The sequence below is a fragment of the Micropterus salmoides genome, unplaced genomic scaffold, assembly GCF_014851395.1.
Source record: "Micropterus salmoides isolate LMB-PRFRI ecotype aquatic unplaced genomic scaffold, ASM1485139v1 Ms_hic_scaffold_14, whole genome shotgun sequence".
In the NCBI taxonomy this organism is placed as follows: domain Eukaryota; kingdom Metazoa; phylum Chordata; class Actinopteri; order Centrarchiformes; family Centrarchidae; genus Micropterus; species Micropterus salmoides.
In genome coordinates, this window is record NW_024040485.1 from 30,220,065 (window position 1) to 30,343,170 (window position 123,106).

General features: G+C 40.4%; 8 protein-coding genes and 2 pseudogenes across 11 annotated transcripts; 5 read left to right on the forward strand and 5 right to left on the reverse strand.

The window, feature by feature from the left end:
* Positions 1-10,031: 10,031 nt before the first annotated feature.
* On the reverse strand, positions 10,032-20,523 carry crfb16 (cytokine receptor family member B16). The gene is made up of 7 exons (XM_038718965.1): positions 20,404-20,523; positions 18,814-18,940; positions 14,844-15,034; positions 14,076-14,200; positions 13,693-13,840; positions 11,842-11,993; positions 10,032-11,366 (listed from the first exon to the last, which is right to left on the reverse strand). The coding sequence occupies exons 1-7, from the start codon at positions 20,474-20,476 to the stop codon at positions 11,244-11,246; spliced, it is 939 nt and encodes a 312-aa protein (XP_038574893.1). The 5' UTR covers positions 20,477-20,523; the 3' UTR covers positions 10,032-11,243.
* A 6,519-nt stretch (positions 20,524-27,042) lies between these two features.
* On the forward strand, positions 27,043-33,011 carry cldn15la (claudin 15-like a). Its single transcript, XM_038718966.1, has 5 exons — positions 27,043-27,445; positions 30,285-30,449; positions 31,068-31,149; positions 32,143-32,256; positions 32,407-33,011. The coding sequence occupies exons 1-5, from the start codon at positions 27,229-27,231 to the stop codon at positions 32,483-32,485; spliced, it is 657 nt and encodes a 218-aa protein (XP_038574894.1). The 5' UTR covers positions 27,043-27,228; the 3' UTR covers positions 32,486-33,011.
* A 5,719-nt stretch (positions 33,012-38,730) lies between these two features.
* Positions 38,731-54,581, forward strand: saga (S-antigen; retina and pineal gland (arrestin) a). 4 transcript variants are annotated; one of them, XM_038718970.1, is made up of 15 exons: positions 38,731-38,810; positions 41,023-41,083; positions 41,615-41,659; positions 42,368-42,567; positions 43,326-43,385; positions 43,472-43,539; positions 43,662-43,797; positions 44,029-44,113; positions 44,297-44,369; positions 49,727-49,864; positions 49,981-50,058; positions 51,102-51,116; positions 51,371-51,423; positions 52,437-52,446; positions 53,362-54,581. In XM_038718970.1, the coding sequence occupies exons 1-15, from the start codon at positions 38,763-38,765 to the stop codon at positions 53,483-53,485; spliced, it is 1,194 nt and encodes a 397-aa protein (XP_038574898.1). In that variant the 5' UTR covers positions 38,731-38,762; the 3' UTR covers positions 53,486-54,581. The 4 variants fall into 4 exon arrangements, with proteins under 4 accessions (XP_038574898.1, XP_038574899.1, XP_038574900.1 ...); XM_038718971.1 differs by lacking the exon at positions 52,437-52,446; XM_038718972.1 differs by lacking the exons at positions 51,102-51,116; positions 52,437-52,446.
* LOC119902637 (nuclear factor 7, brain-like) lies at positions 46,515-48,680 on the forward strand. The gene has a single exon (XM_038718967.1). It carries the CDS (start codon positions 46,791-46,793, stop codon positions 48,225-48,227), a length of 1,437 nt encoding a protein of 478 aa, XP_038574895.1. The 5' UTR covers positions 46,515-46,790; the 3' UTR covers positions 48,228-48,680.
* A 1,234-nt stretch (positions 54,582-55,815) lies between the features above and the next one.
* LOC119902641 (inner ear-specific collagen-like) lies at positions 55,816-67,686 on the reverse strand. The gene is made up of 7 exons (XM_038718974.1): positions 66,969-67,686; positions 62,089-62,267; positions 60,358-60,519; positions 59,193-59,463; positions 58,855-58,935; positions 58,223-58,303; positions 55,816-57,769 (listed from the first exon to the last, which is right to left on the reverse strand). The coding sequence occupies exons 2-7, from the start codon at positions 62,110-62,112 to the stop codon at positions 56,844-56,846; spliced, it is 1,545 nt and encodes a 514-aa protein (XP_038574902.1). The 5' UTR covers positions 62,113-62,267; positions 66,969-67,686; the 3' UTR covers positions 55,816-56,843.
* Positions 67,687-67,833: 147 nt separating this feature from the next.
* On the forward strand, positions 67,834-76,682 carry proca (protein C (inactivator of coagulation factors Va and VIIIa), a). Its single transcript, XM_038718969.1, has 9 exons — positions 67,834-67,966; positions 68,384-68,467; positions 70,722-70,879; positions 71,502-71,526; positions 72,365-72,475; positions 73,739-73,879; positions 74,727-74,845; positions 75,073-75,190; positions 75,987-76,682. Exons 2-9 carry the CDS (start codon positions 68,398-68,400, stop codon positions 76,571-76,573), a joined length of 1,329 nt encoding a protein of 442 aa, XP_038574897.1. The 5' UTR covers positions 67,834-67,966; positions 68,384-68,397; the 3' UTR covers positions 76,574-76,682.
* Positions 76,683-79,846: 3,164 nt separating this feature from the next.
* Positions 79,847-86,811, reverse strand: dusp28 (dual specificity phosphatase 28). Its single transcript, XM_038718975.1, has 3 exons — positions 86,145-86,811; positions 84,301-84,707; positions 79,847-82,590 (listed from the first exon to the last, which is right to left on the reverse strand). Exons 2-3 carry the CDS (start codon positions 84,643-84,645, stop codon positions 82,486-82,488), a joined length of 450 nt encoding a protein of 149 aa, XP_038574903.1. The 5' UTR covers positions 84,646-84,707; positions 86,145-86,811; the 3' UTR covers positions 79,847-82,485.
* A 3,815-nt stretch (positions 86,812-90,626) lies between these two features.
* LOC119902643 (deubiquitinating protein VCPIP1-like) lies at positions 90,627-104,325 on the reverse strand. The gene is made up of 3 exons (XM_038718976.1): positions 101,670-104,325; positions 97,320-97,406; positions 90,627-95,666 (listed from the first exon to the last, which is right to left on the reverse strand). The coding sequence occupies exons 1-3, from the start codon at positions 104,323-104,325 to the stop codon at positions 94,867-94,869; spliced, it is 3,543 nt and encodes a 1,180-aa protein (XP_038574904.1). The 3' UTR covers positions 90,627-94,866.
* A 7,906-nt stretch (positions 104,326-112,231) lies between these two features.
* On the forward strand, positions 112,232-115,408 carry LOC119902645 (annotated as a pseudogene).
* A 1,252-nt stretch (positions 115,409-116,660) lies between these two features.
* Positions 116,661-123,106, reverse strand: part of LOC119902646 — a 13,206-nt pseudogene continuing 6,760 nt past the window's right edge.

Below are 123,106 nucleotides of genomic sequence, written 5' to 3' on the forward strand. Positions count from 1 at the left end.
ATTCTTCTGACCTACAAAGCTCTTAATGGTCAGGCACCATATTATCTTAAAGAGCTCGTAGTACCTTACTACCCCACCAGAGCACTGCGCTCCCAGAATGCAGGGTTACTTGTGGTTCCTAGAGTCTCCAAAAGTAGACTAGGAGCCAGAGCGTTCAGCTATCAAGCTCCTCTCCTGTGGAACCAGGTTCCAGTTTGGGTTCAGGAGGCAGACACCATCTCCACATTTAAGAGTAGGCTTAAGACTTTCCTCTTTGATAAAGCTTATAGTTAGGGCTGGCTCAGGTGAGTCCTGAACCATCCCTTAGTTATGCTGCTATAGGCCTAGGCTGCCGGGGGATTTCCCATGATGCACTGAGCTCCTCTCTCCTCTACTTTCTCTCCCTCTGTATGCAACCTCATCCCATTATTGCATGTTACTAACACAACTTCTCCCCTTTCTGGTAGTCTTGTGCTTTCTCGTCCCTCTCCTCTCTCCTATCACTTCCTGCAGGTGTTTTTGGCTCTGAAGCTGTGGAGTCTGGATCTGTGGTTGCGGGTCACCTGCTGCCCCCGTGTTCCTGCTCGACACCCTCTGCTACAATTATTGTTACTAGTCCTATTGTTATATGTTTTTATAATCATTAACATTACGATTATTATCATAAACAGTACTATAAATATCTGTACCATTATTCATTCAGTCTATAGCAACATCACCTTTATTGTCTGTACCATGACACATCATTGAGTAGTTCACACATAACAACTGGCGACCACCAATCAACCGCTGCTTTACTCCCGATCACAGCCTGACGGTCGCCGAGCTCGTCGAGCGGCAAATCAGGCTAAAAATCGTGTAGTGTGAACTAGGCTTAACCTGTATTCTGTCTGTTACTCCTGAAGCCCACTGCCTGCCTGTCTCTCTATTTCCCCCTGTTGTCTCTGTGCCTGCCTGAGTTGTTATTTTCATGTCTCTCACCTGTGTATCCCCTCCCAGCTCGTTAACCATGGGTATTTATGATTGCTTGTTTCCCTCAGTCTTTGTCTGGTCATTGCAGTGTGTTGTGGATGTAGTCATGCTCTGTCTGGTGTGTTGCCCTCTGCCTGCTCATTTCGTGTGGATTTGGATTTTAGATTTCCTTTGGATTACTTGTTTTGTTTGGACAGTTGGTTATTTTGGATTCTTGAATTCTACCACTGGTAAGTGTGGATGCCTTAAGTTTCTGTAATAAACCTCTGAATTGTACCTGCTCTGCTTTGAGTCCTGCATTTGGGTCCTCAACCTTTCCTACACATCAAACCCTGACACCTTTTTAGTCATAAAACTCCTAGCCAAATTGAACTTATTATCATATAACTTGTGTTCTTTAGCTCCCTTAGAATCAAATTCTTTCCCACAATAGACCAACTAAATTCACATTGAATGCTATAACTGTTTGTTTAGTCATTTTTTTATATATTTGATAAACATATGTGTGTGTGTGTGTGTGTGTGTGTACTGTTTAACTCCAGGTCACTGGATGGAAGATTCACCCCTTAGATATGAGACTGATGATTGATTAAACTGATTTAAAATAATTAAGCAATTATTGACTATCTGATCACTATGAAAGAAATGTGTAATTATTAAACCATACCTTAGGCGTCCTGAAGGCCTTGGGCAAACGGAACTGAGCTGTAGCTCTCACACTTTAGCTGTAGCAACCCTCAACAATACTTCAAATTGTTGCTCAAAAAGCCGTGTGATCCAATAGCGTTGTGGTAAAGAGACAGTCCTCAGAGTACCACTTCATGCGCCGGACATTGATTCGATTCACAATATTAATATACTATAGCTTTTACACAACTGTTTGTTCTTTGAACTTGATGCTAACAAAATGTGGAGTCCTTTCTGACTTGCAGTGGTTATTTTCAAAATTGTCAGCCTTGCTAAATGCAATCATTGCTTACAAGAAATTAAGTCTTTTACTGCATAATTCTTTGGCTGTTTGTTTTATTCTTCTACAGTAGACGTCACAGAAAATGTGTTTATAAGCAAAACATGCCTTCTATTGGTGCTTAGGAGGCATTTTCTTGTCAAAATAAGACACACGATTGACATAGAAATTTGTAAACCTTCCCTCCACAGTGTATCTGAGTAGTGTGGTGGTTAAGGTCTTGCTCTTCGGATCCAAAGATTGGATCAAACCCTGCTCACAGCATGATAACAGGCAAGTGTGTGACACATCATTGAGTCTCTTAGATGTACGTGGCGCAACAAGGTTTTGAAAATTGCTTATGGAGCAGCACATTGCAGCAACAGTGGTAGCAACAAAAAATAGCTGGCAGCTCTCACACGCAAGGAAATACCCATTCTAATTTTATATAACCCCGTTTTCGGCACCTATCTTCTCCTGTACCGTTTGTCCTAGAAACTTTGTTCCAACTACAAAATATACATCCTTTTCAGGAGATTTATGCTGTTACCTGTGTTGCTGATATCTGTAATGGTAGATTTTATATAAATTTTTATGTGAAAAAAATGAATGGGTTTCAATTGGAGCATCTTCCAACCTATTCAAATTTAAGAGCTAAATGCTCTGGCATATGTGCAGCTACTAAATGTTGAGTTTAGGAGCTGTGTCCTTCCAAAGTGAAGGGTTTTACAGCTTTTAGCAGACATTACCAGTGTGTCACATGATCAGATACAGTGGACACAGGAGGATTTGGAAGACCAAAATTTTTTGTAAACTGCTGCCAGTCACATATTTGTCTCCTTAAGCACCAAAATGTAGCTACAGGCCTTTTTATGATCAAAATGTCAAAATCCTGCTCAGTGGACGTCTATATTTTTTATTTTTATTTTTTATCTCTGAACCTCGATTGAGCATCAAATTGTAACATCCCAACAAGGCGAATTGGTGGCGCAGTTATTAGTCATTCTCTCGAGCATTACGTCATATTCCAGTTGTGGGTTCTAATCCTGCAGCTGGCAGCAGTGATAATTGTTTTCAACTTTAAACAGCTGTGTGGTATTCAAACTTAATGATTAAAAGTTAAAAAGATCACTCCCAACACCAGAATGGTAGCTGAGAAGCTTTTTTTTAATAAAATGCACTGTTCTATCAACAAATTATCAATTTGTGGCTCTACCAGTTGTTTCACTCTATAGCTCAGTTGATTAGTGTTGGTTTCTTAAGCAGCTATATTCATTCAGATCGAGGTTTGAATCCCACCTCAGGCAGCAGTGATAATTGCTTTCAATTTCAAACACCTTGTGTGGACTTCAGTTCCCACCGACTTGCAGTGGTTGATTTTAAATGTATGTTAGTCTCTGTAAATAAAGTAATTGTGTATCGTAAAATTAGTCGCTTTCGGTTACTGGACTAGACGTCACACAAATGTGTACACATTTGTAGTCATAGATTGCTCTTTACTGGTGCTTTAAAGCATAACATGCATTCAGTTCCCATTGACTTGCTGTGGTGTTTGGTCATTGACCACCCTGTGTTGGTGCTTTGGAGGCATTTCATGTCCATGACAACCAGAGCAATGGAGAAAGTTAAAATCACAATTGAACCAGTATATCTCAGTAGTGCAGTGGTTAAGCGCTTGCCTTATTAATCCTGTTCAAATCCTGAACAAAGCATGTTCCATCAAATACTGGGCTGAAGAAATATTTCTGTAATAATAATAATAATCATTTGATGGCCTAAATGTATTATTGCATTTGCTTCTTTTGAGGATTTTAAATTGCTGATGGAGCAGTACTTTGCTGCAGCATTGGTAGCAGTCACAGCTAACAGCTGACAGCTCTCACACGCATTTACTTTAGGGAATGAACTTTCTAGTTATTCATAACTTTATTAACCAAGAGTAGATACGCTACAACAGTTTCTTTAAAAAGTACATTCTTTGTGCTTATGAAGTCAGACCACAGATCCCATCTAAAAGTATGGTCAAGCACAATGCCAAGGTATTTGTAATTTGTAACAAATTGTATAGGCTCCACTTTAATAAGAGTCAAATGTGGTGATTGCAGCGTTCTAAAATCAATGGACATTTCTTTTGTTTTGGTGGTGTTTAGAAGGAGGCTTGACTTCTCAAGAACTGGCCCCTGCTCCTCATTATCATATAGTAGGCTCATCAGGGCAGTATCTCCTGCATACTTGCATACAATAAGGTACCGTTTGCAAAAGTGCTGGTGCAAGAGTTGGTATATAAAATAAACAATAAAGGAGACAAAACACATCCCTGGGGAGAGCCTGTGCAAGTGGTCATTTTGTCAGAGAGAGAAGTTCCTGCTCTGACTTGCTGGATTCTACAGCTAAGAAAATCAACAATCCATAAAATCAAGCCTGGTTCAAGTAAAAATGATCAAACCTAAAAGCTATTGTCTGTAGAAAACAATTCTGAGAGAAATAATGTGCAGTCTAAGCAAAGAGAATTTTGCTAACAGTGATGACCAATACAGGCCTTCTGGTTCCTCTTACTGCCTCTTGACCCCGAACACAACAGGCCATGAACCCCCAAGGTCAAAGCTAAAATAATAATCACTACTTTCTCGTTGTTGAGCAATTCTCTTCCTCTTTTGCCAGAACACAGCTTCCCTGATACTCAAAGTTAACCACTTTCTTTCGTAACGATACACAGAGTATGTGCACTTTCCCTTTTTTCTCAAACACAATTTCACAAAAATAAAAAGTTGAAAAAAGAATAAACATGGAATTTGTTTCAAGTTAAAACTTCAACATCAATCAGCCAGGTTATATCACTGTGTTAATATCCAGATACCATCCTGAGTTCTAATTAAAGACATTTTAATTTAACTTGCTCACATTTATCCGTATTCAGAAGAATAATGTGCTTAAACAATTGAACTACCTATCCCTTAACTTACACAAATATATGGATGGCAGTCTGTGTGGAGATTTTTCCTGACACCTTGTCTTTCCTTGTGCCTCAGGTTTTGCTCCCAGAGTTTGGAAAGCTCTTTTTCTGTCTCACTTGGTTTTTGTCCTGTCTCTACCTGCCTGCCCTGCTCACGAAGATTCGCCACCTGGAGTTCACCATGCATATTCATTGTTGTGGTATCAAAAAATCCTCTGTGTCTGCCTCTGAGTCCTCTCAGCTTTAAACCTTAAACAGAGTGCCTGGGAGTGTTTGTTACAAGGTCTGCAATTAATGATTGTATCCTTTTAATCAATTAAAAAATCTATAAAATGTCAAATGCCTGTTAAATCTTCAGAGTGATCCATTTAGGTTTTTAATTTTTTCAAGCAAGTCCAAAAATCCAAAGACTTTCAGTTTGCTGCCATTTACGACAAAGAAAGTGTGTTTGTTTGTACTACTGTGTATTTTGTTTATTAAACACATAATTTCTGACTTGCTTTGCCTTGCATTTACAGCATATGATTAGTAATGTTTTTAGATCAACTACATTGAAAAATGTATCATTTATCTTTCATGATCTTCATAGAAAAAACAAATAGCCAGACTGTTTGCTGCTTAGTGCATGTAAACTTCCATAGATCAATATTCATAAGGTGCATGAGGGGTGGACATGGACATGAGTCTTTTTTCCCCTCATGCACATTCACCAGTTTGTTCATGTCACATAATTTTGTGAAATCCCTCTGATTCTCTTCGGTACCGCCTCCAGTTAATGAATAAAGATCAGTGGGCGTGTCTCCCTCAGAGGATATGACAGCAGATCTGCCTTGGTGCCATACAGGATCATAGACCTTCCCACTGTAAGTAACTGTGTTTTTGTTTGTTGTTGAAACATACTATATTAAATATATGTTCACTTGTTTTCTTATTGAAAGTCAGATGATACCACTGGATGTAAAGCATGAGGCTAGAGCCGATTAGCTTAGCATTAAGACTGGAAGAAGAGGGGAAACGTTGAATTTCTACATAAACACCACTAAAACAGTAAGGTCACTGGTATTTGTTGAAGGTTGTGTAAGCATTGTGTCACAGCAACAATTTAGAATGAATGAACATTATGATAAAAAAATAAAAACTTTAAAATCTGATATTGAGATTCAAATACCAGTATTTCAAGTCAGACAATTTTATTTTATTCGACTCTTGACCTCACTGGAGCATGATTATTTAACCTTTTATTTAACCAAGTCTTATGACATGCTTTATCTGTTTTGGATGGGAGACATGGCCAAAATGACATCGAAGAATAGAATTACACAGGTTCACATAAAAACTTTACAATCACAAAAGAGAACGATTATTGAAAACAATTTTTTTCATTAAACACTTTCTGGATGTAGCATTTGAATGCCTGATATGAGGACAGTGTTTCTCAGTGATAGTCAAACCAGATTTTTTCAGGTTGTTTTTCTAAATTCAAAAGAGTTTTGACGATTATCTAGATCATCTGGTCTGGTAACTGTTTGAGGGAGTTTATTATGAATGACTTCATAAAATAAAAAGTACTGTAAACACAAACACACAGTAAGGAGTTTGTGACCAGCATTCAGAATAAAACGGAGATGAGTGATAAACAAGATCAGGCCTAAGAAGTAGTGCGTTAGATGTATGCATGTAGAGGATGTCCCTCTAATCCAAAACAGAAATAAAAACCTAATTTATAGCAGTATAAATAACTGTATTATCTGCATACAAATGAACTTCACTGGCTTGATGTTCCTCCTTATATTGTTTATAAAGTGAACATTCATGAATTTGTGTGTTGTCTCTAGTTCACACTGAAAAATGAACCCTGAAAGCAGCAAGACGATGATTGTAGCAGTGCTTGGCCGGCCTTTCAGCCTTGGGATGCTGTATGACTGCCGCAGAGACTTACTCATTCACATGAAGTAATATAAAGCTATTAACTGCATCTGGACAACAACCCAAACTGTCAGTTTTTATAATCAAGTTTTGTTTTAATCTGGCAGGATGTTAGCTTTGTTCTGCCCTTTTCATGATAGGGATCATAACCAAAAACGTGATTTTAACAAAATCTGAATTATGCATTATTCAAAAAATAAAGGTGTAGACTGTGTTTCTTGACATCAGCCTGATATCTGCAGACACCTGGAATCACGCCTCTGGAACAACTAGGTTAAGTGTCTTGCTCAGCGACACATTGGTGGATTTACTTAATTTTGTGAAAATGTTTTCAATCCATTAAACATACACTGTTTCTCAATCTGGGGGGGCATAGTGCCACTACAGATGAATGAATGTTGAGCTGACCTAGCATAGATGTGAGTTATGTGGTGGCTCTGGTGCAAGCAAAGTTATTTAGCTAGATATCTGACTTCTAAAAGGGGGCGTGACAGAAAAGATTTGACAACCACTGCACTTAATGAACTTAGCAACACAACGCTGCTGGTTCCTCACATAACAATTGGATCCCTCTCAACTTCATGTGGAAATAAATACATTCATATCCATTCACATACAACATTTTGCTGTCTGTTGAAAGCATGTGACATACAGGAAAAGTACCTTAGATAATTGTATAGTTCTACTAGTATACCAATTGAGGGTCTGTCTGTCTGTCTGTCTCTCTGATGCAGGCACGACATTGTGGGACAGTGATGCCCTCGCACATCATATTGGAGAAACTGTCAATGGATCACCTTGGAAAAGGCAATGTGAAGTATCCGTATGTTTTTGATGACAAAATAGCATCACGTAGTCACAGGAATCCTTTATGGGGCATAAACCTTCTTTGTGTTTGACAGTGATGTATCTGATGACAAAACTTATCAAGACACATCGAAGGCTACCTGAAAGTGATCAACAAGATTCCCACTGTTGGGATAGAGGGGGGTGGTTCCCTGAAACTGGAGGACAAAGACATCAAAAAGGTTGAGAAATTCTCCTGCAAATTCCATGGAGACTTCTTACTTGATAAAACTCCAACATCCTTTCAGGATGCAGTAGAAGTCGATCAAAGCCTGCCAAGATTGCTGGGAGCAAACGGAGAAAACGCTGTACCAATGAAGGTCTGGTTGTTGACCCTGATACATCTGGATTCTTCTGCTGCAAAACTCGTCTGTCAGATAAGTGCTGTGTTAATAGATGAAGCTCAGGCTGTTCTGAAGGAGCTGAAAATGAGGTGCAATGATGCACTGAGAACCACCACCGCACAGCAGCAGTTCTCCCAGATTGGCACAAAGAGTTCAAGCTGGAGTTTCAGCAAAACTTGGCAAAGATACTCCCATCAATCCGAGGAGGAGGAGAAGAGGAGGCTGTGTTCGCAGAGATCCTGAAGAAGAGACATTCTTCTCCTTTCAACAGCAAAGACCTGAACGAGTGGTTGGACTGTAAAGAGAGAGAAGTCTACACCTTAATGTCTTTAACCAACATGATGAAAAACACCAAGATCGTCCCCTCTCAGAATGTTCTTAGTGAAGAAACCCTCAGTGCAGATCATGCTGTGTGTTTTGTTTTCACCTCCCTGGGAAGTGCTGAACCGTACCTCTCAGCTTTATCTAACTACTTAAAACAAACACCCGAACCAGACGACCCTCAAGATGTAGAGAAGGAACAATTGTTCACCTCAAAAGAAATAACAGATGCAATGAGGAATAAAGCAAAGCTCTTCAGTGACTTTGCAGAGGCCAACAAGGAGAACAAGAACATAAAGTTCCTGACAGTGGGATTAACAAATGAGACACAGAAAGGCTCAAGCATCTACATTTATGAAAATGAAAATCAAAGCGGTAACAGCAAGTGACATAAAGCACAACAGTGTGACACTGAAGATTTCTGCGCCCAGATTTGGAGCAGAGAACATCACCTCCTACTCTGTAGAGTACTGTGTCAGAGGAGAGGATGGATGGCAACAAGAGACAGCATCAAAAGCTGGAGAAGTCACAGTGAGCCATCTGAGTCCTAACACAGAGTATATGTTCAGATGCAGAGCAGTGACCTCAGCAGGTGTTGGGCCGGCCAATGAAGCCACGATAAACATTCCAGGGCCGCCTCTTCCACACTGGTAAGGACTTATAAAGATACTAAATGCATTTATGTAAAAACATCACCGTGAAAATAAGCACAACTGAATGAAAGCACTAGAAAATGACTGCAGCTCAAAGAAAACAGCTAATGTGTGTGTTTTTTTTTTTTTAATGCATCAGCATTAATCTTCTCCATGTGTCTCTGAGTTGGCACGTCTTCAACTCCCTTTGCAGAAATTTATAAGGGATTTGTTGGCTGTGGCTACCTATCTGGGTATTTTTTTATTTTATTTTAAGTTTTCATCATTTCATCATTTCATCATTTCCTAAATGTGAACTTTGGTCACATGATAATCACAACAAAGGTTAGATTTATGCTTTATTGTTATATTTTCAAACAATAGGATTTTTGGATAAGAACTAACTGATATTTTAGTTAAACTTCCCCAAATCCAGCAGAAATTGTGTTGTGGCCAAATTGTGTTGACTGTGTTTATTTATTTATAATTTCAGGAGGCACTTTCCACCACCACCTTCTGTCCCTGGTGACCCATCAGTCAGTGACGGGGCAGACGAAGGGGATGGTCATGCAACTGGACAGCAGTGAAGGAAACACAGCAAATAGGTGGCCTGATATAATAATCACAGTGATAAAGGTTAGCCTCTTACAAGCATCTGAACCTGCAGGGAAATCAAAAGTTTGATCTCAGTGCCTACAGTACAAAAAAGGTCCTGTTGCAAATAAAGCCGTAGCAAAGAAAATTGATCCAGTCTGCTATTATATATATATATATGAATTAGTAGTAGTGGTAGTCGTGTGGTTTATTAAAGTAAGAAAAAAGTGAAATTTGGACTAATGGACCACACGTATTATTTAGCACAGATGACAGAGCGTGTCGGCCACCGTAGCTTCTCCTATGCGCTTGAAAAGGGTGAGCGGTGACTGATGGTGCATTCATGTGGGGTCGGAATAAAAAAATTTTTTTTTCTCTCCTTAAATCTTAAAAAAAGAGAAAAATAGAAATAAAGTGTACACAGCACAGTATACAAATATATAAGAAGACACAAATAAAAACTATAATAAAATTATTATATATTACAAAAGATATCAAAAGAAAACCAAATGTTGACAGTTTCACAGCCTTTTTATTGTTGGATTTAGAAATTAAAGTACAAAGTACAAAGTTAGTTTTTTTACTGATGAATTTACAATTGCCATTAGAATTCATATATTTATTATAAAATAATTATTTTGTCCAAGAACCAAGTGAATGCAGTGAGCTGTTTGTTGCAATTTGCTACCCTCACCACTAGATGGCACTAAAACTTACACACTGAATCTTTAATTAGTGTAGATAAACTGTTTGTTTTTACTGTTTTACTTCCATATGCCCACGTGTTGTAGTTTTTCTACCTGTAGTAAAATAGTCTCACTACTACAAGATATGAGGCAAAACATTATGAGACGATATTCTCACAACTTCTAAATCCTAATCATGATCAAACAAAATGGAAACTCAAGAACTGTGTTCTGTGTAACTTATAAAACTTATTAATAAACAAAAATCTGTTTATGCATTAAAATAACGTTTTTTGTAAAAGGTTATTTTGATTCAGTGTTGAACTCATTTATCTAGGATTTGGTTTTGTATTGTTTTTGCCATTTTAACATGTTGAATTACACACACACACACTGGTTCACATCACTTCATCAGGATTTATGTAAAAAAAATAAACACACACTATAAATACAATAAAACACCAACATCAAAATGTAAACATGTAACACTACAAGTGCCGCCAGACAGAATCAGAACATGCAAGTCAGTTTTCACAGTGAATAATGGTTCAAAATGGACTTTGTAATTCTGGGCATTCCCTAGATAGGTAACCTGGAATGTGCCACTTGAGTAAAATTGACTTTTAACAATGTTAAATTATACTTAATACATTTATGAATTTAAAGGTTGGGGACGATCATGGTCACTGTTAAAAGAGGAAATAACCAGAAATGGAGCTATCAGAGACCTCCTGTGCTGACATTTTGTTAACCCGTTCTCAACGTGATTTTGGACATTTGCTGAAGCGAGTGATGCTGTGGTTGGTCTTGGGAATAAAGTCTTCAGGTTGCCCTCCAAAGGTTAGTTGACTATTATCATTAAACGAGAATCCTCAGAGGCCCGTGGTCTGACCAAGTTAGGCCACAAACCTGGTCTGCAGTACTGGTGAAACATTTTCTGTCACTCGTTTAATCGTTTCATCCAGTTGGTTTTTTTTCTTCTGCTTGTTCCAGTTTCTCCCATAACATTTGAATGCACCACACACCTCACCCCCTTCAGATGTGTCATGAATCTTCAAGGTTTGAGCTCCTCAGCTCGTGGGGGTCGACTTTCGGCACCACACCGATCTGCTCATAAAGCTCCGCCTCTTTAGGGTACATCGGAATTTGAATATCCCAATCAGGTTGCTGCAACAGTGGACATGTAAGTTTCATCACACATTTCATCTGATATACTAGAATATTTTAAGAATTACATAAGAGAGAATTAAATAATTGATCTTTACATTGAGTGAAATGTAAACGTATGAATAAAACAAAATTAAATAGCCAAAAATAAACTGACAAGGGCATATATTTATGATTTTGAATCCCACATTCTGATAGATTATTGGCAAAACTGTAAGTATCTGTCTGTATACCAATATGAAAAGCCTTACTTCCACGTTAAAATGTTAAATAATATTCTAGAAACAATAACAATACTGACAGATACAAACTCCAATACTATGACAAAAACAATGTAAAAAAATTAGTTTGAAAAGAAGTATAGACCCAAAAAAATGTTTTTGAAATAAACATAAAATAATTGGGCTAATAATCCAAAGTATGTTGTATGATAAGTGTATTTTTATTCAGGTATCATGATTTTCTGATTATTTACCAGTGGGCGGGGCAGTGGCTCTTTCTGGAAGTACTTTTGACAGGCTTCTGGACGGCAGTGAGCGATGAACCAGAATACACCGAACAGGAGACCCGCCATGATGATCACAGTCGCCGTCGCAGTGGTTGGACTCTTCCATGTGGCGTCTGGACCTGCAGGTGAATTATGAAAGTTTCTGTTTGAACCCAGAGTGTTTCTTCAATTAATAATAATACTTTTACAAACTGGATCATTTGGGATTTTATAGCACTTAAAAGATAAACAGTCAACAGTTATTTTCTGATCAAAACAATTCTGAAATTAAACTCCAGTATGAGATCTTAAAGTGGTGACACTGTGGTGGCAGTTACGTTCTTGGAAGTTTAAACTACAAAAAACAATAAATAGTTTTGATACAATAAATAAATGATCTAAGTAATGTGAGAAAATACCACTTGACATCTAGTTATTTACTGCATGAAAATGATATCAGCTAAATCATTAGAGGAAACCATTCCTCTAATGATTTAGAAACCTCTAATGTCTGTAAGTGTTCTGCCAAAACAATACGTTCACAGTAGACCGAGATACTGGCAGAATGCGGCTGCTTGGCAAGGAACCGGCTACATGAATAACAAAACAGGGAAATGCCAGGTCATAAAGGATGAAAGCAGTATGTAGACCTGTGGCTGTGCAGGGAAACTACACATCTGCATGAAGAGGCCTCACTGAAGCCTCAGTAAAGTAGTAGTTAAATGTCTGGTTAGGGATTAAGGAAAAGGTTTATCATTGAAATGTGTGTGTGTGTATTGACTGAATATGTTTCTTTCTTTTTTCATTTCTCTGTGGAGATAACAGGTATTATCTGTGACACCATAGCTGCAACAGAAAATAAGACTTTAGAGACCCAAGAGAACCAATGATGGTGTTTTTAATGTCCTTTATAAGGGATTAGAGGAAACGTTCTTAAATACTAAAATTCTTTCGAACATCAATTTAATCTTAATCGTAATCCTTAACATTCACTGTATCTTCCAAATGTATGTTACTGTTGACTAAGGCTAAATATTCCTGGGGAAACACCACCAGGGAGTTCAGGCCTAAAGAGGATCAATATCACAAATTTTATCTCCATTTCTTATCTTTTCATTCTATTTTATTATTTTCCTAAGCACAATATTGATTTTTCACATTTTTCATGTATAGCACTTTTTGTATGTTTAAATAAAATCATTGAAATTAAGAAAGCAGATTATTGATTGTTTGTCTCTCATTGTTGTAAGGGACTTGGGGAACAAAAGCTCTGAGAACATTTTTGTAAGGTGCAGACATTCTTGGAAAGAGAGGACATTTTATGCATTGAAAAATAATTTGAAAATTGAGGTTATTGTAGAAAGTAACGACATCTTTTTGAATTTTTTAACACGAGGACATTTAAGAAAAGCATTAATTTGGAGTGAAACAGTTTTTGAAAGTTAGGACATTTTAGGAAAGTAAAAACATTGAAAGTGAGGATGTGTTAAGTTAAGGTCGATTTTGTAAAGTGACACATACTATGTCAAAGGTTGACACAAGTAAAGATGTACAAACATGTGTGTGAATGTATGTGTTTAATGTTTTTATATCCTTGTGGGGACTATAACCTAAATGTACACTATGGGGACTTTTTGAATTTGAAATTGAGGTCCCCACAGGTAAAGACGCTTTTGAGGGTCAAGACTTGGTTTCAGGTTACAATTAGGTCAAGGTTAGGGTTGAGGTTCATGTAGTTGTGATGGTTAGGGTAACGGGCTAGGGAATGCATTTCGTCAATGAGATGTCCCAACAGGGATAGAGGAACAAATGTGTGTGTTCATGTGTGTTTTCCTGTACCTGTGATGGACACACAGTGGGTGTCAGAGCTGCTGCTGTGGAGATGTGTGTCCAGGATGGTCTGAGCTCTGACGCAGTACTCTGCTCCCTCCTGCAGGGCTGCGATATGCAGCATGTTCTCCTCTGCTGGCATCATGTACACATCAGCCTGAAGGACAGAGAGAGAGAGAGAAAACATGCACAGGTGTAACAACTTTATTTAAATGACACAAGACAATGAAATGCATACTGCAAAATATGAGATGAAGGGACAAGAAGGAAGAAGGAAGACGGAAGGGCAGGATATTCAGAGGATGGAAGAAATACAAGATCAAATGTAGAAACAAAAAGAACAAAAGGAAGAAGAGAAAAAACAGGAATAAAAATGTGAAGTAAACTCTCACCTCCTGCTCGTCACCTCTCTCCCACACCGTCACCCTGACGATAGCAGTGAGAGGAAGCTTGTCGAACGACACCTGAAGGGCATCGCCCACCGCCGACACCACCATCTCTGGTGCCCTCAGGACCGCTGCCGGGATAAGACACATTTATTCATTTATTCATTTTCTAGAAACCTTTACTGTTGAGACACACGGCAGCCAGATTACTACATACTCCAAACACACAAACATCCACACAACTTGTGTGACAAGCAAACAACATCTTTATTGATGAGCAACTTCTGGTTTTCTTTTAGCCTTTGGGTTTTTGTCACAAATACAAGGACAGCAACTTTCCCGTTTAATGGAGCGTTAACTCTTTGTTATGTCAAAGTCTGTTTCTCTGTTGATGTGTTTCAGCTTACCTTAACCTGAACCCAACCTTATTATCCCTACACCAAAACAGTTATCTCTCATATGCCTAAGCAGGACCTGACCCACTGTCACCCCAACTGCAGGGAGGGCACTTCAGCTAAAGGGATCACAGGGGAAGCAGCTCGAGCCACTTTAGCCATTAGTGTGCACATGCCTTTCATTAGAACATGTAAAGTACCACTGAAAGACCAAATAATCGCATTTCTCAGCAGTCTTACTTAAACTGAATACAGATATCTTGTCAACTCTGGTCTGGCTGTGACAAACATTAAACTTTCTTCTGCAGGCCTCCTCACAATGTGAAATCTGCAGCTGTGTTTCTGCAGGATTGAAAACCTGCCCCTGTTGGCATCTTACTGTCTCTGCGGTTGAAAGGTCGGCTGAGTGTGGTCCAAGGCGACAGCTGAGACCCGCACTGCCCTCTGACGCGGATGTTGTAGTCGGAGTCGGAGCCCAGGTCAAAGGTCAGGTCACAGTAAGTATGAGGAGTCTGCTGGCACTCAGGAGCATCCACCCAGCTGCCGTTCAGGAACTTCAGCTCAAACTCTCTGATAGACAAAGACTTAACTTAAGACTTAATCTTTTATGTATGTACTTCTATTATTTATCTAGATATTGTTTTTTATCCTTAACATTTTCTTATTCTGTCTTTCCACATGTTTTTAGGTCAGAGCTGTGGAATTGTTTTATTATATTCCTTTCTTGCTGTTCCTCTCCTCTCCTTGAGTGTTCAGGGAGAGGATCTCTGTTCCTCAAAACATAATTATAATATAATAATAATCTTTATTTGTAGAGCACTTTTCAAAAAGAAGTTACAAAGTGCTTTAACAAGTCTAAAGACAATAATACCCAAAAGACAATAATACAAAAACAATACAGGATAAAATCATGACAACATTGAAAAGACTAAAATAGACGAAGATAAATATAAAATAAGTAAAATAGAATAAAATAAAACAGATAAAACAAAGTCAAATAAGATCGGGAAAGGCTCTCCTATAAAAGTATGTTTTAAGAAGGGACTTAAAAGAGTTCACTGACTCAGCCGAACATAGAGGCCTGGACTGTCTAAATGATTATGCATCACTTTGCTCTGGGCCAGACATTAGGTACTGACCTAGGTGACAGGGCCTTTGGTCCAGCCAATATTCTGGCTCTTAAGCTGCTAAATGGCTCAGTGGCTTTTTATAGCTTTCTCCCCAGAACAGGAAAGTTGTGGGCTGTAAAAAACCAAGCTGAAGGATATTGATATTTGAATTGGAAGAGCTGATGGGAGCTGCAGAGTTGGTGATAATTCCCTCAGGTATATATCTATATATGTGAGGTGTTTTTGAAGTTTTACGTCAGGAGGAACCAATGGACTTGTAGCTGAGAGTCACAGACAGGAAGTCAGGACACATATATGGACGCCCTGGGTACCCTTTAGCGTCGTTTTTGGACCTGTAGGTCTACATGGTCAAGTTAGCAAGAATAAATATGCAACTCCCGGTTGAACTTTCAAAGTAAAACAGGTGGTTAATGTTGTGAAATATCACAATTTGGTTAGGTTTAGGCACCAAAGCTAATTGGTTAGTTGTTCGTTATTGGGGTTAAAATAACAACGTTACTTTCGTGACTTAACTTAAGCAACTTACGAAACCTACGGCGCTTAATTAAAAACAATCAATGTTGACTTTTGTTTCACACGGGAAACCAGTCTCCTGGATGTAAGTCCAGTCTTTGGGCCACTCATCCATCCCAACTACCTTCTTACTCTGACTTTTTTGTTATTTAAATTGTACAGCAGCTGTTAGCGTTCTGCCATGGTGCTACAGGGCTTTCCCAGGTGCATCAAACTATGACACTAAGGGGCTTCCAGTGCCTAACTGCATATTGTAGAGAAATAAAATAAATAAAATAAAAAATCTGCATTGAATTTGTAGAATTATTATCCATATCCATTTTGACTGGTGATATGGTTGAGACAATGCTACAGGTATACATGACGCTGCTTGAGGAGATCATGCTCCAGTTTGCTTTAATGTTTTAGCATCATTTACACTATGACACTTCAAACTGCATTTCTATAAAACTCCTATTGCCCTCTGAGCGATTGTCTAGATTTTTGTGTCAGAAGTTTCAATGTTTTCATGAGTTGTAGGAAACGTGTTATAAACAGTATAAAGGAGCCCTACAGCAGGTTTAAATCCTTCTGATGAAGCAGATGAGCTGCTGTTGTGTCATAATAATTACCTAAACTTGTGTACCACACCCTGCAAACCTCTGTCACAACACACACTGCTGCTGTACATGACTCACAGGAGTGGACTCCTTATTGTTCTCTCAGTGTTTTTCTTTTTACTGCAGTTCAGTGAAAATGAAATCAAGCGTTTGTACGCTGACAGGTGGGGCTGTTACCTGTAAGGTGACATTTATCACAATTTACTACTAACCGCTACAGATACACCGTCTTAGAATAACAGTTAGGTATTGTTCTGCAGGTATTGTTCAATTACACAGAATTTTATTTTACAGTCTAGTGGGTTTCAAATATGCTGATGTTCAGCATCTTTTGTTAGTGTGTTGGCACACTAACATTTGCTAATTAGCAGTTAGCACAGCTGAGGCCTATGGCAATGTTATGACTTTTTGGTATCAAAGTAGGCCTATTGGACACATCAACATGTGACCTGCTGATGGCACTTCATGAAAAAAGGATCACCATAGTTACAGTTGATCCTGAGGGGAATATGAAGGTCTGCAGCACATTTTATGACAATAAAACAGTGTTAATGGTGACTGTAGAAGAAACATCTGCACAAAGTCAGTAGGAGGAGACCATGAATGTCTGAACCAAACTTAAAGACAATCCAACAGTAGTTGTTGAGTTGGTGAAACGACAGACATACCGACATACCAACATACCGATACGAGAGCACAGAACTAACTTCAAAACAGGACTTCACAACAGCCGCGGAAATGTCCCTGAGAGTTAATTAAAACTTCCTCTCTGTGACTGACAGCTGACATGATGTTGACAGTGTTGATGCATCACCACTGGTTCACAGAGAACAGACACTCCTCTTGATTATCATTATTAAGACAGGTGTGTCATTAATTCCTGTGTTATTAGGTCGAATGATTTGAATTAATGTGTGCGGCAATTATCAAGTAGAAACACCTTTCATACTATTGAAACTCTATTAAAGATGGTGATGTATATTGTTTTACTCACCTTACTGCAACTAAGAAATTTTAGGAAATCTGCCTTTAAGAAATCACTGATTCCAGCTTCTGAAATGTGAATATTTTCTTGTCTTCTCAGTCCTCTTTGATATTAAACTGAACATCTTTATGTTTTGGACCAAAAAAGAATAAAAGTAGACATTTGACTTTAACTCAGGAAACTGTGATGGGCTTATTTCTGTTTTTCTTTCTTTTTTACACGGTAAAATGTGCCAAAGTTTGGGTGAGTGTTCCCATTGGAAGCCCAATGTTAAGTTATGTACGGACCCTTTATTCGGCGCTGCTGTGCCATCATAAATCTCTGTCTCTGCCTTTAACTCCTCTCTCACTCAGACAAACAGCAGACGCTCTGCAGCTTGACCCAACCTCATATCTACATCTTCTCAGGCAGCAAATGGCCAATTTAGGCAGTTTCATCTGAATGCCGTGGTCCAGCTGTCATCCCTGTTTATCTAACTCCTCTAGTCTTATAAATATTTACTAAATAACACCCCCTGCTAATTAATAAAAAACTAAATACTGAAACCAACTATTAATAATTTTAATATTCTTATCAATGCATGTTTTTATTTTTCTGTTATTTTGTACATAAATATATATATTTATTTGGTAAAATTATAAGTTGTCAGCTAACAATTCTTCAGTAGTTGTTGAGTTGGTGAAAAGACCGACATACCAACATTCATTATCGTGATTATTGTGCATTAAAGGAAGTGTTCGGTGTTATTCTATCAGCCATTTTCATTAAAAACAAAAAGTATCTCTAAGTACTGTCTGACTTCCTGACTGTGGCTTGCAGCTTCCTAATGACGATGTAAATCTTTAAAAACAGCTCATAAATATATAGTTTCATGTTTAAAAACAGCTGCTCACTGTAGTTTTTAATCAAAGTGCATTTGTTGGGGACTATTTTCAGCAGCGGATGAATCCATATGTGGTGCTTTAGCGAGTATTTGGGACTGCAGGCGTTTGTGGGACTGAGTCAAAATAAATTACTGTGAACTGATAGCAGCCTTGGAGGAGGGATATACATCTAAAAAACAGATAGACGTGATGTTAAACATTAATTTCCGGTGAAGTATTGTGTGTGTCTGTGACTTACCCCTGGAACTGAACAGAGTAAAGGACTCTAGTGCTGCAGGGCTCCTGCAGTGGGCGCCACTTCAGTACGTGTATCATGTCTACAGACTCCATTGAAACTCCGCTGGGAGTCGGTAGCATCCAAACATCTGTTGACACAATGAGCTCATATTTTAAATCTTGTCTCAGAAATCAGATGATAGAGAAAGGGGAAGCAAGCACAGTTATTACTGTCAGCGGGACTTAACTGCAGTGGTGGACAGTAATTAAATATATTTACTCAAGTACTGCACTTAAGTATAAATTTAAGGTACCTGTACTTTACTTGAGTATTTTCTTTTCATGCCCCTTTTTACTTGTACTCCACATCTCAGAGGGAGATATAGTGCTTTTTACTTCACTACATCTATCAGACAGCTTCACTTACTACAAATTAAACTTTATACATGCAAAACATGAAGCGTTTATAAAATATGATGTTTAGTTGGGTTAGGTGCAGCCGAAACAATTATTACTGACTGACACTGAAAGAAACTGACAACGACTTTGATCGTTTAAGACATTTTTCATGTAAAAACATGGTTTCAGCTTCACAAATGTGAAGATTTGCTGATTTTGACTATTTTAATTTATTTGTAATAATTCTGAGCTTTGTGCTGTTGGGTAGACAAAGCAAGCATTGTGGTGTCACTCTGTGCTCCGGCTAACTGTGACAGCATTTTTCACTATTTGCAGAATTTCAAAAGTCAATTAATTGAGAAAATAATCAGCAGATTAATCTATAATGAAAATAATCATAAGTTGCACAAAATGGTTAAAATGAGCTCCAGCTCAACAATTACAACAGTAAAATCCTACTTTTACATCAATGCATGAGTAATAATATTAATATACAATAGTATAGTAGTAAGTACTATAAGGACATTTTTCTTTCTGCAATGAAGAACATTTTCCTGAATACTTGCATACTCTTACTTTAGTAACATTTTCAATGCAGGACTTTCAGCTTGTGTGGTATTAGTACTTTTTCTTAAGTAAAACATCCGAATACTTTGTCCACCACTGACACACACATATAACTGAGTAACTAGAATTATTATTTAAAAGGTTTATAATGAACACCAGTGTTTAATAAAGAGTAAAGTTTACTTCAACAGTAAAGCTTACTTTACTTTTAAATTCTGTTTGTCATGTCAGCAGCCCCTCACAAATATAACCATGTAAATAGTACTTTTTACTTTTGATAATATTTTTAAAAGCAGGTACTTTTGGACTTTGACTAAAGTAAACTGAAGACTTCAACTTTTAGTGGAGCAATATTTAGCAAGGGTATGTGTACTTTTTCTTGCTTTTATCTTGTATTGTTTTTATATTATTGTCTTTACATTTGTTAAAGCACTTTGTAACTTGTTTTTGAAAAGTGCTCTACAAATAAAGATTATTATTATTATTATTACTTTGTACAGAATTTGTGTACTTCCTCCACCACTGCTTGACTGAGGGGAATATTAATAACAAAAAACTATACAAGTGTAGAACATGTCCTCAACAGTGTAGTAAGGGAGACAGATTCTACTGGATCTGTATCAGCTGGGAGGGAAAGTGAACTCACAGTTTGTGTAGTCCAGCAGAACAATCACCATCATCATCACCATCAGCAGACTCGCAATGCGTGTCAGTGTCATGGTCTGAGAGTTCACCACGTCAGATCCACCATGTCCAAATCCCACCAGTGACCTGCATGCAAACGGGCCCAGAACACAACAGAGTAGGGGAGAGCGGGGTAAGTTGTCTCGTGTGTAAGTTGTCACACTGCTCATAACTCCAACACTAGAAGCTCTATGTCAAAAATCATATGGCCACTTTGTGTGACTTCTTTTTCTATGTTCAACTTCCTGTTCACATGTGGTCAAGGTGCCTCTAATCTGAGGAGGAGCACATTTTTTATATTTTCTTCTTTCAAAAGTAAAACATTTGCACTTACTTTATTTTATGCAATCCAACTTTGTTAGGAATCAATGTTCAAAATGATAATTTTGAACAATTTAGAGAGAATTTTGATACTTCAGCTGAAGTGCTATGTTGATCTAACCTTGAGATTTAGCCAACATTAGCACACATGTCAGTTTGGGGCAAGTTGTCTTAATGACTTTGGGGCAAGTCGTCACATGTGACGTGCCCAAGAAAAAGTGTGAAATTGTGTAATCACCTCTGACACCAGTGTTAAATGATACTGTAAATAGATTATACAGTATAGTTTACAGCAGCAGGCCTATCTCTGGACTACACAAGACCGAATTCATGATACTGTATGATGTAGTGTGTATGTGCCTGTGGGAATATACAGTCTCATATTGTAGGCATGTAGCGTGTTAGTAGACAAACACACACACACACACACTACTTCATACAGTTATTAATGTAGTTAGGCAACAAGGATAGTAGACAAAAAAAATAACTAATTTATTTGTAATTGCAATGAGGAAATGTGTTTTAAAGGAAGGAAGAAAGAAATTGAGATTGTTAGAAATGATCAACTAAATTTCAGAAAGTATGTGGATGAAGTGTGTGAAATGCAACAAACGGGCCCATGATGCTTGCACCTCAGGCCAGGGAATTTATATGTGCAAGAAAAGTGACTCTAAATAAGACTCTGATTAGTCAGATACAGATGTCCTTTGCACAAAAATGCACATTAGTTGCATTAGTGTTACCACATCTGTTTTGTTAAGAAGTTAAAGGATATCTATTACCCTGCATTTCCAGCGCTATAATGTAGTTCTTGTTTTGAATGATTTCCATGAAAACACGTGTCATCCTGTGCTGGGCGGTATTCACCAACAACATCACTTGCCATTTTTGTATCCGAGATTTTAAATTAAGTCTATGGCCCAAGATGGCAACAAACACAGTGCATCTAAATGAGACTGGGGAAAAAAACTATATTTGGAAAAAACATTGGTCATTTAGTGTGATCCACGTAGACAGACTGAGCGTAGCAGTTGCCAGGAGGATGGGGCTGTGCACAAATTCCATTGAATTATTATAATTGTTTTGATTGAAAGGACCGATTTTACAGATTCACTAGTCATGATTGTTTTTTTTTTAGTGCTTGGATGAATTTTAAATTTAATATATAAAATCAATATTCACAATTGAGTAGTTGTATTTTTAATTGTTTGATAGTCCAGTGTGACTTGTGTCTTACCTGCCAATGGGGCAAAAAGTGCACACTCTCAATTCAACAGTCTACAACTCCGTAATGAGATAAGATATGAAGATGTGATGAATACAAAATATGTGCCCAAGACTTCATTCTTTCATTTATTATGAAATTTGTACCATTGTGATGTACGGTGTTCAGCAAATAATAGACAGTGTAAAAAGTGTGACAACATACCCCACTCTCCCCTACTTTCCAGAAATAAGTCAAAGAAAACCCGCTCATCCAAGAAGTGAGTAAAAAGCCTTAAATCCACTGTAAGGAAGGGGATAATATTCCAATAAGTCTCTCAGTTTAGGATCCACATAGTCCAGAGTCTCTGGTTTCTGTCAGAGTTTATTTCAGCCTCCGAACACATGAAGAGCAGTTTGACATGGCGAAAGCAGAAGCCATGTGAGCGTCACTGTGATCTGTCCCAGATCTGCAGATCAGAGCCGGTGTGTCCAGATGCAGAGGATGGATTCTGGGCTGCAGAGCAGGTCCAACTTGTTGTCAGCTCCCTCGGGGCGTAAGCTGTCAGCTGTATTTGACAGGTTAAACTCTTAACACACTTAATGAGCTCTGGAATGGGACCAGGACTACAGAGCTGCTGGTATCTGTGGCTGATTCTTCACAGCTTTCTGTTTTGTATCTTTCTTTTTAACTCTTTAACAACAAGCACATTTTTTTTGTTTTGCACAAGCCAGACAAACAGTTTACCCAAAACAAAATGATGTTCTCTCATCCTGGTCTCTCTTTGGAGTTCTCTCTACTGTTCAGTTTACTTTCTCTGGTATTTTGTTCACCGTCAAACATCATTTCGTCCAACAACAGTAATTAAAAAGGGAAAAGAAAGCTTGTTTGCTTAGCTTGGTTGCTAACAAGCAGGGGTTGAGCTGTACATTTACTGTATATGATCCACATTTTGCTATAAAAATAAATTGTTTAGAAAGAAACTACATTTATACTTGAAAATTTTAATTATATATTTTTTTATATCACATTTACTATTTTAGATAAAACATCGGGGACCCCCACCTGTCGCATCAAATGATGAGCAACAGCCAATATGTATGTTGTGCCATGTCTAATCTAGTCAATACATTTGTTCTTGTGTGTACTCCATGTATTTATTGGCCAAGAAAGGAACTTCAAGCCACAACAACAGGAGAAGCTTGCCTGTAGGCACCAAATGTACCAACGAGACAATAAGGTCACACAGTTTAATCAGAAGACGTATTTGTACCGTGGACTGCTGTCTGGGAACCATGTCTCTTCTGTCCAACAGTTTTTGATATAGTAATTTAATATAATCCGGTCTGAATCTTAATTTACAGTCTGTGGTTGAACTCTTAAAAATTTCAGCAACATATTTTTTTCTGCATTGGACTCCAACAGAGACGTTTTAACTATTTCCCTCTTCATAGGTAGGACGTTTTAGGCCATAGAGGAAAAGTAAAAGTTCAGCAAACTAAAACTCCACCTGCACAGTTATAAAGTAGCATTTACTGAAATATTATTGATTGTACTAAAAATTGTGACTATATAATAAAAAAACTTCAACAAAACACAATGCAATATAAACGAGTAGGAATCTGATGATAAAACACACACACATAAAAAAGTGTTCAATTTCATTGAAAGGAAAAGCAGGATACCAAAGATTGTTGTTGCATTTCTGGACAAATAAGAACAGCATGAAATTACCACCGAGTAGTAATAAATAACTCGTAAAACAACAAGTACATTTAAAGAGTTAAAGAAGAACTGAAAATACAACATTAAAACATTAAATTAGTAATAAAATAAATAAATGTTTTCCAGCAGTGTGAGAGCTGAGAAACTACAACAGCTGATAATCAGACAGACTTCTTGCAGTGGTGGTAAATATTGATTTTATCTAAATGCATGCTAATAATTATATATCTACTATTGTGTACTTATATTCACCTTATTTGCTGTGATACTGTCCACTATAATAAGCCAGTGTTTATATTAAAGCGAGCCACTGTGGAATTGTATTTCCTGTCTCTGCCTATTTCCATTTTTTAGGGAAGTTTGAGTTTCAAGGTCTTAAGATCAAACATATGTTCCACACATCTTAAATGTTATCGTCGACTGCTCGGAGACAGTTACTCCAGACTGTCTAGGGTTTGGGACCTCCTCCTATACTCCTTTGATTCATTTCCTTATAAATAAATAAATAAAAAAGACAGCTGTTTGTTGTAAATTATTATTATGTAGTAATGGTTCTCTGAAAGTAAAAAAAATTATATAATTTTAGGGTGTATTTCTCCTTCAAATGCAAAAATATGTGTTCTGTTTCTTGCGCATCATGTAGAAGAAAAAGTTTCTTCTCATGTTTTAATGATAAAATCTGTAGAGATGTTATAATGAATTATTTCTCATCGTTTTTCTTTTGTGATAACTGTGATCCAGTCTGATCAGTTCTCTATATTTCTGTCTCACTGCTTCTCTCGACAGACGACAGAAAGAGTGCAAAGCGTCAGACTTTGGACTTATTATAATCAAACATTAACTGTCACTAACCATAAAACTATAAAACAGAACAACTCACACAACCTGCAAACCAAGGTGTAACCATCAGATTAATAACAACCTGTAACTGACAAAACAGCAGCTCCAGCAAATGTTATTAATTATTCAATGTTAAAATTGTTGAATTTAATCGTTCTACTCATTTATTTATTTAAATCCAACATATCTAAACATTTTAAAATGTGTTCACACAAGTTGAAGCAGCTGTAAATTTTTTAATCTGCAGCCTCAAGATTTGTGGTTGAAATGTTGGTTCTATTTTCATTTCACCCATTCATTTATAACAACAGTTTCAGAGTAACTGATGAAGGAATTATGTCATTAGAAGACATCATCGCTCTCCTGATTCATCTGACTCATCCTTCTGACAGTAGGGCAGGACCTGGAGTTCCCTACATGGACATGAACATGTTTATTGTTCTTTCACTTCCTGCTGTAGACCTACGTCCTTTACTCAGTGTTCATAAACAGCTGGCTGGTTAATTTGAGGAAATATACACAAAGTGAATATACTGAGGAAAGAATTAGGCAGTAACACCACTGAGGTTTCAGTTCCCTTTAACACAGATTATTTGATATTTGAGCTCTGATGAAATCCATTTTAATCTTTCAAGCTCTAATTTATGTACTTGCACATTGTCTTTATTTATTTATGTGGCATTATGTAACAGTGTAGTTAAAAAAAAAACAATCAGGACAGAACAAAGCAGTATCTGTGTTCTTTAATTCACATGTGAACAAGTTTTACTGGTTTATTAACATATCACAGCTTCTTAAATATCAACTACACCTTAAATACTTAATATTCTTTCTCTACTTCTTCTGAACACGCCTTTGTCCTGTTTCTCCTCCCACAGTTTTAATGAGTAGCAGGGCAACATCTTTTGTCTGGGGGGTGGTGATGGCGCCCTGCACAAGACACTTAACCCCTAGTTGCTCCAGAGGCATACGTCTTCTAACATAAAATAGCAATTGTAAGTCGCTTTGGATAAAAGCTAAATGAATAAATGTAAATGTAAAATGTCTGTGATTTTCAAATCATTTAGTCAGTTAAAAAAGAAACCTCTTTTTTGATGTGACAATGCTATGATTAAAGTTTGGTTAGGTTTAGGTACAAAAAAAGACTTGCACAGTGACCACTATGTTACCAAAGGAGGAAGTCGGGTGACGTCTTATAAATAGGCAGAAAGACTGTATAAAGAGGTAGGATGCTGTGGTTGGATGGGTCAAACCCCAAATTTTCACTTAGGAGGACGCCATTTGTCCCATGTGAAACCAAGTAAATACCGTTCCGTCACACAACTTGCATAATTTACTAACTTTCACTCAAACCACAACGTTTTTCTAAACCTAACCAAGTAGGTTTTGTTGCCCACAACTAACCAAACCGTTTCACAACATTAACCACATGTTTAATGTCATATGATGTAGGTCATGTAACGTAGTTAGCGCTCATATCGGTCGTTTTGGGAGGCATGGACAAACGCCACCAGTAGGGGGCACTACTTCAGGAAATTCTGACATTTGACGTTTTGGGAGGTATGGATAAACAACCTATGTTGTCAATTAGGTTGGAGGACTTGCTGCCATTATCTGTATCTGATCAACCAACTAACAACCAAGTATGCGTCTTAAACCAGACTTGGGCGGGACTAACCAGAACTTGTTCATACACTAAGCCTGAAACATATTTACTGAACAGCACCAGAAATGAGCTTAAAGCAATGTATTTGATCACAATAGAAAAATAACTATTTACAGAATACAGATATTTTTTTTAGAAAACAGATATTGAGCTTTTTTCAGGGTCAGCCATGTTTGTCATTCACTTTTGGCGTCACGCACCTGGAACGCTTTGAGATCGGAAGTCGGACATTTCTATTGGGAAATTACGACCTCCAACTGTGACTGGAACACAACATGAAAATAACTACAACAAAAACCTTAGCAACAGGAACACTATGGTGCCACAGTGGGCATTAAACCTGGTTATCAAATCTAAACATCCTTCAGTAACTCCATTCCACCACCTCAAAAACCACTATCAACCCACTAGAGTGATCCTATGTCTACCACCTAACAACCACCCGCTAACACCGTCGCCCTGTCAGACTTGAGCATTAATCTAGCAAAATCTCACAAACCATGTACACAACAAATAATAGCAAGTCATTAGCAGCACATGAACATCTTCATCTCAGAACTTTTCCCATTGCAGTGCCAGTTTGCTACTTTTCACCTGTTGTCTCTCTGACTGATCAGGTTTAGCTCTCTGTGTGAAGTTTTATGACTTCAGGAAAACGCCGGACTCCTGTCACTGTCAAAACAAAGACTGGTGGATGGTTTTCAAAGTGATTTGAGGTGTGGCTGAAGACTCACCATCATCATCATCAATAGTGGGAGGTGATGGGGAACGACAGGGAGTGGCTCCTGGAAGTTTATGGCCCCTGATAGAGTGTAAAGTCCCCCTGTTAGAGCCACGGACATCAGATTAACAAGAACTAAGTGCAGGAGAGAGCCCAGAGCCTCCGACAAGCAACTGCTTCTGACTTCACCCACTGAGGCTTTACCCAGGAAGACCAGGCCTTGTGACCCTGTCATTCCTGTCATTTTGAAGTCTTTATCTCAAAGGCTTCGTTGTTTTGTTTCAGTTGGATTTCTGGAAACGTTGCAATCATGACGACGGCTGTGGAAGTCACCGGGTTCGTTATGTGCATAATCAGCTGGTTGGTCAACGGAGCGACGCTGTCCAATGACTACTGGAAGATTTCCACCGTGTCCGGCAGCGTCATCATCTCCGTGAGGCAGTTTGAAAACTTGTGGCACTCCTGCGCCGAGAACAGCGGCGGCATTGCCGAGTGTAGAGACTTTGAATCGCTGCTCTCCCTCCCTGGTAAGACGAGAACCCACTGAGTTTTAAAACCTCATGTATTCTAGTTTAAATAGCCTTTTACTGTAAAGAGCAGAAATATTTCCCAATTTCCGGAAAAGCAAAGATGCTTGATGATTTTTAGCCTCAGTTTTCAAGTTTCAGTCTCAAGTCTATAATATACAAGAGGGGGAAATTGTCACTGTTGAAAGATAGGAAATACAACAGGATATAAGGAAAGAATAAAACTAAACAGATAACCTCATCAAATTTATATAAAATAATAACATATTCAAGGTTGCCATTTCTAAAACAACATTTTATGTCCCACATTTCTTAAGTTTTATTTTAAAAATAATAAGATAAATTGTCCCCGCGACCCTGTACGCAGGATAAGCGGTTGACGATTGATGGATGGATGGAAGATAAATTGCTAACTTGAATGACTTCTAAATTTTGAATCATCTTGTTTAGTTGATTGATAGACAGGTACTTTATTCATCCCCAAAGGGAAATCCCAGAAATATTTCATTGAATGAAGGTAAAAATCTAAAACTTTTGGAAGGCTTTCTTGAAACAAATAAAATTTAACACTGATTAAGTGACTTAGTTAGTTAAGAAGAAGCGAGGTCAACTTCAAGTTCCTCATATACATGAGGTCATGAAGCTGCTGAAGGAAATCAGTAATCCACCAGGTTTCAGGTTCTGAAAGTGAAATAATTTTATAATCTAATTAACTCAAATTGTTCGAGCCTCACTAGTTGATCAGTGGAACTTCTAACTTGCATAAAACTCGTTTTTTGGTAAATTTCTTTGAAAGCTTATCATATTCGTCTTACGGAAAATAGGCCAGAGTGCCATGTCAGAATTACTCGTCCAAAGGTTGGCGGCTTTCAGTTTCCCGCCTAAAATCCAAATGAAGATCAGTTACTGATATAGTTCATTACAAAGACAAAACTACGTCACCATTATGCATTGTTTGATATAATAATAGTGAAGTTAATTTATGAATTAAATGTATTCTTCCCACAAGATGTTTCATAATGTATCAGATTATCTTTTGGGCGCCATTTTGAGCCTCGTCCTCCACTGACAATAAAATGGAGGGAATCACCTGTCAAGACCAGACGGATGTTGCGTCCTCTTCAGTTTAGTTTGGTTTAGTGTACTTTAATCTTTATTTACTGGATTTGATGTAAAAGTATGACTTTAGATGGTTAAGTCATGTTTTAGGTTTTGTTTATTCTTAAAAATGTTCTCACAGCCTTGTTTAAGGAGAACAGTTGACTTCTTCGACAGCAATGTTCCCTAACAAAATATTTTCTACAGTCATCATTTTGAAACAAAGGCATGTGATTGGTCAGAAAACGTGAATAGGGAGCATCTTATTTGATTCACCTTAACAGACACTTATGAATGAGTCTTATATAACTTACCTGATCAAGATATTTAAGCTAAACGTGTGACTGATGGTTTTACTGTATGATTCATTGTTCAGCCTTTCTGCCTATCTTCTTTTCCTGAAACTCTATTAGGCTCATAAATAGGTGCCGCAGGTTTTTATGATCATTAGAGGTCAAGTCATGTCTCTCTCTGTCAATAAATTACCTCAACAGTTCAGCTGGGTACCATAAAGCCCACAAACACATGATGTTACTTCCGGTTCCTACATTTATTTTTCTTTTCCGATGTAAGGGAACTTTTTTGTGTGTGTTATTACTTTAATAGTTTTAACACTTTTCTGCAAGGTAAATGTATACAAAAGATCAATCGTGCTTTGAGGCGGCAACATGAGCAATGAGATGAATTTTAAACAAGATTACAGACTTACACAACTTAAATCATTGATATCGAAGCCAAAGAATTATTGAAACCTACATATTAGATATTTCTAGTTCTTAGGCTTGAACATGGATTTGTTAACAACCTGTTAACTGACATCAGATCTCATATTCAAACTCAAACTCAACAACATTCATCCAGGATAACGGTGTTTATTTCCTGTGTGAAACAAAGTCAACACTGAATGTTTTTATTTTAGCTGCGTAAGATACGCAATTAACATTACTTAACTTACATAAGTTAAGTCACATAAGTTAAGTCACATAAGTAACGTTGTTATTGTAACCCAAACTATGATGTTTTCCTAAACCTAACCAAGTATGTTTGGTGATTAAACCTAATCAAACTTTGATGTTTTACAACGTTAACCACTAGTTTTTTTCTTTGAAAGCCTAACTGGAAGTTGCATGTTTACTGTTGCTAACTTGATTGTGGAGCCCTATATGTGCAAAATTGAAGCTAAAAGGTACCCAGGGTGTTAAAAGCGACGCCAAGGGTTCTTGACCAAGCGTCCCTGACCAAGCGTCCCTATGCCACTATGTGTGAGTGAGAATGTGTCAACCGACAGACTTTTTACCTTCCATTGTTTTGCTTTTTTGATTTCCCATCTCTAAAACCAGTCAAACCTCTATTTCGTATACGTGCAATATTTAACAATAATAATCATCAAGTAATTTGTACTTTATCCCCATAACTTTATTTATATCAACAGTTTGTTATCACATTAGGTCAGTTGTTTTTTAGTTCAGGTTGAGAACATGATGGGAACATCTAGCTGTCTCTATCAGTCCTATGGTATTGCATATTTTAGTGTTTACACACAGAAAGACCTCATTTCCTATTAGCCATGTTGCTTAATATCATCTCTTACCTACCTGGATAAACAACAATATAGTTTTTCCATAAGAGAGCAGCAGAGACTCAGTGCGAATAAAATCCAATGCAGACGTGTCTACTGGAGATGATGAAGAGCGTGTGTGGAGGTGATTTATTGGTGAGATACTTTTTTTCCTCTCTGCAGCTCACATTCAGGCATGTCGTGCTCTGATGATTATCTGTCTGCTACTCGGCCTCGGCTCCATGATCGTGTCACTGCTCGGACTGAAGTGCATCAAGATTGGCTCGGCCACCGACCAATCCAAGGCCAAGATCGCATTCACCGGGGGAATCCTGAGTATCCTTGCCGGTGAGTCAACACAAAAACACAAACTCAGTTTTGTTTATGTGATGTGTGTGCTATATACAGTATAACTCCGATTGTTAAGAAATCTTATCATCTTTTGTCTTTGACAACTGATAAAAACACGCAACGTATTGTTACTTATAGAATTGTAAACATTTGTAATATGGTTATAACGGTTAGTTTGCTGTCCATGTAGAGTGAACTAGATGTCTGCTTGTTGTTTATACGCTCTGATAGTGTTAATCCAACACATCTTTGTAGTAGTGTCCATGTTGATTCAGCATTCAGAATTAAGAGCACATGAACACAATGAAGCTGGAAGAACGACTTCACAACTCGGGAAATGGGACCATCTGAGGAGCACGTGCAAGCAACGCGAGATGCTGGTTGCAATTTTCAACCATCACCACTAGATGCCACTAAAACGTACACACTGCACCTTTGAATTAGTTAGCGATGTGAAGAACCCATGTGTTTTCATAAAGGTGGAATGATTTGATTTTATAACAACAGAAGTACTATGGCATCATCCAGAGCACAGAGGCAACACGGCACCTTATGGAAGAAATGAGGAATTAAAACTATGATCTTTAATGTAAATGTTTTGCTTTGTGTTTGCAGGTCTGTGCTGCATGATAGCCATTTCCTGGTACGCCTACAGAGTTGTGCAGGACTTCAACAACCCGTTCTTCGGTGGTGTGAAGTGAGTTGACTCAAATATACATCCATCAAAAGTTTAGATTGATCCTGTCACACCAGGCTGAAAGGATTAAAGTATAAACAATGAATGTTTAAGAAAAGATAAGGTTTAATGTTGGTATAATAAGCATAACAGATATTACAAGCATTGGGATTAATATTAAAAAGCTATTTCTTGATGACCTTAATGCAAATGAAATGCATTCAGAATTTAAATAAAATGTGAGATTTCTTTTTTAAATTAATTTATCCATTCAGTAATTCACATTTTTGATTACTTCTTATTTTACAGTCAGCATTTAATTGATGATATATGTATGTATTTGTCATATACACATTGGGAGGTATAGAGAACTACTAATTCACTTTCTAGAATTCAGAAATAACATTAATCTTCTGTTAGTTGTTTGACTCTTGTTTGTCGTGTGTTTGCAGGTTGTTTGACTCTGTCGTGTGTTTGCAGGTTGATGTCGTGTGTTTGCAGGTTGTTTCTCGTGTGTTTGCAGGTTGTTTGACTCTGTTGTGTGTTTGCAGGTTGATGTCGTGTGTTTGCAGGTTGTTTCTCGTGTGTTTGCAGGTTGTTTGACTCTGTGGCGTGTTTGCATGTTGATGTCATGTGTTTGCAGGTTGTTTGACTCTGTCGTGTGTTTGCAGTTTGATGTTGTGTGTTTGCAGGTTGTTTGACTCTGTCGTGTGTTTGCAGGTTGATGTCGTGTGTTTGCAGGTTGTTTGACTCTGTCGTGTGTTTGCAGTTTGATGTTGTGTGTTTGCAGGTTGTTTGACTCTGTCGTGTGTTTGCAGGTTGATGTCGTGTGTTTGCAGGTTGTTTGACTCTGTCGTGTGTTTGCAGGTTGATGTCGTGTGTTTGCAGGTTGTTTGACTCTGTCGTGTATTTGCAGTTTGATGTCGTGTGTTTGCAGGTTAATGTTGTGTGTTTGCAGGTTGTATAACTCTGTCATGTGTCTGCAGGTTGTTTGACTCTGTCATGTGTTTGCAGGTTTGAGCTGGGTACCGGCCTCTTCCTGGGATGGGCTGGAGCCAGTCTGAGTATTCTGGGTGGAGCTTGTCTCTGCACCGCCTGTAAAAGAGCGTCACCTGGAGGCAAGGCAGCGTAAGTGCTACACCCCTCACCTTGGTTTATATCTTCTTTTTAATGCTTTAAAAAGGTATAAACAAGGACTCCCATTTTAACAGTTCCTATAATGCTTGTGTCTTTATCTTACAGTTTGAGTTTAACTCAACTTGCTGTCTTGTTTTACAGGGGCTACTATGGAAACAAGCCACAGAAGGTCTACACAGCTACATCCAAGTCAGAGTCAGATGTCAAAGCTTACGTCTAAACACACACACACATGCGTCATACGATCTGTAAGGACACTGTTTAGGCTTACTTCAACCTGGTGATCCTGTTTTACGTAAACTAAAACAACAAAGTTTTAAAATAATTTGTTTATTTGAGGGGACCGGCTGTCCCCAGGTGGGAGGACAGTCCCCACAATGACTACAAGAACACACACACACTATTACATGTACTGTAAACACACCATGTCCTCTAATGCCAGGAGATTGACTGGAATATGGACATGTAGGGAAATATTAGCTTTTTTTTTATGTGACTTCTGAGTTTTTGATATGAAATCTTAAATCTAAATCTAGGGAAATACATTTGTAGATGATTGTTCATGATTTTTATCCTGTTTGGAGTTAATAATTTTCTGAATAAATTTTGAAGTTTTTTTCAAGTTGAAGTGCCTGCATCCATGTCTTTTGTAAAAAGTCACTTTGTAGTTGCTTTGTGACTCCAATATGTCTTAATGAAAAGTTGAAAAATACATTAATAAATACTTATACCTGGTTACAACTACATTTTGGGGCGTTATTGATCATTTATTTAATGTCTAAATACTGATCATAAATGCTAAAGAAAGGGGCTTTTAGTAAACAGAAAACTGTGTCCTAATGTAGGAGACCATGTGCATTTGTTCCTGCATGTGCAGACTGTAGGATAAGTAATTTTGTGGGTGTGTATGTGTGTGTGTGTAGGCTATTTGTTTCAATTGGTATGTATTACTAACGTTGCGGGGACATAAAACTGTTTACACATTCACATTGTGGGGCCTTCCACACAGGAAGTTATAATTTTAGATTATAGGGTAAGGGGCTAGGGAATGCATTATGTTAATGAGATGTCCGCACGGGGATAGTGGAACAAACAAATATGTGTGAGTGTGTAATCTCCTGTGTAATAAAGATTATTAATGCGCTGCAGGGCTGTAATCTACCTCTGTCTGTTTACCCGCTGACAGGCAGAACAGTGGATTAAAGCTGCACAGCATCACTCTGTCTATGTATAGACCTCCTCACTCACCGTGGACTGGATCAAACCTGCTGCTCAACCTTCAGGCCAAAAGTCTGAACGCATATTTATATTTCTGTCTGCTCACACTCACTTCTGCAAACCAAAAATGTCAAGTGATAAAACATGGTTTGAAAGGACATCCAGAGTAAACAGTAGTCGCTTCATGTCTGCACTTGAGCAGTTCTTCACTAGAGTATTTCCATTTTGGAAAAGAGGTAAATATGGTACTCTGCAGATTTCCATTCAATATAAACAGTGGTAATATCAATCAATCAATAGTTAGTATCCTTGGCATAGAACTATGTAAAAGACACGATGATGTTCATTCGTTTTCCATTTTAATACAGCGTCCAGAAGAAATAAAACATTCTGTCTTGAATTTTCAGGTTTACTATGTCAGAATTAAGTCTCTGATAGGACATCCCGTTCTCACTCGCAAGTCGTCACATATGGATGCATGGTCAAGAACCCTTGGTGTCAGTTTGTAATCATGGGGGAAGCCCTGTAGCGTCATTAATGAACGCTAAAAGTAGGTGTAGTATATTTAACAGAAAATTCAGAGTAAGGAGTCGGTTGAGGTGGATGGAGGGTCTGACACAAGACTTTCATCCAGGAGATGTCAAGTTATGTAAGTTACATAAGTTACATAGCTTAAGTCACGTAAGTAACATACTTCTTAAAACCCAGTCTTAATCCTCTTTGTGCCTAGTGGGAAATAAGGCTTCGATGATCTGCCACCAGCTGGACCTTTCTTGTGCTACTCGCTGGGCCTTGCCCCAATGTCAGATGCATATCCTTTAGCTCACCTATCACAGCTGCCTAGTTGTTTTGGGCCGACCTTGCATCCTTTTCCCTGGTGGAGTCCATCCTCCTGCAACCTTTGAGATTCGATCCTGCGCCATTCTGAAGACGTGCCCTTGCCATCAGATTCTGTGGCGTTTGATCTCCAGCATCATGCTGTCGCACTTTGTCGTTTTGTATATCTGTTCGTTTGAGATCTTCTCCAGCCAAAATATGAAACAAATTTTCCTAAGGCATCCATTGTTGAAAGCATATTTTAACCCAAACCATGATTTTTTCCTAAACCTAACCACAAAGCGACGTTTGACAACGTTAGCCAGTAGTTTTATTTTGAAAGTCTCACTGAACGTTGTATATTTATTGTTCCCAGTGTTGGGCAAGTTACTTCCAAAATGTAATACATTATAGATAACTAGTTACTGTCATTTGAGAGTAATTAGTTACATTACAATATTACTGTGTCTGATTTGTAATGCTTTACACTACTTTTGCTTTACTTCAGAGTTACTTTCACTTCTAATTAATGGTCCTATTATTCTGATAGTAAGATGTGTGGAGAGTTATCCGCGGATCGGGTGGGTCTATGTCATAAAAATTAACCTTCTGATTAATAGCACGCGGGTGGGAGGGATTAGTAATAGTTATACTGCGTTACAGCAAAAAGGAATACATTACTGTAATTCCATTACTTTTGAAACGCGTTACTCCCAACATTGGTTGTTCCTAACTTGACCCTTGCCCTACATGTGCAAAAAATGACACTAAAGGGTTCCCAGAGCGTTGAAAAGCGACGCCAAAGGGTCAGGAAGCCAAATCTGAGCATCTGCATCGTGGTTTTCAGCCTTAGATTCACAAGTGAACCTATGTTTTTGGACGGTGGGAGGAAGCCGGAGCACCCTGAGAAAACCCACGCAGTCACGGGGGATAACATGCAAACTCCATACAGAAAGGCCTGGGACGACTAAGGTTTGAACCCCAGACCTTCTTGCAAAAAAAGGCTAACCACTGCACCAGCGCGCTGCCCCTGTGTACATTCTTAGGCTTTAGTCAGTGTGGAATGTCCACCCGGCTGCACGATGGGGACGTCGGCCTACAAATTCAAAACAACTTCCTGATACCAAAAAGGACCGACCAGAGGAGCTTTAAAACAGAAATTTGGTTATTTATTTTAAAATATACTCATATAAAATGTGTTTTACCATTTTAAAGAGAGAGTAATCTGTTTCTATAAAGCCAATTGTTGCAGCACATTTTGTGTTTTCCTTACTATACCACTATCCATCTCGCTCCACGTCTCTCTCTCTCTCTCTCTCTCTCTCTAATCTCGCCCTGTTGTGCTGACTGAGAGGAACCAGCTTCAATCCTCTCAGCCGGCTCATTCACAGGAAGTCTGCATCTGTCTGGGTGTCTGTCTGGATGTTGTGGTTTGAGGAGGAGGAGGAGGAGTAGGGGGTTAGCGCTGACGACTGAGGGTTGGTCAAAGTTCACAGCCTTGTCACCTGATTGGCTGCCGGGGCTGAGGGAGGCCGTGACGGACAGCAGGTGTTTACATATAGAGCTTCTCAGACTGACGCCCGTCTCCCCCTCTGATCCAACAACACACCTCTACGTCTGCAGGTGAGTCACTCTGATTCTGAAAAACATCTCTGCCGCCACATCTTTTACATATTTTTAGCCTTTATGTATGTTTGTTTTTTTAATCCTGAAAATATAATCTAGAATTCACTTTTCTGTGTTGAAAGAGTTTGAGTTGTGTGTTTAATTTGATATCATCAACATTGACAGATCTGTTCACTTGTTTTAAGAAATTTTCATTTCTATTTCTAATTTTAATTTTAAGAAAAAAAAGGATGTTTTGGACTCAATAACTAACAGAAATACTCAAATAGAGATGTGTCTTATCCAAATATAAAGTGAAATATATTGTTCATAGTTTAAAGCTGCTAATAAATCTGATTCTGGGCTCTATAAATAAGACTTGACATGACTTGATTTGATAAGAAAAGGCACAAGACAGAGTTTTTTGCTGGAAAGAATGAAGAAGTATATAGTTGTTTAGTTGTTTTACTTTTATATTTGAATGACTTTTACATTTTTATAGCTAGACTCACAGTAAATACTTGCTTGATAATACAGACTATCCCACTTTGTGAGCACCAGTATTGCTTGTTTTGAAATCTTGATATGAAAGTGATTATATTATATACATTTTCTGTTCAAAAGAAAATGTCTCGGATTAGTTAGTTGATTCCTGAACGATCGAGGAAGGTTTTGTTGGTGTGGTTTTCAGTGAGGACAGGTGAAGCTGAAATCTGAGAAGGTTTTAAAAGGATTTAGAAGCTCAGCAGAATTAAGTGTATTCAAATCTCTGCTTAATTACCTGCACATGGGAGTTTTCTCTCAGAGCTTTGCACCAGAAAGCTTTTCTACTTGGTTTAGACACCAAAACTACTTGAATAAAAACAAAAGTAGAAAGGCAAACATTTCCCAAGTGCAATAGTCAGCAAGGAGAAATAAATGATCTGCCCTTAAATTAACACAGCCTTGGTGAAAATGTTCATGAAGTTGTTCATGTGTTAAGTAGTTGCTACGGTACTTCTGGGATCAGTTGGTTCAAAAATATATACAATTCAAGGACAAAATTATAGATGATAATTGATATTATTAATAGTAATTATTATATTGTGTGCTCTGTATTAATTTACAGTAGTGCAGTTTATGTTTGTGCCACTAGAGTAGGCATCAGAGTACAGCACATGTCCGCCAACATGTTCTGCACAGAGACTTCTGCCTCCGCGCCCAAGTACAGGTGAAGAAAAGGCGGTTTTGTGTGTGGTGCTCACAGAAAACATAAATTAATATTTTTAAAAATGAAATGGCAGCAACTCTGGATAATCCACAGAACACATTTTAAACTGTTTTCACGAGAATTATTTCTTTAGTTGAAAGTAGTTCCCATTATAACGGTGGGCGGTTGGAGGTTCTTGGGGGTATCATTCAACAACGCCTTTTTTGGAAAGCGATGTTGTTGTTGTTGTTCATGCGTGTTTCAGAGCTCCAGCTTTACAGGTCTAGAGCTGGAAAAAAAATGAACATATTTATGTGATGAGCTTCACTTAAATTTGAGTTAAGTTAAATACATCTCGGCTGCTTCTAATGTTACTAAACTAACCAGTAAGTTAGCATCACCGGTGACTCAGAACGGCTAACATTAACATTACTTCGGGATTTGAGCGTTGGTTAGAGTTCACAGGTTCGGTATTAACAGAAAACATAAAGGGAAAATATATTATTTTTGTGGTTTTTTTTAACTGTTATCAAATTTAAAAGGTGTTTTCATGCTTTAGTTAGCTAGCTAGGTGTCTGGAGTGATGTTTGTCGAGCAGAGAAGCGAGCGATATGTGGACCGTTTAAACCACGAAACTGAAAAACAGATTAAACATTATGATTGTTTTGTTTTTTTATCTTAATTTACTTTCTAACCCCTGGAAGTTAATGCTAACTAACAAGTTAGTCCCTCTCATTTATTACCATTAACATTTAAATCCGTTTCTCTGAAAAATGAAAAACTCTGCAGATGTTTATTGAACCCAGAACCTCGTTTTACAAGAGATATTTTCAGAAACTTCAAACACTCCTATAACCAAGTGGATGAAATATGTTCTGCTTACTTTGCGTGATAAAAAAAACTCCCAGCGCCTTTTCAAGCTCCTGTTCAGGTAGCAGGAAATGACTAATGTCCATGCTCTTTTTGAAAAACAATAGTGTTGTTTTGACTCTTTTAACTAATATGCAGAGTTTTCTCTTATTCTGTCTGTCTACTATCTGTACTATGTATTACTGTCATGTACTGATTACACAGGTGTAAGTTGTCCCAGCCCAATAGATGAAAGGAAGACAAGTGAAGAGAGAGGGAGATTCAAACAGTCTGGAGAAGCAGCAGCATTAAAGAACTTCATTAAAAGACTAAATCAGGTTTCCCAAAGTGCAGCTGTAACTGCAAATCAATCCACACAGCATCATATGTCAGTGATTACTCTGTGGGATATAGGTTTAGACATTTTAGACTTGCTAATGTGATGGTTTGTGTTGTTTTGTGTGAATCAGTGCAGTCATACGTTTTGTGCCCAGGTAAAAGACACTGATTACAGACTATTTGTGCCATATCTCGTTAAATATATGTAGTTTTAGTTAAGTTGTATGATGGGCTGTTGAATAACTGAAGTTTTAGTTGTGTTATGGACAACGTCAATTATTGCTGGTGTGTTTTTATGGCACTGCTCGAGGCCTTTCACGTGATAAATAATGAAGTTTAAGCACCCCGATGCTCAAACATTTAATCAGATCAGAGCAAAAACAAGACATCAGGTAATACATTTTACAAGTTTGAAAAAACTGTTTCTGTCTGTTTCTTTCTCTCAGGCGCTGCTGGCTCGCTGCCCTCGATCTGCACCAACATGAGTCCCAAAAATGTTGTTTTCAAGAAGACTAGCAAGGACAAGTCGGTGAGATGAAATAACACCGCCCACCTTACATTCAGTCAGTGTTTGAATTATTTCTGGTGCTCACAGTCCAACGCTTGAGTGTTCGTAAAGTGAGCACAAAATCTGAAATTCAGATTATGTTTTGTGAACATAATTAACTTTCAGGAGACAGAAGAAGTTTCTTTAAAGGATCAAATGGACACTTTAGCCAACACTTCAGTATTGTGTCTAAATTCGAATACTTCCGTTAGTACACTAAGATGTAGTACACTGTGTACATGTACTTACATGTGTAGTGTGTACATTTCAACAGGGTACTGTTGTTTCAAATCGAACTCAGATGTCGTGCACTTACTCGACATGACAATCACAACATTTGACAGGCTTCTTCTTCTTTTTAATGTTGAATTGTGCCCGTGTAGGTCGTTATCACCATCATTTCACCGCAAATGGCACCCGCCAAAGTCTCTGCCTGCTCGTTTGCTCACTTGACTTTATTTCAATTTTATTACAAATGAATGAAAATGAACGTACTTTCACTTCTACTATTCACAAGTTGGAAAATATGTCCGTGGTCCCTCCCCTTCCACTGCATAGCCAAGATGGCGGCTGTCGAGGGGTGGGAAGTGTCCATCTGTGCACTGCATTTTGCCGTACTTCTCAGTGTGAACGCACATTGAGACACAGCAAACATGGGAACCCCTCCACAGGACTTGGCTGCGTTCAGTAACTAAATAATGCAACCAGATTAATTCACAGATATGTTTTTAGATAAAAAGTTGCACAAATCAAACTAAAGGACTCAACTTTGGTTTTATTTCTGCAGCAAGATCACCCTGCTGTTACCTACCAGTTCTTCCCTCACACATTGTTTTTACTCACATTTATTAAATATTAAAGGGGATAACAGTTAACGTGGGTCTTTGAGTGACATTTTCCGTCTCGCTGAGTTTAACTCTGTAAAGCAGTTCAGCTGCTCGCCGGCCTGATCCTAATGAGGTCGGCACAAAGTCACAACAACGTGAGCTGAACTGAGCCTCATGTGTGATTGACAGCTTTAATGTGAGATTACAGGCTCAAACGTTTGTGTTCAATAACCAGATATCTGACCTGAAGGTGTTTAATGGACCTGAAGTCTCTCAGTTGTTGTGTTTTATGTCTTTATCAAAGAAATGGCTCGAAATATTCTGGTGTACAGAAGAGCAAAAGACAACATGGCTGTTTAAGTTTCTCTCAAAATCATGGAAAAGAAGACGAGATAGATCATGTAATAATAATTTAATAATATTATAATTTAATAATAATTTATTCACATTATATAGAGAATAGTGAATGTTTTTGTCAGTGATTTATGAATAGTGTTAGTTGTTAGTTCACTCTGGTCCGGGCCCGTATGCATTTATGGAGTCTTTGTCCTACGTGGACCAGAAGTAGTTATATAATCAGTTAGTTATTAGGTCTAGAAAAATGTGAAAAATATTGATCAGTGTTTCTCAAAAACCCAAGGTGACATCCTAAAATGTCTTATTTTGTCCACAACCCAAAGACATTCAGTTTACTGTCATAAAGGAGCAAAGAAACCAGAAACTATTCATATTTAAGAAGCTGAAATCAGAGAATTTGGACATTATTTCTCTAAAAAAAAGGACTCAGAGACATTTATCAATTATCAAAATAGTAGCTGATTAAATTAATAGTTGACAACTAATCAATTAATCAGCTAATCGTTGCAGATTTGGACATAAAATAATAATATAATAAAAACTCATTTATTCAAGATTCATTCATCTCTGTCAGAGACGACCAGCTGCTTTCACGTATTTTCTGATCTGAGTTTATTTTTTTGGTTTCCAGCCTATATAAAGCATTTAATGTGTTATTGGTTACTTTTACTGAAAAATATGAAACAGCCCTGTTTTAAATCCATTTGATGCCTCTGTGAATCAAACAGTTTGTATTGTTTGTCGCTGGCAGAGGACTTCAGCTCAGTTTATAGTAAACAGGCTCATGTGGTCAGAATATGAGAAAACTCAGAGAGCTGCTGATTCTGCTGCAGTTCAGACTCCCTGTAAGGCGGTAAAAAAACGTAATGTTGCAAAATGTTGGGTCGGCAAATTTACCTCATTTAAAATCTTTTAAATACCAGTTCCTTCTATTTCTGTATACGAACTAACAAACTAAATGCAATACGTCGTCAGAGTTTCAGACTCTTTGATCTGTTCTCCTCCTTTAGGTTGGAGTCTACATGGGGAAAAGAGACTTTGTGGACCACGTTGACTTTGTGGACCCAGTTGGTGAGTTTGCACACTAAAAACCATCAACGCACATCCACCACCAGGACAGTCAATCAGCAGTCACAGTACACTGATGTAATGAAAGGGCCTCAAGGATTTATCAGGGGTCAAAGCCGTTTATCTGCTTGCTGATGCATCAAACCAACAGCTTTACAACTTCATGTATATTCGATGTAAATCTGTTTATTATTCAGTGCAGATTGAATAATTGAGGCTTATAGCCACAAACATTCTGTGAAGGAGTCAGATAAAATCACAAAAGCTTAGAAGTGAAGCGCAAAAAAATTATTATTTAAAAATGATGTAAAAATGCTGTTGATTTCAGTCAAGTTTAAAATAGAAATGCTTCTGTTGGACTCCTCCTGGCAATTTGATTGGATGATGATAGAGAAGTGCCTTTGTAGAGTTTCAGAGATCCTTATTTGTGTCGTCGAGCAGTTGTAGGAAATATTTTGTCACTAAAAGGGTTGAACTCAGTTTAAACTTCATATTTTACCACTGAAAGAGCTTTGACCTTTTTTTTACCACCAGATGGCGTCATCATGGTTGACCATGAGGCTCTGCAGGGGAGGAAAGGTCAGTACTCAAACACACTCTTCATTCACGTCACCCAGCAGGATTACAGGAAGTCCATCCAGCACAGACTTCACCTCGCACATGCTTTCACACATTTCATCATCAGACAGAAATGGAGGTGCTTGTGAGGTGAAAGTTAGAAAGCGCATGATGTTTGAAGGCAGCAGCTGCGGCAGGGTCACAAACAAAAGAACATGAAGTGAGTTTAACTGAATTATATTACTCCTAAAAGGAGCTTTAGGCAGAAAGGAGTTATGGTCCACTCGTATTTGTATCGGGAGGATGCGGCTCCATCGGGTTGGTCTGGCTAATGCTGGACCCAGTTCAGCACACAGATCCAAAAGCATGGCTCTTGAGAATCTAAATTGGCTTATAAAAACAGCGAAAATCAAACAGGGTGGATGTGAAGGTGCAGAACTGATGAAATACTGAGCATACTGACAGATTTGGTATCTTTGAACACTTTGTGATCTCCACTAGCGTTTAAAATAAATTAGATTTGGAAAGACAGCATGAGTTTGTACTGATGTGTCCTTTTAGTGTTGGTTTTAAGGAACTCAGACGCAGTTATTCAGATATTCTGGTCTTCCAATTTTCTCTTATTTTGAAATTTTTCTGTTGCTTCCACGTCCTTCACATGATTCCTTTTATATCTGTGTTCAGTTCTGTGATGAGTTGTACGTATTGTGTCTCTCCTCTGCCCTCCAGTGTTCGTCACCCTGTCTTGCACCTTTCGCTACGGCCGAGACGACATGGACGTGATGGGAATGGCGTTCCGCAGGGAGCTGTACCTGTCAACCCGCCAGGTGTACCCGCCTCTGCAGGACCGCGAGAAGGGAGTCCACACCAGGACACAGGCCAAACTGCTGCGCAAGCTGGGAGACGACGCCTACCCGTTCTTCTTTGAGGTGAGATGTCTTTGACAGACTGAACCCACTGATTAGAGACTCGCAGACAGAGCAGTGAAATACTTAAAATGCAGGTTATATTCATGTATCTATCAGTAAACTGTAGTTAAGAAGAGTTTAGTTTGACTGTCAGTTAAAAATCCTTGTGAAGAAAAACGAAAGAAGAAATGAAGAAACAGAAGGAAAGACAGCGAGATGTTCACTTTAAGATGTGACGATTTTATCACCTCAGATTTGGTAAAGCCTATTTTACATTTGAAGCCAGGTCAGTGCTCCCTATTTTTTATGTGTGAATTACTCAACAACGCATTAAGACGGCTCGCCCACACCAGCCAGATATCATATATGTACATATGTATATATACATGCTAAATCTCTGGAGGACTCTCCACATCCTGTGGGAAACACTGAGGAAAAAGCGCATTTTGACAATTTAATTTATGCAAATGAAAAGAAAAAATTGTGAAAACCTTGTTCGGTGTTCGGGAAAGTTTTTCATTATATTTGGTTTCGGCTTCGGCTGAAGAATTTTCATTTTGGTACATCCCCACCAAATAAGTATAAAATCGCTGGAAAAAGTAATTTGGTGAAATTGAATTTCTGTTCTGAAGTATTGTTCTGTCATCAGTGCACAAAGTGAATCACATTAGTTATTCTCTTTTTGGTTTGGTGCATTTCATTGCATGTGTTTGCACAAAAAGCACCGTGTTAAGTTGAGGCTGATTTATTGATTGACCTTGTGTTTTTTATCTTCCCAGTTTCCTGACAACCTGCCGTGCTCGGTGGCCCTTCAGCCAGCGCCCAATGATGTCGGCAAGGTAAGATCATGACTGAAGAGTTGAACCGGTACTGATTGCATGAACACACAATAGGATGGTGACGCCTCTTCTCTGTCCTTCTGCAGCAATGTGCTGTGGAGTTTGAAATCAAAGCATTCAGCGCTGAGAGCCAGGACGCTAAAATACGCAAACGGTGAGTCTCGGCTAATCTTTAAGTTGCACGGTGGGCATCAACTACAGAACAAAACATCCCGGTAAAAGAAGTCTCACCCAGACTGTAGGTTTACTTGTTTTTTCTTCCGTTTTGTCCAAAAGGAGCACCGTGAAGCTGATGCTCAGGAAGGTCCAGTACGCTCCAGAGGGAGAGGGAGTGGCACCCTCAGTTGAAACCACCAGGGACTTTGTCATGTCGGAAAAACCACTTCATGTCAAGGCCAGTCTGGACAAAGAGGTGGGTTGCTTCACAATTATATTCAGTTTCACAAACAGGATGTAGTGCATTTTTGTTTCAGTCATGCTAAAGACACTCAGCAGCCATCAGTCAGTCAGTACTTTTTTTTCAAAATCAGCTGCAGCAAAGTCTAAAATCTCAGTGGATCAAAGTCGTCATGGCTCGTGCACTTTATTCACACGTAACGTGTCACAACTCTGTCTCAGAAACTCTCAAACTCTCTGTTTCCAGATATACTACCATGGTGAGACCATCAAAGTGCACGTCAGCATCACAAACAACTCCAACAAAACCATCAAGAACATCATCGTCTCTGGTAAACATGATGCTCACTGCTCACATTATTTTCATTGTAAGAGGAAGGACATTTATTTCTTCATGCTCACACTGCAGCGTGGAGATGTTTTAGAAGGGATCTAAATGTTTGACCTTTTGTTGAATGTCAAGTAAAATCAGACCTTGGTGTAAATGTAGCCTCGTTTCTTCATGTCCTCCTCAGTGGATCAGGTCTCCAACGTGGTGTTGTACTCCAACGACAGCTACGTCAAATGCGTGGCCATCGAGGAACCGGGGTACGTGACTGTTCAGATACAGCGTCTTTTTTTTATCCTGGACAATTCACACAACACAATGTCAGACTTTCCATTGCAACAGGATACAGTTTAATTTCTCCTTTAGTAGATGTTGGTGTTTTCGATGTTTCAGATGTGTGTGTGTGTTATTTTACAAGAACAAAACCTTTTAATTAATTCAGTTCACTTGTATTTATATTGCCCTAGGGCTGCTCGATTACGATTTTAGCTTCCCACAATTAAATGAACATGATCGACTGCGATATCGGCATTTAAATTGCGTGCTCTGCTCATGGAAAAATCTGCTCCACATCAAATCAAGTGCTTCCTAAACTTACTGCCAAGGGAGCGATTTGGCTATGCGCACTCCCTCCTGTTGCTGCAGTCCAGAGTAGCCCGCAAAGTCCACGAGTCCACATGCATCCACTGCGCCAGAAGTGTGCCAGATCAAACTGGGCAGGAAGTCAGACAACAATAAACACTGTTAAAACAGACAGCCTATCTACATACCCTACTTAATCATAGAAAAAGCACAAAAGACTAGCACTGATTGCAAAATCAACAAAATCTAAACATGTCATGCCGGACTCAGTGGACTTTCCAAGTAAAAATGTATTTATGTTTTGCTTCTAGGAGATGATGCATTTTAAAGAGGTGGTGTTCTGCTCATTTTCAGGTTCAAAATCTTATTTAGGGGTTGTACCTGAACAGGTTTACATTTTTTTTGTCATACTGCACATTGCTGCAGCTCCTCTTTTCACCCTGTGTTGAAGGCTTCGTTTTAGCTGTGGAGTGATACATCTTGTCTCTAAATGATCTTTGTTGGGAGTTGCACATGTCCTAGCTAAGGACTACTAGCCAATCTGAACCAGAGAAGGGCAGGTCAGCGGAAAGACTGCAGCTTGGGTTCAGCTGTACATGTTGCCGACCAGCTTAGCAACATGGACTGGAGCGAGAGTTTCAGAGTAGTGTGTGAGTGCAGAGTTTTCTGTGGGAGATGGGAACTCCCTTTTTCACTTTGCAAACCTGTTACATGCACAAAAAAGATATATAGGTCAATAAAGGAGAGGGGAAAAAGCCAAAAAGCAGAATACCACCTCTTTAAGGACGAGTCTTATTTTGATGCAAAGATTTGTACATTAGCAGAAATGCAGCACAACATGGATGTGAAAGCAGTTGCCTGTTTTTTTAAATTTGAAATTGCAAAACAAAATCAATGAATAATTAATAATTAATAATTAATATACTGTAGGCCATTAACGTGGAGCCCCAGTTCATAACAGAAGCTATCTTATTGCACTTTTCATATGGACCAGGTCTAGACCGTTGTCTTTGTAATAAACATAATAATTAAGACCATATCTTGTCTATGTACAGTATGATACTGACTGTTAAATGCTGTGACACTGATGTGGATTTGTTTAACTGTGGTGTAGTGCGTGATCAAGAATTTTATTCAAATTTTAAAGCAACTGATCAAAAAGCTACAAAACAAGTCCTGTGAACATCAAAAATCAACAATGGATATTCACACAGTCTTTAATACTCACATTACATAGAAACATACTTTTCTCACTTCCCTCAAGTCGAATCCAGCCATGCAGATAGTTTTGGTTTCATTTGTCCAGGTTGTGAGGTTTCTATGTCAGTGTTGTCTGCTGCTGCCCCAATACAACAGAGCTGAATGCAATTTAGTTTTTAAAAACAAGCTAAATTGCATTTGCTTGTATTGGGGTGGCAGTGGATAACACAGAGGGGCGGCAATACCCACTCTACACCTGGCATCAAAATGTGTCCCGTATCTAGACATGATTTTTAATGTCATTACATTTACATCTGCTTTTAATGTGTGTCTCCAGAGTCCACATTGGGGGGGAAATTGGTTTTGAAATCCACGTTGATGACGCCAACACATTTAACACTTACTGAGTAACAAATCCATCAAACACATTTATTATGTAGATGTATGTTTTATTTTTTGTTTATTTGTGTGAACAGACTGCGTTATTAAAACGAGGTTAGAAGCACGGGCTGGAGACGAAGTTGTGATTTCTGTTTAACAAAGCTTCATCAGTTTGGAATGAAACTCAGCTTCCAAACCCGGCTGACAAAGCTCCGCCCCTTTGCCTGACTCTCGAGACACAACAGGAAGCTGTTGTTTTCTGCTTTCTGTCTGTGAGACACACACTTGAGAGACGGATTATGAGATTCACGATCCGACCAAAACACTGAGGTACTGAACAGGCGGAGCTCTGGGAATACTGAGGTCCAGGGATACTGCAACTTCAACCTGCTGTTTACTTCAACAAACAGACTGAAGGTGAAAGCAATTTTGTTTTTCTGGTGAAGGGAGTGGCACAAGGACTGACTGTCTTTGAGTTTGAGCTGCCTGCTGTGATTTCTGCTTCACTCTCAGACAAAATGGCTTCCAGACTGGAGAAGGATCTCTGCTGTCCTGTCTGCCATGACTTCTTTAAATATCCTGTCATCCTGTCATGTAGCCACAGCTTCTGTAAAGGCTGTCTGCAGAGCTGGTGGAGAGCAAGTGGAAGTAAAGAGTGTCCAGTTTGTAAGAGAAGACATTTAAAGGACTTCATACCTCCGAACTTGGCTTTAAAGAACCTGTGTGAGAGTTTCCTGCAGGAGAGAGATCAGAGAGCTTCAGAGGCTCTCTGCAGTCTGCACTCTGAGAAACTCAAACTCTTCTGTCTGGACCATCAGCAGCCAGTTTGTGACACCTGCAGAGGTTCAGAAGAACACAGCAACCACAGATTCAGACCCGTCGATGAAGCTGCACGACAACACAAGAAGGAACTTCAGGAAACTCTGGAGACCTTAAAGGAGAAGTTAAAGGTTTGTGAACGAGTTAAAGTGGAGTTTGATCAAACAGCAGAACACATGAAGGTCCAGGCCCGACACACAGAGAGGCAGATTAAGGAGCAGTTTAAGAAGCTTCAGCAGTTTCTAGAGGAGGAAGAGGAGGCCAGGATGGCTGCACTGAGGGAGGAAGAGGAGCAGAAGAGTCAGATGATGAAGGAGAAGATGGAGGCTCTGAGCAGAGAGATAGCAGCTCTTTCAGACACAGTCAGAGCCACAGAGGAGGAGCTGAGAGCTGAAGACGTCTCATTCCTGCTCAACTACAAGGCTGCAGTGGAAAGAGTCCAGCAGCGCCCCCTGCTGGATGATCCACAGCTGCCCTCAGGAGCTCTGATAGACCAGGCCAAACACCTGGGCAACCTGGCCTTCAACGTCTGGAACAAGATGAAGGACATGGTCTCCTACGCTCCTCTGATCCTGGACTCAAACACCGCTGGTCCAAGACTCGTCCTGTCTGAAGATCTGACCAGTGTGAGACGAGGAGAGAGACGGCAGCTTCCTGACAATCCAGAGAGGTTTGACTTGTACACGTCTGTCCTGGGCTCTGAGGGCTTTAACTCAGGGACTCACGGCTGGGATGTCGAGGTCGGAGACAGTACGGACTGGTCTCTGGGTGTGTTGGCAGGGTCTGTCCAGAGGAAAGGCACCATACTGTCTGGATTATGGACCATATGGTTCTGTGATGGTAAATTCAGAACCTTCTCCACAACACATCGATCCACAGTTCTTGGACTGAGGAGGAAGCTCCAGAGGATCAGAGTGAATCTGGACTGGGAGGAAGGAAAGCTGTCGTTCTCTGATCCTGATACAAACACACACATACACACCTTCACACACACTTTCACTGACAGACTGTTTCCATATTTTAGCACTTGGAATGAGCTCCCACTGACTGTGTTACCAGTGAAGGCCTCCAGCGTCTCCAGCGATCATGTAAACGAGTCCTTAAACCCTGCTCCGGCCTCCAGAGGTGGGCTCTGATTTATTCTCCTGAACCCGCGTCGCCCCTGGAGTCAGAATCCTGGTTGGAGCGTCTGTAAATCATCTTAGGACTGTAATCTGTCGTCAAACTGACCTCTGTTCTCTGTCTCAGCTGTATTTTTAAAATAAAAATAGGTGCGGATAACAACAGCAAACATGCATGCTGTATAACTGGGTGTTGTGGCTTAGGGGGTAGAGCGGGTTGTCTGTTAATTGGAAGATCGGCGGGTCAATCCCCTGCTCTTCATGTCGTAGTGTCCTTAGGCAAGATACTGAACCCTGCATCGCCCCTGGCTGTGAATATTAGTTTCTGTTTGAGCACTTAGGCTCAGTGTGTAAAAGCGCTTTGAGTTCGCAAAAGACAAGAAATTTACATGTTTTTATGAATCTATAATGATGCCTTGTAAAGCAAAATATTATTCACTTTTTAAATGTTTTAATAAAGGGATATATTTGGACAGAAAACTACAAACCCTCGCTTTTTGTGTGTTAAAAAAACAAATCAAATTTTATATTCCTGTGAAAGAAATGTTCATTATACCCTTATTTAACCAAAAAAAAGTCCCAGACATTAAAGATCTATTTTTGAAGAGTGTCCTGGCCAAGACAGGCAGCAGCAGCAGAATTAACAAGGTTGCAGAAATCAAACTGATAATATTGTACAATAGGGATAAAATAAGTTACCGTTTTCATTTCATCAACCACAATTCATCAACAAGGATCAAACAATCAATCAAACACAACGTCTACAGACAGAATTTCTAGCCTGCAAGTCATTTAAAAGTTCTTTAAAAGCAACCAGTGAAACTGGCTCCCAAAGACTCAACATTTTGCAGCTGATTCCAAGCAAAGGGAGCCGCATACTTAAACGCCCTTTTACCCAATTCAGTTGTGACTTGAGGGACAGACAGTAGTAATCAGTCCCAGGAAGAAAAACAGTATCTTCCCGTACTTTTGATCCGTACCTCCCATACTCTACTTGAAGCACAGAAAGAACAGCCTTATAAACAAGAGTTGCCAATGATTGAGTCTACAGGTGGACAATGCAGACCAACTAATCCGAGCAAACAAGGAGCAGTGATGAGTAAGGGGTCTAAAGTTTGTGAACCTCAGCTCCGTGGTAAACAGTATCCAACACTTTAAGGCTTTGAATGGATGGATCGACATAGTCCAGCACTGACATAAAAGTGGCAGCAACAAGTCTCCTTTTGGCCTCAAAGGAAAACCACAACTTGTTGAAATTAAATGAATCGGAGTAAAATGTGTGCTTTCTTTGTGCTTTTTATAAAATGTTTCTAAGACACTTCCTGATTTCACTTCCCTGAATCTTAAACCTTCCTCTGAGAACTGAGTTTCGGAGCCTCACAGTGAGCCGGGGGGACATTTAAGATAATCAAATCATGGAGCGTATCCTTTCCTGGAGTTGTTGGTATTCCTCTTGATTGTCATATTCTGTGTATCGCTGATGTGTCATGTGCATCTGTGTCTTCATGTCTCAGGGATTCGGTTTCTCCTGGGGCGACCCTGCAGAAAGTCTACAAGCTGCTGCCTGTGCTGGCCAACAACCGGGAGAGGCGGGGCATCGCTCTGGACGGCAAGCTGAAGCACGAAGACACCAACCTGGCATCATCAAGCATGTGAGCAAACAATCAGAGATACAGCCAGCCGTGGAACCAGTAGTTCCTGCGTGGCACTAAATGAATGTGTTCTGATTAGACTGGCTAATTTAGATAATCTTTTTCTTCTCTTTCAGTATCAAAGAAGGTGTGCTGAAGGAAGTTTTGGGAATCATGGTTTCATACAGAATCATGGTGAAGCTCATCGTAGGAGGGTCAGTCGCATCTGTGTGTGTCTGTCTCTCACTGTGTGATAACGGTCATGCACATTCATTGTATGCCGCTCTGTGCATCTTTTTTTAAGATGACACGTACATGTTGAGTGTTTCTGGATGCTTCAGAGAGTTAGCAGCTGAATCTGCAGCTTTATGGAGCTTTATAGAGACTTTCACTTCGTTGCTTATCTGTCCAGATGCAGCTCAGTCACTCGTTTGTGAGAAGGCGATTAAGATAGCCACACCTAAATTTGGAGTGCACTCGTATTCAAGCCTTTACAGTAAGTGAAACGGCCCAGAGCGAGCTGACAGGCAGGTTAGAGACTTGCCTTGACTATCCTGTCAGTTTCTCTCTTTACAAAGACAAGTGCTGCAGTATGAGAGTCCTGCCTGAAGAGAGGCTGTGAAGTCTTCATGTTACGCCGTACGAGAACCACATACAACATTATTTATCAAACTGGGTCGGACTTGATGAATTTAGCAGGAGGAGGAAACACGTGTGACAACGTCTGGTTTTCAAAATAAGGCATCTATACTGGATGAAATAAGATTAATTGGATTATATTCACAGAAAGTATAAAACATATTACATGTGTCCATTTAAATAAAGATATTAATCCCCACCGTCCACTACAGGCTCAGCAGCAAACAGCCGATGGGCAGAGTTAGAGAGCAGCTGGTGAACATTGTGCTGGTGGAGACCAAACACAGAGCTAACAGAGAGACAAAACTGGACTCACCTTATCAGGTGGTACAAACAGGACTCCACAAGAAAGATCATGTTGCTCTGTAGCTGCTGCAGGTGGAAATAAGCAGCTGTTCAACACACCAACTTAAAACGTGATGATCTGTTAACGTTGTGTTCACAGCAAAGTGGACAAAAAAAAAAATCAGTTATTGCATCTTTAACTTAGTTGAGATATCTTTGACTTTAAACTCGCTGCCTCCTGACTGTTTCTATCTTTCAAATGTTCAGTGTTTCAAATGTTTATCTAAACGTTCAACATCATTTGTTCCATTTTTCATCTCTGCCACGCTCACAGGATGATGGGATCAAGGTGGGTTGATGTCTACTTGTTTTCATCAGTAGTAGTTCAGTTTATGTATATTTAAGTTTACAGCCATGGCTGCCACAAGTCTACTTCTGTATTTTACTGGTTAAAAACTGCCTCTAGTGAAAAGTACATTATTGTCTCCACATCAACAACTCAATCAATTATTGCTCAGTCCTAGATTTACAGTAGTAATCTTGAGTTGTAAGTTCTAATCATGGACGTCGTTCAAATGATGATTGTTTTGGTTTGTGTTGCAGTGAGGTCGGCCTGGAAGTTCCCTTCAAACTGATGCATCCTAAACCTGATGCAGGTACGGAAATATAACTCACTGTGTGTGTGTGTGTGTGTTATATGGTAGCTGTAAAACATCTGTAGCAAAACATTGATTCTTTGTTATTTAGATTCCCCCAAAGCATCTACATGTAACGAACGACACTATTTCTTTAAAAAATACTCTATGTAACAGATGCATTCATTTATCTCTAGAAATGTGTTCATACATGACTTGTGTCCACATATTCAGTGTTTCCCATTAATGAACGAGACCGTGGCACAGTCTAATTTGTTCCGCCATAGTTTCAAAATGGACCGAAAATATTTTTACACATCTCATAACAACATTACAGACCTCTAACGTTGTGTTTTGTGGGCGCTGCTGTGAGCTCGCACACTCACACCTTTTGGCATCTGACTTGAGACAACCACTTTTCTTTTGAGGTAACTACGGTAATGTTAACGGTCTGTTTCTGACTCATCTGTGAGAAGGCGATTAAGCTAGCCGCACCTAAATTTGGAGTGCACATGTATTCAAGCCTTTACGGTAACTGAAATATATATATATATATATTTCAGTTACCGTAATATATATATAATATAGTATAAATATATTACATGTGTCCATTAAGCATAAAAATAAAAAACAACAACAACAAAACTTACTTTTTTATTTTTTGAATTAGAGTTGATGGAAAAACATTAAATAGATTTGTTGACTTTTGCTGCTGTTTCATCACCATTTATAGCTCTACAGTGGGTTTATGATCAAATAGTTTACTAGAGCACAACATTGTTTACAAGAGTGCAAAGTTCTTTATAGATAGCTTCTTAATTTTGCACCAAATTAATGCATTTAACTTCAAAATGTACAACATTTTCTTACGGGGGACCATGCCACCCAGACCCCCCGAGAGGGTCCGATGCCCCCCCACCATAGTCTCTGAAAATCCTGTGGGAAACACTGATATTAATAGTTGGGTGAAAGAAAGTCGACCAGGTGTGAAACTGAATCTAAACCTTTTTATTTTTCTTTATTGCTGCCAACAGTGAAGGAGAGGTAAGATGGTTTTCAAAGTAAAAAACGTCCCTTAGGGTTGTGAATGGATGAATGAATGGATGAGCTGGAGCGACTCAGAAATCAGACAGCAGGTGTACTCTTTTATGCCTGAGGACGAACATTCTTGTGTTATTGTGAAACATCCTCTGTCTGTTGTTCACCCAGGGACAAGATCATGTTCCAGGATCTGTTATCACTTCATCAGCTCTTTTGTTCGGCCGTCTTCCCTCTATTAGCTCTATTAGCGTTTACATCTCTGTGTCTTCATCAGCAGGATCAGCTTTTATTTCTTGTTTCTTCATGCCCTTTTCTGTTTTACAATTTGTTAGTTTAACTGTTTAAAAACAGTTTAGATGAGTAAAAAGGAAAAAATCTGCTCAGGTTAAAGTGCAGAAGTATTTTTTGTTAAATTTGTCAAAAATCTCTGTACATCCTGAAAAAAAGAGAAAATAATCTGTGTGTGTCAGAGAACTGCAATGTTTTGGATTGATGTCTGAAAGGAGGACGCGCTTGAAAATTTACACAATCTATCTGTGTCTTGGTAATTCCTCCCACATTACATAGCTTTAAACTTGGGTGTTGATATAGAGGGAATTACACGACCCAGCTCAACGTCCCAAGTTGACAGAAAAGTCGTGTTTTGTCCATGAGTTTGGCGGACAGACGGGTCTACCCATGAGCCTCGGCTGCTGTTGCCAATCAGAGCTGTAGCATCCAAAATTGAAGAGAATGAAAGTGAATTTGTTAAAGCAGCATATGTTGTCTAGAGTTTTAAAGTTGTAGTCTGTTCCCAGCTGCACCCCTACTCTGTCTGTATTCACCTTCATGTTATAGATCCTGTGTTGTGGCACTGCCAGCAGCTGACAGTGAGTGCTAGCAGTTTCTCTCTAACGCTGCTGTTTGTTCGGTCTGTAGTGAGGTGGAGGAGGAGATGCAGTTCCAGGAGTTTAAGCGCTCCTACCTGAAGGGGATGATCGATGACGATGATGAAGAGGGAAACGTCTCTGGCGGTGACGACAATGCGCCAAAAGAGAAATAGAGGACAGAGTCAACAGGACAGCGGCTGTAGCAAAGAGAATTTGTGCTAGAAAAAAGTAGAGACTTGAAAGAAGGACCATACCTGTGATTTTTAATGTTTTGGGTGTGCTTCACAAAGCAGAGGCAGAAAGGCTCCAAAACAAAATGCTGAAACAGCCCTCATAAACCATCATCTTATCTTTCTGCTAGTCTTTTAAGACGGTTGCTTAGTTACACATCCAGCAGACACAGCAGTTGTGTGTGTGAATCTCATATTAACTCTGCTTTTACTTCTGGTGTGGTCTTCGCCAATTCTCGAGGAAAAAATGTCTCTTTAGCTGCTAGCTGTTCCACTTTCATCACTGGATACAGTCCTTAACTTTGCTGGAAACGTCTTTCTACAGTTTTATACATGGATACAGCTGCAGGACCACGTAGAGCTGCAGAGTTGGTGTTTATTCTCTGTGGGTTCTGAACTACGAGACACTTGAACATTCATTTCTATCCTCGTGAGCATCTGTTTGCAGCCCAAAATTTAGGATGACGAGTTATATTTTACTTTATGAATGTGTATACAAGGACTGTGCAGCCCTGTTAACACGCAGACTGCAGTTTGTGAAAATGAGTGTTAAATAAAATGATTTGGAGATTATTAATGTTTGCTAGCTAACATGCAAAACCACTGATATGGTCCTTCAGTAGAGTAAGTGATGAATCCTTGTAACGTAATTTGTGCTTTTCAATTAAAGCAGGTAACTTCTGACTGAACTTATCTGAAGTAATAATGTTCATTTTTTACAATCAGAGAAGAAGTGCAAAGTTTAATTATATTTGAATATTGTCAACTACTATACAACTAATATATGAATTTGTTTTGTTTGCTGTAAATGTTATATCACAACTCAGACGGCTGAGTTTCCTGCTGGCCCTGCGCCGGAGGAAATGATCAGACTGATGCGATCCATCGGTTGTGTTGCTGTAAGACTGCTGCTGATGAGTTCAGATTTACTGTAGCAACGTTCATGTAAAAGGCTAAATCTTGTTTGGCATTTAAAGGTGATGTGATGCTCAGTGCAGTTTGCTCTCTGTGACAATAAAAGCTGATTGATCTATTCGTGCACGAGGTTGCAGCTCCATGTGGGGGGTCACTTGATGTACAGGGGGTTTGTGGGACATTTTTACAAACCATTAATTTATATTTTGTGGTTCTTTGTTCTATATAATTATTTTTGTCAACACACCCCATGTGCTAACTCAAACCAACAACACATTAGTCCGTCTCTCTGAGTCTCTGCTGAAGAAACTGCCAAACACAAGCCTCGGGAGAAAGTTAACTTTTAATTTCAGACAAAAACCACAATGCACAGCAAACCGAGGCACAAAGACATGTGACAAACAACTACATCTCAGCGAGGGCTGATCACTGTCTGTATCATCCAATCACACGTCCAAAAATCATCTTAAAGTGTCCTTTTATTGGGTGTCACAAGTTACTCTTAATCACATTTAAAGGGGAATTTTGCAGTTACCTAAACCTTCATTTGCAGTTTTCTTTGTTTGCACTTGTTTCCTTCACAGTGCCTTTCCTTAACGTGCTCGCCTGCTTCTTCTCCGTTTAAACCTCTGTAACTAATCAAAGCTCTGTCTCAACAAACGTATTCTAACGCACAGTGATGATTGACATATTTACATTTTCTATCAAAAAATAAAATTTGAATAATATCTCTGCAGCTAAATCGGCGCTCTAATTAAAAGCAGGTACAGGAGAGAGATTACTTATCTAGATCAAAGTGCTTGATGGATTGCATTATGTACCTGGCTTGCCTTTGAAAACTGGTTATCCCACACTTGATTCTTAAACAGAAAAGTCAGTTTCACAAGATAAGCGTTACTAATAGTTTTGACTAGTACATATATAACCCAGGTAGCCAGCTGAACTGGTTCAATTGTGGCGTAGATAGCTGTGTTCTGGCACGGAAAAATATTTAATGTGACCCAGAAAGGTCTGTCAGACCTGGCTGGGTATTGGGTGTAAGGCTTGGGACCAATTTGGCGCCAGTGTTGGCACCAGGCATCAAAGCCGCTAATTCTGACACGTCATTTGTTAAGATCGACATGCAGTTTGAACTATAACACTACTAAGTCTTCCAAATAATAATTTTTTAATAGGATTCAGCTTTGATTGTTTTAAGTATTTCCTTGGCCTCTTTGTTAAAATTGCCGGATTTTCATTCCATCCACACTGTAAAGTATGTCCAGTCAAAAGGCTGTACGAAGGTCTGAATCTGCGGTAAAGTTTGTTAAGCTCTACTTCAGAAACTGCCGCTTTTGTCTGAAATAAAATTATTAAAAAAAAATGTTAAAGGAGTCTTGAACGAAGCAGACGCTTTGGTTGCAATTTAATATATTTCTTTTCTCAAGCATCAAACTTTATCCATCATCAACATTTGAAAAGGCAAAATGATAAGCGCTCTACAACTAAACTGCAGCAAGTGGATCTCGGGGATTAAAAATAAATTTACTCCGAGGATGCAAAGGGCTTTTAAAACAATTTACCATTAAAGCAGATCTGAACTTCTACAGTCAACTGAAAAAGCTTGGCTATCTAGCCATTCATTACATGTTTCAAGTGCATGATCAAATGCATTTGTCAAGCTGGCGCATGTAAGCCTACATGCATTTTCATATTTCAGTGAGTGTTGAATCATAAGAGTGAATTTATATCCACATTTAAAGGGGGGTATTTTACTGCTTATTTTCTGTATCGTATTTGTTCTTAATTTTTCTAATTAGTCCTAATTTCATCAAATATCTTATAGTTTTTCCCAAGTGCTTTTTTTAAGAACTCCAATACAACAGGCTGCTTTTAGTTTATTAACACACACTGCAAATAATAAATAAATAAAAGAAATATAATTCTGACCTGATGATGGTATGAATAGTCAAGGATCACCAAATTTCTTGGCCATTCATCCAATATTCGTTTTCACGCCCAAAAATCACAAATGTCAATCTCAAGTCGAGTAGCATGTCTTTTAAAACATGGATTTTTGTTGTTTTTTATTTCATTTTTTGCAGTGTGATAACATCAATCTTATTGGCTCTTAATTTGGCTGGCCCCTCCCCTCATCTCCTACCAGATTTAACGACCAGCGACCATGTCTAGAATGATCCAGATTCAGTCCTCCAGTGGTAGAGGTTGAATATTGAAAATCATCACCTCCTTCCTTCTTCATCAGATACCAACAGAAAGGAGAACCACAGTAACTTCTGCTTTTCTACAATACCCCTCCTTTAAAACTTGCAGTTATAAATACAGTGTTTGATTGGCTGTATGTGGATGCTCGTCTATAACTGTGCTGTGACTGACTGACTGGAGCCTACAATGGATGAGGAGGGGTGGTGGTGGGGGTGGGAGGACCGTCCCAGCTGTAATCATAATGAGGTGGCACCACTGGGAAGAAATTTCGTCCCACAGGCAATTCGCAGGAGTCGGGGTGCAGCAGATACCCGGAGAATGTGCTGGTTCTCTCGACGTCGGTGACTATGCCGTTGTTTAAAGAGTCCTTCACCTGCAGCCACACTCTATCTGCCATGTTGAGGTGGAGGACAATGGTGTGACTTATGGTGGCCTGGCTGGTACTTTCTGTTGTTCTGACTATAGGGTAGAAGTTGCGGAACAGGCCGACCTTAAGAGGTGTACCGACGACAGCCAGGTTGTAGGAGAAAATGTAGGTGCCATTGATGGGGGCCGTGTACATGCCACTGAGTGGGTTGAAGTGCCCCTGCTGGTTGGTAATGATTTGTGGGAAAAGAACAGGTGTGTTAGGAGCAGGGAACGACTGGTTGATGCTTGCGGTGAATGCTGATTGGATTGCTGGAGAGCAGGGCCCGGGTGGCCCTATGAGACCCATGCTGCCCTCATGGCCTTTTAGCCCAATGGGGCCCGGTACACCCTGGGCACCAGTGTCACCTTTGTCTCCCTTAGTCCCCTTTTCTCCTGGTCTCCCATCACTGCCTTTAGCCCCATCTGTGCAGTTACATACCCCCTGCACACCTTTATCTCCCTTCTGACCATTCAGTCCGGGGTCGCCGGGTTTGCCCAGGTCACCCTTATCACCCTTAAAACCTTGGGGTCCCGTAAGTCCCGCAACCCCAGGCAGGCCCCGGGCTCCGGCTGGTCCAGGGGTACCTTGTAGACCCGGTGGACCCGGCATAGTCTCGCAGGAGGCAGGGCATGTGCCGGTTTCTCCCTGGGGGCCTTGTGCACCTGCTGGGCCTTCCAGTCCACGGTCCCCTTTTTCCCCTGGAAAACACATCAAGAAAATTTGCATTGCATTTTCACAAAGTCAAGTGGAAAAGTATGAAACCCCTTTACATCTTAAGCTCCCCCCCCCCCCCCCCCCCCGTCATTTCAGTGAAATATCCTAAAACAACATACCATGTTTAAATTTAAGTGACAAAGTGTGGATGGGTCAACCTGTCAGACTTTGGGAGATCACCATTCACTTCCTGCTTCCTAAAAACAATCAGTGTTGGTTTCTTTTAACCATGACCAAGGTTGTTCCCCAGACTTACCTTGTAGATATTATTGTAGTTTCATTGAAGGTCTCCTAAGGTTAATGGGGTAATTCTCTCAACTCATACAATAATCTTTCTCTGATGTATTTCTTGTGCTTAACCCTTCCAAACCTTAACCATAGCCAAGTTCAAGTAAATCATAAAACTTTATTTTTGAAACAGAGTGATCTCACCAGACCTTTGAAGCCTCGCTCGCCCTTCACCCCGGTGAAACCGACAGCACCCGACTGCCCCTTCTCCCCCAAGTCTCCCTTCTGACCTGTAACGACAGACATAGACAAAAATTATTAGAATAGAATGAAAAGAAAGATTTGATGACCTCGACTAATACACGCTAAATTAATGTTTCACTAAATGAAAAGCAATGATTCCTAAGTCATATCTGTTGGCCTGTTTGAAGATCCATTTGAAGATGGATCCATTAGCAGCAAAATGAGAGACACATTTAGATTGAATTAATAAAATATTTATTAGAATTTATTTTTACTTTGTTGGTTTCAGAATATAAATTTTCAGCTGTTTTGAAAAATGTATAGATGCACAATGTGCTAAGCTAGGCTAAATAAGCCCTGGACCGTTCTCTGTGATGGACACCCAGAGATGAAACTGATATATATCTTTGCATCTATCATTATAATGTTGGTGTGTATGGTATTATTATTATATTATTATTTTGTCCACCCCCATCACTGGACTCTGTACAGTGACAGTGGTGAGTCCAAGCTAGCATGTTCAGGTCCAAACTGCAACAAGACTGAGGTTCTGTTATATGTGTTATCATTTCAAGTGCAGTGAAAGCAAGTTCTTCACCCTTCATCCCCTGAGGGCCTGTGAATCCTGGACGGCCTTTGAACCCCATCATTCCTCTTGTTCCAGGACTCCCAGGTGCACCTGTTCAAAGATTACAGTCAGGTCAGTTTTCACAAAAAGCATGCAGACGTTTTTTTATAGTTTAAACCACAGTCCACACTTTTCCTGGAGAAATTTTTATCAAACACTATTGGACTAACTTGAAAAAAGTCATCTTTGACAAGAAAACACAAGATTTAATGTTTCTACAAAAAGATATTGCTTCCTTAAAGTATGTCTCAGGCAAGTGAGAAACAAACCCACAGGTTTCAAAAGCAGCCTTAAAGTGATCCACATACCTGGAGGGCCCCGGTCTCCCCGGTCTCCTTTGGGCCCTGCAGTGCCCTTACACTGCGAACAGAGGCAGAAAAAAGGAATCTGGTCGATAGGTGGTGGTACCGGTGAGTTCATCAGAATGTCACAGATCGCCATATCAGGAATGGGGGGCATCCCCGGGTTAGTGCCCCCGATTATTCTGTAATTGTCAGAGTTGTGAGTCATGTTGCCACTGGGTGGCCCCTGTTCTCCTGTGGGGGGCATCCCCGGGAAGTTGGGCCCGAACACCCGGAGCTTCTCGAAGTCATCTGTCATGTTGACGCCGGGTGGCCACTCTTGGCCCACGGGTGGCATCTGAATGGGGGCCGTGCGGTGAACAGGTGACCAGGGAGACGTTTTGTCTGATGACTCAGACATCTCAAGTGTCTCAGACGACTCAGATGAATTTGCCGACTCAAATGAATGTGACAAATCAGACGACTTTGACTTCTCAGATGACTCAGATGACTCAGATGACTCAGGTGAATGTGACCTCTGAGACGGCTTTGACTTCTCAGACGACTCAGATGACTCAGATGACTCAGGTGACTCAGATGACTCAGATGACTCAGGTGAATGTGACCTCTGAGACGACTTTGACTTCTCAGACGACTCAGATGACTCAGATGACTCAGATGACTCAGGTGAATGTGACCTCTGAGACGACTTTGACTTCTCAGACGACTCAGATGACTCAGATGACTCAGGTGAATGTGACCTCTGAGACGACTTTGACTTCTCAGGTGACTCAGATGACTCAGATGACTCAGGTGAATGTGACCTCTGAGACGACTTTGACTTCTCAGATGACTCAGATGACTCAGATGACTCAGGTGAATGTGACCTCTGAGACGACTTTGACTTCTCAGACGACTCAGATGACTCAGATGACTCAGATGACTCAGGTGAATGTGACCTCTGAGACGACTTTGACTTCTGAGACGACTTTGAATTCTGAGACGACTTTGACTTCTGAGACGACTTTGACTTTTCAGATGACTCAGATGACTCAGGTGAATGTGACCTCTGAGACGACTTTGACTTCTCAGACGACTTTGACTTCTCAGATGACTCAGATGACTCAGATGACTCAGGTGAATGTGACCTCTGAGACGACTTTGACTTCTCAGATGACTCGGAGGAATTTGCCGACTCAGATGACTCAGATGCAGTTGAGTCAGGCCATTGGTAGGTGTTGGGGTCCATGGTGGAGCCCTCCTCTTCGCTGAACTCCACGGAGGTGCTGTTTGGTAGCAGCATGGCTGAGCAGAGGGAGGTTAGGACGAGGAGTCCCAGCAGCCTTGACAACATCTGGAGGAAGAGGAGAATGGTGGGAGCCCAGAGGAAGAAGGTAAGATAAGTAAGTGGGAAAAATCTGCATTTTGCAGAGTGTTCAGTCTGTTTGTCAATATTACTTTAAAAAGGTTTTTAAAAACTTTCAGTTGAGTGAAATCACTTCAGTCTGTTACAGCATACACTTATCTCTGGATATACATTTGACACAAACTGGACTGATTTGAGTAAGGGGCATGCAAAATAATATATTTTTTCTCCCTGCTAAATACATGGGATGTGTAAATAGAATTGGGTTTTGATTGTGAATAGCATTTTAAAATTTCTTTAAGAATTGTGTATTTCAAAAAAATAAAATGAAATTTGGATTATAGATAAAGGTAAATTGACTAGCTCATGTGTGGCAAAGGCCCTGCATTTAATTAAATTAATAGCCCGGGCTTTTATTTGCTTCAATCCCTGAACTCACCAGTGTTGGGCAAGTTAGGAGTAAGGAGTATGGTTTTTACAAAACATAACATCTGTTAACGCCACCGGCTGAAATAAAAAAAAATAAAGCAGGTAAATCCTGACTTTTGACTACTGTTTTTCTGCACATGTAGTCTACTTAATATCAGGATTTAGTATTTTTACAAATCGTTATGTTGCTTAACGCCACTCTCTCCCGACGAGTTTCTTTCCGTAAGTTTCACGTCGCTGTGCTGCTTCAGCAGATGCTTCAGTAAATCATATGTAGAAATGTTCATGGTTGAAAGCTTTTTGCTGGTCGCTCAAAATAGCGGTAGCTCAGCTTAGAAAAGACGAACGCCAAAGGTTACATTGTTATGTTACCAAACGATTGAATTGTGGAGAATTTAACTGATCTAACGATGCGTAGCATGTCCGATATTGATCATAAGTTTCAACATTAATATTTGTATCAACGAAATAAGCAGCTTAGAACTAGTTCTTAACTTCTGTATAAACCAGACGAGCCCACAGATTGAGACCTGCATTTATTTATCTAAACACGGACAGGTTTAGCCGTACACAGATAAAATGTAGATGACTTTCCTGTGTACGTTTGCACATACCGCTTACTGACGTGGTACAGTTGGGAGGAATAAAGATTAGGGAGATGGATGCATTTACGACTTTCCAACAGCTGGTTAGAATGCAGTTGAGAAATCAGGTTTCGATCCATCTTGAATGCTTCTTGGATGCAGTTTTTTACACATTACACATTAAATGACTCAGGCATTAAAGTTCATCTGGAATTTAACACTTGTGCAAAGTGTAAACTTCAACTGTGACTTTCATCTTTATGCAAATGTTATCATGAACTTCTCTCAATGCTGCACTTTTATACCATTTCAGCCAGGAAGAACAACCCAACTCCAGCCCCTCTCTTGGTTCACTTCATAATTTGTCAGAAAAGAAGAATGTTATCTTTCAGATTCTCTTTAGGGATTTTGTTGAATTTGTTTTCTGTTTTCTTTCACCGATTTTACTTTTGCAGAAAGTGCTCAAACAACCAGCTGAAACTAGACTTAAAAAAACTAGATCATATTCTAGCTGACCTGAACTGGTGTTTTGTGAAAGACTCACCGCTCGGTCCAAGTCCCGCAACATCGTCTGGAGAAGGATTTGTGGGAAGATGAGCAGGATGGAGGAGGCTTTGATCCATTTATAAACCTCGCCCGGAACAAAACATTCAGGTTCCCTCTCACCTGCTGAGCCCACAGACAAAAGCTAAGGATGGGAGGAGCGCTGTCCTCATTGTCCTGCTGAAGAACCATGAAGCAGACAAAATATATTCAGGTCAGAAAGAAAAGACGTTTCTCTGTTTATCTCTCCATCGTTCTCAACTCCTTTTCCCCACATTTCTCTCTCATTAATCTCACCTTTCACATCTTTTCTTTATTCATACAATAACAATATATAACAAGCACTTTGACTTTATTTTTACCCTGGTGCTTAACACAGGTCACGGACATACACTGATTAGCAACTGGCTTAGAATTTCCTCCAGGATGGGGATAAAGTTGAAAACGCTTCTGTAAATCCACTAATCATGACCTTGCGTCATGTTAAACGCTATTTCAGTCATTCGGTGCCAAAACTGAAAAGTGAGAAAGGAACCAAATAAGTAACACAGAATTTAAAGTCTTTATTTAAATAATAAATAAGTACAGAATGAATTCAGACAGCTTTAGTCTGTTTGACCAGTCTCACGAACACAAATAGTTGGCGGTCGAGCAGAAATGGTCGTAGCATCGTTTGTGTAACCTGTCAATTATTATCAAACTTATCAAAGTGCAACACAGAAGACAAAATTGTTTCTGCAAAATAACTTTTACAGTAACATACCTGCAACTACTCTGTTAGCACTCACATCGGCCCTCAGATACAATCCTAAAACAGTTTTATACTCAATTTTATTTTTAAATGAATTAAAATAATAAGCAGGAATATTGAAGGCATACAGGTGTCTCCACCACACCTGTAAAACGGTCCATTTTCAAGACAAGTCAACACGTTTCAAGACTTTGAATATTTAAATATTAAATATGTTAAATATGTAGCCTATAATTTTGACTTAACACAGCTGTGTCGTGCACAGAAGCCGTCGCCATGGTTAATAGAGCCAGTCCCAATTCTGATATTTCTGTACTTTCTATAAAGCCCTGGATGAATGCAGTTTTATTGCTGAAGTGAAGGATTTGGCTACTCGCTTCCCAACTCATCACATCCATCTCTCCGCCTTCCTTTCCCTCTTACTCTTTTCTTCTGCTGCTTCTGTCTTTTCTTTGTCACTTTTGGTGTTGATGTGCGATTAGACGCTCAGACTGTAAACAGATCTCCCTCAGAAGACTCACTGCTGGTGAAACCACACAGTCGATATATAACTCTTTATCAGTTTAATTCTAATTTATGGAAGAGGAAGAAATAGTTCCAGGAAGTAACCAGCTTCTCCAGTGTAAGGATTTTCTGCTTTTATCTGTTTGTGTCAACTAATATCTTTGGGTTGAGAACTGTTGATCAGACAATCGTCACCTGGGGAAACTGGACAGAAGTCGTTCACAGTTTTTGTGATATTTTATAAACTAAATGATTAATATTTTAATTTAGAAAATAATTGTCAGACTAATGGATAATCATAAAAAACATCAAAACACCAAACATCATAAAAATCTCGTCTTCGAAGCTTTTTTTTTGGGAAGTGAAGGGAACAAACGGGACATCGGTCCGCCGTACACAAAGCAGCATACTTGGGAAGACCGCGCCCTCCCTCTGTCCCTTCCCAAAACACTGTTATCATCCCAGAATCACCTCATCATCTGTGGAACCGGAGACGGCCCCTTTATGTCCCCGGGCCATCTTTTATTCTGAACAATCTAAACAAAACCGGGCCAGGGGGCCGAGGCACAAAAGGAGACAGGGAGATGAATAGTTAACCTTAAAAAATGTCCTGGTTTCCACAGCCAGCGGGGATCAGCGACACCCCGCAGGGTCAGCCTGGATTTCACACCTGTGCCAGCTCACAGAAAACAACAAGCATTCCCGTTTGAAGGGTTTCACTGTTCACCTGTGGCATCTGTGTTACCGGAGGGAGAGCGGTCATGCTTGCAGAGGGTCATGTGACCGCTGTGGTGGATATGGTAAAACCTCAGGTATGTTGATGCGTTCACGGCTGAACATTAAGAGGTAAACAACAAAACATTACATGTATTTGATATAGATGATTTCACAGCTCATTGTTCACGTCAAGAGCCAATGTTCAGTGCCAATGCAGGACAAAGTGCGTCCTTGTGATGAGGCGGAATTTTTGCATTTTTTATTAACCGTAACCAAATTCTTTCCCCAACAGTAACCAATAGTTTTAGTTGCCTAACCCAACCCACACTGTACCTTCACCTTAATCTTTGTCGGCATGCACAGATATTGTGGAAAGCTAGAATTTTTAAACCAGATTTGTTAAAGAATCTTCCGTTTGACCTCAGATTCTCTCCATAGGTATGGAGGTGGATGGATAGATAGAAAAACTGCTTGATGCCCAAGAAATCATAAAGTATCATAAATAAAAGTTCAGTTAGCTTGTCCCTGGTGGTTCACTTAAACCAATCTGATTTCGCCACAACCTTTTGTTAGGCAGTGATCTTGTTGCTGCCAGAATTTAAAACCGTTCCTCTGGGTTTTAGTTTCCACCTGACACAGTCCCACCAGCTCCAGTGTTTATCAGAGCCTGCCCTACAGTGGGTCACAAGTTTGAATCCATCCAATGACCTCCTATTATTCATATCATAGCATTATCAGACATAGATGTCTTTTTAGCTTCTTCTATATTTACACCGTGTTAAAATGTGGCATTTGTTATATGTCTTTATCTGACTCTTCTATCAGTTAGTTTCTCTTGATTTGAATAAATTCAGGTGATTTTCCTAAAATCCTCCACTTCCATTTCTGACTTCCAACAGAGAATTTTAGTTTTTCCCTTCTGATTTGTGCTTAAATCTCTCATGACATGAATTGGATCCAACAGGTAAAATCAAAATTCTGACCTGTTTCTTTCTCTTCAAATGAAGCGTCAGTGATTGTTGGTCCGTCATTGTGGACACATAAATATTTTGACACAGCACGTAACGGGGGCTTGTTTGCCCGTTTGGGACCGTTAAACTGGTCCCCACAAGGCAAACCCTTTCATTTAGACTTGGATTTAATTAGGGTTATAGTCAGGTGAAGTCTGCAGGGAATGCAACATCCTACATTTACATTTTATTCATTTAGCTGACGCTTTTATCCAAAGCGACTTTCAGTTGCTGTATATGTCAGAGGTCGCACGCCTCTGGAGCAACGAGGGGTTAACTGTCTTGCTCAGGGACACATTGGTGGATGTGTCACAGTGGAGTCTCTCACACCAAAAACATGTGTCTTATCCACTGTTCCATCACCACCCCGATCTTAAGTAATTTGATGCCTCAGTCTTTGTACTGTGTGTGTTATGTAATTTATATTGAAAAACAAGATTTATCAAGGTCTTTATCGGCCTTTTCTCCTAACAATGTTAACTTTTCTGTTTCTGTTACAGGTTTTTTTTTTCACACTTCTGACAGGGCGTCGGCTGTTGCCTCAGATTGTATCTGCAGCTCGGACACTTTCAGCACGTAGATCCTGTGTTCCTTTAAGAACTTTTACCAGTTCATATGAATGTGTTTCAAATGTAACTAATGTGCATAAGTTACATTCAGTGCGTCTCATTCTGGTGGTCAGTATTTTCATCATTTAAAAACCTCTTTTTTAAACCATGTCATCTTTTCAGATTTTTTGGCCCGATTTTTTTGCCGTGGGAATTTGATCAAAAGAAACGAAACACAATAATAATCAGATTTTCTTAATTTTAACCCGTTAGTCATCCAGGTCATAGTTATCCAAAGGAACAATAAAATCAAGAGCATCTGTACTTTGTTGAAGATACTCAAAGACGTTTTGCCTCTCATCACTTCCGTCCGACTGACAGGGAGTCCCACCTATCTAACGTCTGTGGGGTCGTTACCAAGGCGATGGATCCACCCTGGTTCGTTAAAGCTCCTGGCTGTTGGAAGTCTAAATGACCATCGTTGGCATCTTAACATGATTTCAAATGATCATCAATCATGGTAAGGTAAATCAAATAGGCCCAACCTTAATGGAAAAATCATACGTTATCTCAAGCAAACAAGTGCATATATTATTTTTGGGAATGATCCAGATATGGCTACATTTGGCGAGAATGTGACACAACTTTTAGGATGAGTAATAAAACATGAACTACAGTGGGCAGGATGCTGAAGCTAATAAAAACAAAGCCCTTTTCTTAATGTGTTCCCCTCATAGAGGAATGTCAACCTATTTTTGTCCAGTTACAGTCATGGCCAAAAATATTAGCACCCCCGCATGTCTGTCACATGATGCATTACTTCACCCAGACAGTTGTCACAACTACAAAAGGTTTGGTATTTTCATGTTTATTCATTTTGTTTGCGTTAGAACAACTAAAAATGATGTGAGACATTCTACACAAAATGGACTGGACAAAATAATGGGAACCTTTTGAAAATCTTCAGAAATAATAGTATTCAAAGCATGTAATGCTCCTTTAATTTGTAATTAAACTCACCTGTAGAAATTCACAGGTGCTGGCCATTTAGAAATCCCACTAAAATGTGAAGCATGGAGCATGGACAAAAGCAAGCATGGACAGTATCAAGGCTACAAATCTTGGACCTAACGCTAATCTCCCTGAACGTGGACGAAAGATAAAAAGTCCAACAAATTATTATTCGAATAGTGGGTAAAGAACTTACGATCAAACTTCCAAACAAATTCAGGCTGATAAAATATAAATACAGGGTCATCTTGCACTACCCTTCCATCTGTAGGAGACCCAGGAGGAGCCGCTGCTGACCCAGAAACATAAAAAAGCCAGATTGGAGTTTGCCAAAACTTACCTGAGGAAGCCAAAATCTATCGGGGGAAATGTCCTGTGGACAGATGAGAATAAAATAGAGCTTTCTGGTAAATCATTCTTCTGTTTTCAGAAAATGAAAGAGGGCTTTAAAGAAAAGAAAGTGGTCCATAAAGTCAAACATGGTGGAGATTCACTAATGTTTTGGGTGCTTTGCTGCTTCAGGCACTGGACGTCTTGATTATGTGCATGGCTTTAAGAAATCTGGGGTGCAATGTAGGGCCCAGTGTCAGAAAGCTGGGTCTCCATCAGACATCATGGGTCTTACAGCAGGACAGTGACCCAAAGCAGACTTCAAACAGCACCCAAAAATGGTTTAAGACAAAGCACTGGAGAGTTCTGAAGTGACCAGCATTCAGTCCAGATCTAAATCCCATTTAGCTCCTGTGAAAGACCTCAAAACAGGAGATGGGCGAAGGAACGCATCAAATCTCAAACACCTGGAACAGCTGGCAAAAGAAGAGTGGTCCAAAATTAGAGAGTTGTAAAGGAAGAGATTGATTTCAGTTATTTTTTCCACAGGTTGTGCTCCCAAATATTAAGTTTGGGGGGGGGGAGCAATAATTTTGTTCAGTCCATTTTTGGAGTTCTGTGTGGATTGTCTCCGACTTGACTCTTTCGTGTTGTTCTGTTGCAAATAAAAGAAATAAACATGAAAATACCAAACCATTTGTAATGGTTGTCTCCTGTGTGCGCTGCTTCTGAAGATGCAGCGATGGAGGTCGTAGTCGCTGTGGACTGAAGGGACGGACAGACGGAGTCAGGAATAACTTGTTGGGCTGTCGCTAAACAGGGCTCTGATCGGCTGCAGAGGTGAGTGGGTGGAGGTTAAAGGGGAGGTCTGTGTGTGTGTGTTGACAGTGTTGGCAGACAGTGTCCAGCTGCAGACTGTGGACTCTCAGTAAACACTGACAGTTAGTCATTAACACAGCAGAAACAGAGCAAACCATCGTCTGTGTCCACAGCTTCGACTCTTCACACGTAAGTACAAAAACAAACCGCAGTCCCTGAAATCCACTCTTGTATCTTGGTTTCATGATGTCGTGACAGGTTTTAGGACGTGGTCTCGGCTGCACTCTGCGCTCCCTGTTGATCAGGTCCTGGGGTCAAAGGTTCAAACGGGGATCAATCGGGTTGAAATGTTTCACTGAAGCTGCTGACTGATTATTTTAAACAATAAGAAAAGTAGACGCATGATGTTGCGACACCGAGACGTTAACATTTTTTACATTTTACTAATTTGTACTCATTTGGCAGACGCTTTTATCCAAAGCCTCCATACCATCATTTAGATTTTGACCATGTCTGTATCACTGCTTTACTGTGGACGGTGGGTAAATATAAACACTGAGGAGATGAGATGATTGGCTCATGTCTGTCTCGTCTCATTGGCCGCAGGTTTAACTGGCATCATGTCCCGCCTCGTCCTCTGCGCGTCCGTCATCGTCACTCTGTGGTCGGCGTCAGTGCTCAGTCTGTCAGGTGAGTGAGCGTGGATGTGCTCCAGACACAACATCACTTTAATAAACAGGGTTCCACCATTAAAACATTAAGACTTTAGATGTGTGTAAATCTGTTGGTAGGAAACATCTGCAGCGCTGTGCCAAAAATTTCAGAGGCACAAAATAGAAATGTTTTGTAACCCTAACCCGCCTGCTTACATGGTCTGCAGTATTCATACAGTTTGTAATGATTGTGCTAAGCTAACTCATGTTATTTACTCATTTAGTCAGATGTTATTGGCACAACGTTTGCTAATTTTGAGGTGTGTTTAAAATCTTCCAGATTAATGACGTCATTAAACAGCTTTTTATCAAGTTACAGTTTACTCAAAGCAAAAATGATTATTTGGAACAGTTGGAGGAAGATACAAAAAAAAAAACTAGATTATCTGTCCCTACACAGAGATTATGAAGAGATATCAAGCAGCAGAGGCAGCTACTCACCGAGTACAGACTCAGTGACCTTTGCGATTGAAAAAGAGAGACATAAAGAATCTGTGTTTGCTGTGCGACAGGTGAGGTCGAGACTAATCTTCTAAATATAAATATAAATATTATACTGAAGCATAAGAGAGCAATATTTTGAGATAAATAAAATACAAAATAAAGTAAATAAAAATAAATTTCATTTATTAATAGAGGATTTCAAAGATGCATTCAGTGTTTGCTGCACGGCAGGTTACATCTTGTTCATTCCTGGTGGTAGTTTATGTTCTATCTGTATTTACTATTTTATTTTTGAACTTATCTGGCAACCAAATCCATTCCAATAATCGTTTTGTTGAATTTCTCTTTTTCATATTACAGCTGCACAGCAAACTGAGGCTACAGTAACATTTCATTAAAGACAAACTGTTTCCAGCTGTTGGGGACTTCTACTGCACATATAAAGTGTTTAGTGTTTCATAGGGAGCTGCGTGAAGTCTGATAAATGTCCTCGAGTGATGTCACTTGAGTCAGCGTGGGCGTGAGGCTACGAGTTTGAAACTGAAACCAGTGTGGGGTTAGAAAGAAGTGAGCTCACCAGACCTCTGTAGCCGCTACCAGCATAACACACCTCCCTCTCTCTCACCCAGCTGCTGGAGGTGTGTGTGGAGGAATGTTGCATTATGGGTAATGTAGGTACCAGGTTTTGAAAAGGAACAAGATGTGGAATAAAAGAGACACAATATCTGTGGTTCTGCTGCATCGATTTTTATCCTTTTTCTTTTACATTATCAATCGGGAGCAACGTCATAGAAAATATCACCACATTCTCCATTTAGCAGATGTTCTGCAGATTTAGGGGAAGAATAGTAAAATTGTAAAAATGTCCTTTTTTTCTGAACACATTAAGGACTTCTCATCTATGTTTTCTTCAGTTCATTCTCGATTTTGGAAACAGTCAACAGAACAATTTCTCCACAAACTTTTAAGCCAATATGGAAAGTCCTTAAACGGCTCAGAGAAAAATGTAATATCTACAAATCAATGACAACTAGTCAAAATCCACACTGCAAATAAAAAGTTAGTGTAAAGCCATTTGTGGCTCCAGAAGTGCAATTGAAGATGTTGTAGAAATGCAACCAGCATCTTTGGCTTTCTCTGATGGTTTCCTACAGTATTTTGTGTCCAGCACATTATAAAAATACGTACTGTGTTGAGGAGGGTCAGAGTGGATCTGCACGCACTAAATACTTATAGGTAATAGGTTGATTTTCATTTAAGTTTAAACGAAATTAAACCCATAGCTGTGTGGCTGGTGGTCACATGATCAGCAGCAGAGGATAAAAGAAGTCATCAGGTTTTTCAAAAGCAGTAAGACCAAGATGGATTTCCTTCATTTATAAACGAAAGTTGTATTGAACTTATAAATATAATTGACAGTCCCCGCTACGTAGTAATGGATCATAAATTCAGTCTACAACTTGTAACCTGCATGAGAGTGCACATGTTGTCACACTCTGCTATGACTAACTGATATTTTTATTGACATTGGATTTAATACTTTATTGATCTGATAACACAAGCTGCAAATAAAGAAGAAAAACACATCAAACCGTACTGACAGAGAGTCACAAAGATTAAGGACTGCAATATTCCCTAAAGACTGAAAGTAAAAACATTGCAAGTTCATATCCAGGTGTATTAAATTAAAATTATAAATAAGCCAGCAGCACACTGTTAAAGCCTCACGGGCTTTAACACAAAGTGTTACTCATCTCATCTGTTTGTCTTTGCTTCTGTTGCTTCAGTGTTCTCGGACGCTCCGGAGGCTCACATGCTGCTCCGCTCTCGTCGGGCGAACTCCTTCCTGGAGGAGCTGAAACCTGCTTCAATGGAGCGCGAATGTGTGGAAGAGAAATGTGACTTTGAAGAAGCTCGAGAGATTTTCCAAACCAGGGAAGCTACAGTAAGACGCCTCCTGTTCATGTGTAAATGTGTTTCAGCTGCTTGAGCTCTGAAACATTTCATACCCATGATGTTACATCACTGCTGACCTCATCACACAGGTTTTACACTTTTACACTTTTCACCAGGTCTGTGCGTTCAAAGACGCAGCAACACGGTAGAATTAGCTGCTGCACTGATAATATGTGTCGTCAGAACAGCAAACAAGAAGACAAACAACAAGCAAACATGGACGTTGTGAAAAGATCTTTTTCAGGGTGATTTGGAAAATGATCAGCAGTGATGTGAAATATCTGATCCTGGAACGTCCTGTTGGCCCCAGGGTTTCAGGCGCTCACCACGAGGTTATATCTGAATAATAATAACCCCAAACCTGAAAAATTACTGCGCTCAACCAGCCAATATTCACGTCCACTTCTCTGAATATGTTCAGGCAGCGTTTACCTGATATCAGCAGCCATTCCTACTGTTCTTCTTCTCACATAACTTCACATGTGCTACATTAATCAGTGTTAAAGTCTTTGTTAAAAGGTGAAAACATTAAACTGAAACTCTTTAGAGTGATATTTGTCAGCTGTTCAGAGTGCTAGTTTCATCACTGACTTTTTGTTTTGTGTTCACAGCTGGAGTTCTGGACAGTGTACACAGGTAAGATGAGTTTGAACCATCCTGAACCCAACAGGTGTGATGTACTGTACATCAGAAAGTGTAAAACTAGTAGGGTTGGGTATCATCATCAGCACTCGGTGACCTTCCTCCTCTTCCTCCTCGCTCGTCTTGCCCCTTCATGGCTAAAGTGAAAGGAGTCTCTGCACTAGAGGGGCGTCTCTGGGGACTCGCCTCTTCTGTAGCCATCGTCGGTTTCCCTTCAGTATAAAAGGTGAACGTCAGCTCACCTGTGTTTTGTACCTGAGCCGTTGCTACAGTTAGCGTTAGCGTCACTGTAGTTGGAGAGCGCGACACGTTGAACACGGTGAAGCGTTCCTTCAGATTCACGCCGCGTTGAAGGAAACGCTTCGTCATGTTGGAGCTGCTTCTTCCCTCGCACCAAACCTCCTGACTGCTGCTGGTGCATTTTGCTGTGGCGTTCTCTTTTCTTAGTGAAGCTAAGCCAAAGTTTGGAGCGTTTGCTGCGATCCGCCACTGGTCTTAATGAATACACTTGGTTCTTGGATACCCAACCCTAAAAACACTTTCTACTGTCCTGGTTTTGAGCATAAAAACATGAATGGAAACAGCTGAAATTTTCTAAAAGGCCAAAATAGATCTTCCTAATAATGATGATGATGTTGGACATACGTCATCTTCATCTTCATACACTCACCTGTTTGACAAACTAAAGTGACATGAACGCCTTTTCCCGCTCGGCTGCTCGCAATTATGGTTTAAAAGAGAACGCTAATCAAACTGAACTGGTTCCTTTGTGTGGACAGAGCAGCGCCTACAGAGCATTGTGGGAAATGTATTCATGGTGCATGTGTTTCAGATGGGAACCAGTGTCACTCCAACATGTGTGTTCACGGGGCCTGTGTGGATCAGTATCAAGACTACGCCTGCCGCTGTCACCGTGGATATGAGGGCAAATACTGCGACCAACGTGAGTCTGGATAAAAAAAACTACACTGACGTACGAGATAATACATGTTCCTCATCACAGCGTACAAACCCCACAGTGCTGAACCTGGTGACCCAAAAACATTTTACAACGTACCTCTTGTGCTGTACACACATACAAATAGAGGTAGTTTTTATGTACAACAACTTTAGATTTTAGTTTTAGTTTTTAGTTGGGTGCCAGCCAAAGTTAACCTGACAGTCTCTGTGCCACCAACTCACAAATAATTTATGTAACATGGCACACATACACCCTCAAGAGAAAAAATGGCACATGTTTTTATAAAACCTTAAACAAATCCCATACACAGAAATCAGTTTCAGTTTCTACCATGGAAATATATTGTCAGAAACATTTGAAAACAAAGCAGGGCGTGCTCCAACAATCAATAAACCAATCAACGATAAACAAAAATACTTCCTCTTCTTGGGATATTCACACTTTGTCCCATACAGACATTTTGATCAACACATCTTAAACAAATCTCATTCAGTTTTTATTGTTTGCCTTCTTAATGAAAGGAGAGTTTGGGGAGAAGAAGACTTAAAGGTAAAAAGTACTTTGCCTTAAAAATGATGCGTTTCAAGAAAAAAAGAAGAAGACGAGAAGTTTCAGTTGTTTTTCCTCTTTTTGTTTCGTGTTCAGTGTGAACGCCAAAAAACCACACAAACACCTCAAAATGGACACAAATATATTTTAAACTTTTCTGCTTTCTCTGCACTAAACCTGCTTAATCTCATACTTACAGCTTTTTATACCAATCAAACAAGTTTACAAAGTGCTTCAAAGATGAAATAACTTGATTGCACTGACATAGAATAATAAAATGATTAATATAAAAAGGAGTCTGAGGCCGTTTGTCTGGTTCATAATGGAGAGAAACCTCTGAAACCTTGATGCATTTCTCAAGTTACAGAAACTTCTACTAATTATTCTCATTGTAGATTAATATGCTGATTACTTTCTTGACTAATCAATAAACGGCTTTGGCTGTAAAATGTCAGAAAATAGTTACAAATAAATAAAAAAATAAATAAAAATAAATAAATAAAAATGTTAGGTGACCCAAAGATATGTGAAAAGAAAAGCAGCCAGTCACGGTCAAACGATTATTAAAAGAATTGGCAATTATTTTTCTGTTGATGGGCTAATTAATCGATTCTGCTCTTCTGCCTATCAGTTGTGAATATATGAATGTATAAATATGTAAAAGTTGAGCTAATCGTGTCGCCTGTCGTCGTTCAGCTCAAACCGCCACTAACTGCTCGGTGGATAACGGCGGCTGTGACCACGACTGTTCAGAGAGCAAGGACGGCCAAACGAGGAGCTGCGGCTGCGTGAGCGGATACAAACTGCACGACAACTCCAAGAAATGTGACCCGAAAGGTGAGAAAATAAAACCGTCTTCAATTTGCACGACAGGTTGACAAGTCCATGTAGACCAAAATGGACTGTGGTTCAGGTATCAAAATACACCTTTTTTTTCTATCCTCTATTCTGTGCAAAACAGAATAGAATTAGACATGTTTAATTATCAAAGTGCTGTTCAGTTATTTTAATTTTATGGCTAAAAAAATATGAAAACTGTCAGATTACAGTGCTGCATCCTGCTGTCCCCGAACTCATCTGAACGGTCATATCATCGTCCACTTTCAGTCTGATGAGTTTAACCAATGAGAACGTCACTTCATTCATGTGCACAAAAAGCAAGTCATTAATGTGAATTCTGGGAGAAACTCAGGGACACATCACACTGAAACTTGTCTGAGCTCGACCAAAGATTGTTGAAGAAGCTAAACTCTGTAACGCCGCTGTAGAGCTTGAGAGTTATATTTTTATTCATATCGGATTAATAACTTAAACTTTCTAATCAGGACTTTCAGTATTTTGATCAAGAAGCTTGTGAAAAATAAAATCTGTCGGATTTAGTATCTATAGTATCAGCTAATCAGCTGATCAATATTAAAAGACTCGGATCAGGGCTTAAAAGAACTTTATCGGGACATCTCTAGTTAAAATATTTGGGTGCTACAGCGTCCTTTTGTTGCAGGACATTCACCTTTTCTTTCTCTCATTTCCTGTCACCTGTCTGACAAAGGTCAGAAAAAAGTATCATCATTATTCAGGAAATTTCCAGTCTAAGAAAAACAGAGAATCACTGAACTCGCTGATCTCTGCATCGACACCGGAGAGCTGAATGAATAACCCCCCCCCCCCTCTGTTTACCCGGCAGGTCCCTCGTCCTGCGGTCAGCTGCTGATCAGCAGGTCGTCGTACACCAAACCGAAGGACGGCCTCCTTCCCTGGATGGTGGGAGGGGAGGTGGGAAAGAAGGGGGAGAGTCCCTGGCAGGTACCTGACTGCAGCACACACTACACAAACCTTGAACGTCTGAAGGCAGCAAAAACCTCTAATGACTAATGTTTGTTTTCTCCTAATTGATTTGAAATTAAACGATAGCTGTACCTCTTTGTTTTATCTAAAGCAGGCACCAATCAGCTTTGACTTCTGTTTATTTAGTAATGAAGTTTTATAGAAAGACCTGAGACAAAGTTCTCACGGGCTGTTTTTGTGTGCAGGTGCTGTTACTGAACGCCAGAGGTCGTTTTCACTGCGGTGGCGTCCTCATCGATGCGAGCTGGGTCCTGACCGCCGCCCACTGCCTCGACAACACCCTGAGATTCAGAGTACGACTGGGTGAGTTTCCTCTCTGCACACACAAAACACTGAGCCCAGGAGTTTGTGACACTATAATCAAAACGTTTATTAACTTTGTTAAATTTAATGGCACCACGTAGATTAATTCTTAAATACCACTCTGTGTCTCAAGAGGTGGAAGAACGATAGCACAACTCAGGCTGGGAGATGTGTGCGAGTCTGCTACCATACACAAGCTTTCATAGCAAATGTCAAGAAAGGAAATATCTGTTTTCTTTCTGATCACCTTCATCATGGCTTCCAGTTTACTGAGAGGTTATGTAGATTTTTAGATTTTATTGGCATAATCTGGCAACTTCCACAGTTCAGTATTTGGACTCAGTCCAGCATCATCCTCTGTAACGTCACCTGGATTATCCTTTCATATTAGTCGCAGACTGCTTTGCTTTACAAACGTACAGCTGCAGCTCTGCTCCGATGACACATCCTCGGCAGCTCTATTATTAATATTTGCTCATTGCTTTAAGTCGTAACGCCTATTCTGTGTTCTCTTCTTGTACGAGTCTCAGTTATTAACATAAACGGTCACCTCCTGCCGGTTAATAGGTTTGCAAAAAGAAATAATTAAAGTAAGAATGACAAAATGTGGGGAACTAAATATGCATAATGAAATCTTCTTCCCGTCAGATTTTGTTTAACCTTTTTAAAATGATGAATCTAGTTTACCAAAATCTTACCAAAGAAAAGATTTCACGCTCAACATGTCGGGGGAAACGAGCAGTTTACTGCCTCTGCTAACAGATACCCTGGGGAACCCTGTGATCTGTCTCTTCAGGTGACTACGAGCGCCACAGAGACGAAGGCACCGAGGTGACCCTGAGGGCCATTAAGGCCTTCAAACACCCGAACTATGACAGCAGGACGGTGGACAACGACATCGCCCTGCTGCGTCTGGAGACCCCCGTCCCCTTCTCCAAGTACATCGTCCCTGTGTGTCTGCCGGGGCGCGAGATGGCAGAGCGAGTGCTCCACGTGAACGGGACCCCCACCGTGGTCAGCGGCTGGGGCAAAGACAACTTGGACAGCTCCAAGTTCAGCTCGGCGCTCAACGTCATCAAAGTCCCGCTGGTCGACAACAGAATCTGCGCCCGCCAGATGTCCCACAACATCTCCAACAACGTCATCTGCGCCGGGGTCCTCGGACAGAGGATGGATGCCTGCGAGGGGGACAGCGGCGGACCGATGGTCACTCTGTACCGAGACACCTGGTTCCTGATCGGCCTGGTGTCCTGGGGTGAGGGCTGCGGCAGGGAGGACAAGCTGGGCATCTACACCAAGGTGTCCAACTATAACGACTGGATCAAAGGGGTGCGTGACGAATGGGACAAAGCTAACCATCCGGTTCAACCCCCAAGTGTCTGAACCGCCTCAACCCCCAACAGCTGATCCAGTCTGGTCTGTTAAACCCACATTAAGGTCTCAGTACAGCAGAGATGTAACACACTTTCTAAATAAACGGATTCTGTCTCAAGATGTTTCGGTTTTCTTTTTCACGTTAAAGTGCCGTCACATGTAGCCACCTCGACGACGTGGCTAAACATGATGACGATGAAGTTTGATTCCGACATTCATGGTCGATTCACGTTTCAACACTTCACAGCGTACCCACGGGGTCTTAAAAGTATTTAAAAATTCTTAAATTTCATACCTTAAAAATAAGGCCTTAAAATTCTTAAATTTCATACCTTAAAAATAAGGCCTTAAAAGTCTTAAATTTCATTCACAAAGTATTAATTTTTTTCTGTCCTTTCGTAGGATTAAAGAAATGCCGTAACATCATAAATAAACACTTTTTGTCTGCGTGACTTTACAATTTACTCCGTTTGGTGTGACTTGGATGTTATACGGCAGTACAGGTAACGTTACTGTTTACAGTCAGTGTTTAGCTTTACAAACTAGCTCTGAGCAAATCAGTCGGTTGTTGGGAAAGAAAAGAAACCATCTCTTGAGAAGAGATTTAAAAGAGGCCACTGAGTTTGCCTGCCTGAGATCTCCAGGCAGGAAGTTCCACAGCTAAGGGGCCCGAACAGCAAAGGCTCGGCCTTTAGTGACAAGACGAGACTTTGGAACCACTATCATCGGTCCGGCTTGTAGGGAGTTATCAAATGAGAAATGTAGGCAGGAGCTTGTCCGTTCAGGGCTTTAAAAACAAGTAGTAAAATCTTAAAATCAATTCTAAAACTCACAGGTGACCAGTGAAGGGCTGCGGGGATTGGTGTGATGTGGTCACTCCTCTTTAGTGCGAGTTAAAAGTCTGGCTGCAGCATTTCGAATGAGCTGTAATCTATGAATATTTCCCTTACTGATACCAAAGTACAGAGCATTGCAGTAGTCGATTCTTGAGGAAATAAAAGCATGGATGACCTTCTCTAGGTTAGCAGAAGAGAGAAATGTTAGTTAGCTGTCTCAGCTGGACAAAACAGGACTGCACTACTTTTGTCACCTGAGAATCAAAAGACAGCTCTGAGTCAAAAATGACACCAAGGTTGAAAGCTTCTTTCCGAGAAGACACCCAGGCTACAGGTGAGGTTTTTGATGTAGCTAGTGCTGGTTCCGATGGGGGTAATACAATCATTTCTGATTTTGTGTCGTTTAACTGAAGGAAGTTGTTAGACATCCAGGCTTTTATTTCAGTGAGGCAAGAGAGAATACCAGAGACATCGGAAGAACCGGGCCTTAACGGGACATACAACTGGGTGTCATCTGCATAAAAATGGAAATATTATAAGTCTGAATGATTTTTCCCAGGGGTAGCATGTATATGGTGAATAACAGTGACCCCAAAATCGACCCCTGGGGGACCCCACAAAATAGAGAAGCATTAGAGGAGGAGGCTTCGCCAAGGATCACGGAAAATTACCTATTCGACAAATGGGAGACGAACCAATCCAGGGCCACATCACTGATACCAACATAGTTTTTCAGACGGCTAATTAAAACATCATGGTCCACTCTATCAAAAGCTGAGCTGAGGTCAAGAAGAATTAAAATAGAGCACATGCCTGAGTCAGCTGCAAGCAGTAAATCATTGGTGACCTTGATCAGAGCAGTCTCAGTACTATGAAGGTTAACGTTATGGGAAATTAAACTTACATCACCCAGATGGGCCGATCACAGGGACGAGGAAAAAAACAAACCGGAGCCCAACTCCTTATCCCCGCTGCCTTCAAGCAAATACTATATAATACTGTATTTCAAGCAGCCTTTAGATGCAAAAACAGAAAGAATAATCACTGAAACAATTGGCAGATTACATTACATTACCTCATCTGGCCAAGGTGTAACTAATTTAACTAATTGTAACAACTCAAACTGCACAATTTATTTTGTATTTTTGGTTTCACAACATAAGAGTTCTTAGTGCAACAAATATTGTGTTCATTTCATTCATAGGTATCAGTTACACTGGGGACGCTGCTGAGGACATGTTTCCATCACTTTTTAAAAAAACATTTGTTAAATATGTTCTGAAAAATGGCTTGCAACAAGAAATGTTAAAAAAACTAATGAAAATTTTTGAGAAAGAAAAAGGTTTATTTGCAAAATAAGAAAACCATGTAAAGCAATACAATGTAAATATAGAAGAAACAAATGCGCAAAATGTCGAAAAAAAGTAATTTAAGCTAAAAAAACAGCTGCTGATTACTGCATTATATTGTTTGAATTGTCACCTGAATTTTCTGTTTAACTTTATATAAATAAAGACAATGTCTCCAGAATGCAGGAAATTAAGGTTTTAGTGCTCAAAATTTTCTAGGGGTTGACCCCAGACCTCCCATATATATATTTCAGCATTGAATATTTCATCAAAATAGTGTTAAAATATCTTCTTGTCTTGTTCTCGTGAACCCAATATTGTGCATCGTGCATGTGAGCTAAGTGTACCGTCACACCCCTAATCTGAACCCCTATGTCCCCACCACTTTTCAGCACAAAGTGACGTCCTTGATTCACATTGTATGTTATCAAAGTACAAACACACCCCAAAAAGCTATAGTTTGTTAAATATGAATGTTATAATATATATATATATATAATAAATATATATATATAATAAAATGTCCTATTAAATTCAGGTAACTTTGTAAATAATAATTTTCTCCAGCTTAAAATTCATATAGATTTTCCATTAAACGGCAGTGAAGTTGGTATTAAACTTCATTAAAAAGGTCTTAAATTTAACTTTGAGAATCCTGAGGGTTCCCTGCTTCAGTACAAACACAGGAAGTGTTGAACCACAGTACCGAGGTGTAGAGCCCAAAACATAATAACTGTAGTTACAGAGTAAAACTGGAGAAAAACACATGAAGCATGAGCGAGATGTGAGCTGGCTCTTACAGCCAGCTGTACTGATTCAAACTGATGCGTATCTAACATCCTTTAATCCAACGTGTTGAAGGTGTAAATCAGCGGTCGGCCTCAGCCTGCTTCAACCAGAGCGTGTTGAAACTCCACGCAAAGTTCAGCCATTCTTATTTAAGAATCACCTCTTAAAGCATTATGGGATAGCAGGCGATGTAGGACTTGATCGCATTACTGTAGTTTCTGGAACCCTCAACTGTAAGGACATCTGGTCTGATGTCAGTCTCATAAATGATTTAACCAAAAAGTTAACTTCACAAAAGTACACACAGCTGATGAACACATAACTTTATTTTATGTTTACAGCAGCAGAGTCTTAAAGGCCCGATGTGTCCACATGTGCTTAAATTTAATCATCACATCCTCACTGAAACACTTAGAGGTGTGATGTGGTTTATAAACGACATTGGTCTAATTATTTGTTGCTTTTAATCCAGCTCTAAATGGCAGCACCACAACATGAAGAAGACACACCTGAGATTCACAAACACACACACAGTTCATGTATCAACACATTTGTTCCTGCAGTAACTTTATGCTGCATTAGTTTACTACAAATACACTTAACAATAACGTTTCTAACTATTTTAACCTGAGCTTTGTTTAATTTACTAAGTGCAGCGCAGTTTAAGACATTTGAAGGCTTATTAGTGTTGATCGTTTATATAGTATGTTGAATTAAGTTAACTTCTAAAACTAAAGAAGCATCAAAGAGCATGAACTGGAACTCATAACTGAATCCACACTTGGTACAAAAAGTGCCATCATTTTATTTTAAAAGGTTTCGGCTGTCGGTCATTTCAGAGCCAAATATCCTGTTTACCCACTCCAGAGTTTTCACTTATTCTGGCTGATGAAATTGTTTAAAATTCATCATTACCAAAAGCTAAAAATAGGTTTTTAAATAGACAATTCTCACTGGAGTTGTTGCAGGAAGACGCCGGTGGTTTAAAAAGACAGAAATTGTCCTTTAAGCTAAATTAACTATTTAAATCCCTCTTAGATTAAGTAGAAAATCGTCACACAATCGTTTTAGACCATGATGCATTGCTGCAGATAAAACTACCCAACAGGATATAAAGGAGTTAAAATCAGCTCAACGTTACACAAACATCAGATACAATAAGGAAACACTGACATTTTACTTTCACACTATAAGTACATTTAGCTGATAATACTTTTACTTAAAGTTTTGAATGCAGTACTTTTACGTGAAGTGGCCTTTGTTAATAATCTGCTTTTATTTGACGTTACATCTCAGAATCAGGACGTTTTACTGTTTGGTTTCTTTTTGTGGAGATTTGTAAAAGCTGTTTGAGCTGACCACATTTCTTCATGGTTCAGATGGTTCCAGTTCATGCAGGAGCTCTCTCTCTCTCTCTCTCTCTCTCTCTATATGTACTCTAAATATACTGCATTATTATTTTCTATGGAAATGCTTCCATCTAGAGGTAGAAGGTGGAACTGCAATCACAATGTTTTACACAGATGCAGCTCAGGAGGAGCCACAGATTCAAGGTTTATAGTCGAGCCAGTTCTGTAGATTCACAAAGAAAAGTTGATGTTTCACAGATTCGGGTCGATAGATGTCATAAAAGTAAAAACTGAACGTTTTTCTGTCCGTTTTCACATCGTATCCATCAATCTGGCAAAAGCTACAACACTAGCTCCCTCCTCGGTCTTTATATCAGTAAAGATGAACAGAAAAGGTTTCATTTTAATGTAAATAATTAATATTAATCAGTAAAATTAAAATAAACACCACTGTACAACAGAGTGCACTGTTCTTTGTAGTTTAACTGTCTCCCAGTTAAACTTTGATCATCTTATCTTACTGATTTGATTAGTTCTGAATCAGGAGCTTCAGTGTTTGGAGGCTGCAGCTGTTTCAGGTTGTAACATCAGTCCAGCTGTCGTGTTTCTACAGAAGAGCGTTCACCAAAATAAAAAAACACTTCATCTCATAATTCTGACTTCTGTCTCTCGTTTTTAAGAACAAAGCTTCGATAATTTACCAGACACCAGGTGTTACGCTGTAATCTGGGACCTGGTTTTATTGACACCAGTTTATTTAGCGTCACACTGATAGTTCGGATGCATCTGTGCTGCTCCTGAACCCGCAGAGACTCGGAGGAGGTCTGAGATGTTTGCACCTGAGCGATCACAAGCATGACATCACCGGCTCATTAAATCAGCTGAGGCCTCGGTGACTGATTAAAAATCTTAATCTCTAATCTAATTACGACATTAGGACACTTATGATGCAGCAAAAGTCAGAATGATGAGATCGGAGTTTGACTTATTTTCACTTCAGCTGCTTGTTGTTGAAACTGATTATTGATTAGAAATACTCCTGAACTACTTGCAATAACACTACGCGTGTGGAGAGGATAATAATTCTGACCTACTGAGCACTTATGGAAACCAGTTTTAAGTTTACATGTTACTGTCATGGCACCCAAACTGTAGAATAAACTACTGTTTACATTTATTTAAACATCAGATAAAAACACACATTTTAAAATCTCACAGATATTATTTTACTTTTCTGTTTTTTATTTACGGACACTGTCTTTTTATTTTATGTTTAATCACTTTGTAATCATGTAAATAAAAGTGCTGTGCGAATAAAGTTATTATTTGAAGAGTTATTGTCTCTTTTCTTTTCAGTCTATTTGAGTTATTTCACAGAATTCGGCCTTTTAACTGTTTCTGATTTATGTGAAGTAGCTGCAACTCTCTACTTATTATATAATGTTTTGTTAAATATTTTTATTTTCAAACCCATTAAAAGAAGTGAATTTAAGTAGTTTGTGTCTGTCTGGGTTTTCGTGTCCATTCAGTCAGAACAGACAGAGTGAAGGTGGACGGAGAGGACGTCGTTCACCTGCCGGCTGTCTGGTTTGTGTCCGTCAGTCCGTCTCTCCTCGTCTCTTCTTCAGCTCCTGCTCGTACCGCTGCAGCTGAGACAGGAAGCCGGGGTTCGGATCGATCACGTGACGAGCCGTCTTCACCTTCTGGGGAAAGAAAACGGCAACAAGTGTTGAGATACTGAATGTTTGTTAATGAATGTTCTTAAACTCGGTAATGAAGTTGTTATTTTGAGGAAATGTATTCAGGTTGCACATTAATAAATAAAGTTACTGTTCTTCTTCTGTAATCCTGGACAGATGTTCCACAGTCACTGAGAATGTAAGATTAAACATGCAGGAAAAATAAGAAATAAAAAGTAATGAGAATATTAATGTTAGTGAAAAAAAACATGTTTATACTACACTAGTCACAACACAAAACATACAAGGCAACAAAATATTAATGTTAACAGGAATATGCACTGAATGCTGCATTATTTTAACATTAACTGAAACATGCAGAAGCTCAGACAGAATATAAAACATGCAGCTACAGGAGGACTCATGAAGGGAAATCAAAAATATTACAAAAACCACAAGTCAAACATTTGGTAATTTTGAGAAATGGTCGATCGATACCTGTTTTTCTCTGACTGATGTCGATATTTAGAGAGCAGGATATTTAATGCTGATATCAACACTAGCCAGTCATGCTGTTAAACCACATCTGCTGACATTTAGGATGATATATCAGCCTTGTGACTGCGGGTATCAGCCGATGCCGATTGTCTCAAAATGCCAGATATCGGCCAGATTAATCTGTCTATCACTAATTTGGAGCATAAATACAGACCCACTGAGCAGCTGCTGTCAGCGTGCCGCTCCAGGGCACCTTGGCAATCGATACGCGACCTGAAAACAAGCTTCAGTTTCAGCAGACTTGCTGTTTCAGATCAAACAGTCTGTTGTTTCTGAGCTTTGAACAGCAGATCAGAGAACAGTGAGACACCTTCAAATGTTCTACTGATCTCTCATCGTTCTGCTAAATTAAAGTATGTATTTAGAAACAGCAGGTTTTACACGTTTCTGTGGGTCGTTGGATCTCTGCACCTGCAGCTCCCGACATTTAACAGCCGAGTGCTGACGTGCTGATTTTTCTTTTCTCTGATCTGAATAAAAGTTATAAAAGTTTACAAAAACAGCAAAATTTGCAGAAAAGTCTGAAAAACATTCAAGATGTTCTGAGCGGATCGTAACAATCTGTAGCTGCTGGAGCCGGATCTGTGTCGCCTAAAGGTCGGCAGCTCTCCTTAGTGACACCCGTGTTATTACTGCATATGAGAGCTGCTCAAGTCATCGAAATACTTTCAAAATCACAATATCCAAATCCCAGAAGCTGCAGTTCAATGATGAAGGTAAAATATGTGCTGCAGAGGCGCCTGAACATCCTGTTCTGCACATGTAAGGAAACGTGTTTGTTTGGAACAAACGTCACATCGTCACGATTTTAATATGTTTTTTAGTGAAAGTGAATCGTTTACCGATAATGACTCACGATTATCGGTGAGTCATAACATGACTGAATGAAAATTTGTGAATGTAAAAAAAAGACGTCTCGTCTAAAGATCGCCTTAATTTGAAGACTCGTATTTTCCAATTAAAGTTCCCCTCCAGAAACATTTTACTCTGCAAAGATGAACATTTTGTTAAACATATTTGGATCACACTTCATTTTGTTTACTGACTGGTGAAAAACCCAAAGCATGGTAAACAAACATGGAGGAGGTTTAAACATCTGTGGTTGGTGGACAGAGGAGACTCTCAGGTGTCGCCTCGCCGAGTGTTACCCGCAGGTGTGACCTCCACCTGGCTCACCTGCACTGCTTCCGCCAGAGTCAGTTTGCGGTGCTTCATCAGGTAGGCGATGCAGATGGTGGCGGAGCGGCTGCGGCCGTTCTTGCAGTAGACGACGCAGCGTCCCCCGCGGTTCGCCTCCTTCTGGATGGCGTCGGCGCAGCGGTCGAAGTGGCTGTACAGGTCCTCGCACGGGTCGTCGTAGACCGGGACCTGCAGCTTCTTGACGCCGGCGGAGGGAAACGGCTGCTGCTTGGACACGTTGATGCAGAGCGTCACGGCCTCCTGCTGGATGAGCTCGTCGCTGCAGGCCGAGCGGGCGTTACTGATGAACACGGCCTTGGTGACTTTACACAGCTGCAGCATCCTGAGAACTGACCCTCACAGGCTTCCTTACTCAGGCGCTGACGTCCACAGGTATCTGCCACCTGGTCAGACAGAGAAGCAGGTGAGCTTTTTACTTGACAGTAGGAACATCTACTGCTGAGACAATCAGTTACTAATTAAAGGGTTGATCAACCTGATTACATTTTTTTATAAAGTTACTTTATTCAGAACTCAGCATGTGCACTTCACTGCACTGTAAATATGTCTGTTTCTTTTCTCAGGTAAAAATAAATGTTAAGTTTTCTTTGCAATTTAATATCAGTGTGAATTTATTTCTTTTTAGATTTTAAGATCCAGACTAAAAAGTAGGTTCTCTCACTCTTTTATCCAACAGCAGATGCAACTTTGTAAGGAAGACGTAAAGATTTTATTTAATTTTAATCGTAGTTTACTTTGAGCTGTTTGGACAATTCTGTTAATGTTTTTAACTGTTTTATTATTGAACAAATAACAATTAAAAAAGAAACAGAGACAGAAAACGGATTCTTCAATCATGTTACGAGTGTTGTTGTTGCATCGTTTGTCCACCAGAGGGCGCTCGGCAACTCCCCTTGTTGGCAACACACAAAACACATTTTACATATCTTTTTAAACTGCATTATATCATGTTATCTTGGTGAGGTCTCATAACTACAGAACACGTTAGGATTAATCTTTGTTCATGTTAAAAAAAAGAGAAGAATATCTGGCGATCATTTGGAATATCGGATTTTATAATCCTCAAAAATAAAAATCGGTATTAGTCTTAAAGATCCCATCTCGGACAGGCTCTAACAGGATCAGAGTTCTGTTTGCATGTTTTTATGGATAAATAAATTTAACCATTCAAGCTTTTATTAGACTCTCTCTCCTGTCATCTGATGGTTTTTTGGAATTTTGGTCAAACTGACCATGAAAACAGACATATGCAAAAATAAACCTCTAAAATCACTAAACCAAACTTTTGCTGTAAGGCAGTGTGACATCATCCTGCGAGGTGCTGCATTAGACAGTCCTGTGAGTGCACATCCCTGGTAGATTATCTTTTTTAACATGAACAAGTCTCTGCTCTTTACCTCAAGATAAAATTATATCCACCATGACATTTTTCAGAGCTGTAAAATCTTCTCTCTCAGTATTATAAAGCTCTGTGCTGTGAGGTGGCGTTTGGACAAACCTTCAGACTCCTCGATCTGTGACTCTAACGGGACTCTCTGGACCACATTTCAGCGTCTCACCTGAAGCAACCTGAGACTGTAAAATGCTCCTTACCTTTTAAATGGATCAAAGAAATGTGTTTGTGCTTTTTCTTGCTCTTTCTAAAAAATGTTTTACTCATTTTAGCTTTTAAACACACAAAGCAATAAAGATCAGGATCAAATATACATAACATTATGAATCAAACATTCGTGCCTACTATGAAGAACAAATCTACAGTGAACCTACAGAGGCGGCGGTCAGTGAACGCCTCACCCCCTCACAAGGACAGACAGACTCACCAGCAGCTGCCAGCTGATCTTCAGGTCAACTCTCTCTCTCTCTCTCTCTCTCTCTGGGTTTTAGAGGAAGGTGTTTCCTGTTTCTGGTCCTGCAGACTGAGGACGGAGCCGGTCAGGTTGATCCGGTCTGTTCAGGTCTCCTCATGACCCCCAACTGCTCCGATCCAAACACACACACGCTGCTATATTTACAGCACGGACGACTCTGACAGCTGCTCTGCTCTGGGTCCTAAAGCTGCTCAGATTCATGACTGACGAGTGAAACATGAACAGGTGGAAAACGGTGAGGACAGTAACGTGTTCCCGGGTACAGCGCCCTCCAGTGGTAGACAACACAACATGCTGATGTCTCCTCTGAGCCACAGAAACTATTAAACCCACCAGTGAGCCCCACTGCTGCGCTCGGGTCACATTGTTTGTGTAGCACCACATGTGGATTCATCCGCTGCTGAAAATAGACCACAACAAATGCACTATTTCCTCCTGGTTGTTTGATTGTGCAGCAGCAGTATGAGGAAATTAAACTATATAAAAACTATAAATCTGTTCAGATTTACATCTTCAGTCGGAACCGAGGGCTTGGAGCTGAGAGCCAGACGTGCGTCTGTTTTTATTTCGGTTATGTCAAGAACCGTTCATCCAATCGACTTCGCACGTGGCGGGTGCGGCAGGAGTGCAGTGGCACATTTTGTTTTTGTTTTCAGAAATACAAAACATAAAAAAAGATTATCCCCGACTCTGTTATGTGTCGTTATGAGCAACACATTCTCACTCATGAGTCTTCACATATGGACACTCGGTCAAGACCCCTTGGCGGCGCTTTTTAATGCCCTGGGTATCCGACAATACTTGTAGAGAAGAGAAATAAAACTTTTATTCATTCCTGAAACAAATCAACGAGGGTTTCTGCTTTTGCCATTTGCATACATGAACATGATATTTCCCCATAATTATGATACTGCCGACCATCTCAGAGATTTCCTGCAGGTTTAATGATAAAATATAGTCTGCTTCAAAATGATCAATGTTTTCCATCCTGACACCGAGTCAATCTTTTATGTTTTGACAGAATTTTTATAGTAAATTGACGTGAAAATAAAAAATTCCAGACAGATCAGGTAAACCTCAGATCTGAAGAAGGAATGAAAAATTGTCCACCACAAGTTTCCAGAACTTATATATATTCATCAACAGCCCGAAAAATTAAATTCAGTTTATAATAATTAATAAAACAAGTTTGCTGTCAGAGAAAAGCTGAGGATCCTCTCATTGGAGACAATTGTTTTGCTTCATTATTTAATTAATCGATTCTCAAAACTGATACTAATGACAATAAAAAGTAAAAACCTTGAAAGTAATTTAGCAGGTAGACTTTGAGGTCTCTCCAACAGTCAGTTCTACAGTAGGTTAGCACGGTTAGCAGAATTATCGGGGTCGCCAGGTCATTTTTCTGAATGTAGCTCAACAACAGCAACAAAATTATTTTCCATATTAAAATGCAATAATCCTCATGACGCGGCCTGAAAGAACGGAGGCTACTCGCAGTAATGTTACTAGATTTTGTTTGAAGTTCACGTGCTTACTCAGCCTGCCTGCATTTAGAGAGAGAGAGAGAGAGAGCATTGCTCACAGCTTCAGGGCTTGTCAGTGACCACTGAATTGTCCCCAGCGAAATTGTAATCAAAACATTTAAATATAAATGTTGTCCGTCAGTGTATTTGCTACAGAAACGGTTAACAGTGGCCTCAAAGTAGCGAGAGAATAACATGACGCAGCTGTCGCTCTGTGTCCTCGCTCAGAGATACCCCTCTGTTTGACCGTCTCTCTGCTCCAGGACGCTCTGAAGCTGGAAAACAGATGAAAACATGAAAGTTTTCTGGGCTGGGCAAAGGCCCCCATGTGTCAAGAGCCTGGAAACGGCCCTGAGCAGAATTAGCCACAGCAGGTGAAGTGTCTGTCAGTGTTGTTTCCTCCACAGGTTGTAGTTAAATACTCGTCATCCCTCATTTCTTTGGTTTTACAAAGTTAAAGCACTCAGCTGTTTGATTCAGTCGTTCAGTGTACTTAAATGAAATATGTGGCCAGAGGATGGTTGCAGGTTTGTGAGACACAGCGGCGGGAAACGTTTCAGGTGTTTCGCTGTGTTCTGTGACCCGATTACTAATGATCAGGAATAAAAATTTATAAAGTAGAATTTATTTAAATTAATCTTCCTTCACAAACTTTTAACCAGATTTTCATGTGTTGTAATGTTTTTTTTTTTTTTTACTTAAATGTTTTTCATTGATGTTTATTTAATTTTTCTATTTATTTAAATATTTTTTTGTTTATTACATTTCCCTATGGGGCAACCATTACATTAATTTGTGTCAAAATATAACATAGTCCTGTGGTGGTTCCTGTTTGAATTATATATATATATATATCAAAGAAATGATAAAAGTTTAGATTTTAAAAGCATCTGGAACAAACAATCCTGACAGGAACACAGAGCTTTTTTTTAAAGAACTGTAATTAACTTTAGTTAATTTCAACATGCAGTTTGACTGCTGTTGTTTAGGTATCAACAGTTAGCATTAGCAGCACGGCACAGATATACAGTGGGTACGGAAAGTATTCAGACCCCTTTAAATTTTTCACTCTTTGTTTCATTGCAGCCATTTTCCAAAAATCAAAAAAGTTAATTTTATTTCTCAGTAATGTACACTCAGCACCCATCTTGACAGAAAAAAACAGAAATGTAGAAATTTTTGCAAATTTATTAAAAAAGAAAAACTTAAATCTCACATGGTCATAAGTATTCAGACCCTTTGCCGTGACACTCGTATTTAACTCAGGTGCTGTCTATTTCTTCTGATCATCCTTGAGATGGTTCTACACCTTCATTTGAGTCCAGCTGTGTTTGATTATACTGATTGGACTTGATTAGGAAAGCCACACACCTGTCTATATAAGACCTTACAGCTCACAGTGCATGTCAGAGCAAATGAGAATCATGAGGTCAAAGGAACTGCCTGAAGAGCTCAGAGACAGAATTGTGGCAAGGCACAGATCTGGCCAAGGTTACAAAAACATTTCTGCTGCACTTAAGGTTCCTAAGAGCACAGTGGCCTCCATAATCCTCAAATGGAAGACGTTTGGGACGACCAGAACCCTTCCTAGAGCAAACTGAGCTATCGGGGGAGAAGAGCCTTGGTGAGAGAGGTAAAGAAGAACCCAAAGGTCACTGTGGCTGAGCTCCAGAGATGCAGTCGGGAGATGGGAGAAAGTTGTAGTAAGTCAACCATCACTGCAGCAATCCACCAGTCGGGGCTTTATGGCAGAGTGGCCCGACGGAAGCCTCTCCTCAGTGCAAGACACATGAAAGCCCGCATGGAGTTTGCTAAAAAACACCTGAAGACTCCAAGATGGTGATAAATAAGATCCTCTGGTCTGATGAGACCAAGATAGAACTTTTTGGCCTTAATTCTAAGCGGTATGTGTGGAGAAAACCAGGCACTGCTCATCACCTGTCCAATACAGTCTCAACAGTGAAGCATGGTGGTGGCAGCATCATGCTGTGGGGGTGTTTTTCAGCTGCAGGGACAGGACGACTGGTTGCAATCGAGGGAAAGATGAATGCGGCCAAGTACAGGGATATCCTGGACGAAAACCTTTTCCAGAGTGCTCTGGACCTCAGACTGGGCCGAAGGTTTACCTTCCAACAAGACAATGACCCTAAGCACACCGCTAAAATAACGAAGGAGTGGCTTCACAACAACTCCGTGGCTGTTCTTGAATGGCCCAGCCAGAGCCCTGACTTAAACCCAATTGAGCATCTCTGGAGAGACCTGAAAATGGCTGTCCACCAACGTTTACCATCCAACCTGACAGAACTGGAGAGGATCTGCAAGGAGGAATGGCAGAGGATACCCAAATCCAGATGTGAAAAACTTGTTGCATCTTTCCCAAAACGACTCATGGCTGTATTAGATCAAAAGGGTGCTTCTACTAAATACTGAGCAAAGGGTCTGAATACTTATGACCATGTGATATTTCAGTTTTTCTTTTTTAATAAATTTGCAAAAATTTCTACATTTGTTTTTTTCTGTCAAGATGGGGTGCTGAGTGTACATTACTGAGAAATAAAATGAACTCTTTTGATTTTTGGAAAATGGCTGCAATGAAACAAAGAGTGAAAAATTTAAAGGGGTCTGAATACTTTCCGTACCCACTGTATATAAATCATTGGGCATCCTTTGATTCATATGCATCTAATATATGCAAAAATCACATAAAAAATCCAATATTCAAAGCATCAAATAGCATTTTGAACTATATGTGAACACATTCTTTTGATGACAGTAATTTATTGTCATCGCCCAGCAATACTTTGACACTTAAACTGAAACCGACACGGTCAGAAAATGGACGACACTGATGTACAAACATGGAAAAGACAAACGGAAAAATCTGTCAGTGACGACAAAATACAAAAACAAGTGAAGGAAGTGATTTTATTGTCAGGGTTGAAAAGTCATCACACATGCAAACAGCGATGTCGAAGCCGTGTATCATCAACATTTTATTAGCAAACCAGAGAGAAGTTAACAAACAAAAAAAAAGAGAAGTGAATCTGTGTTTCTGTCGTTTATGTACAGGTCCAAATATACTACAATATATACTATTATACAACTGGATTACAATTCATGTCATTAGTACAGCAAAGAAAAACTTCATATCTGTTACAGCAGTGTCATCCGAGCGAACTTTCCTTCCTTTTGATTCGTCCGAGCGAGCGACCGCTTTCCTCTCCGGCTGATGACGATGATGATGATTCAGGTGCAGCTAATATGAGCATGCTACGCTAACATTCCCTCTTTATTTAGTTTTTTACCTCAATCAAAGTGCTGATTCTCACATTTGTTCACCTCAACGGCTAAAAATAAAACCTCAAAGAGAGCCGAAAAACAAAAAGACCGCGCTTCACATTTTGAGACTCGTCAAAAAAAAAAAAAACACAAAACAACAACAAAAAAAAGGTCAAAATAAAAGATTTTTAGGGTCAAACAAGTTAAAATTAAAGGAGTTTGAGGTAAAAACAGTAAAACATCAAACAAACTGATCCTCACTGTAAAATAAACCGATTTTAAGGCCTGACGAAACACCACGTCGTTCCTACAGCAACGTGGAGATGGAAAACATTTTGTTGGCAACAAAAATGTAAACTAGCTTTCAGTCTTTAAAGGAACAGTTCAACATTTTGGGAAATACGCCTGTGTGTACTACATATGTAGCTACTGCTCGCAGCTTAGCTTAGCATAAAGTCTGTAGTGCAGCACGGTTTGTTTTAACAAAGCTGGGCTAGCTGTTTCCCCCTGGTTCCAGTCTTTATGCTAAGCTAAGCTAACCCGAGACAACATCTAACCCTCAGCAAGAAGAAGAGCGAGCGCATTTCCCAAAAAGGGATCGTTGTGCACAAAGGATGCTGGGAGAACAGCTGCAGAGGTCTTTATAAGCATCACAACTTCAGGAGGTATCCTCATCAACCACCCACAGCTGATTTCCGCTCAGCCTCTTCCGCCGTCTCGTTTGGATATCTGGGTTTAATGAATCGTGGATTTAAGCTGCTGTTTCCCTCGAGAATAAAAAATAAAAATAAAAAATCAGTGCAAAAACAAAACGCATGCACGCGTTTCTTAACCACGTGCAGAATCAAAAACACGTTTCTGCCTCCCAAGAACTCTCAAAATGTCTCGTTCATTACATCGAAAAAGTCAAACGCTGACAAAGAGCAAGCTGACCGTCCTCGTAGAAAACAGATATTTTAAAAACTGAGTGTTTCAAAGTGTTGTTAGTCGTTGGCAGAAACCAAGAATAAAAATAGAGTATGAAAATTGAGTTTAATAAAACCTACACTAAGTGCATTAACGAAGACAAAGACTCTTTTATCCTGCTGCAAAACACCCCCCCCCCCCAAAGAATTTGGACACACCCTGTGAGTCACGAGCACCCGAGGGAATGTGCACTACAGGGCTGTCCACATACTTTTGGCCGCACGGTGTAGTCTGCTACGTGTTCCTGCGTTAGCTTATTTATGTGACGAGTATAAATGTAAACAATAAAGTCCAAAATGATGAAGAAAAGCTGCTCATGAGCTCAAAGTGAAGCAACGTGTTGGAGCTTTAAACTGTGACGAGATGCTTGCAAAGACGTCTGCAGCCGCTCGGCAGCGTGACAACCAAAGAGAAGAGTCTTCATTTTTTATTTCTGTGGATATTTAACGTCCAACCTCTCTGCTCTGATTTTTGGAAGTTTGGTGAAAATTTCTTTTTGCATAGAAGACTCCTCTCAGCTCCACACCCTGTGTTTAAACTTGAACCTTGTTCATCTTTGGCCGCTTCTTCTTTTTTTCTTTTTAAATGGGAGGTTATTAAACATGAAGCCAATGAACCAATGACAGGTAAAGGTACGGTCACATGACACCCTCAGTGCTGCAGATATTCCCCTGTTCACTTCTGCAGAGAAACACGGACACACCAAGTTATTATTCTAGCGGGTTTCACCATCACGTTCACTCTCACACAGTCCAACACTCTGTGATCAGCATTCAGGCGTGTGTGCAGGGCAGTGTTGCTGAGCGGGGGGGGGGGATGTGGCCGCAGCTTCAGAGCAAAGAAAAAGAAGAAACCTGGTGAAGCTCGTGTCCCACAGAGAAATCACACGTAATCATTAAATCACCCTGCGACCTCCCACTGACTTCAAAAGCTTTGTAGCTGCTTGCATTTACAGTAAAAGTAGAAGAAAAAAGAAATGACGGGTTGTCCTCGACTAAAGAAACCTTAGCATTTTGATATTTGGGCACTGAGTGAGTGAAACGACTGATCCACTCGTGTTCTGGGTTTTCGATGTGAAGCACCTCGTGGATCTGGCTTCTTTAATTCACTTAAACAGATTCAGACACGCCTGCAGTTTTGCACCTTTAAGCTTTGGTTGCTTAGAAAATAAATGTTTTCCTCCAGTTTCTTATAGTTTGTTTCCTGAAAGCTGGAGTTTTCTCTCCCAAATTCTAAAATAAACTCAACAAAAGGCCGAACGTTATTATTATTGTGTTGGCATTCAACATCTCCCAACAGCTCGCTTAGAGCTTTAAACGTGCATCCACGCCCGAGGTCATATTTGTTTTCCCTCGTTAAAATGAGAAGCTGTTTAAATGTACGCACTCTTTTAATTTACAGGAAGAAACCCAGGCGGAGCAGAGGCAGGACCACCTGCAGGCGACGAGTGTTTTCGACAAAAGTTTCTTTAAAGTTTTGCTTGTGTTTGTTATGTGTCACACTCACCTGCACTCAAAGTGGAACTTCCCTCTAAACGTGTGTGAAGTGGGCGACACATGAAGCGTTTTCAGGCACTTGACCGTCAGACAAATGTGTCTTCGTGGTAATAATAATCTGCAGAAATAGTCTTCTGTTCTGCAGATTAACACTCAACCTGTAAGTTTATAGTTCAGATATTGAAAATAACAGAACTAAGTCAACCTACAGCTACAGCCTGATTAATACTGTCAGTAGCAAAACCATGATATATATATATATATAAATATATATATTATATATCAGACAGTATTCTTTTTTTTTTTTTTTTTATACATAAAATATATTATCAAATACTTTTCATAAGGAAATTTAAATTTGGTTGTGGCCACTACTTCCCAGGACTTTTTACAGTCTGCTGGACAAACGCTTTCTAAACAACATCAAATATTCTTTACGGACTTCTTGCCGATACGCGACGTTACACTGCAGTCAACTAAACTAACACTTCAGAGGTTTAAATAAAAAACAAACCGTTAACACTCTTTTCCTGCAGGTGGCGCAGGCTGGTCTGAAGCTGGGTTCTGGTGCTTCACATCAAATCCCACACCGTGTCGTGGAAAACAAGAACGCTAAATGTAAATCAGGCGGGCGAGCGAACACAGATCCTCGCAGTCCTCAGACAGACAGATGGACGGCGGACGAGCAGGTTTTGGCAACGAAGGCGTCGATGCGAACAGAGGCCGGTGCACTTTTCAGAGCAGCACTTTGAAGGAAGCATGTCTGCAGGACATTACGCTGCCGCGCGTCCAGCAGCTCTCCTCTCGGTGGCAGATTAAGACTCTTCTTCTATCTACAGGAACGCGTCCTACGCGTGAACCCGAGCGCTTTTCACAGCCCCGGATTACGGTGCGAGTCCAGACGTCCGCAGGTGGGAATCGCAGGGATAAGAGATACAATCCTGACGATCCGACTCTGCGATAAATTGCGAGACAGTCGTTTACGATACATCGTCAACCGAAGAGCAAAACGTTTCCTACAAAGGCAAAATGATCTCTCTGAAAAGCAGGAATCAATCATGTGTTGTGTTTATTATTTACTGAGTGGAGTGGACAGCTGAGGTGAGAGAGCGTGTGCCACAGTGCATAGAGTTTCAACACACACGCAGCGGCAGAAGTGGGATGTTACTGTGAGAGATGTATCGCAGAGGGCGTCTCAATATATCGCCTCGTGGATTATCGTCCCGGCCCGAGTCTGCAGAGAGGTGAGGAGGACGCTCGGCTCGCTCTTTAGTCATGCGGTAAAGACGACGAAACACGATGAAGACCAAAGCTTTAGCATCCGACCTGAGGCGTTATGGCCCGAAGGTGCCGGCGAGGCGGGGGCGGGGTCGGGGGCGGGGCGGTGCTGGGGGGGGGGGTCAGGAGTGATCAGGAGTGATCCATGGGTTCGAAGGCGTTGCTCTGCTCCGCATCCTGACTCTCCATCTCCTCCAGTTCCTCCGCCTTCCTGTCCGGTTTGCCGGCCGCCGTGGCGCCTGCTGCAGCTGGAGGTTCGTGGTCGACGGTAGACGTCGGTTGGCCCGCGCCCGTCTTCGTCCCGCCTGTCAGCTCCTGGCTGGCCCCGCCCCCTGCTGCGGCGGCACTCTGCTGCTGCTGCTCTCTGAGGTGGCGCTCCATGGAGGCCTGGATGGACGACACCATCTCCTGCAGCTTCCTCCGCTGCTGCTCCATCAGGCTGGGGTCCAGACCACGACCGTCCTTCATGGTGACGAAGCCCGGAGCCATGCGGACCAGCTCCCTGGTGGCGTCCTCGGGGATATCAGACAGGTCTGGGGGGCCTCGGGACACGCTGGCGCTCAGGTCCACGCCGCTGCTGTGCTGGCGCGTGATAGGCCGGTGTTCTGGAGGGGAGGAGCCCCCAGAGCTGCCCAGAGAGTGGCCTTTACCCTGGAAGGCGGTGACGTTCTGCAGCTGCTCCTTCTTACGGACAACGCCGCCGCTGCCCAGCCGCAGCACGCCGTGGGATGGGCTCCCCTCTCTGCTGCCCCTGGTGGCCGCCTCCGAGCGCAGCTGGACCAGAGCCTCCTTCACCAGCTCCTCCACATCAGGGCCGACGGGGAAGTGCCCGGCGGCGTCCACGCAGAGCTCCAGACGCTCCTCTGCCGCGTTATAAACAAACGTCTTCCCCGTCAGATGAGGCAGCGTGCAGTGCTTCCCGTCCATCAGGCCTGACAGGGAGAGGATCAAAGACACAATTCAATCAGAACATCCAGCTGAGCGAAAACTGCAGAAAGTGATCAAGCAAAAACGATGAGGGAGGTTAAAGAAGCAAACGTAACGATCAGGGCCGGGAGCTTCTGAAGCGTCGTCTGTCCATCGTTCCATTAAACCTAAATGTGAAAAGTCGGTCTGAACTAAGAGACCTTAAAAGTTACAGACGTTAGAATATGAAATAAACTAAATCTTGACTGAAGAAAAATCACCCGAGCACCACAGAACATGAACAGAGCTGCAACGATAACTATAATGATTTATTTTTTTAAGCAAAGATGTTAAACATCGCTGCTCTATGTGAGGAACTGCTGTTTTTCTTTGCCATGTATGATAGTAAATAAAGAGTCTTTAGGTTTGGAGATTTGAAGACCTTGAAAAATTAGATTTCTTTTTTTCACAATTTCTTGACATTTTATAGACTAAACAATTTATCCATTAATAGTGAAAAAAAGTCAGCAGATTAGTCGACGGAATGAAAATAATCGTTGCAGGTTTGAATATAGTGCTTATACTCGCACATTTCCACTCCTAAAACAATACTCAGGCACTCAGTTTGGGACTTTTGTTACACTGAGGCAGTTTCTGTGCGAGTCCATGCTGGCCTCAGAGATCCCTTCTTGTAAAAATGAAAGAGCGGGAAGCGGCCAGCAGATGGCGACATTCTGACTCTACCAAAAACTTTGCAAGAGTCACTGCGGAGGACTCATTCAAGTCATCAGACATTACCAAAACCACAAGGGAACTCATGAATCCAGTTAGACAGGTAACTGAAAACAGTCACATGCACTGCAGTAACCCGGGCTCTGTTCTCCACATTATAATTTTTCATAGAAACAAGTCCTTCAGTCCAAACCAGCGCAAGTGCAGCTTGTTGACACTCGGCTGGATCACGACCGAGATGTTTGCTCAACAATGAAACAGAGTCGATGTAATTAGGATTTTAGAAGAGAGCGTGCAGGTTACTGACAGATCTCTATGATCCGCTTGAGGAGTTTTCACAGCTACACTTTTATAATGAAGAGCTACCTGCAGGATAAACCGAACAACAACAACAACACCTCTAATCTGTCCTGGAAAATCCTCTCCCAGCTTTCACAGCTGTTTTGCTTGGGATTTATTGTTTTGTATTTTACCGTGCTCTTGAAATGGATCGTAGAGTTTCACTGGTATTGTGTTGACCACTAAATCTCTGGTGACATCTCTTGCATGATTATCACTGAAACGTCTCTTGCACCATCAGAACTGCATCACCCATCATGCACCTGCATGACTCACTGGTCATATCTCAAAGTTTAACAGTGATCAAAGTGTGGACACACTGTGTGAACTATGAGATTTATAAAATGATATAAAATGAGATTTATGTCCATGTCATCGTCACAGTAATCATGGTTTCAACTCTCTACTCATGTTGCCCTTTTTTTCAAAATAAGAGCGCCCTGTTATTCATGATAACCTCATCCAGGATTAACAAAGAACCAAATTATCTGGATGAGAAGAAACCGGATTATTCTAACAGGGTCCTGGTTACAGCAGAAACGTGTTTATATGCGGCAGGTCGGTAACCGCCATTATAGAAACCAGGTGTTTACTGCAAACAAACGTACCCATGTCTTTCTTGACGATGTTGTAGAAGACGCCGCCCTGCTGGAATAAGTGCGGCAGCTTCTTTGCGTACGACCAAACGTCCTCGCCTGGAACAGACAAGAGAGAAAGCGTCAACACAAAATGATGCGAGGAACCAGCTGAAACTGGAAAAACCCAAATGTTCCGACCTTAGATAAAACCAGAGGTGACAGCTGAGTTTTAAAGCATTGAATGTCTCCCAGGCGGACGTGTTTAAAACAAACTTCCAACAGCGCGAAACCACTGATTTGGAAGTAAAACAGAAAGTGAGCACACGTGAACGCACACGCAGCCACCGTGAGTAAACCTCCCAAACTGAAGGTCGCAACCCCTCAGTGGGTCACATGACGGGAAACAACACAAGTTTCTTTTTATCTCACTTCTCTCTAATCTTTGCTTTGTTGAAAACTTCAGACTATTCAGCCCTGCAATAACAAAAAAGTCAAACAATTCTTTGAACTGCTTAAATTAATCACACCTGACAGAAACGCACGCAACCTGTGATGACACAGAAATAGCTTTTTTAAAAAGGGGTTAAAAGCCAAAAAGGTTTTAGACCAGTTTAACTCTAATCCAATGATTTGGAAGGGAAAAGGTAAATATTAAGTGGGGTTGCAACTAAATCGAAGCGTTGATTAAATGATTAATTCATCGACAGCTGTTCTCTTTCCAGCTTCTGCAGTGTGAACGTTTTCTCATTTTGTTCCGTTATATAATCTGCATATTTTAAATAATGAACATTGCAGCTGAAGAGTCCAAGCCAAGGTTTTTATATTCAGTTAACCATCATACAAAGACAAACAGCGGATTTCTCACAATTCAGCAACAAAGGTTTGGTATTTTTGCCTGAAAATTTACTTAAATACTGAATTTAATGTTTGAATAGTTTCTGACGAACAACCGTGCTGATATTTTATTGTTTTGATCCAAATTACTGCCAGGGACAATTTTGGCATTTTTCTACTAATGCTGAATGATTTTGACAAAATATCTTTTGATCTTCTGATACGACTTTAGAGGGAATAAATATTTTTCCATTAAAATTCTTATTTTCATTAAAAGACATGTTTTTAATGAATAATGTTGGTGACAGTTTCCCAGAGTCAAAGGTGACGTCTTCAGATTTGTTTTGATTCTCAGTTTACTTTCATTCAACTCAGCAGCAAATTTAGCAAATTGGAAAATAAATTTAAAGGATGAATTAAAGTTTAAAATCTTTTGGCAATTGATTTTCTGTTGATCAACACGTCGTTTCAGCTCTAAACGAAAACAGCCGTTCGTTCACTTGGTACTTTATATTTACCTTCCAAGTAATTTGGTCTGGAGTTAAACTTGTCTTTTCTAAAACCGTCTGACTTCCTCTGATACTACACGCTGTTGTTAATGTGAGTCTACTGGCGTCACCACGTCAAAAATAAGACCCCGCGGTCAAAGGTGGGTATTTCATGTCACTGCTGCTGGAGAGACTTTTAGAAATAAAGTCTCTGAAGGTCTGAAAAAGGTCGGCAGCGGACCAAACCACTGAGGTAAAACACATGGACTAAACACTGACGCACATCATGGTTACATTTAATTGTTTTGACAATTATTTCTGGGGACAATTCAGCGTCCGCTGGGTATTTGTAGAGACATGTCCCTGCTGTAAGAAAGCTGTGATGGTAAAATCATTACAACTCGCTTGTGTGAAAGCTCTGCAAAGCTACAAAGCTCACGGATTAGTTTCCAACAGAAAACGCTGCCTCGTTTGTATCTCGGCCGTTTCTTCCGTTACTCATCGACGCCACTGCGTAACGCGCTAAATTTGCATAACGCCTGTGACGGCTACAGCGGTGTTTCCAGCTGAGCAGGAAGCCTTACATTAAAGCAAACCTATTCTAGTAGGAGCCCTAAATAAAAAGTGTGAACCTGAAAATGAACATAAATACGGCCTCATTAAAACGTCTTTGTGATTTATTTATTTTTTTACTCTGCATTTTCACTCATTCACGTGTTTTGTATCTCTCACGTCATACGTTTGCAAAATAAAACATCCATCTTCTGTCCAAACATATCAAGCAGCAAAGATTTCCTGCTCGAGAAGCGCGAGGCAGATCAGATATTGGCGTCTGAACATCTCTACGGACGCGGAGAGTGAAGACTCTCGCTGTCTGCTGAGCGGAGGATTATTGAACATGAGCTCTAACAGGAAGTGCAGCGTCAGGCCTGCAGAGCTCAGACTGCAGATGAAACCTTCCTGAATATCGACAGACGCTGACTGTTGGCCGGCCGAATCTGTTTATCTGAACGCAGCCGCGACCTTTGACCCTGTTGGCAGGTGAGACGGGGAGGGGTCGAGAGGCCCGAGTCAGCACTTTGAGAGCACACACACACACACACACAGACTTTCTGGTAGCGTTCAGGGCAGCTGATCAGAAACAGACGCTCTGATGGGCATCACCTGCCGCTCAGCCGATGCCTGCAGTTTGTTATTCACCTGCCTGCTGTGACCAATCACAAAGCAGCGCGTATGTGCGCTGTGCACCTGGACACGAGCATGTGAGCAGAGTGGAACAAGTGTCCTCTCAGCCTCTCTGCTGCTCAGACAGAGAAATAACCGGATCAGATTAGAGGCAGCGCAAACACATTCAACATTAAACCGATGTGGATTCACTCCACATGTTGCAAACTGAAATGAAGACACATCTGGTCCAGTTAACTTGCAAAAAGTCTGTTTTTAAAACACTTGAAACAGGTTTCACACACACTATAATCCTCCTGGTCATGTTGGCCATTTAAAGAAGCCTTCATAATCTTCCTAAACCAAAAGGGACTAAATCTACAGTCCTCGTTTTGTGTTTCTTAATCTGAAGTTTACACGACGAGTTGGACAAATAGATCGACAGACAGTTATAGAAAAGACAAATTTAAGTCCAGACTCTAAGTGAGAAGAAAAAAAATGGAAGGGAAATATTAAGTAGTAAATAACGTAACGGTTATTTTCATTTAGATCTGAAACGATGTGCTGATTAAATGATCAGTCGATCAACAGAACGTTAATATAAACATCATTTTCATTTATGTGTTTATTTGACAGGAACAGCCAAGACTTTGTAGCTGAATAGTTTTTCTTTGTCCTGTATGAAAATATTAGAGTGTTTTTAGTGAAAAAGTCCCTTTTTGTGTGCAGTGTTTACTTGTTGATCTGCTGCAGGAACACAGAGGTTGAATTTAATTTGACTAAAACTTTGGAAAATACCCGTTTCATTTAATCAGACAGCTGATGCCTCACATTAACTTCAGATAAACTTCTGAATATCCACTTTAAGCACAGAGAGAGAACATTAGGAGGGGATCTCTCAGCGGCCAGGAAGCAAAAACCTGTTTCAGTGTCAATATGAGCACCTGATTATTACGGACTTAAATAAATGAACCGACTCTGCGAACTACTGCTTCAAAACGTGACCACTGAGCCGAGTGTCTCAACTAAAACTAATGTTTAAAAGCTCCAGCAAACTATTTTCTGTTAATACAGACCAGGTATTGATTTAATTAATCAATTGCCAGCTGTTTTTAAAATCAATGTAATAGGTCTGAGTAATGTTTTAAATCAGATTCCAGCTTCTTACATGTGAATATTTTCTGGTTTCTTTCAGCTTTGGGTCGACGCTGACGGACATTTTACAGCCAAGCAACTAATCCATTGATCTGGAAATTAATCAACAATTAAAATACTTCAGCCTGTAATTTACAGCCACTTTACCACTCAGATATAAAAACACATTTTCTTCTCATGTTGCTGAAAAACATCAGAACATGAGACTGATGCTTTTACTGATCAATTTAGCTTCTAGTCTATAAAATGTAAAAAAAGACACAGCTAAAGAGAGCTTTGAGGTATCAAAAGTTAAATTTGGTTCTAATTTAAATGCTTGTTTCGGTCAAAGAGTCACTGTGGAGGTTTGAACTAACTTTAGTCTGAGTCGGAAAACCACAATATTGAGTCAATGTTACATCTCAGTCAAACTTAGATATGACATAAACTTCTATTCTGAGATCTGAAACGTGAATCTGATCTGCTGCTCAAACACTAAACACAAACATTTATATATTTTAAAAAGCCAATGTGAAAATGCTTTCAGCTTTTAAGTGTCACATCACTTGACTGGATCCTCGGACTGTTTCCTCTAAATGTTTCACTGATAAGTTAAAGGAGAATCGATAAAATGATAAAGAAAGGAACCGTTAGCCCGACTTGCCAAACAGCAGCTGGATAACGGGACTCTGTTTGTCTTGAAATCTGCTCTCAGGTCTGAACTCAGTTCCTCGGGGGAGGCGGCCTACATGTCACTTACCCATCAAGGTTGCTAGGAGACAGAGGGAGGACATCTCAAGGTCAATGTTGTCCTGGAGTTCCCGGTTGCTCATCCTGCCGGACGTCACGGCGTCCTCGCTCTTCACCGAGTGCAGGGCGGAGTGCGAGCTGGAGGCTCGGGGTATGGAGGCCGCGGGGCTCTTCTCCTCGGGGCCCCTCAGTATCTCCACCGTCACCCTGTCGCCGTGCTGCAGCGCCACCGGCTCGTTCTCCTCGCCGTCCTTCGGCGGGACCAGCTCTTTGGGCGGGAAGCCGTAGCGGATGCACTGCTGCGGCGGCGGCACGCCGAACTGGTTGGCGATGCTCCTCTGCAGCTCTGAGAAGGTGGTCTGGGCCTGCAGGGTCAGCATGGCCTGCCTGCCGTCACTGGTGGTCACGCGGATCTTCTTCTCCTTGTTGGACGAGGAGGGGGAGGAGGAGGATTTGGTGGGCGTGACCGGCGCCGAAGAGGACGAGGTTTCCGGGGACCCACCGGGGGAAGACGTCCTGCCGTGGCCCTTCTGCTGCTCCTGCTTCAGCTTGTCAGTCCGTCTCTTCTGGGTGACGAGGGCCTGCTCGCTGATGCTCTGCTGGATGCTGCGCTCCGCTCGGCTCATCGTCAGCTCCTCTTTGTGGAGCGTCTTCGCTTTCTGACCAGTCAGGATGATCTTAGTGGGCGGCTGCGCGTCCGCCACCTGCTGAGTCTCCGCGGTGTCGGTGAGGCGCTGGACATGAGCCCCGTCGATGGACACCGGGTTGTATTCGTCCGGGTTCTTCTTGGCGGTGTGATGCAGGATGGTGTTGACTACTTTCTGCACCAGGATCTCGCTGCCAAACTCCCCCGGGAAGTGCTTGGTGACCAGCTTCATCGCCACGTCATACACGTTGCTGTTTAAAGTCGGGTCCGTCTCATACTGGAACCAGTATACTGTCTCTCTCACCACCCGACCCCCCCACTCCAGCGTGATGGGGAAGGCCTCCGGGAGGTTGTCATACTCCTTCCCATCCCAGAAATGCTTGAAGCCACACCCACATTTCCCTCCCTGGGACTGGGTGTTGGTTCTGTCCCCGTCCAGGTACACCACGGACCCGTTGCCGTGGATGTGGCGCACCGACGTGCCATGACACCAGTTGCAGGTGTTGAGGGAGCTCAGTTTATAATCTGGTGTGAGGACGTCCCTCTGGGGGTCATAAGAGCAGACCACGTTGTTGAGGGGGAAGCTGTAGTTCTTGTCCTGCCGCAGCTGGCCGTGAGTGGACTTGGCCAAGTTGTAGAGCTTCCCACCAGGAACCAGCCACTCCGGCGGGACGTGGAGCTCAGAGAGGGCGCCGCAGATGAGGCAGCGGTGCAGCCGGTTCTCCATCACCGACTTCTTAGCCGCCTCCGTCACCTCCTCAGGCTGGATGCCGATCACGCCGGTCCGTCTGTAGACATACTGGTGCACGTCAGCCACCAGCGACGGGTGGATGCTGTGCTTTTCCATGAACACCTCCTCCATGGCGTTCACCAGCCGCATCAGGTATTTATCCTGCAAGCTGCGGTCGCCGCCGATCACGCAGCTCCCGTCTTGTTCCAGCTTGATGTACTTCCTGATGAGCTCCTGAGGAACGCCCCACGCCTTGGGCAGCAGGCGGGCCGGCAGCTTGGGCAGCACAGTGTTCTTGATTCCCACCAGGGGGATGTAGTGGTTCCGGCCGGAGCTGCTCCAGGCGATGCAGATGGGTTTGTTGAGCTTCCCGTCTTTCCCGCTGCACTGCTCCTCGGGCACCAGCCCCGGCAGGAAGGTGGCCGAATAATCGCCAGAGCTCCTCATCCCACTCAGGGAGTCCAGCAGGATTATGGGCCGGTGCAGAACGTTGGCTAAGCCGAATATATGGATGTTGCGTAGTCCGAGCGGCACGCCTTCGGGCGGGATGAAGAGGGGGTCGCACTCATTGATGATGTCCTCCCACTCTGCAGCATCGATAAAATCCTGAAAGAGAGCCTTATAGCGGTCCAGGTTCTGCTTAAAGTTCTGTTTCAGGTTTTCTCTCAGGGCGTGCCAGAACAGTTCTCTGCCCACCAGCGCCCTGGACACAGCGTGCACCAGGCAGTGCCCGTCTCCATCTACGTGGACCGGGATGAGGCACTCCCTGTTGCCGTTGGCTTTCTTGATCTCCTCCAGGGTGTCGTGGAGGTATATGAGGCTCCCTGACCTGTCCTTGCCGTAGCCCATGGTGGAAACATGGTCCAGCTCGATGAGAAAAGCCCTGTCCCCCAGGAGCGAGCAGTCAAACATCTCCCCTTGGTTCATGTCCCTCAGCAGCTTGGCTTTGCCGGTTTGTTTATCCATCCCGTACCTGGTGAGCACCGGGGACAGGAGCTTGCAGTGGTAATTAGAGAGCCCCATTACTTTCACCAGCTCCGTGCCTTTCTTCGGGGCCCCGGTGACGCCGAGCAGGGCGTTTCTGAGCAGATTGTGGAGCACAACATCTGGATCAGTCACTTCCTCGACATTTAACAGGTTCTTCTGTTCGTGGCGCTGACCACACTCTGTGCACTCGATGCTAACGGAGCCGTAAGCGGGGAAGAACAGCCTCGCCTGACATTTCGGGTCTGGGCAGGTACCAGACAAAATACGCTTGTCTTTTTTCTTCGAGCTCTGCAGCAGCGACATTTCCGGTGCAAAAAAAGCTGAAACTGTCTGTCAGCTTCACAAAACCATGTTAGTCTCACTCCGGCGAGGCTGTCAGGCGAGCTTAGACTCTGCTAACGCTTGATATTTGCCCGAATAACACAAGAACAACACGGAAGCGGCTGCTTTTTCTCTTTAGCAACTGACCGTTGCTAAACGTAACTACGTCATGACGTCTTCTTGTGGGACTTGTAGTTGTGCTGAGTGATTAATTTTAAATATTTACGCGAGAGAAAAACAACGACTACGTTTTTACATTCCCTTGTGTCGGAAACAGACGAAAATGAGAGTTGCTGTATTTATTTTAACACGATTTTTTAATTAAGTGATTAAAATTAGCAACGGTAAAGTTAAATGGACTATATTGACCAGAATGCAACACGCCGCAGTGACGTTTTGTTGTGTCAGGAAGTGTATAAGGCAGAAGAATTGGACAGGATGGATGGATTGTTTCCCAAATTCCCCCAAAAAATTATTAAAATCCTTTTTTTGGCTGCATGTGCTTTTACAGATTAGTGGTATATTGTGGTTTGTATGACAGCAGCAGCTAACTGGCCAGCTTAGCTAACGTTACTAGCCTGCTGGATAGCTGTTAGCAGAGTGTTGCTAATAACCTCGGCTAATAACACGGGATGTGTTAGCAGCGCTGTTAGCAGGCTAACGGATCTGTACAGCTTCGGCCCTGGTTAAAACAATGGCTGTAAAACAAACCGAACTAACAGGGGAGCCGGCGGCTGCTGTAAGCACAGCGTGTTCGGTCTTTGGACGGATGGAGTTATGATGTTCTTGTCTGGACCTGGAACTTGGAGAGAAAAGATGCGCCCACCAAACTCCATTCATAAATATGTCAGTTGAATACTTTGCCTAACGTTACTGGCCAATACAGCCAAATCAAATAACTGTATTAAATAAATAGATTTTGAGTGACTTTTAATCAAAACGGCATGTATGATCCACTATTTTGCGTTTAATTCAATCAAATATTGGGGGAAATCTGATTCACGCAGCTCACGTCCATCTGGTGTGATTCTGTAGCAGATGATTGGATTAAAGAGTTCAATACTAAATACTATTAGGGTTTTTGGAATCTACAGCCAAATGAAAACTCTGTGACTGTTGGCGATTCAGAAAATGAGTTTCAGCTCATTCTACATGTAAAGATGTTGACTGTTGAGCCACGTAGTCTCAAAATGACTGATTTCTGAATGGACTCTGGTCTGTGAATATGCATCAAACTTCACTAGCTATCTGCATGGGTCTGTTAAGTGATGTAGTTTATGTCTGTGCTTCTCAAACTTTTTCACACCAGGGACCTCTAAACTAACACAAATTACCCCACAGACCCCCATTTGATAAGATTTTGTCCCAGGGTATCTGATAGGATTTTTGCTTTTAGATGTTTTATTACAGAAAATGTATGAAACCCATGAAGAAAATAATCAGACATTCCGTCACTGTGCTAATTATAACGAAATAAAGTATTCCCCTTTTTGCTGGAGACCCCCTGGAACTCCCTCACTGGCCCTGGGGGTCCCTGGACCCCACTTTGAGAACCCTGGTTTATGTTAAACGTGGTGAAGTGGCCAAAATAACAACTGCTGTGGCTTTTATTCATTTATGTAGGCAAATTACAACACGTTACAGATCTGTATTTCAGTGTAGTAATATTGGTAAGAGTGTAATCTATTGTAGCATAGTACTTCTAGCCTTTTAAAAGTATTATTTTTATTTACCTGGCTATTGCTGCAGGTTGTGATTTGGTAGCAATAGCAGGCACTCTGTTTTGAGCCGATGACCTATTGTAGGGGTAGTATTTGAAGTATACTAGCAGGAACAACAGTATATGTTGTGGTAGTATTTATCAATTCAACTGTAGCCTATATATACGCACAGCAATTTAGACACAACAACACAAATTAAATTATCATTTTACAATGCAGCGTTGTCTAACAAGAAAGCAGGCTAAATGATGAACTGAAGAGAAGGAAATAAGGAGGAAATTTGTCACATGATAAAACCTCTATGATTACGTATCAGTCTGAGCTATAAGTGGTGGTTTGATTTTATTTTTTATTATCTGACAGTAACTCAATAAAAATGTCATCCACAGTGACAAAATACATTCACCAGAACTGCTGAAGATAAAACAAGAAACTTAAAACCGTATTTCCATCGTGGTCCTCATTGTAGTCTGATAAGGATGGCAAGGCAAACTAAAATAAATAAAAAAAACCAACACATCCTGTTAAAATTATCCAAAAATAAAAACAAATACATACCTAAACCAGATATATGCACATACACCTGGGGTCCCCTCAGAAGGAGCCACACATTATTATGTTATTAAAGATACTCCAAAAAACTTCCTGTAATTAGTATTAAACAACCATCCACCTCATGCACGATTAAAACAGCGATCTGACTGGCTTGTTTTTATCTTAACCTTGAGTTTGGCTTGAGCTTTCCAATCCGATGCCGCCGTAGGTATTAAATCTACAATGTACAATGTCTGTGGCTCTGCCTGTAGCTGAGCAGCTATGAGATGTCTAGACTAGATGTCAACGTGTATTTATTTTGCCAGTAAAATAAGAGGGTAAGAGCATCATCATCTGGACTCCTCTGCACTTCCTCTGATTCACCACAGGGTGGAGGTGTTTCTCTGTGATGGGTCAGAACCAGCAAACAGAAATCAGCCACATGATGTAGTTTGAAATCCATCACACAGCTGTGGTGCAGGAGCTTATTTTATTGATGTGACGCCTTTCTAACACCTTAAAAAGGAATATGTGGTCATTATTCATGTGATCAAATTATTAACAAACATCACTTATTAATTTTAAATGTAACGTGACTGCTTGTCTTGTCTGGTTTGGTTTGATGGTGTTGTTCAATTTAAAGGTGAAAAAACATTTTCACAAAGTGTTAAATAAGCAAATAAGCTGCTCCAAAAAAAAATGTATATATATATAGAGAGAAAGTACTTCATAATACTTTTTTTGCAAAAAAACCCCAAATTGTTTGGTCTTACAAAAAGGAAAATAAAAAGAGGAATTGAATTAAAAATACATATAGGGTCAATAAAGTGCAAAACATACCTCAGAAAAACAGCAACAAAAGAGCACAGCAAGCTGCATCGAGGCAGAAAAAGAAACAAGAACAAGGGGATATAACAGAAACTGAGCGCTAACTTCATAATACTTTTTATTAATTTGACCAAAGCTGTGACGTATCAAAGAGAGTTCAAAGAAAACTTCAGTTCAAGCATTCAGACCGTAGCAAAACTAAATTATTCAGATTGTACACTCGCTTTAAACTGCTTTAAAATATGTAATTATACCAGAAACATTTGTTAAAGAAATCAGATTGTAATAAAAGTAGTTTAACTGTGCACAAAATCTGATTATCAGTAACAGGCGTTTTTCCTACAGAAGACATTTTGACATGTCACAGGTGTACATAAAATAAATCAAATAGGGCTGAATTCCATTTAGCTGCTTCAGTTTCAGGTTCCTGGTGTTGTTCTTGTCGGCTCACTGTCACACCAACATTGCTCTCTGGGACAAATGACTAGAACTGATCCATGATTCATGTTACTGGTAACACCTTTGCTTTTCTTACAAGTGAAAATGTCTGCTGTGAAATGGAGCTATTGTCAGACAGCTGCCTTATCTGTCCACCAAAGGGGCTGATGGGAGGTCTGAGGACCCGTTAGAAACCACGCGGCCCTCGTCTGATCTCACAGCTCGTCCTTGTTTGGCCTCAGCTGCATCAGAGCGCCACTTCTCCCCAGGTTCACCAGAGGAAACACCACTGCACACAATGCTTTTCCTCCCAGCTGCTGCTCTGTGCTGTCTGTGTTCAGGTGAGTGTTTCCAGCCAATCAGGAGCCAGCAAACTCCACCTGGAACAAACACTGTCACACTGACCTTCATCTATCTGTCTGTGTCTCTACAGCGCTGGTTGCCATGGCAGAAGAGCTGATTCAAGACCAGTTGTCGCAGACCAGGAGAGTTGGTGAAATGGTTTCCATCAGCTGTGGAGGAACTGACGGGTGTGATAAAAAACATGTCTACTGGTACCAGAAGACAAAAACAGGCCCGTTCACAGTGATTCTACGTATCGATCTGACAGATGGGAAATTTAATTCCCGCTACAATCATCCTCAGCAAAAAGATTTCTCTGTGTTGAGAAAAGAGTACGGCTGCGACTTGATGATCTCGAGTATTACACTCCTCCATTCAGCCACCTACTACTGCATCTGTTGGAAAAGTGTTGCCCACAGTGAGAAATGATCCGTGCAGCCTGAACAAAAACCAGCAGATGTCAAACAGTGTTTGTGACAGGAAGAGAGCAGTAAACCACAGCCCAGGTTCACATATTTCACCTCCATCTCAGCCAGAGTTGCAAACATACTGAGCTGAGGGATTTACTTCTATTGCTTTTACAGGTAGCAAAATCACATTACTTTTTCTAATAACAAAATAATATTACAACATCCCCGTACCATTACACCACACATCTCAGCCAGAGTCGCAAGCCGAAGGCAACAATGCTCTGCTTCGACCTGCTCCTTCACAATGCAAATCTGCCCGTTATACAAGGATACAATTTTTTCATGGACCATTTGCTGTTGCGTCGACCGAAGTGCACACTCAGTAAACTGCTTGTCGAGCTTGCGCGCAGGCCACTGCGCACTTAGACCTGCATGGCCAAAAGAAAGGGGCATCCAGCGAAGCATGGAAAGCAAACACCTGATATTGCGTGTGTGTCTAAATTTCCAATTCTTATATGACACATGTTTGTGGTCATTCAACGACATCAGGAGGAAAGTGGTGTCATGGAAACGTATTTCCATTCCGAGTATGCACGTCAGGAGTGTTTTAGAGAGACTGTCCTTACCAGAAAAGCAACAATATAAGTTGCAGCACTTTATTATGACCCATAAATCAGCCCGTCCTCACCAGAAAACGACAACACTGGTTGATGGTTAAAGGACTTAAAACAACTGAATGTTATGTTATGAGCAACCTCTTGCGGCCGTGTGACTAAGTGCCTGTAAAATTCCAGGGAAAACACCAGGAGTAGGAAATAAATAAAAATACCACAAAATTCCTGCTTTGGTGGTTGTGGGTTAGGTGGATGGCTAGATGATTAGGTGACTTTCACCCAAGAGACTGGCATTCAGATCCTGTATGAACCAAAGACAGTGGTGGCCCAAAGGTTAGAGAAGCAAACTTGTGACTGGGAGGCCGACGGTTCAATCCCTGGACCGGCAGGATAAATCTGGGTGTGGAAAGAAATTTACCACCACTGAAATGCCCTTGAGCAAGGCCCATTCTGCTCCAGTGGAGTTGCTCAGTGGCCACTGTACTGGGCAGCTACTAGGTGTGATTATGATCAGATGAGAGGTTGCTCTTAGCTCCCTGAATAAATAAGGGTTAAATAAAGAAGAAAACATGTTTGTCATTAGCGCTAGCATTGGCATTCATTTTTTCATGTTTTTTTTCTAGGATTTATTAAGTGTAGCTCTTTGTAGTGTTTCCTGTAGCCTTAGCTAATGTTAGCACAAACATTTATTGTAATGTTAGCTTGCTAGGATTAGCTATTGTTAGCTGCTGTTAGTGCTAGCTAACTACGTTACCTTTACTGATAAAGGCATTGACAGCACCCCGAAGCCCCTCACTCAGACCCTAACCATCACAGGGGTGTGTGCCAAAAACCATAATTGTATGCATGTCAACAGGTTAACCCTACAGCTGCGCCTGTGAGGACGTGTTACATATTTACTTTGACTATATTTACTAGTACTAGTACTATTATATTTAGTATATTGTGACAGTGAACTCTAGTGGCTTCAAAATGGTAGCAAAGGAGGAAGCTAAGTTGGGTGACAAATTATAAATAGGGAGAAAATTTACGTAAGAAGGTTGGATGGATCAAACCCGAAACTTTAATTTTGGAGAATGGTGTTTGAGTCCCATGTGAAACCACGTAAATGTAGATTTATTTTGTGTTTTAACTTAAATAGCAACAATTGACATCCGTCAGGTAACTATTATTGAGTTCCATCACATGACTCCCATTGCATGACTTACATAATGAACCTATTTTAAACCAAACCAAACGTTTCCCTAAACCTAACCTAAAGTAGTTTTTTATCCTAAATCTAACTAGGTAGTTTTTGTTGCCTAAACCTAACTGATTGTTTCATCCATCCATCCGTCGTTATCCTGCGTACAGGGTCGCGGGGGGGCTGGAGCCTATCCCAGCTGACATTGGGCGAAAGGCGGGGTACACCCTGGACAGGTCGCCAGTCTATCGCAGGGCCACACATAGACAAACAACCACTCACACCTAAGGACAATTTTAGACACCAATTAACCTAGCCTGCATGTCTTTGGGTGGTGGTAGGAAGCCGGAGCACCCGGAGAGAACCCACGCGGACACGCAAACTCCACACTTTAATTATTTCATCATGGGGTTAATTGTCATGTGATGTAGGTCAAATGACTCACGTAAAGTAGTTAACGGTCATGTTTGTCGTTTTGGGATGCGCGGATAAAACAACCTATGTAATCAGGCAGCTTATCGTAGGTTGGCAATATGTATAAACATAGGTTAGGTTTGTTATGTGAAGTGGACACCAACTGTCTCACCGTTGCATGTGTTGAAATACGTTTTCATGCACCCACAGCCTCGTCTTCCTTGCTGCTCCCTTTCTTTTTAATAGCAGAACTTGTATTGGAGCTTGCTTCTTAGCATGGAGCAGATACACATTTGCTGCTGACCGAAAGCTGAAAACAAAAACCACTAGATGTGTAATCCCGGTAAAAGATTGAAAACTCTGCCTATTTTGCTTTGAACCCAGCAGCCAGCGCAGCTTGCCTTCATCAATGTCCAACTCTACGCAGATGACACTGTTATTTATACACAGTAGAGTGAGCTGCTTTGAATGCAAAAAATGTTAACAGCCTTATCTGTCCGCCGCAGGGGCTGAACCACGCGGCCCTCGTCTGATCTCACAGCTCGTCCTTGTGTGGCCTCAGCTGCATCAGAGCGCCACTTCTCCCCAGGTTCACCAGAGGAAACACCACTGCACACAATGCTTTTCCTCCCAGCTGCTGCTCTGTGCTGTCTGTGTTCAGGTGAGTGTTTCCAGCCAATCAGGAGCCAGCAAACTCCACCTGGAACAAACACTGTCACACTGACCTTCATCTATCTGTCTGTGTCTCTACAGCGCTGGTTGCCATGGCAGCAGACCTGATTCAGGAGGATTTAACATTGACCAGAGAGAGTTGGTGAAATGGTTTCCTTCAGCTGTCGAGGAACTGACCAGTGTGACAGAGATAATGTGTACTGGTACCAGATGAAAGACACAGAAACATTCACAAGGATTCTGTTTATTTATAGGAGAAAAGGTCGATTTTATTCAGATGACAATCATCCTCAGAAAAGAAGATTTCTCAGCTTTGAGAAAACAGAACGTCTGTGAGTTGGTGATCACAAAAATAAAACTCCTCCATTCAGCCACCTACTACTGCTCCTGTTGGAAGGAGGTCTCCACAGTGAGAAATGATCCCTGCAGCCTGAACAAAAACCAGCAGATGTCAAATAGTGTTTGTTACAGGAAAGAGCAGTAAACCACAGCCCAGGTTCACATATTTCACCTCCAAAAGCTATCCAGCATATTTCATGTCTATATATAATATATATAATTCAGTTATAATTCACCTGTAATACATTTCGATTGGTCTTATTTACATTATAATATATTAGTTATAACATTACTTGGACATAATTCATGATTAAACAATCACATTTTTCAATTTGATGGTAAACACAAACAATCATCTCTATAATCTCTATTTAAACTACAAATGAAGATTAGAGAAACACAACATTGAGTTTCCTGGTTCATAATTTGGTCTCAACTGATTCATTCAGCAGCAGACAGGTTTTTGTATTAGTGTATTTCACTGTGGGAGGATCCAGTGGATCCAACAGATACCTGATCTTTGGCTCTGGAACTGAACTCTACGTAACAGGTAAGATTAAATATCCATTTTCCTTCTGTTGTTTTATTGTATAGGCTTTTAAGTTTTCTCAGTCTTCTTAAAACCTTAAAGTAATGAGAGGCACTCAGCAGTGATGTTGTAACTCTGCTCTGTGTTCCCATCAGCTGCTGTTTAGTCAAACCTCACACTGGGTTTCTTGTCTCTCCACTGGAAGAAATTAAAATTCTAGATGAATGATTGTGGTGGATTTTCTTGCTCTGTTTATCAGATGAAAGTAAATTTAAGAGACGAGCAGGTATCCTCAAGTTCAGTTGTCCAGAGTTGATTTTAATATTCAAATTCAAATGCAGTTAACAAACATTAGTATAACATCATTGAAAATATGTTTAATGTTTCTGAAATGTTATTTATTTGTGTGGTATGTGATTTTAATGTATTTTAATGTACAGTAAGCCTATAGTAAATATTGTACAGTGATGAATAGATTTGCATTGTAATGTTGTTGAATATTGTTAATTTGTATGATTCAAAATATATTTTGTATTGCAGAAAATTAAAAGAAATATGTCATATGAAATAAATATTTCATCACAGGTTTTTACAAGTTTAATTATTTTACAAAATATATTTACAATCAGATAATCATATAGAAATACATTTGTCCACCATGTATGTACAATATTACATCAAGGTACATTCAAAATCAAAATTAAATATATTAGTATATCATTAATAATATAATATAATATATTAAAGTATATGGTGGTTTACATTCTGTATTAAGGTGCCCCCGAGAATATTTTTGAGGACTACTTTTGCATTCCCTCGCAATAAAGTTTGCATTTTCTTGCAACACTGTTGCATTACCTAGTGATATTTTATGTTCCGTTGCAGTATGTTTTGCGTTCTCTCAGAGTAAAGTTTGCAGTCTCTTGCAATACTTCTCATTCTCTCGCAGTATTTTTGTGTTACCTCGCAATATGTGTTAAGTACTCTCACTACTCTTTAATACTTTTGCGATCTCTCACAATACTACTCTATACTTCTCTTCTTCTTATATTGCTTCTGAGCCATAGCTGTGTGTTCAGCTGCTCCCAGTGCAATGCCCCAGAATGGATCAGCTCATTGAATTTTACTTTACAAAAGTATTGCAAGAGAACACAAAACTTATTGTGAAGTAAGGTGAAATATTGCAAGAGAATGCAAAACATATTGGTAGGAAACATAAAAGATATTGCGAGGTAGCGCAAAATATATTGTAAGAGAACACAAAACATTTTGTGTAGTAATGCGAGATACTGCAAGAGAACGCAGAGAAAAGCTAAATATTACGAGGTTACTCAAAATACATTGCAAACGACTGCAAAATACTGCTGATAACGCAAATATTTTAGATATATTTATTTTACTATAAGATATATTTTCTGAAAAATAGATTCACAATGTTTTAAGGTAAACAATGCAACTGATTGTGATCAATATACTTTATATCGGGCTAATTGGAAAGATAATAGTTTAAATCTAATTTTTATTTGCATTTATATATTGTATAAAGCATTTTATATGTATAACATGATATAAAGCATAAACATAGTCTCTATTAATATTGAATGTCATATAATGTAATTTGATTGTATATATTATTACTGCATAAGTTATATTTACCATCATATAAATGTAGTTACTTTTAAATTATGAAAATGATAATATTAGAATATCAGAATGTTAATATATAGTGCTGGAAGCTGCTGTTGCTGCTGTAAAATATATGCTGGTAAACAAATGTTTTTTAGCATAAGATATGTTATATCAGAGTAATTGGATAGATTGGTTAATAAACAGTGCTGGAAGCTGCTGTTGACTGTGTGAATGTGTGTCTGTGCTGCTTGTTGCTGCTGTCAAACTTCAGATAAGCAGGTAGTGAAGCCCGTGGTGAGCGTGTACCCAGCAGCATCCAGAGCCCACCATGAGGGGAAGAGCTCCCTGCTGTGTGTGGCCTCAAACATGTTTCCTCCTCTGGTCCGCTTCTCCTGGAAAAGACGAAAGGATAATGGTCCTCTGGAGGAGCTGGCACCTGCTGAGGAGGAGCAGGCACCTGCTGAGGAGGAGCAGCTGGAGCTCAGAGAGTCGGGACGCACCGCCGCCATCAGAGTGATTGATCAGGACGCTCTCTACACTATAAATACCGCTGCTACGTCCAGCACGAGGGGGGGGAAGTGAAGGCCCAAACAGAACAAGGTAATGAAGGCTTGGTGACTGTGTTCAGCAGAGATTCAGCTTCATGTGGAGACGCTGTCAAAGAGAGCAGAGGAGCAGAGGACTGACATTTCTTTCTGACTCCTTTTCTGTTTCAGAGGTTTCTGCTCTTCCACAACCAGCAGCCCCTGTCCAATCCTGGTACACAGAGAGGCAGCTCTGTCTGATGTACACAGTGCTGATAGTGAAGGGTCTGGTGTACTGCAGTGGACTCTCTCTGCTCAGCATCTTTAGAAAGGGACCGTCCTCTGACCACACTGAAGAGACTGACTGACTGACTCTCCCCAGCAGCTTCAACTTCTCACCATCTGCTAATGCCTGAAGAGAAAGTCCAGAGCCGGTCCCTGAAGTACAGAATCTGAGAAGCCCATTATCTCAGACTGAGAGTTCATAATCTTCCTCTTTTAAAACAAATAATGAAATTATCCAGCCAGCAAGTCCTGTCTGCAAAGCCAAAGCCTGAAGTTCACAAAACTGTCCAGATCTGAACAGCAGATAAGAGGCTCTCTAAGAACTCAATGTTCAGTAGTTTTGTAATGAAATGCTTATTTTATATTGAATATTTCTGTTGATTTTCTTTTTGCTTCAATTTCAAAGACTGTTAAACATTTAACAAAATTTGTTATTCTTATTCTTATTTTTATTAGAAATAGTGGTAGTACTTAGTCTATTTGTCTGAATTAATGCGCAGTTTCAATAAAATAAACTAAAACATTTAAATTTGGACAATATATAACTTTTATTTTCTAGAAACTACAAACTTTAAATCATGTGATTAAATATCTATAACAGAATTTTTACCTTCAAAATCTCAACTAAATTTTTCTTTACAATGTTTTCTTGAAATAGTTTATGCATTTAAATATAAAACATATATGATGGATGGTCGTCATTGTTGGTCTCTGGGCTCAGTTAAACTCTGTGTGGGTGGAGGGCTCAGTGGAAAAAAAGTTTCAAGACAACAAGAGAAAAGACAAACAGCTACAGAGAGGGAGAGGAGTTGATGAGTGTGTACAGCAGCAGATATGAATCTGTTCTCAGTGGTTAATCAGCACTTCCTTTCCTGCAGCAGACGGGCTGTGTGGGTTTCTGCTCTGTAGCCTCCTCACCGCTAGCTGCACTTTTTCACATTAATACCACACTGACAGTTACAACCGTCGACTTTGGTTAAAGAATCATTCCAGGAAGTTCAGTTTGATTTCAGCGCTCAGTACTCACTGTCTCAGCTTTGATCTGTGTTATTAATCTGTGAGAGAAACAATATTATATATAACAACTCAAATCCTGAACTCAGAGCTGAGAGGCTGAAATAAAAGGAGATATATTCAACCTCCTGCAGTCTGCTCTGATCCTCACACTGATTCTAACAGATTCTTGTTTAGCTCTGTGAGTTTTAATGGCGGTTGGCATCCAAAAATGTTGCATTATCACCACCCAGTGCAAATAAAAAGTACAATCCCAACCCAAGGTATTCCATGAAAAAACCTTGTCCATTCTATAACTCAGACTCAATTGTCTGAGTTGGTGCCAGTCCTTCTCTTGGTGTAATGCAGGGTGCGAATTACCGGGGAGCCAGGGGAGTTCATCTGCCCTTAGTAAGACATCAGCTCTAAAAGCGTGATTTGTGATATTTTGGGAGGTCTCTAAAATATTGACAGCATACTTTATTGCCATTAATCTCTATATTTCTCTATCACCATGGATCATGCGGAGCGTCAGATCACAGACGGTCTACAGCGGGTCTCCTGGCCCTGGCTCTGTACGCTCCTCCGCCCCACTTCTCCGGTACAGGTCGTGTCTCTAGTACGACTGACACGCTGTGAATGGTTCGTGATCGTTCCCTCTGGCTGGATGAATATTACGCATGATCCATGTAGGCCTACTACTGCAGCTGGGGGCTCCCCACAGCGCCACGCAACTTTCTAAATTCTTCCCTCACGCAGAGAAAAGTAAGGTCAGGTTGCAAACAAGCGTAACTGTAGCAAAATAGCTGCATATAATAATAATAATAATAATTAATTAATTATATAATTATAACACAGATGCTGAGATTTTTCTGTTTATTGAGAAAGCTACACTGAAAGAATTTGAGTCATGTCACAATTTAAGGTGGAAATAAACAAGAGCATCAAAATAAAAATATGCCACAGAATTTATACTCAGCAAATATATACGTTTTGTTGGGGAAAAGGGTTTAAATGGCATGACATATATAATTATCTCCTCAAGGCACCACTCTTAAACAATAGAGAAAGTGATGCCCAAATACCTAATTCAGTCTCAGGAAATACACTAAACTTTAATGTTGGCAATCCGAGTATAACAAAATAATATAATATTATAATAAAAAGTGGGTTAAAGGATTTGGATTTCTATGTAGAGGAGGTTGGCAATATATTCACTCTATATTAAAAGAAACCAGCATGTATATACTCAAGTATTTATTTAACAAGGTAAACAAAGCAAAACACACAAGACCAAACTAACTTAAATGCACTAACCTTCAGAAGATTAGACACTTGCTGCATGTGACTAGTTTTAAATCCAGACTAAGAACATTTATGTTCACCTTTAGTTTCTGCTAGACTGCAAACATTTTGAGAGAAAGAGACATGTCAAATAATTGCTATTACTAACTTAAATGCACTAAACAAACACTAGATGAAGACAAAGAGATGAGCATGTGTCATAAGGACAGTGTGTGTGTGTGTGTGTGTGTGTGTGACTTTGTCCTGTATATGTGTGGTTGTTTAAGGACAAATCAAAAGTATATTTATGTTAATGTGTTAATCTGACCCTGTTCTCAGAGGTTGCCGCTGGCTAATTGAGTTCAATGGCTCACATGATAAAGATTCAGTTATTATCACAAATTAACAACTTGATGTGTGAGGTGTACACATGTGTTTATGTTTTTAGGATGACTGTATGTAACCCGTGCATAAAAGATATATTTAAACAACACAACACTTCATAACTAACATTTCTAACTGCTGATCAAAGTGATCAGTGAGTAAGATGGCGAGCAGAAAACAGTCAGTCAGCATGTGTGCAGCCGGTGGACGGTCCCTTGTTTCTGAGGATTCACAGCAGAGGGAGTCCACAGCAGTACACCAGACTCTTCACTATCAGCACTGTGTACAGCAGCCAGAGCAGCTTCACCCTGCACTGAGACTGGAAGGACACTGATGGTGGTCGTGATGGTGGACATGATGGTGGACATGATGGTGGACGTGATGGTGGACGTGATGGTGGACGTGATGGTGGAGGTGATGTCTTTGCAGAAACCTCTGAAACAGAAAAGGAGTCAGAAAGAAATGTCAGTCCTCTGAAGCTAAATCTCTGCTGAACACAGTCACCAAGTCTTCATTACCTTGATTTATTTTGGCCTCCACTTCCCCCCCCTCGTGCTGGACGTAGCAGCGGTAATTATATGCGTTGCGAGCGTCCTGATCAATGACTCTGATGGCGGCAATGCATCCCAACTGTCTGAGCTCCCGCTGCTCCTCCTCACCAGGTGCAAGCTCCTCCTGAAGACCATTATCCTTTATTCTTTTCCAGGAGAACCGGACCGGAGGAGGAAACATGTCCGCAGCCACACACATTAGGGAGCTCTTCTCCTCCTGTCCTTTTCTGGATTCTGCTGGGTACACGCTCACCACGGGCTTCACTACCGGCTCATCTGAAGTTTGACAGCAGCAACAAGCAGCACAGACACACATTCACACAGTCAACAGCAGCTTCCAGCACTGCATTCAGTCTGATCCTGGAAACTACATGGACTCTGATCACTGAGCTCCTCATCAATACAGCACACAGTTCACTACATGGACTGGATTCACCTTCATATCACACAAACGCATCATGTAATGTTTAATAATATTAATGAAATTATATGTGGAAAGAAATGAAAGCCTGGAGGTAGCCTTCAGCAGCTGTATGACACTGGGCATTTAAGTAACTCTGGTGTAACCCATCCGCCATCATGTAATGTACTGATTTCAACCCAAACACGAAGGAGTTTTTTGTAACCTAACAGCATACATACCTCATATTATTGTCACGAATCCCCGGCAGTGACTCCAGTATGCGAATGAGTGCTTTGTGTTTTTGATTATTTTCTATGGTTGCATGCTGGGAGCTTGGTGTGTTTTGTTTTGTCTGACGTGTCTTGCTCTGTTTCTGCCAAGCTAGCTTCAACCTGTTTTTTTCAGCCACAGGCATCCTCTGTTGAGCCGCTGCCTCTGCCTCTGCGTTTGCTACCCTCTTGCCGCCCAGACAAATCTCCAACTCAGCCTCAGCAGTTAGAGCGTATTATATAATTACTAAAGAAACTAACAAAATCTCTTTTTAACTTTTACAACACAATTAAACACAACTACATGGGTTTGTTCTGAAATGTTCGGATATTTCAAATGTGAATATTGATAATTTTCATAACATAAGATAAAGTAAAACTTTAGATATTCCCCAGGAAATATTTAAATATATTATTATAATTCAATCCTTAATATAATATCTGCAGTATCTGACATTTATAGCAATTGTAAGTTGCTTTGGATAAAAGCGTCAGCTGAATGATTATCAGAATAGAAAGAAATTTGAGGTGTTCATTATACAACACAAGTAAAGGTTGTACAATGAAAGCAAAGTTACATACATGTATCTTGAATCATGTTAAATATAATAAATATTACTTTTTTAAAAATGGGTTTTATTGTAATATCATATTCAATATCAATATGAATGTTTGCCTTCATGTATAAATATATCTTTTACTAAAAGACATGTACCATCATATAGAATACAATTATCATGTTACATATTACTCATTAATTATCTAATGAAACATTTAAACACACGTTTAAAGTTTTATGCTATATAAAATATGTTTACTGACATATTTTGTTTAATATACAATAAACATGATACAGTACTGAATCACTGAGAGGATCAAATGCTGTTTGCAACTTTTTCAGTTTCTTCCTTTTTCTAAATGAATCAGTTTTGACTCGTGCAGAAATAAAGAATAACTTCAGTTGTGTGAGATTTAAAGATTTTTTCAGGAATTATGAACTTTGTGTGACAATAGCTGCACGGCTGCAAGAACTCTACTAATTATGAACAAACTAATATTTGAAGCCTGAAGCAGCAGAAACTCATTAAAAACACATTTTAACTTGTTCAATAAAACAACTGAAGGAAAATAAATGTTTATTCTTACCTGTTACATACAGTTTAGTTCCAGAGCCAAAGATGAAGTAGAGGTTTCCTCCCACAGTGAAACAGAGTAATACAAAAACCTGTCAGCTGCTGAATGTGTCAGCTGAGGTGAACGAGTCCAGATGATGAACCAGGATCATATTTCAGCTGCATGATGTGTTTCTCTAATGTTCATATCAACATGACTGTCTCTTCTTTTATTGTCTTTTTAGACACACTAGCAGTGTTGCTCTGTGGATGCTGATGTCTGCTGGTCCACTACTTTAGTCCAGTTGGATTGGACCTGGACCAAAAGATGGATTGACATGTTGTTCAGACATTCTTGGTCCTCAGAGGATTCACTTCATGGCACCAGCCCTCCGCAACCCTGTAACAGGAGAATTTGTTGACAATGGATGGATGGATTGACTCATCTTGTACCACCAGCAGGTTGATGTTTTTGGTTCAGACTAAAATATCCCTACTATTGAATTGATTACCATTTATTATGGTCCAGTACACATTTTCCCTCAGGATCAACTGAAATAACTTTTGTGATCCTCCACTTTTTTGGGAAGTTTTTCCTGATCTGAATTGATCAACAGAGGGGGTCGTACGCTGCACAGATTGTAAAGCTTCTTGAGGCAAATGTAGGATTTGTGATATTGGACTATATAAATAAAACTGACTTGAAAGCCTCAGTTGTAACATGTGTGTAGTGCTAATTAGCAAATGTCAGTGTGAGGCAGCAGCCTGATTGAAACACGAAAAGGGTGCAAGTCTATTCCTCAGAAAAATCTCACTATTTGTCACTTGCAGGACGCCATAGTTCTGAAATTCAGTACAATGTTTTTAAAAATGACTTTGCACTATCCCATAAGCAAATTGGCAAACTTAGAAGGGAGGCCTGTAATGGAGACAGTTTGAAAGACTACCATCAAACATCAAATCTACCCTTCATTAGTTAAAACATCTTGTTAGTGTTTACTTGTTAGTCTCAAGAGGTTGCTTTGCTTGCTAACCAAACGGGATTTCAACACCTCCACAGCACCAAAACTGCTCTTATTGAACTTCTAAAAGAGATTCGGACCATGGCAAAATTTCAGTACTGGTATTATTCAATCTTAGTCCCGCATTTGACAATGTTGGCCACTCAGTACATCTAGACAGGTTGGGAAATTGGGTTGGGCTTTATAGCACAGTCTAAAGTTGGTTCAAGTCATAAAGTCACAAGTCAGGAATTATTATGTTTCCATTGGCAACTAATTATCTGAGCTAGCTAACATGACGTCTCTATTCAAACTACATGCTCCTGTGAGGCCAAACCTTGCATAATAACAATATTGTCTACCATAGTCATGCGGAAGACATTCACACACTGAGCCTAAGAGCTCAAACAGAAACTAACATTCATACACAGGTGGAACAGCCACCAGGGGCAATTCAGTATCTTGCCGAAGGACACTTCGACATGCAGCCTGGAGGAGCCAGGGATTGAACTTTCCTTCCGATTAACGGGCAACCCGCTCTACCCCCTGAACCATAGCCGCCCAATATATCATGTCCACAGTAGTGCAGAAAAAAGAGCAGGCCAGGCTGTACCTTCTGGTCGGCTGTATAATACGCTGTTCATATTCTGTCAAACTCATTTTGGTGACTACATAACTTTGTTTTTAACTATCTCACACATATTCACATACATGGCACTTACAGTAGCATAGAAAACTTGCGGTTAACACTGTGAAACATTGTGAAACCACCTGGTTAGGTTTAGGCAACAGAACCTCTTGGTTAGGTATAGGAAAACATCATGTTTTGGATTAAAAGTGTTTGAAAGTCTTGTCTTTGGCTCACCTGTCCACCCCAACCACCTTCTTATTGGACTTTTCTCTCATTTATATACTTTACCTGCTTTCAGCGTTCATAAATGAAGCTACATGGCTTCCCCCAGTGTGTTGAACAAGACTGCTTTTGAGCCAAGGAAACCCTTTTATCATGACTCAAAGGGCTGGACCAAATCTGCATGACTGAACGTACATTTTTGTTTGGTTGAATATTTTGAATAATATTTTTTTTGTGTGTGTGTGTGTCTTGATTTCGGCAAAAAGTAAGACTAACACCCCATCTGCATCTTCTGCAGGGGGGAGCGACCACCGCTGCCAAGAGGTTCTCCTGTCATGCAGCAAACAGCACCAGCTACACTGAGTTTTGCTTTCACACTCTCCGTTTGGACTGATTGAACTTTCGACCAAACAACTGCACCAAGACTCCCTGTCTCTGAAACCCAAAAATCAAGCTAGAAATCTTGGTGTTTTTATGGACTCATCAAATCAAGTCAGTAACAAAATCAGCCTACTATCACTTTAAAAACATAGCAAGACTTCTAGGACTTCAAACAAAACTTGTTCACTTAGCACTTCAGCTTGTACAGAACACTGCTGCCTTTCTAACAAAGTTCTAACAAAGACCAGAACAATTGAACACATGATACCATTTTAAAATCCCTGCATGTGTGTCAGAGAATGGATTTCAAAATACTGCAGCTCACCTATAAATCACTAAATGTTTTAGGGCCAAAATGTATCACTGAAATGTTTTATGATATGAACACCCTAGTCCCGAGGTCACTAGTAGGCGGACTATGGTCAGGGTCCGGACCCAGCCACCGTTTTCTCTGGACGCAGATTTATAGCAGAGCATTACTACGTCATGACGAAGCGTTTCTATTTTAACCCGCGCAGCAATTCTAGCATTTACTGTCCTGGTTTAACGGCCCAGGAAACTCACCGACCAATTGCATGTGTTCCAATAATCTCATTTGATACTTCTCAGCCAATCAAATCTATGCATTCTGATACGCTTTACGAGTCAAGCCAGCGAGCGAGAGACACACTGGGAGAGAGGAGACGAGATTCTTTAGATTCTTACATGTACATCCTTCTCACAGGCAGTTCAAAACCAGAATATCTCACATGATCGCCGACTGACGCCAATGTGACGCACCACTACGAGACAAAGCACAAATCTTTGGAGCAAACATACCTTCTCAAATCTGAACTGAGGGAATTGAAAATACAATCCTAGCTGGCAGGACAAGCTAGAGCTCTTTGCATGGGGAAATTTCTCCATCTGGACCTCTTTAGTCCCTCAGGTCTGTTGACTGCTTCCAGAGTCAATACAAAACACGAAGAAGCAGCATTTAGCTACTACGCAGAAAAAACCTGGAATAAACTTTCAGAAGTTTTGAGACTTGCTCCAAATCCAGACTAAGAAAGTTTATGTTCACCATTTCC

What these genes read in the sequence shown, in the direction of transcription:
- proca (XM_038718969.1), top strand. Translation starts at nt 68,398, where the DNA reads ATGTCCCGCCTCGTCCTCTGCGCGTCCGTCATCGTCACTCTGTGGTCG. An exon ending in GTCAGTGCTCAGTCTGTCAG is followed by an intron (nt 68,468 to 70,721) that starts GTGAGTGAGCGT and finishes CTGTTGCTTCAG; the next exon opens with TGTTCTCGGACGCTCCGGAG. An exon ending in TCCAAACCAGGGAAGCTACA is followed by an intron (nt 70,880 to 71,501) that starts GTAAGACGCCTC and finishes TTGTGTTCACAG; the next exon opens with CTGGAGTTCTGGACAGTGTA.
- LOC119902641 (XM_038718974.1), bottom strand. Translation starts at nt 62,112, where the DNA reads ATGTTGCGGGACTTGGACCGAGCG. An exon ending in CATCTGAGTCATCTGAGTCG is followed by an intron (nt 59,464 to 60,357) that starts GCAAATTCCTCC and finishes GACTTCGAGAAG; the next exon opens with CTCCGGGTGTTCGGGCCCAA. An exon ending in AGGCCCTCAGGGGATGAAGG is followed by an intron (nt 58,304 to 58,854) that starts GTGAAGAACTTG and finishes CTGTCGTTACAG; the next exon opens with GTCAGAAGGGAGACTTGGGG.
- LOC119902637 (XM_038718967.1), top strand. Translation starts at nt 46,791, where the DNA reads ATGGCTTCCAGACTGGAGAAGGATCTCTGCTGTCCTGTCTGCCATGAC.
- crfb16 (XM_038718965.1), bottom strand. Translation starts at nt 20,476, where the DNA reads ATGACACTGACACGCATTGCGAGTCTGCTGATGGTGATGATGATGGTG. An exon ending in ACCTTTCAACCGCAGAGACA is followed by an intron (nt 14,201 to 14,843) that starts GTAAGATGCCAA and finishes TTATCCCGGCAG; the next exon opens with CGGTCCTGAGGGCACCAGAG. An exon ending in CCACTGTGTGTCCATCACAG is followed by an intron (nt 11,994 to 13,692) that starts GTACAGGAAAAC and finishes ATTCACCTGCAG; the next exon opens with GTCCAGACGCCACATGGAAG.
- dusp28 (XM_038718975.1), bottom strand. Translation starts at nt 84,645, where the DNA reads ATGCTGCAGCTGTGTAAAGTCACCAAGGCCGTGTTCATCAGTAACGCC. An exon ending in CTCTGGCGGAAGCAGTGCAG is followed by an intron (nt 82,591 to 84,300) that starts GTGAGCCAGGTG and finishes TTCTTTCCCCAG; the next exon opens with AAGGTGAAGACGGCTCGTCA.
- cldn15la (XM_038718966.1), top strand. Translation starts at nt 27,229, where the DNA reads ATGACGACGGCTGTGGAAGTCACCGGGTTCGTTATGTGCATAATCAGC. An exon ending in AATCCTGAGTATCCTTGCCG is followed by an intron (nt 30,450 to 31,067) that starts GTGAGTCAACAC and finishes TTGTGTTTGCAG; the next exon opens with GTCTGTGCTGCATGATAGCC. An exon ending in CCGTTCTTCGGTGGTGTGAA is followed by an intron (nt 31,150 to 32,142) that starts GTGAGTTGACTC and finishes ATGTGTTTGCAG; the next exon opens with GTTTGAGCTGGGTACCGGCC.
- saga (XM_038718970.1), top strand. Translation starts at nt 38,763, where the DNA reads ATGAGTCCCAAAAATGTTGTTTTCAAGAAGACTAGCAAGGACAAGTCG. An exon ending in GGCTCTGCAGGGGAGGAAAG is followed by an intron (nt 41,660 to 42,367) that starts GTCAGTACTCAA and finishes TCTGCCCTCCAG; the next exon opens with TGTTCGTCACCCTGTCTTGC. An exon ending in CAAGAACATCATCGTCTCTG is followed by an intron (nt 44,114 to 44,296) that starts GTAAACATGATG and finishes TGTCCTCCTCAG; the next exon opens with TGGATCAGGTCTCCAACGTG.
- LOC119902643 (XM_038718976.1), bottom strand. Translation starts at nt 104,325, where the DNA reads ATGTCGCTGCTGCAGAGCTCGAAGAAAAAAGACAAGCGTATTTTGTCT. An exon ending in TCTCCTAGCAACCTTGATGG is followed by an intron (nt 97,407 to 101,669) that starts GTAAGTGACATG and finishes TGTCTGTTCCAG; the next exon opens with GCGAGGACGTTTGGTCGTAC. An exon ending in CATCGTCAAGAAAGACATGG is followed by an intron (nt 95,667 to 97,319) that starts GTACGTTTGTTT and finishes TCTCCCTGTCAG; the next exon opens with GCCTGATGGACGGGAAGCAC.